Source organism: Physcomitrium patens, chromosome 22 (genome assembly GCF_059467195.1).
Source record: "Physcomitrium patens ecotype Gransden chromosome 22, ASM5946719v1, whole genome shotgun sequence".
Taxonomy (NCBI): domain Eukaryota; kingdom Viridiplantae; phylum Streptophyta; class Bryopsida; order Funariales; family Funariaceae; genus Physcomitrium; species Physcomitrium patens.
This window is the reverse complement of record NC_143431.1, coordinates 12320892-12465070: the sequence shown is the minus strand read 5'-3', so window position 1 is coordinate 12465070 and position 144179 is coordinate 12320892. Positions and strand designations below refer to the sequence as shown.

The 144179-nt window shown below is 34.5% G+C and overlaps 10 protein-coding genes and 1 non-coding gene across 33 annotated transcripts; 7 read left to right on the top strand and 4 right to left on the bottom strand.

Moving 5' to 3' along the window:
• Positions 1–31247: 31247 nt before the first annotated feature.
• Positions 31248–33930, top strand: LOC112275010 (pyruvate kinase isozyme A, chloroplastic). Its single transcript, XM_090246260.1, has 7 exons — positions 31248–31409; positions 31605–31695; positions 31901–32094; positions 32342–32463; positions 32654–32897; positions 33104–33338; positions 33465–33930. Exons 1-7 carry the CDS (start codon positions 31254–31256, stop codon positions 33794–33796), a joined length of 1374 nt encoding a protein of 457 aa, XP_090102386.1. The 5' UTR covers positions 31248–31253; the 3' UTR covers positions 33797–33930.
• A 6392-nt stretch (positions 33931–40322) lies between these two features.
• On the bottom strand, positions 40323–44194 carry LOC112275235 (pyruvate kinase isozyme A, chloroplastic). Of its 8 annotated transcripts, none has more exons than XM_024505426.3 (8): positions 43961–44194; positions 43028–43762; positions 42742–42832; positions 42343–42536; positions 41974–42095; positions 41541–41784; positions 41100–41334; positions 40323–40973 (listed from the first exon to the last, which is right to left on the bottom strand). In XM_024505426.3, exons 2-8 carry the CDS (start codon positions 43646–43648, stop codon positions 40642–40644), a joined length of 1839 nt encoding a protein of 612 aa, XP_024361194.1. In that variant the 5' UTR covers positions 43649–43762; positions 43961–44194; the 3' UTR covers positions 40323–40641. The 8 variants fall into 8 exon arrangements, with proteins under 8 accessions (XP_024361194.1, XP_090102210.1, XP_024361188.1 ...); XM_090246084.1 differs by having other exon boundaries at positions 43028–43781; positions 43961–44190; XM_024505420.3 differs by having other exon boundaries at positions 41974–42113; positions 43961–44176.
• A 31563-nt stretch (positions 44195–75757) lies between these two features.
• On the top strand, positions 75758–78992 carry LOC112275311 (uncharacterized). The gene is made up of 5 exons (XM_024505564.3): positions 75758–76509; positions 76803–76876; positions 77253–77370; positions 77934–78245; positions 78419–78992. The coding sequence occupies exons 1-5, from the start codon at positions 76297–76299 to the stop codon at positions 78701–78703; spliced, it is 1002 nt and encodes a 333-aa protein (XP_024361332.1). The 5' UTR covers positions 75758–76296; the 3' UTR covers positions 78704–78992.
• A 15901-nt stretch (positions 78993–94893) lies between these two features.
• On the top strand, positions 94894–99279 carry LOC112274691 (uncharacterized). 4 transcript variants are annotated; one of them, XM_090246233.1, is made up of 6 exons: positions 94894–95274; positions 95924–96126; positions 96359–96422; positions 96800–97857; positions 98169–98382; positions 98512–99279. In XM_090246233.1, the coding sequence occupies exons 2-6, from the start codon at positions 96121–96123 to the stop codon at positions 98529–98531; spliced, it is 1362 nt and encodes a 453-aa protein (XP_090102359.1). In that variant the 5' UTR covers positions 94894–95274; positions 95924–96120; the 3' UTR covers positions 98532–99279. The 4 variants fall into 4 exon arrangements, with proteins under 4 accessions (XP_090102359.1, XP_024360137.1, XP_024360138.1 ...); XM_024504369.3 differs by having other exon boundaries at positions 94898–95274; positions 96797–97857; XM_024504370.3 differs by having other exon boundaries at positions 94914–95392.
• Positions 99280–101032: 1753 nt separating this feature from the next.
• LOC112275300 (uncharacterized) lies at positions 101033–104901 on the top strand. 3 transcript variants are annotated; one of them, XM_024505550.3, is made up of 8 exons: positions 101454–102447; positions 102547–102915; positions 103104–103171; positions 103570–103618; positions 103715–103801; positions 104078–104203; positions 104361–104440; positions 104580–104901. In XM_024505550.3, exons 1-8 carry the CDS (start codon positions 102004–102006, stop codon positions 104662–104664), a joined length of 1308 nt encoding a protein of 435 aa, XP_024361318.1. In that variant the 5' UTR covers positions 101454–102003; the 3' UTR covers positions 104665–104901. The 3 variants fall into 3 exon arrangements, 2 of the variants coding, with proteins under 2 accessions (XP_024361317.1, XP_024361318.1); XM_024505549.3 differs by having other exon boundaries at positions 101033–102915; XR_002967691.3 differs by having other exon boundaries at positions 101387–102915; positions 103104–103229.
• A 1021-nt stretch (positions 104902–105922) lies between these two features.
• LOC112275299 (pre-mRNA-processing protein 40A) lies at positions 105923–117920 on the bottom strand. 7 transcript variants are annotated; one of them, XM_073530320.2, is made up of 30 exons: positions 117708–117844; positions 117504–117590; positions 116865–116950; positions 116670–116738; positions 116162–116527; positions 115627–115809; positions 115400–115470; positions 115211–115280; positions 114831–114883; positions 114637–114694; positions 114155–114348; positions 113918–113987; positions 113626–113733; positions 113419–113487; positions 113166–113243; positions 112821–112907; positions 112645–112679; positions 112372–112477; positions 112132–112212; positions 111921–112013; positions 111702–111755; positions 111448–111564; positions 110937–111035; positions 110451–110498; positions 110109–110201; positions 109141–109248; positions 108871–108935; positions 108678–108783; positions 108068–108463; positions 105923–107565 (listed from the first exon to the last, which is right to left on the bottom strand). In XM_073530320.2, the coding sequence occupies exons 3-30, from the start codon at positions 116928–116930 to the stop codon at positions 107443–107445; spliced, it is 3066 nt and encodes a 1021-aa protein (XP_073386421.1). In that variant the 5' UTR covers positions 116931–116950; positions 117504–117590; positions 117708–117844; the 3' UTR covers positions 105923–107442. The 7 variants fall into 7 exon arrangements, 5 of the variants coding, with proteins under 5 accessions (XP_073386421.1, XP_073386422.1, XP_073386418.1 ...); XR_016500161.1 differs by lacking the exon at positions 117504–117590 and having other exon boundaries at positions 108052–108463; positions 110144–110201; positions 117708–117920; XM_073530321.2 differs by lacking the exon at positions 117504–117590 and having other exon boundaries at positions 108052–108463; positions 117708–117917.
• Positions 117921–119824: 1904 nt separating this feature from the next.
• LOC112274768 (uncharacterized) lies at positions 119825–121961 on the top strand. Its single transcript, XM_073530160.1, has 3 exons — positions 119825–120089; positions 120822–120871; positions 121403–121961. Exons 1-3 carry the CDS (start codon positions 119825–119827, stop codon positions 121568–121570), a joined length of 483 nt encoding a protein of 160 aa, XP_073386261.1. The 3' UTR covers positions 121571–121961.
• On the top strand, positions 120333–120419 carry LOC112275413 (small nucleolar RNA snoR1). Its single transcript, XR_002967726.1, has one exon. It is a non-coding gene; the product is annotated as a small nucleolar RNA snoR1 (small nucleolar RNA).
• A 1137-nt stretch (positions 121962–123098) lies between the features above and the next one.
• On the bottom strand, positions 123099–124916 carry LOC112274805 (uncharacterized). 2 transcript variants are annotated; one of them, XM_024504573.3, is made up of 2 exons: positions 124337–124916; positions 123099–123889 (listed from the first exon to the last, which is right to left on the bottom strand). In XM_024504573.3, exon 2 carries the CDS (start codon positions 123798–123800, stop codon positions 123417–123419), a length of 384 nt encoding a protein of 127 aa, XP_024360341.1. In that variant the 5' UTR covers positions 123801–123889; positions 124337–124916; the 3' UTR covers positions 123099–123416. Both variants share the same exon structure in this region, with proteins under 2 accessions (XP_024360341.1, XP_090102332.1).
• Positions 124917–127431: 2515 nt separating this feature from the next.
• Positions 127432–130489, bottom strand: LOC112275223 (uncharacterized). The gene is made up of 3 exons (XM_024505393.3): positions 129222–130489; positions 128853–129075; positions 127432–128676 (listed from the first exon to the last, which is right to left on the bottom strand). The coding sequence occupies exons 1-3, from the start codon at positions 129606–129608 to the stop codon at positions 128168–128170; spliced, it is 1119 nt and encodes a 372-aa protein (XP_024361161.1). The 5' UTR covers positions 129609–130489; the 3' UTR covers positions 127432–128167.
• Positions 130490–130658: 169 nt separating this feature from the next.
• On the top strand, positions 130659–134625 carry LOC112275222 (D-cysteine desulfhydrase 2, mitochondrial). 4 transcript variants are annotated; one of them, XM_024505391.3, is made up of 7 exons: positions 130659–131224; positions 131757–132020; positions 132275–132317; positions 132436–132765; positions 132971–133100; positions 133218–133397; positions 133559–134625. In XM_024505391.3, exons 1-7 carry the CDS (start codon positions 131033–131035, stop codon positions 133776–133778), a joined length of 1359 nt encoding a protein of 452 aa, XP_024361159.1. In that variant the 5' UTR covers positions 130659–131032; the 3' UTR covers positions 133779–134625. The 4 variants fall into 4 exon arrangements, 2 of the variants coding, with proteins under 2 accessions (XP_024361159.1, XP_024361160.1); XM_024505392.3 differs by having other exon boundaries at positions 130886–131224; positions 133218–133393; XR_016499981.1 differs by having other exon boundaries at positions 130896–131224; positions 133253–133393.
• Positions 134626–144179: the final 9554 nt, after the last annotated feature.

Genomic DNA, 144179 nt, shown 5'->3' with positions numbered 1-144179 from the left:
TTAATTATTTGAAAGGCATCAAGAACAAAGACTTGGCTTATGAAGAACAAATGAAGTAATGGCAGTAACTTCCAAGTTTTCTGAAATGTATTCATCAAGGTTGGAACCAATGTAAATTGATATGATACGTTTTAAACCTCTCACACAGCAGAAAAAGACTCAACGTTGCCAAGAGGGTTTGTATTTATATTATGGAGAAATTAAAGAGACTACTCAACATTGTCTAAAGAAGTAATGTAATTACAAAATGAGGAGTATAATTACCAAAGAAGATAATGTGTTAAAAAACAAGTTTTTCTAGCTACAATAAGAACCATGCAGTTGGAATCATGTACAACACTTAATAAAGATTTTATTCTCTCCTCAAATCCCTCACCTTGTTTTATAATAGATGCATGTTTAAGACCTAAAAATAAAAAAGTCTTTACCTTATTAGATTCAAGAGCCTCAGCGTGTTTAATAGATAAAGATTTTATCAAAAATCAAAAAATAATTTTAGTGAAGAAAACTAAATTTTTACATATAAAAGTCATAGATAGTCATTTATTGTCTTTTGGAAATGTTATCCATGAGACTCTTCCTTTAGATGTCATAATCAAAGATCAAAATAATATAGTAGTAATTAATATAATAAGATCTCCCTACAATTCGATTATTTTAGGATTGGAGAGAGCATTCTTTTGGCTATACTTTTAGCATACTATTTGATGGATTCCAAATTTGAATGAAGAAGATATTCAAGGTTGAAGTCAGTGCTTATAAATCTAAGAATAGTAAGTAGCTTGAATTATTAGTGGTTGTATTTTGAGCTTTATCTTGTACAATTTGGCAAAATTTTAGCTAAAAATTTCCAAAAATGTATATTTTCATATAATCAAATTTTTTACATAAGTTTTGTGACATTTTGATTTTGGATTTGTGAGATATAAAGAAAACAGTACTTAGGTGCTTATAAATTATGATTTTAGAGCATCTATTAGGATTTTTAAGATGCTTGTCAATTGGTAGTGAATTTATAGTTGAATTTTTGGATGAATTCTATAATATACGTGGATTTGACAAAATATGATTAGATGAATCAAAAGATATGAATTTCTAAAGTTTAACAAGAAGAAATCTTTTGTGGAAATATTATATTTTGAAGGAATTTTATTATAACTTGAACATTTTATACAAAATAAAGGAGTATTTTGGGAGCCAAGACTATATATATATATATATATATATATATATATATATATATATATGTTGAAGATAGATGTATGGAGCTATGGTTGAATTTTTATATAAAGATGAGCTTTTGAAAGGAGATTGTGGATTTCTTTTGAAATTATTGAAAACCTAATCTATCAGCAAATGGATAGCTATAATTTGATATAGCCAAGAATGTTAGAATTTTTTTAGATATTTTAAAAAGCCTTATGTACAAACCTTCTTAAATATAAAAGGATTTATTAATACAATATCTTTTTGATATTGTAATATTTATTTGTCTTCTATTTTTAAGGTTAAATAACTTATTGGAGCTTAGTCAATAAGTTGAAATTAAATTCTCTATAGCTAAATATCCAATATATTCCCAGATAAAAAACTACACAATACAACAATGTATTTAATATCACAACCTTCGAAGAAACTTCTACTTTTTGGTGATTTTATTAGAAGTATGAACAACTCCTGATGGTGTTCCAAATATTTTATTTGAAAGAAGTTACAAAGGCCTTAACAACAACCAAATAATAGGGTGGTTTTCTTGCCTTGGTATGAGATACTATCAATGGCTGAGAGGGCCTATCAACCATCTTCAAAGAGAGCAAAGATTAGAGTTTGTAGCAAATACAGTTTGTTGCATCTTAAACTTCCTTAACATATGAAGACCGCTCCTCGTGAAACTTGTCTCTAGAAAGGGGAGTAATGTCAGGGACATATACATTTACTTCAATAATTACTTATATTATTAGATAGAAATAGATAAATATAAATTAATTTCATAAAGTCTTTAGTGAAGCTTCTTAAAAGCTTCATAAATATGGTTTTGACTTTAGATGTGTTTGTAGGTTGGAAACTTGGCCAATAAATTAATCACATATTGGTAGCTTGTGGAATAAGTTAATTTCCTATAATAGTTTGTTGAACAAGCTAACCATGTGGCGCATACATAGATAACGTGCCTTATAAGTTAAGACATGTGGCTAACAAAGTCAACATGTTTTGGAGGTCTTATAGGACATTGCCATGTAGCTCCTAGTTAAGAGTATATATAGAAGCAAGAGTAAAGCCTTCTTCACTCTTGTCAATGCCATTGTCGTATTGTAATTGCTTATAGTATGTAAAAATTAGTTAGGACATATAATATGTTCATAATTCTTGATGTATGTTAGAATAGTTAATAGATTAATTTAAAGAGAATGGATATAAAAAAAACTTTATTTTTAATTTTATCTATTTTTATTATAGCATTTAAAAACAAATTATAAGACCTAAATGTTTAGTATGAAGCTTTGAGAGGAGATTAGAGCCTAAAGAAGAATATCTTAACTAGTATGAGGCTTATTGGGAGGGATGAAAGTAAGATATGGATGGATGAATGCCAAGAATAGAAATCTTCATTCCTATTGGTCGAAGGCCATGCCCAATGGACTTCAAGGAGGCTGCCTAAGGCCTTATTAGGGATTAGGGTTTTTCTTTTGAGGGCATTTGGAAATTGAAAGCCAGATTTGTGAGTTTTAGGATTTGGGATACAATTTTTGTGCAAAAATTAGACGATTTGGAGTTAGGATGAAGAAGTTATAGACGTTTGAAGTTAAGGCGTTAATTTAAGATATACTATTTCTCTTTTGTAAATACAAGAATTTTTATGGCATTTTTTGAAGATCGGAAGGTGCGGTTAGAATGGCAATTTCAAGGCCTACATCTTTTATAAAAGAATTATTACTTTTGGAATTCATATAAAGGAGATATAAGGAGTTGAAGGCGATGCTTCCAAATCAAAGGCAATAAGTGAGCGGTTTTGTTCATAGTAATGATTAGGGCCATATCTTGAGTTTTTGGAAGAATTTTTAGCTCAAATCTTTTGGAGAAGGTATTTAAATGTGTTAAAAAACTATAAATATAAATTTTGTGGTATTTAAATTTTTAATTAGTGAGATATGAAGGAAATTGCACACGGGTAGATAAAAACTAGGATTTGAAGCTACTATTAGGATTTTCAAGATATCTCAAGATCTGCAACAAATTTGCAGTTGAAATTTGTTGTAAAAGTTGATAAAAATTCATTAGTACTTCATGTAAAATTTGAGTATGTTTGGATGGTCGGATCAGGAGTTATGAAGTATTCAAGTTTGGAAATTTTTCTACATAAGGATATACAAGGATTTAGAAGATTTTATCATATTTTGGAGGTTGTTGGTTACTTGAGGCTTATGTATTTGGTTTAATTGCTCCAAAAAGAAAATTTTACATATAAATTTAGGGCTTTTCTTATTTTGATGGTTGATTGAGCAATTAGTGATAGCCAGGAGTCTAGTGCTTTCTTGAGGCAAACTCTCTTAAAAAAAATCAATATTATGATAATATAATTTATATCTACTCAAAGTTATTTTATGCCTTCATTGATTTAATTGTATTTTTAAAATAATAAGATGTAAAATCTACATATTTTAAAAATCTTTAGTCAAACTTTGACATACAACTTTAAAGTAAAATATTACCCTTTTGCATTTAATGTGGTCATGCATCTAAGGTAGAAAAAATCGTTTGTTGGAGATTTTATAAATTATTCCTTATAATGAATCTAAGTTTTTTTGAAGATATGCAATAGTTTTATTAATAAGAACAAAAGAAAGTTGATATATAAATTCATCTATTTCATTTCAAACTTCTCTTTTAAAGAAGAATTCATCACCTTGATCTATTTGGTAAAAAAATTGAATGAACTATATTTTACTTAAGATGGAAAATATTTCTTAGCCAATGTATTTTTTTGAATGTATCAAGTATAAAGAAATATCATGGATGTAAAAAAATTATCTTCAAGGCCATTTACTAGTATAAAGTTTATGCCACCACCAATAGTAAAGGATCAAAGTTTTTTATATAATTAAATAAGTTCTATCTAAACCCAACAAAAGAAGTATTGGATTTTTTCTTAAAAAAATATAACCACATTTATGAAAAATATATTGAAACTTGTGATATCCAATACATATAATATGGATATTCTAAATCTATTTATTTTTTATAAGTAATCCATAACTATATTGTACAAATATCTTTTTGTAAGTTATATACATCTAAGATGGACAATAAATAGAGAACTAACTTTATTTGTTCCATTGCATTTATATATGTATTAGTGTATAGTGCTAGAGAGATTCTTCATTAGCCAAATAATAATGAAGATCAATGTCACAAAAATATTGGTACTTATTATAAATAATGCACGCAGCTATATAGTTTGTAAGATTTTTGTGGTACAATGCAATAACAATATTCTTTAGACCTACCTTTGCAGCAAGCATTTGAGTAATTTATGTCTTTTTTGTAAGTTGAAGGCAACAAATAATGAAATGTCTTCCAAGCAATGCAAAAAGACTATGAATATAACTTCTAGTTTAAATTAATAAGTACCAATATTTATAAATATGTAAACAACATGCATATAATTCAAATAAGCAACTTATTAACTACATAGTTGTCATGCAGTGACAAAATAAGTTAGTATTTTATTCATTGTAAGTACAAAATCTTTCATATTTAAAGACAATCTGGTCCTTATCAAAGTGACGTCTATATATATCATAATCTTTGGCATAAAAAAATATATTTAAGCTTCTCTTCATATCTTTAAATATATCAAATGATTCTTCTAGTATAGAGTCTATTTTTAATATATTAAAAATTTTAAAATAGAATAATTTTAAAATTGCTAGTACTCATGTGTACACCATATGGCTAACTTTTACATATACACCATATGGCTAAGATTCCAACCTACCATGAAATAAGACTAAATTATCTCTAAGATCTGAAATCTTTCCAATCCATAGCAATATAAATCCTATCACAATATAAAATATTGTAGATTAGAACAAAATTGAATAAAAATAAATAACATAGAATATAAAATATATAACAAAGCAAAAGAAAATAGAATAATATTGAACAAAAAAGTACAAAATCAAATTTTATTAGGAGAAAGAAACCAAAGCCATATGTAATTGGATATCCAAATGGCCCTAGCTAGTCATATTAAAACTTTGTCCAATCATCTTGGAACTTTTTAAAATATTTTTAATCATAGGTTCTACGTAGATAATTGTCCTAAGCTCTTTTTAAAATATTCCATGGTAGATTCCATATAAACCATTAATGTAGTCCTAATTCTAGAAACTTCTAGAAACTTTTCAAACGTGGCTCCAACTACCTATCTTTATGTGTTAATAATACAAATATCTTATCCATATTCCATTTCAATTAATTTTCTTCTACTAATGTAAAGCGTCCTTATTTTGCTTGCAATGGTATCTCCAAATTATTTCTTAACAATAAGTGAGGTTTTATGTATGTTTTTATATTGTATCATGGATGGAATAACCTTTCCAAAGGAATTTGTATTAAAATTGTGGATGTCCATTGCCTCGACAAAAATAGTGATGTTTCAAAATGATATCCACTTCATACTTTTATTGGTCATTAATCACAACCGATGGTGCTGGTGGTATTTGGTATTGATTCAAAAAGCACCTTCACTTGATAAAAAAATTCTTTGAATTAAAAAATATGGAAGTCCAGATGGATTTGAATATGTAGCAAAAGTTCAAGGTAGTATGCAACATCAGAAATCACTACAGAAATGCAAAAAGATCTAAGCCAATAAAGTGCCAACTTACAAATTTGAATTGATGTAGTAAGTAGAAAGTATCATGGATATATACATTTATCTCAATACTTATATGATTAGGTAGAAATAGATAAATGTAGATTAATTTCATAAATTCTTCTAAAGAAACTTCTTAAAAGCTTCATAGATATGGTTTTGACTTTAGTTGTATTTGTAGATTAGAAACTTGGACAACAAGTTAACCAAGTGTTGGTAGCTTATAGAACAAGTTAATTCTATGTAATAGTTTCTAGAACAAGCTAACTATGTATTACATACATAGATAACTTGCCTTACAAATTAAGATATATGGCTAGCAAAGTCAACACATGTTGGAGGTCATATAGAATATCGCCACTTAGCTTCTAATTAGAGATTATATATAGAGGCAAGACTAAAGCCTTCTCCACTCTTCTCAATGCCTTTCTAGTCCTTAGTTTTATTTCAAGACTTTCTACTCTTCTTGTTTTTGGCAATAGCTATTCTAGTTTAATAATGTATCACCTTTGAGTGACTTTTTAGTTTTTTTTAGAAATACAAGAGTGTATTGAAGATTTTCTTTTTTTGAGATTCAAATCTTTGACAGTTTGACAAGAGTGCTAATCTATTATTTCTGTCTTGTTTTAGAAGTGAGTGGATTATTCCACTTCCATTGTTGTATTTTAAAGGTTGTAGACTATTTATTTTTAAACAAAAAAATCTTATTTTCTAACATTAATTTTTTTCTTAAAGAAAGTGGATTATCCTTCTTTGTGGAAATTTTTATTAGAGATTACAAATTACCCTTTTCTAATTTAACTTTTTGAATTTCTTTGAGTTATCTGTAGAAGGAAAGATTATAGATGCTACTCTCATCAGAAATAAGAATAGATTTGCAACTATTGCAGATCTTCATGAATTTTTCAATACTTTAAGAGTAGAAATTTCACATATTTCTAATGTAAATCATGGAGATACTATGCCTATGTCTATAGAAGAAGTTCAAAGTCTGCGGCAAAAAATTGTATAGTTGAAGGAAGCAAGTAGATCGACCTCACAACCAAATCCAAGGAATTTTGCTTCTACAAGTATGACAAAGACAAGGATTAGTATACTTGAGAAGTTTGATGGAACAAGATCAAAATTTTGAGGATTTTTACAACAAGTCAAGCTCTATCTAAGGTTGCATCTTTTCCAATATTTCAATGGATTTACTCAAGTCGGATTCATAGGCACATTTCTATTAAGAAGTGACCTCTCTTAGTTTCCATCTTTAATGAAAAAAGATTCAAGGCTCTTTTATGATTTGAATTAATTCTTAGAAGTTTTTATGGCCACATTTGGAGAAAGTAATTAAGAAAGAATAGCAAAGACCAAACTCTTATCTTTATGGCAAAGATCATGGTCAGCCATCATATATGCAACTGAATTCCAAATCCTTGCTTGTAACATAGACTAGAATGGCAAAGCCCTTATCAATCAATTTCAATATGAATTGAAGGATAATATCTAAGATTGTCATTTTACTTATTTTATAATTTCTTCCAGAATAAACCTGTATAAGAAAATTCGAACACAGGAAAAAATTAAGTACATGAGTTTTACTTGTTAGGGTCACACAATTAACCATATTTCAAACCATTAAAATACTAAAAAATATTATAATGCTTTCTTGTAATAACAATACTCCTTTATCAATTGATAACAAGAGTGTGCAACCCTGCACTCTCAAAATACCGCTCAAAACACAATAATTTCCATCCAACACCAAGAATAACAGACTTCACTCCAACAATCTGAATTCACATAATTTCTATAATCACAGACTTCCTCTGTCGAAATACACACAGCTCTCAATAAACAACAGTCATAATCTTCCAATAACTCCTCATATAATTCAATCACTCAATACTCCAATTACATAATTAATAACTCATAAATCAATCTTTGATTTATTCTATAGACTCACTTCTCAGTATTCAAAAACTATCCATTATTCTTTAACAACAAAGAAAACAAAGAAACAAAGAGACAAAGATGTAGCACCAAGCTTACCTCAGCTTATGACTATCACAGTCTGGCCTTCCAACAATCTTCTACAACTCCTATATAATTGCTCTTGATTTCCAGATTCTAACAGTAATCCCATAATTAATCACTTTTAATAACTAAATCAATCATCAGTCTTCCTGAACTAACTATTCTATAGACTATTAGTCTATTTTACCAATATCTTACAGAAACGAACTAATATCTATTCTACAATATCAAAGACTTCTTACTAATAGTACTAAAAGTAGAATCTTTGAAGCAATTTATTGCTCAAGCCATTGCATGTGACAATCGATTATATAAAAGATGTAAAAACAAAGATTTGGCTGAAGAAGAACAAATCAAATAGTAAAAATAGCTCTTAAATTTTTAAAATTATATTCATCAAGACCTAAATCAATACAAATTGATATGATATGTGTGAACTCCAGATTATGTTCCAAGATTAAATTTTATATTTTTTCTTGTATTTTGTAGTAATTGAACAAGTTACATCATGATTTATACAAGTAAAATCTAATTTTATGGAATTTTGACGGTTAGAACCTTTGATAGTATAAATCTTAACCTAATTCTTTAAATTGGATTAATTAGGACCAAAATCATAGACTTTAAAAAATTAGAATAATAAGTTAATTAGTTTTAGTAATTTACAAATTATATTCATTGCTATAAGAATTGATTGAGAGCCTATGAATTCACTTACAATCATCTCATATGATTTAGAGTGAATTAAAATCATAAGCTTCTAAAAAGGATTCTAGAGAAAATTAGCAAATGCAATTTGAAGTTTTTCTCCTAATTCAACAAATTCAAGCAACAAAGTGGCTTTTCTAATTAATGGAAGCCTTCCAAATGCAATGGCGGCATTGGATTTGCCTCATGGAGTGAAGAAAACAAGATCAGTACCTCTCCACCAAATTACAAGTGGAGCCATAAAGATGTCATTTTTGAAGAAATTTTCAATAATTGCTAAAACTCTTGGAGGTAAAAAGTTCATAAAAATTGCATATGAATGTGGATTGGGATAGATGAGTAGTCAATCTCAGCATAAAAAGATGTTTTAAACACAATAGTGAAGTTAGATTTACAAAAAAAATGTTTTTTTGACCACTTATAAGAGCCATCAGTCTTAGTGACGGGATTAGCTCTTGAATGAATGAAGGCCATAGATCTACATTAGGAATCTTAGAGATCAAGGGTGGAGATGTGGCCACCCTCCCACAAGCCACCACTCAATAGTATAAGAGTGGCTTGGTTTTCCAAGCCCTCTCTTTCTCTTTTTTGATGAAGGACAAAGCCATGCCAAAACTTGGCCTAAAATCCTAATTCTAATTTCATTTTGGATCCTAATGCTCATTGTGCACCTTGTGAATGTGTGAACATTGATTTTGTGTTGTGGGTGGTGCTTATTGTGGTTTAGAAGGCACTCCCTTAGAATTAGTGGTTTCCAAATACTTTCATAGTTAAATGAGTTTGAAGGGCCTCGGATTTTTCCCAATGAGTTTCTGGTCCTTTTAATTTTTTTACTGAATTTTTTTGAGCACATATCTCATACTGTCAGCTTTCCAACGAGCTTAGGCTTGCTCAATTTGGAGCTAAAACAAATGTTTTGAGAATTTTTGAGTGCGAGGGGATCGGCTGCCTTGGCAGTTTGGATCACCAGTCTTTGAAAAGACATTTCTCAGTGATTTTTGCTTAAAACATTCTGAAATTTTAAGAATAAGGGCACATACAAGTTTAGCTTCCAATAGCACAAATTGGATTACGTTTGAAGCAGATCCGAATTTTTGGTGCATTTTGGAGTGAAGGGTGGTAAGCTGCAATGGTGGTCTCGGTTATTCAACTTTGAAGGAGCATTGCGCATGCCTCAGGTATTGGATTGCCACACAGTTTCTTGGAGCAGGAGCATCTTCAAGTTAGGTTTCCAACCAAGCAAAATCCATCAGAATTGAAGCTGATACAAATGGTTGGCAAAATTTGGAGTAGAAAGGAGTTGCTGCCCTAAATTCTTGGTTGTTATCAAGGTGCCTTCTCTTCATCCCTCTTAGTTTTTATTTTCTCTTTTATTTTTACAGTAACTCGTTACTTCCATATGTAAACTTTGAACTTTAACTTTTACTTATTACTTTTAACTTTTATTTTTTACTTTTTACTTTTTACTCAATCAATAACTTTATTTTTTATTTTTTATTTGTTAAAACTTGAACTTTTAATTTTTACTTAAGTTTTTACTTTTACTATGGATTAATAATAATGAATTAATTCATTACTCTTACCACCAATTATTTAAGAAGTAATAATTCATATATTAATAATAATAATAATAAAATAAAATAAAATAAAATAAAAAATAAAAAATAAAATAAAAAATAAAATAAAAAACCTAATAAAAAAATTTTAAAAAAAAATTAAAACTAAATTATATAATTAGAATTAAAAGAAGAAATTTTTTTGCATAAAGTTTAATGAGTGAATTATCATTTTAAATGTGAATAATGATTGGAAGATTTTATTAATAATTTGGTATTTTAACAATAATAACTAATGATTGGATTAAAATTAAATAATGGCCTTATTTTTAAATTCACCTAATCAAGTCACTTTTTATGAATTAAAACAAACTTCCAACTAGTGGAGGTTTATTTGAGTTCACAATATGTTTTGAATCCCTGACTAAGTAAGAAAAGATTTAACGACATCAAGAAGGTTTATGCTTATATTCTAGAGAAGCTAAATATACTGCTCAACATTGTTGAAAGAAACAATACAACTACAAAATGAGAAGCATGGTTGCCAAAGAAGACAATGTATCAAAAAATAAGTTTTTTTGGCTACAATTGGAACCGTGCAGCTAGAATCTTGTATAACTTCTAGTAAAGGTCATATTTTCTCATCATACGCTTCACCTTATTTTACAATAGAAGTTTATTTAGGATCAAAAAATCAAAAAGTCTTAGCTTTGTTAGATTTTAAAGCCTTAGCCTATTTTATAGATGAAGAATTTGTCAAAAAATAAGAGATATCATTAGTCAAGAAAACTAAGCGTGTACATATAAAAGTCATAGATGGTCATTCACTATCTTCTAAAGATATTACGTATAAGATTGTTTCTTTAGATGTAGCAATTAAGGATCATAATAGTATAGTAATAGTTAATGTAATAAAATCTTTATTAAATCCAATTATTTTAAGACTATCTTGATTAAAAAATATATAACCCTCTAATAAATTGGATTTCTAATAACCTTAATTTTTCTGTTACTTTAATCCAAAATCTTGTTAATCAAGTAAAAATACATAAGTCTAGTACATCCAAATCCTTATTAGTAGGTACAAGAGCCTTCATGCATGTCGCAAAAAAAAAATTATCTTTTGCCTTATATGCCATGCCCATTTCTAATAGCAAGAAGATGCTAAGTAGAATTCCTAGCTATTATCAAGATTTCTAGTATGTTTTTGAATAGAAGAATCCAAATATTCTTTCAGAGCATCATCCTTATCATTGTTCCATTAATCTTCATGAAGGAACTAAACCATCATTTGGAGCAATCTATAGCCTATCACAAAATGAGTTGGTTGCATTCAAGGAATACATTGATGAAAATTTAGTTAAGAATTTCATACATCATTTTAAATCTCCAATCAAGGCTTCTATCTTATTTGTGAAGAGAAAAGATAAATCTCTATAGATGTATATAGAGTACCAAGGACTCAATAAAATCACCATCAAGAATAAATATCTTCTATTTTTAATTTTAAGATTTCTTGATTAAGTGAATCAAGCAAAGATCTATACAAAAATAGATCTACAAAGAGCATATAATTTGGTATATATTAAAGATGGAGATGAATAGAAAAGTGTATTTCAAACCACGTATGGATATTTTGAATATGATGTTATGCCTTTTTGACTCACAAATACACCAGCTACTTTTTAATATCTAATGAATGATATTTTTTTGTAAGTTTCTTAATGATTTTGTTATCTATTATTTGGAAGATATCTTAATCTACTCTAAAACTACAAAAGAATATGAAGTTCATGTTCATTATGTATTACAAAAACTTAGAGATGCAGGATTATATACAAAGTTAGAAAAGTATATACTCTACATTACTCAAGTTAACTTCTTAGGATATATCATTTCCAATAGAGAGCTAATAATGGATCCAAAGAAGGTCCAAACTATCATGGATTAGAAGATTTTAAAAATAAAAAAAAAAAAATATAATATTTTTTGGGCTTTGCTAATTACTATCAAAACTTCATCAAGAATCTTTCTCAAGTTGTAGTTGTATTTTCATGTTTGACTTATAAAGACAAATTTGAATAGAGTATAGAAGTCGAAGTATTATTTGATACTTTAAAAAAGAATTTACTTTGGCACGAATCTTATATCACGTTGACTTTTCAAAGGTATTTTTTATGGAAACAGATGCATTAGATTCTGTCTTGGATGCAGTATTATTACAAATAGGAGCAGATAATAAACTCCATTTAGTAGCTTTTCAATCTAAAAAAATTTTAGCAGTCAAGATTAATTATGAGATCTACAACAAAGAACTCCTTATAATCATGGATTCATTCCAAGAATAGCATCATTATTTAGAAGGTACCTCAAGTCCAATCATTGTATATACAGATCATAAGAACCTCAAGTATTTCATGTCAACATGTATTTTAAATCATTACTAAGCTCATTGGAGCATATCTTTATCAAAATTTGATTTCAACATCACTTATTGATCCAAAAAATAATAAGATTTATCAAATGTCCTTTCTAGACATTCTTATCTTATACCAAAAGAAAGAAATACATCTTTTGATTAATGAAGAATAATTTTTTTAAAAGCGGAAAATTTTCATCTTTGAGCTACAAAATCAACATTGACTATTGATTCAATATTTGTCAAGCAAATTCAATTAAGCATGTCCTTTGATCGTCTTGTTCATGATATCAAGAATCTTTCTTCTAAGTCTCATGATATTTTGAAGTTCAAATTTAAAAATAATCTATTCTATTTCGAAAGATGCCTATATGTTCTAGAAGAAGAAGTACATTTACGTATTCTTCAAGCACATCACGAATTTTTAGCAGCAGGATATTTTGCATACAATAAGACTTTAGAACTTATATCTATACATTTTTGGTGGTTTTAAATGTAAAAGGTAGTAAAAGACTTTTTCCAATCTTATGACATTTATTCAAGATTAAAAACTCCTTGTCATCGATCCTATGGACTTTTTCAGCCATTGCCTATATTTGAACAACTATAACCTTTCATTTCTATGGATTTTATTATAGATCTTCTAAGTTCAAGTTCATATGACTCTATATTCAAAATCATAGATTGCTTCATCAAAATGGTACATTTTATACCATGTAAAAAATCTATTTCAAGTAATGAAATAAGATTTTCATTGATAATATCTATTGCTATCATGAAATATCAAAGGATATTATATTAGATAAAGAGAATCAATTTATATCAAGATTTTGGAAAATCCTATTCAAGATTCTAAAGGTGGATATAAAGCTCTCTTTGACTTTTTATCCTCAAATTGATGGGCAATTGAAACAGATGAATTAAGTTTTGGAGGAATATTTGAGGTATACCATCAACTATCATCAAGTTGATTGGATAATTTTTTTGCTATGGGCAGAGTTTGTATACAATAATTTGATATATTCTTCTATTCAATAAATATCTTTCTTTATCAATTATGGTTATCATCTACAACTTGATACTTTTGACTTTTTAAAAGTTAACAATCCTAAGGCAGAAGATTAAGCAAATTATTTGTCAGAGCTGCATGAAACAATGAAAACATAATTAAAAGAAGCTCAAGGATGACAAAAGTCCAATGCAGATGTCTATTGTAAGAAGCAACCATAATTTAATTTGGGTAACAAGCTATGGTTACTTTATCGTAATATTAGAACTACTTGCCTTTATAATAAGTTGGACTATTGTATGCTTGGACCTTTTTCTATTTGTAAAAAAATTAATCATGTTGTTTATTAATTATATCTACTAGAATCTATAAAGATCTACCTTATATTTCACATATCTTTTCTTTAGCCATATAAGACAGTGGATATTTTGGAAAGAAGACTAATGCCACATCCTCCTATAGAAGTAGATAGTGATCAAGACTTTGAGGTAGAAGAAATCTTAGATTCAAGATTAAAATATCTTGTTCATTGGCATGGATATGATATTCATGAATGTGCATGGGAATCAACAAAGAATCTTGCAAATACAACCAAGAAAATTGAGACCTTTTATTGATGACATCCATCAGAATCAAGATGAAGACTTACAAGATCCATGAAAGATGATGATTGCTCCTCATCAAATTCATTCCTAGAAGAGAGAGTAATATCACAAACATATATATTTATCCCAATACTTATTTATATGATTAAGTAGAAGTAAGTAAATATGGATTAAATTGGATTAAAGTCTTGTAGATGACCTTCTTAGAAGCTTCATAGATGTGATTTTGACTTTAGATGTGTTTGTAGGTTAAAAACTTAACCAACAAGTTAACCTCATATTGGTAGCTTGTGGAACAAGTTAATTCCGTGTAATAGCTTATAGAACAAACTAACTATGTAGCACATATATAAAGAACTTGCCTTACAAGTTAGAACATGTGGCTAGCAAAGTTAAGACATGTTGGAAGTCTTATAAAATATCGCTATGTAGCTCCTAGTTAGAGAGTATATATGGAGGCAACAATGAAGTCTTCTTCACTCTTCTCAATGTCTTTCTAGTCCTTAGTCTTATTTCAAGTCTTTCTAGTCTTCTTATTTTTGGCAATAGCCATTCTATTTTAATATTATATTATATTTGAATGACTTTTTAGTTTTTTTTATAATACAAGAGTATATTGAGGATTTTTTTTCTTTGAGATTTATGTCCTTGATAGAAAGTAATACTTGGTCACCCTTCTGAAAGGTCTTGTATTACCAATGGTTATTCATATATTATTTCTATCAATTTTGTGCAATAAAGAAGCAATATCATGTTTCTTATAAGGGTGTTATAAGCCATTATATAAACTCCTCCATTATTGGGTTGTTGATGTCAATGATATGATAGAAAGTTTTTAGCATAATTGAATGATGATTGATATTAAAAAATAATTGATACTTGTTTGAGTACTATTATTATAAGTAAATTCCAAAGACATCAAATATTCATCCCAATTATTATGATAAACCACCAAAAATACTCGTAGCATATTATTTAAGATTCAATTTGTATGTTTTTTTTGTCCATCTATTTGAAGATGGAAGGCTATGGATATGGCAAGTTATATGCATAGTAGCTTGAACAAATTTTATTAGCAACTTTCTATAAAGCATGGATCTTGATTTAAAACAATGACACGATGTAGTCCATGGTGATGAAAGACAATATTAAAGAAGATTCATATAAAATTTAAGACATTAATATTAAAACATACTATAGCCAAGTGAAATTACTTTAAGAGGCAGTCCACAAAGACAACAACAATGATATGATTGTGAGGCGTCTATAAGAAATGCGTAATGAGATCTACAGTCACATGCTTCCAACATGCCATAGATAGTGGAATTGATAACAATAGTCGACAAGATGTTATATTATATGCTTTATTACATTGGCGTGACTCATAGGAGAATACAAAAGCTCAAACATCAAGATCCAAACTTGCCCAAAATCAGGTCTTTGAGATCCATTCTAAAATCTTGTCACGCATAAGATGTCTGGATATTTAAATATCATGTCTCTCTTGAAATATTTACATCTAAAGTATAGTATTATCAAATACATAAATCTACTTTTTAAAATACTATAATCCATCACTAAGGTAATAATCTTAATATTATACATCATCCATCTTTAGTTGATTAGTAATCATCTTGAAATAAGTATTCCAATGTATAGCTTCCTTTTATTTTGCTCTTTTGATTAGGTTTGAAATAACACTATTAATGGTAGCAATTTCTACCTTATCCTTTGATATGGACTTTAAGTCTAATCTATGCAATAAGATGTCCAATAGAGTATATTGTTGTCCTTACTTGTATTCAAGTTGAATGTCAAAGAGCTAAAATTATTTTTTCAACAATAATATTGTGATTTCATATTTTTTATATGCAAATTGTGTAGCCAGGATCAATGGTCAGTCCAAATAATCATTGGCTTCCTCAACAGATAGTATTGCCACACCTTTGTCGCATGTATAATTGCTAGTTGTTCTTGATTACATACAAAGTAATTATACTCTACCTTTTTGAAGTTGCATGATTCATATGGTAAAGATTGAAGACTCTTATCAAAATCTTGTTGAACGACTGCACTAATAGCAAAGTCAAAAGCATCAATATCAAGTATATAGGGAAGGTTGAAATCATATGATTGCAATATTGGAGCAATAATAAGTACTTCTTTCAATTTATCAAAGATCTTTTTTTGCTCCAATTTTTATTCAAATAAAGTATCTTTTTCTAATAAGCTTGTTAATGAGAGAGCAATGTGTACAAATTGCCAAAAAAAAAGGCAATAATATCTAGTAAGGCCTAAGAATGAGTAAACTTTAGAAGCATCTTAGACGATTAGCCAATCTTCTACTACTTTTATTTTATCTTGCTCCATGTACATGCATTTAAAGAACACAACATGCCTCAAAAAAATGACCTCCAATTTCTAGAGCTACAATTTGATTGCTTGTAATAAAAGCGATTATTTTATAATTAATATAATACTTCTTATAGATGTTGTTCATGCTCCTCAAAAGTTTTATTATAAATTAAGATATCATTGATGAAGACAATTACATATATATCCAAAACGTCTTGAAATAATCTATTTATGTAATCCATAAAAGAAGTTGAAGCATTGGTGAGGCTAAAAGATAAAATAAGCTATTCAAAATCTCTACATCATGTATAAAAGGCCATCTTTTTTATATCCTCTTTTGCAATAGGTGTTTGTCAATAGCCACTTCAAAGATCTAATTTACTAAAGATGGTTACACCTCAAAGTTGATCAAGAAGATCATCCACGCATAAAAGTGGATATGTAATTTTAACAATCTATTTCTTGAGGACTAAATAATCGATACAAAGCCAAAGTCTACCATCCTTTTTGGATGCAAAGAATACATATACTTTCTATGTTGACATGCTACCACAGACATACTCATGTAAGCTAGTAATTACATATACAAATAAGTAGAAGTAAGTAAAAGTAAATACAAGTAAGTTAATTCTATAGTATTTAATATAGAAGCTTCCTAGAAGCTTCATAGATGCTATTTTGACTTCATAGGTTTCTTTAATTGACTTTTTAGATTAGAAACTTGGTCAACAAGTTGGCCATGTGCCACACATGTTGTTAGCTTGAAGATCAAGCTAACTATGTGGCCCACATGTAGAAAAACTTGCCTTATAAGTCAAGGCATGTGTCCTACAAAGTCAAAACATATTGGAAGTCCTATAGAACGTTGCTACATAGCCCCTAGTTAGATAGTATATATAGAAACAAGAGTGAAGCCTTCTTCACTCTTGTCAATTCCTTTCTTGCTTCCAGTCTAGTTTCAAGGGTCTCTAGTTTTCTTGTCTTTTGACAATAGCCATTCTAGTTTCTCTTTCAATATACATACTTGATTATTTATATTTTGTTACCTTTCTTTGAGTGAAGGCTCACTTGTCTGAATTACTTTTTTCATCGAGTTCTTGTCCTTGACAAATTGACAAGAGTACACCTACAATATCAGAGCTTTGTCTAATCTTGATTAAGAGTGGATTGTCCTTTTTTCTTGATAAGATATAAGCATATTAGAAGTTGCGGATTACCCTCTTCTAAACTGATATTGTCCTTAGTATTTTCTTTGTTCTGAAGTCCTCTCTTCTATTTGTCTTGAGCAATATTAGACATCTTCTCTTTTCTAAGTGTTATCATGGCAGAACTTGTTGAAATAAAGAATGCAATGGCATAAATGCAAGAGCAATTGAAGGAGTTAATGCTTGCGATGCATCAACTCAGTTTACTACCACAAAGAGCAACAAGATTGGTAGGAAGTGAAGATATAGAAATGATTGGAGCTGCTTCAACATCTCCACCAAACCATATCCTTTCTCATATGGTGGAACGCCCTTCCAATGTTAAAGAACTAAGAATTGCCCTACTCGAGAAGTTTGATGGCATCAGATCCAAGTTTCGAGGATTTATCAATCAAGTAAAACTTGTGATTGAACTTCAATCCCAAAGCTATCCAACTCTAGGATCGCAAGTTAGATTCATTGGTATGCTTCTTTTAGGTTCAATACTATCGTGGTTTTCATCTTTTCTTGAACGACAAGATCCAATATTAGATAATCTAGATACTTTTCTGGTGGAATTTTGATCTATGTATGAAGAACATGATGCAATTCATGTTGCAACCAATATGATCCGTATTTTATGACAAGACAATCGATCAGTAACGTTGTACACTTCATAATTTTGACAACTTGCAACTGATATCAAGTGGAATGATGCTGCACTTATTAGCCAATTTCTCTACGGATTACAATATGAGGTAAAAAAATTAATGCTCAACTTACCTGATCCTCAAACATTGAGTCAAGCAATTGACTTTGCTGTGAAGTGCGACAATCGTCTTTTTGAATTTTGATCTGAGAACCGTACAAGTGGACCTCAACGTTATTATAATTCAATGGCAACACCAATACCTCTTCAACACATACATTCAGAAGTAGAGGATATGCAAATTGATGCAGTACGTTTCAAACCTCTTACTGAGCGAGAAAAGACTCGTCGTCATCAAGAAGGATTATGTTTATATTATGGAGAACCAAAGCACACTGCTCAACATTGTCCAAAGAAATGACGCAATCACAAAATGAGGAGTATGGTTGTGAAAGAAGATAATATGTCGGAAAACAAGTTTGTCTAACTATAATAGAGATCGTGTGGTTGGAACCTTGCACAACATCTAGTAAAGGTCCTATTCTCTCCTCAAAGTCCTCTCCTTGTTTTATATTAAATGTTATTTTAGGACCTAAATATTACAAAGCCTCTACCTTGTTAGATTCAGGAACCTCGGCATATTTTTTAGATGAAGAATTTACTAAAAGACATAGTATAACTTTAGTAAAGAAAACTAAACTTGTTTATGTAGAAGTCATAGATGGTCGTCCATTGTCTTCTGGAGATATTATTCATGAAATCCTTCCTATAGAAGTAATAATCAATGGTCATAATAGCTTTGTAGTATTTAATATCATTAGATCTCCCTCTAATCCAGTCATTTTAGGTTTATTGTGGTTAGAAAAATACAACCCTCAAATAGATTGGATTTTTCAAACTCTTACTTTCTCTATAAGTATAACTAACAGTGTAATTAATCAAGTAGAGAGTCATAAGTCCAGTTCAATTAAACTCGTATTTATAGGTGCAAAAGCTTTCTTGCATGATACTATCAAAGAATCGCCATATATTATTTATGCCACATCTATTTCTACTGGTGGAAAGACTTCAAGTGGCATTCCAAGCCAATATTAAGAATTTTAAGATGTATTCAAAAAAAAGAATGCGGATACACTCTCAAAACATCGTCCCTATGATTGTTCAATTGACCTTCAAGAAGGAGCACAACCGCCATTCAAACCAATCTACAGTTTATCACAAAATGAGTTGACTAAACTCAAGGAGTATATTGAAGAAAATCTAGCCAAGAATTTCATACGCCATTCTAAATCTCCGACAGGAACTCCAATTCTATTTGTGAAGAAAAAAGATGGATCATTGCAGATGTGTGTTGATTATTGAGGACTCAACAAGATTACAATCAAGAACAGGTATCCACTACCTTTAATATCTGAACTTCTTGATCAGCTGAATCAAGCTAAGATCCATACAAAAATAGATCTTTAGGGAGCATACAATCTAGTACGCATCAAAGAAGGAGATGAATGGAAGTCTGCGTTTCAAACTAGGTATAGACATTTTGAATACAATGTCATGCCTTTTGGACTTATAAATGTACCAGCAGCTTTTCAACATCTAATGAATGATATTCTTCGAGAGTTTTTAGACGATTTTGTAGTTTGTTATCTAAATGATATCTTGATCTATTCTAAGAATCCAGAAGAACATGAATTTCATGTTCGTCGTGTGTTACAAAAATTAAGAGATGCAGGACTCTATGCCAAGATAGAAAAGTGTGTATTCCACACTACTTAAGTCGATTTCTTAGGTTACATCATTTCAAATGATGGACTTATGATAGATCCTAAGAAAGTTCAAACTATTATAGATTGGAAGATCTCAAAAATAGTAAGAGATGTCCAATGCTTTTTGGGATTTGCCAACTACTATCGGATCTACATCAAAGACTTCTCTCGAGTTGCAGCTCCACTTACACGCTTGACTTGTAAAGACAAACTCCAATAGAATCAACAAGCGGAAGTTGCTTTTGAATCTTTGAAGATAGCATTGTCGTATTACGTGCTTTCCTACTCGAGAACACGCCGTGCGTCTGGCTGTAGAAGGTAGTATGGAGATTCACCCATAGTCAAGCAGTCTATTAGTTTTTGACTGCCGGAATATAAACGATGCAATAATGTACCGTAAATCTATACGGGTACTCTTCGACTGCTTGTCGAAGTCTTTTTTTTTTTTTTTGCCCCAGCCGATAGGTCTCTAGACGTTACAGAGAACCCCGAACAACCCAAACTGTTAATCTTCAATACCCCTTTGTACTTACGATCTTGTTTCCACTGACTGTCCTGTTAGATTAACCCCATAAATTTCATTCACTTCGCATACTCAATCCTATAGACACCCTTTTAATCCTTCAATCACAGACGTAACTCGATTTTACAAAACAGTCAAGAGTATTCAAATCCACTTCATTTAAAAATCCCGATTCACCATTACAACACTGACTTCAGCAGCGATTGCCTCAGTCTTCCCAAAACTCTACGAAGAAGAAAAATCCAAATTCTATGTCTTTCCTTCCCCGACCCGAAGCATGAAGCTCCTCTCTCTAATTTCCTTGATCTTCAAAATCCCCAATGAAAACGAACTAGTAACCTTGCAAAAAGCTTGAAGCTAGCTCCCCGATTCCCCGAAAAAAAAAAAAACATCCCCTCCCTAAAACTATATTCTCCCCTAACCTTATCCCCTGAACTTCTTCAATCTTCCGTCTTAGATCCGGAATTGGCTCCCGCGGTCAGAGCTTAGATCCGAAATTGGCTCACGTCATCAAGGCCTTCTCCTCCGTTTTTACCTTTAAGAGATCCATTTACTGTAAACAACGTTCCCTGAAACGGCACAGAGAACAGGACAGCCCGAAACAGAATCGAAACCCCGTAATCGGGACCACATTGAGTCGCCCGACCAATTCGGGTCCCATATTGGGTAAGATGCCCGTAGTAACCTGGATGCTCGCGTAATTGGGTCAAATTGGTCTTCGCGTCAAACTGGCTGAGGTCCGTAGTAAGACCTGGATTTTCCCGTAACTAAACTGCATTGGGTTGCCCCACCAATACAGGACTCATATTGGGTAAGAGGACCCGGATTGGATTATCGAAATTGGATCCAATTGGCTCTTCAAACCCGTCGTGTGAATTGGTCCTTCTCATCTTGCTAACTCCCGTTATTAGAATCGAATGGAGCATTTCAGTATGCCCTGGCTGACCGTAACGGGGTGACTGAACCTGACCACTCAGTATTTGTACTGGACTTGGTCGATGCTCTCAATATTCGAGGTAACTGAATATTAATAAAATTCTCCTTTCTTTTTATTTTCACTGTATACTCGTGTTACAACACGACATCCACCCCCTCTGAACCTGTGCATCCTCCGGTATGGACCAATTTACCCAATTGCTGTTTGATTCAGAATATATCCTCTACGTATTTGTCCAGTTCGTCTTCGTCACCTTTATTATCCAAATCACTTTCATCTTCTTGTTGCGGAATCTCTATACCTTCAATAAGGTCTTCCATATTCATCTCTGCATGTCTTCGTTTAAATATTTTTACTCGCTTCCCTGCAATTGGTATTTTCAATTTTGTACCATCTAACTCCCGTAATGAGTAAGTCGCATTATCATGAACACTTGTTATAATATATGGTCCAAACCAACGTTTTGAAAATTTCCACAAAATACTATGTTGATTATCCAGACTATTGTCATAAACAAGTACCCAGTCACCTTCCTCGATTGCTTTTGGTCTCAATCGATGTTGCTTATCGAATCGCGCCTTGTTTTGTAACCTTGCTCTTTTTAACCTTTCCAATGCTATCTGGACATCTTCCGTTCTTTGCTCCAATTGTCGAATCCTAATAGCCAGAAGTTCTTCTCTTGTCAATCCATCTTCCCATGGTAGCATACTCCAAGTAAGTACCTTTTCTTCAATCGGCATAATTGGTTTTTGACCTGTCATAAGTTCTACTGGCATATATCCTGTCACCGAACTATGTGTTGTTCGATCAGCCCATAATGCAAATGACAAAAGCCATGGCCACTCTTTAACTTTCCCATTACAAGCTTTAACCAATGCTTTCACAATCGGCGGGTGACCGCGTTCGCTTTTTGTATTCCCTTCTGGATTATAAGTAGTAGTCAGTGATAGTTTAACTCCACATCTTTCAAAGAACTTACGAGCTTCTTGTGCATTTAATTCTCCACGATCTGCAGTGATTTTTCCTACGTACCCGTAACGGCAAATGACATCTTCAAGCAAAAACCTACAAATCCCCTCTGTAGATTTTGTCCTCAATGCTCTTCCTTCTACTTGATTTGATAAATCTTCATGAACTAAAACCAAATATCTCATCTGTCATAACCCAACCGGTATAATAACCAAATCAACAACCCATTTAAAATGAATAGCCAGAGGATACGTAGGATGAAGACCATCTCGATGTCGGATATTAGAATACGATTGACAGATTTCACATGACTCTACAAATGAGAGCACATCTCGATACATATTTTTCCACCAATATCGTTCCTTGAGTTTAGCAAAAGTAGCCCAGATTCCTCTATGCCCTACCCATAAACTATCATGAAACTCCTTTAATAATTTTAGTTTTTCTTCCCTTTTGCCTATCACTCGTTGTGGCATCTCAATTCCTTTCTTCGGTCTCTTCCATAAGAATCCATCTCGAAGTAAAAATCCATATGCTTTTTTTCTTATTTGTTTGAATTTTTCTGTAGACCAATTCCCCTGCTTAGACAAGGTATTCAAATAATGACCAATATCTAATAATTCTCCTTCATAAGATTCTTCAAGAAATAGCTTGTCTTCTCTGTTGAGATTTGATATTGAATAGAATTTCAATCCGACATCATCAATGTCTTCAACCATTTCGTCTTCCCTCTCGTATCTTGCTCGAGATAGCATGTCTGCTACTAAATTGTCCTTTCCAGTGATATGCTTAAATTTTGGATTTAGTGACTTAATATAAGCAATCCATCTCAACATTACAATATCTGGCGTTGAACAGTTAATAATCATTCCAAGCAATGGCAAGCAATCTGTTTCAATTACTACTACTGCCCCAATCAAATAGTCCTTTTCAGCTTTCATAGCCGAAACGACTCCCCAAAGTTCTCTTTTGACTTGCAAATATGCACGCTGACGAATACTTAAAACTTTAGCCCCAAATCGAACTGCAAATCTATTCCCATTTGAATCATCTTGACCCACAGCCCATCCAACGGCAATTGGACTAGCGTCTACAGTAAGAATCACTGGTCTATTGCACTTATAATCAACCTTCCTCAATATTGGAGGTGACATCAATAATTTCTTCAATCTTTGCATTGCCTGAATATGCCTTTCTTTCCATTCAAATCAGTAACCTTTGCGTAACAGTTCATATAATGGATCCGCTATGTAAGCAAAATGAGGGATCCAGATTCGATAAAATACACATGCACCCAAAAACCTGCGAACCTCTGTTAAAGAATCACAATCCTCTTTCATCCTTCCAATTGCATCAACTTTTGTCGGATCTGGTTTTCTTCCGTAAGATCCGCATAAATGTCCAACAATTACAACCTCTCGCACTCCAAATACGGACTTCATACCCGATAATGTAAGATGAACTTCTCCAAGCCAAGTAAAAATCTTTTCACAATCTTGTATATGATCAACAACATATTTGCGACACCCCCTCTTATCTAAAGTTTCATCCTTGTCTCCTTCTCTACACTCTTTTATAGGAACATCATCCAGAAAAGGCATAGTCTTCTCCAGAATAAAATCTCTCAATACCTTATTCATCCCATTCATCATATGCGCAACTGAGTTGGTCGCGCCTTGAGGAAGAGTGCACATTCTAACCAATCCAAGTGGTGTCCTCATCGTTGTCATATCTCTACTTCCTTCGGCAAGTTGAAATTGATCATAACCTGAATACAAATCACCCATTGAATAGATCGCCCTTCCAGCAAACGCCTCAACAAATTCATCCACAATAGGTCCAATTCCTGCATTCCTGACAGTTACAGCATTCACCGGCTGCATATCTTGAATAAACCGTAGTGACCCATTCTTCTTAGGTACCGTAAACCATCGACTAGAATACGGCACAAATGAAGGTTCTAATATTTTCATCTTTGTCTTTTCTTTCAATAGTTCCACCAATTTAGGTAAATGTGCCCTCGGTACTGGAATTGGTCTTAGATTCCAAGGTACATGCGGTACAGTGAAGATAACCATAGGTGTTATAATATTTGGATCCACACACCCAATTTCATGAGATTCGAAGGCAAACGATCTACCTTGTTTAGCCAACATCTTTTTGAAGCAAGTAATTTCCTCCGGCAATAAAGAACCATCAGAACCAATCTTCAATTCTTCAAAAGTCTCTTCAGTAAACTGATGTCCAATACTCATTGGATCTCTTAAACTTGCTTCTTTTGATGCTTCTCCCATTTGTTCTTTAGAATCCTCTGGTAATGGTCCGGCAACAGGCTTTACCTTCTTATCTGCCGTTTTATATCTCGTCTCTACTGTGACTTCTGGTGCTTGAAAAGATTCAAGCATGGTATAAACCTCTCTCGAATGAATCTCAACAATCTTATCATTATCCCCTAATCCAATAGATGTAATCAATTCCAATGAATCTTCCAATCTATTTTCTTCATAAATACCCAAAATCCTCTCATCATCTTGCAATGTACCTATCTTGCGTAACTGTCCTTCAATATCATATAATCTTTTTCTTTCTTTTCTTTTAAAATCATCAACTTTCTTATACATAATATTTCCATTCTCCAATATACCAATAAAACTCGCATCAAAGGCACCTTCATCTTGCGAGAGTACCTCCTCTTTTGTACCTCCATAATCTCGCTTTATAGTGGTACCTCCCCAAAATCCTTAAATCCTTCAACAATCTTTGGCAATGGTTTCTCCCTCAACCTATCTCGATTCCATTCTTGGTTAAGAGGTACTGTTAGAAATTGTACAGCTTTCCTCCCATCTTCGCTCCGTACCCTTGCATAAGCAGAACCATCGTCAAGTACCTTTGTTTCCATCCGTGTTGCCGTGATATAAGGTTGTCCTAAAATCAACGGATAAGACGTTGTATCTTGAACGAAGAAATGTTGCTCCGTCGCAACATCCCCAATCCAAATTTTGACATCTGGACAAGCTCCATATAATTCGCCTCGTGTGTTATTAGCTGCTCGTATTGTCCATCCATGTTCCATATCAATTGGCCATTTTTGCTTCTTATAAAGATCTTTAGACATGAGATTTATTTCAGAACCATGGTCCACCAAAGCAACTATTGGTTCTTCTATATCTCCTACCTTCACCAATACCTCAGTAGTTGCCCTTGCCCAATGCTTTCGAGTATAATGGCTCAAAGTTTCCATTTCCTTGTCACTAGAATCTTCGAAACGTACTCGCTGATTATACCCATTCTTTTCATTTGTTGGTTGCTTGTAACCAATATCAACCTCTTCTTCATCTCTACATATTCTTGCATCAATAGCATGACTCATTCCAGTTTCGCTCATTAATTGCCTCTTTCGCTTAATGCTGTCAATGATAACATCATGAAACTCCTTCTTTGCAATTTTCAAGACTTCTTTCAATGTGAATTCCACTTTAGCGTTTAATATACGTTCTTCCAACACCCCTTTCAAATTTGTTGCCGCTTCAATGTCAGAAAGTAGCTTATAAGCAATTGATTTGCCCTTATCTTTTGTCTCCATTGTTTTTTCTCCCAATGATGCTGAGGTATCCTTTACAAGCAATTCTTGTGAAGCTGCCTCCCGAGCCTTGTCTCCTCGAGTTTGCCTCTTAAAAGAATTTCCTTCTCTAGTATCATCAAAATTTCCTCGTCTTTTTTCTTCCATCAAAGCTTCATGTTGGCTCTTAGCAATATATGCATGAACTGAAAGAGACTCAACAGGATCCTCCCAACCTGTTCTTCCTCGTATTGTAGCTGCAGTTCTCAATAACGCTTCTCGAGGTAATTTCCCTTCTTGCATTGTAGAAACAGCAGAAGCCCAAAACTCACTAGTTTCCGTACTTCCACCAATTTCATCATCTACTCTAGCACCATAACTTGCACTTTCTCGTAGTACTGTTTCATGCTCTTTTAAGTAATCTTGAACCAATGCTCTCATTCCTCCTTTGCCAAAATTGGTTTGAAGAAGATCCTCCCTATCTTTCAATGCTATCTTCCCATCTTTCCAGTAAATAATTCCCTGCCGTATCATATTATTAAATTCATTGCAATCTTTTCTAGTGTGTGAAGCATCATCACACCAAATGCATCTTTGTACATATCCTTATTTTGAAACATTCTTCGAATTGTTTATAGAAGTATTCTCTTCAAGTCTTGCCAATTTGATTTGAAGATTTCACATTCCTCGTATAATTTCTTCCATATCCATATCTGCTTTCTTTGACAAGGATGTCGAAGGTTGAACTGTAAGCATTGTCGGTGGTGTTGTACGTACTGGAGCTTTGGGTGCTTGTACTGTTTTCGGAATATTGCTCCTATCCTTCCTCCTTTCTTTTTTTGTAAGCAACCCCACTGCATCTTCAACGTTCTTCCACTTCGTCGTCAATCCTTCATCTTCTTCTTTGTCTTCAAGAAGGGGTTCTAATTTCTCTTGCAATTCTCCATCAGCAGCTTGAAGAAATAGATCAACTTTGTTCGGCTCCAATGTCAATTTTTCTACCTTCGATAATTGAGAGTACTACCTCTCAAATTCCCTTAGTAGCTCTGTTGTTTGCAAATTCTTATTGGGCCGTTCAATCCATTCCAGAAACAGCTTCTTAGTAACGCGATCAGCATCTTCCAAGAAATATTCGTCTTTCAATACATGTGAAAAATCCTCCCATGAATTCCCACAACGATCCGTAATCGATGTAATGTGGTCCCTTATCTCCGGTATCGTGGCAAGTCCAAATAGTGCAACCATTTTCTTCTCAGAAACCCGATTTAATTCCATTTCATGAACATAACATCTTAAATACCTTGAAATATTCCTCCCATCAAATTGATCAATTTTATTGACCACTGCTTGTAATGCTTTGGTTGCCAAAGCTTCCTTTCGATCATTGCTTTGCTGTTGCTGCATTGACAATGAGAAGGCTTGAAACAAACTAGCAATAGATGGATCCATGTGCATATCTTGTCCTTTAGAAGACTCCCCACCAGAAACTTCTCCCAAAAATCCTTCAAAATTTTTATTTTCGTTTTCCATAAAAATAAAGATAAAATCAACTGAAATCCAATACCTTCTACCTCAAGCTTTCACGTCGGGTTCACCACTTATGTCGTATTACGTGCTTTCCTGCTCGAAAACACGCCGGCGTCTGGCTGTAGAAGGTAGTATGGAGATTCGCCGATAGTCAAGCAGTCTATCAGTTTTTGACTGCTGGAATATAAACGACTGCAACAATGTACCGTAAATCTATACGGGTACTCTTCGACTGCTTGTCGAAGTCTTTTTTTTTTTTTTGCCCCAGCCGATAGGTCTCTAGACGTTACAGAGAACCCCGAACAACCCAAACTGTTAATCTTCAATACCCCTTTGTACTTACGATCTTGTTTCCACTGACTGTCCTGTTAGATTAACCCCATAAATTTCATTCACTCCGCATACTCAATCCTATAGACACCCTTTTAATCCTTCAATCACAGACGTAACTCGATTTTACAAAACAGTCAAGAGTATTCAAATCCACTTCATTTAAAAATCCCGATTCACCATTACAACACTGACTTTAGCAGCGATTGCCTCAGTCTTCCCAAAACTCTACGAAGAAGAAAAATCCAAATTCTATGTCTTTCCTTCCCCGACCCGAAGCATGAAGCTCCTCTCTCTAATTTCCTTGATCTTCAAAACCCCCAATGAAAACGAACTAGTAACCTTACAAAAAGCTTGAAGCTAGCTCCCCGATTCTCCGAAAAAAAAAAAACCTCTCCTCCCTAAAACTATATTCTCCCCTAACCTTATCCTCTGAACTTCTTCAATCTTCCATCTTAGATCCGGAATTGGCTCCCGCGGTCAGAGCTTAGATCCGAAATTGGCTCACGTCATCAAGGCCTTCTCCTCCGTTTTTACCTTTAAGAGATCCATTTACCGTAAACAACGTTCCCTGAAATGGCACAGAGAACAGGACAGTCCGAAATAGAATCGAAATGCCGTAATCGGGACCACATTGAGTCGCCCGACCAATTCAGGTCGCATATTGGGTAAGATGCCCGTAGTAACCTAGATGCTCGCGTAATTGGATCAAATTGGTCTTCGCGTCAGACTGGCTGAGGCCCGTAGTAAGACCTGGATTTTTTCGTAACTAGACTGCATTGGGTTGTTCCACCAATACAGGTCTCATATTGGGTAAGAGGACCCGGATTGGATTCTCGAAATTGGATCCAATTGGCTCTTCAAACCCGTCGTGTGAATTGGTCCTTCTCATCTTGCTAACTCCCGTTATTAGAATCGAATGGAGCATTTCAGTATGCCCCGGCTGACTGTAACGGGGTGACTGAACCTGACCACTCAGTATTTGTACTGGAGTTGGTTGATGCTCCCAATATTCGAGGTAACTGAATATTAATAAAATTCCCCTTTCTTTTTATTTTCACTGTATACTCGTGTTACAACACGACAGCGTTTGTTTCTGCACCAATCTTGTATGGTGTTGATTTTTTCAAAGCATTCTTTATAAAAACAGATGCATCAGACTTTGCTCTGGGTGTGGTTTTATCACAAATGGGAATAAATGACTAACTTCATCCAGTAGCCTTTCATTCAAGAAAATTCTCAGCAGCAGAAATCAATTATGAGATCCACGACAAAGAACTTCTTGCAATCGTGGATTCTTTTTAAGAATGGCATCATTATCTAGAAGGCGCTTCCATTCCAGTCATCGTGTATACAAATCACAAGAATCTTGAGTATTTTATGTCAATACGCATATTAAATTATCGTCAAGCTCGTTGGAACATGTCTTTATCAAGATTCGAGTTCATCATCACTTATTGGCCAAGAAAACAACAAGATTTGTCCAATGCCTTGTCTAGACATTCTTATCTTGCACCAAAAGAAGGAGATGCAGCTTTTGAGCAACAAAGAATGGTTTTCTTGAAGCCGGAGCAATTTCATCTTCGAGCAATAAAATCAACATTGATTAATGATTTAAATTTTCTTAAGCAAGTCCAACTAAGTATGTCTTTAGACCCTCTTGTTCATGATATCAAGAATAATTCTTCTAAATCTCATGATCACTCTAAATTTGAATTCAAGAAAAACCTACTCTATTTCGAAGGACGCCTATATGTTCCACAAGAAGAAGCACGTTTACGTATTCTTTAAGCTTGTCATGACTTCCCAGCACCAAAATATTTTGGATACAATAAAACTTTAGAACTAATATCCAGGGATTTTTGGTAGCCACAAATGTGGAAAGCAGTCAAAGATTTTGTACAATCTTGTAATGTTTGCTCGAGATCAAAAACTCCTCGTCATCGACCTTACGAACTTCTTCAGCCATTATCCATTCGAGAACAACCATGGTCTTCTATTTCTATGGACTTCATCACGGATCTTCCAATCTCAGGTTCTTATAACTCTATATTCATGATAGTAGATTGTTTTACCAAGATGGCATATTTTGTACCATGTACAAAATGTATCACAGGTGAAGAAATAGCTAAGCTCTTTCTTGAAAATATTTGTCGCTATCATGGATTATCCAAGGATATTATATCAGATAGGGGAACTCAATTTGTATCAAGATTTTGACAGACTCTTTTCAAGATTCTAAAAGTGGATATAAAACTATCTTCAGTATTCCATCCTCAAACTGATAGACAAATGGAGAGTGTTAATCAAGTTTTGGAGCAATATTTAAGATGTACCATTAACTACCAACAAAATGATTGGACAACTCTTTTGCCATTGGTAGAGTTTGCTTACAATAACACGGTACATTCTTCTACAAAACAAACACCTTTCTTTGCTAATTATGGTTATCATCCACGACTTGATACTTTTGACTTTTCAAAAGTTGATAATCCTATTGCAAAAGATTTGGCAATTCATTTATCAGAGCTACATGCAACGATGAAGGCGTAGTTAAAAGAGGCTCAAAAACAACAAAAGGTCAATGCAAATGTCTATCGAAAGGAACAACCACCATTCCTCTTGGGTGATAAGGTATGGCTACTTTGTCGCAATATCAAGACCACTTGTCCTTGTGACAAGTTGGACTATCGAAGGCTTGGACCATTTTCTATTTCTGCACAAATCAATCCAGTTGCATATCGTTTATATCTATCGGAGTCAATGAAAATCCATCCAGTATTCCAGGTGTCTCTTCTTGAACTATATAAGACAATAGATATACCAAGAAGACCACAAGCTCCACCTCCTCCTATAGAAGTGGACAATAATGAAGAGTTTGAAGTAGAAGAAGTCTTAGATTCAAGGTGGTACCGAAATAAATTAGAATATCTTATCCATTGGCACGGATATGATATTAGTGAACCCACATGGGAGCCAATAAAGAATCTTGCAAATGTAATAAAGGTGGTAGAGGCTTTTCATCGACGACATCCATCAAAATCAAGATGAAAACCTTCTTCATGAAAGAAACAAGATTTAGGCAAGATAACATTCTACTTTCAATCCTTGTTTCGTAGCTTCTTTGTAGTTGTACTCGGGAGATACAGAACCAACAACTGGCGGATTCGCCTCAAGAGCCTTTATTTGCTGACCTGCCAGATGAGATATTACGCGTTTGGTATCACAATTTGGGAGTCAACATTGCTAGGCTCAACATGTGTCACGGCACTCACGAGTGGCACCGGCAGGTGATCAAGAATTGCCGGAGGTTGAATGCTGAGAAGGGCTATGGCATTGTTGTAATGATCGACACCGAGGGGAGTGAGATACACATGGGCGACCTGGGTGGGGTCTCTTCTGCCAAAGAGGAAGTAAGTTGAAACTTATTGTTTAGGTCGTGCTGCCCTACCTTAAGTGCATTCATTCCTTGCATGCAGATTTTCTAGCGCTTTTGTCAAGCTGCTTTTGCTATTGAGCTATATTCCATGCATCTTCTCTTTGATGATTTTCGAGATTTTAAGTAGGGGTACTAAGTTATTTTTTCCTTCAATCCTGTATGTGTGAAGGATGGAGAAGAGTGGTGTTTCACTATTCGGAAATTTAACGGTCCATTGCCTGCTTACACTCTCCCTGTCAATTACGAAGGCTTTGCTGAAGGTATACTCGACTCTTACTTACTTCTGTCTGTAAATGCTGTCTGGTTATGAATTTATTGTTGCACAGTTTTATGACTTTTGGTCGTCCCAAGACCAGTGCACTTGCAAATCTCCCTTCCCAAAATGCTGTTTTGAAAGACTAACCTGCTTAATCTAGATTTATTATTCTCATGATCTGGGTAAACCTTGTTGGATGGTTACTACAGATGTACAGGTAGGCGACGAGTTGGTAGTAGATGGAGGAATGGTGAGGTTCGAGGTTCTAGAGAAGGTGGGTCCAGATGTGAAGTGCAAGTGCACTGACCCTGGAATACTTCTGCCGTGTGCCAACCTTAATTTATGGCGCGACGGTTACCTGGTGCGGGAGAAGAATGTTACGCTTCCCACAATATCATCAAAGGTAAATACCATTCTTCTTCTTATTATTATTTCCTGATTTTTATTTTATTTCTTTTTTATTTTTGTTTCTTTTTGATATTTTTGAGTTCTACAGATGTTTTTGTTCGTTACGTTCTCATTTTTTGCAAACACACAAGACGGACGATTGGCCACGTGAGGCTAATTTCCTCGTTCAATTCCTCCGCGCTTATTTCAGCTTTAGCTTAAACTTAAATTCAGCTTTCCAAAAGCTTGCGAATGGTTTGCAGGATTGGGTTGATATCGACTTTGGCATATCTGAAGGCGTGGATTTCATTGCCGTTTCGTTTGTGAAGTCTCCCGATGTCATTAAACATCTCAAGAGTTACGTTGCTGCACGGTCCCCAGACAGGTACCAGTATCATGATGGATTCGTCTTCATGTTCATGTATTTTGCGTAAATGAAAAAAAAAAAAAAAAATATGTACATCTGACATGCGAGTGATTTTTATTGCTCAATCCAAGAGTGGATGAAGTTATTTTTTTATAGAGTTCTCCCATCTACTTTACAATTACATGCAGTGATATGCTTTGTAATGCAGGTCAATTGGTGTCATCGCCAAGATCGAAGACGCGAATTCCCTCAGATGTTTGGATGATATTATCCGTGTTTCAGATGGAGTGATGGTTGCAAGAGGAGATCTTGGTGCTCAGATACCACTGGAACAAGTTCCATCTGTGCAAGAAGCCATTATTGATGCTTGTCGAAAGCTTAACAGGCCTGTGATTGTCGCATCACAACTTCTTGAATCGATGATTGAGTATCCCACACCTACTCGAGCAGAGGTGAGATTCGTATGGTATTCCATTTAACGAATTAGAGTGGTCCCATTGTAGTGTGCATCCCTCCGTCTATATCCATCATGTGAACCGGCTAGTGTCTCTGTATGTTTTAGTCCAAATACCTCTCCAGCCTCTTTCCTCTTCAAATTGCATTCAGATTGATGAGAACCTTTAAGTAATAAAGCTTTGACCATTCACTTCACTTGCAGGTGGCAGATGTCTCAAATGCTGTGAGGCAACAAGCAGATGCGTTGATGCTGTCTGGCGAATCTGCCATGGGCCTTCATCCTCAGAAGGCTGTTGAGGTCTTGCGAGGGGTGAGTGTGCGCATGGAGCATTGGAGTCGGGAGGAGTCTCATCATGAGAAACCTCCATTGCCAGAGATTTCTACATCGGATACTGGAAGAACATCTGAACAGATATGCAACTCTGCGACTCAGATAGGTGGGCTTCTGAATATCACTGGTATCATTACTTAAGTTATCAATGAAGTGAGGTGTCGCAATCCGGTTGCTCTTAATCTTTTACTGGAATTCTATGAAGATTCTTGACAACGATGTGGTTACGCAGCCAATAAACTGGGAGCTGATGCAATTCTTGTGTATACACGCCGAGGCTACATGGCATCTTTGATTTCAAGGAACCGTCCAGATTGCCCCATCTTCGCTTTCACGGAGTCACGCAATGTTATGCGGTGCATGGACCTACAATGGGGCGTCGTTCCTTTTCAGTTTGCTTTCAGAAAAGATTTAGAGAGTAACCTTCTTCAATCCTTGGCTCTTTTGAAAGCGCACTGTATGGTGAGATCCGGAAACCTTGTAGTCGCTGTGTCCGACGTCTCCTCAGCCTCGCAATCAGGAACAGGAGTCCTGCAATCCATTCAAGTTCACGTCTTATCTTGAGCAGTTCTTGTTCTCTCAGAGAATCAAGCATACCCGTTCAAGAGATTGTTCTCTCTATGGACTGCATACCTAGGATTCCATATAATGGAGAAGTGATGGCATGAGACGACACGAGTCAGCAAAATAATTTACACTATATTGGGATTTGTCCATCTCCGAGTAACGTTGGAGAGAGATTTGCTAATAGAAAGTAGAGCCGGGGGCTTGCAAATGCGTTTGGTATCACAATTTGGGAAGGGACTCCCGATGTTTGGTGATTTTCTTAGAGGTAGGAACAACTCTTGCTCGTGTTCCAAATGTTGTATTTGAAGGAAGTTATGAAGGCCTCAACAATGATCAAATAATTGGATGGTCTTTCCGCCTTGGTATGGGACACTACTGATTGTTGAGAGGCCCTATCAATCATCTTCGAAGAGAACAAAGATCAGAGTATGTGGCGAATACAATTCGTCACATGATAGATTTCCTCAACATATGATGACCGCTCCTCGTGGAACTCGTTCCTAGAAGGGGGAGTAATGTCACAGACATACTCATATAAGCTAGTAATTACATATACATATAGGTGGAAGTAAGTAAAAGTAAGTTAATTCTATAGTATTTAATATGGAAGCTTCCTAGAAGCTTCATAGACACTACTTTGACTTCATAGGTGTCTTTAATTGACTTTTTGGATTAGAAACGTGGTCAATAAGTTGGCCATGTACCATACACATTGTTAGCTTGAAGATCAAGCTAACTATGTGGCCCACACGTAGAAAAACTTGCCTTGTAAGTCAAGGCATGTGTCCTACAAAGTCAATACATATTGGAGGTCCTATAGAATGTTGCTACGTAGCCCCTAGTTAGATAGTATATATAGACACAAGAGTGAAGCCTTCTTCACTCTTGTCAACTCCTTTCTTGCTTCCAGTCTAGTTTCAAGAGTCTCTAGTTTTCTTGTCTTTTGGCAATAGCCATTCCAGTTTCTCTTTCAATATACATACTTAGTTATTTATATTTTGTTACCTTTCTTTGAGTAAAGACTCACTTGTCTGAATTACTTTTTTCATGGAGTTCTTGTCTTTGACATGTGCTTTCTTAAATGATGTCCTTTTCAAAGAATTTGTCCAATGTCTTTTGTAGCTCTTCAAATTCATTTGATCTAAGGTAATAAATTATTCAACTTATCAATTTGGTCCTAGATAATAGTTATATTTAGAAAGAGGCATCTTGATTAGGTAGCATACCACTGAGTAAGCTAATTGGAAAGACATTCTAATATTCATGTATGAGTTGCTCTACACATTCTACTCATTTGACTGTCTTTTCCACCACTAAGACAAGATTAGAAACCACCGTATATACCAATTGCTTATGCTATATTTATTTCTTCATAAAGATCATCTCTACAAATAAATCTTTAGCTACAATTTTTTTTTACTTCATTCAATGTAGAGGTATAAAGACTCAACTTACATCTACCATCATTGAAGAATATTGCCCTTGTTAGCCAATCAACTTACTTATTTTTCACCTCTAGCTATGGCATATCAAAAATAAATTCTTTAAAATAGCTTGTGGTAGCCTCAAAACAGTACCTCATGTGATTAGAGCAATTGATCTCAAACTAGACGGTGGCTATCAATATGCTCTCAAAGAATAGACTAATACTTGCTCTCATACTAATAAAATTGGACTAGATCATCTCTAAGATCTAAAGCCCTTCCAATCCATAGAAATATAAATTCCATCACAACATAGAATAATATAAATGAGAAGAAAAGTGAACAAAATTAAATAAAATAAAACATAAAAAGTAAAACAAAGCAAAAGAGAATAGAATGGTGTCGTATGGCATGATTTGCTATTTGGGAATACACTGGATATCTAGCTGTAGAGAGTGTAGCTTAAATCTTTATATGAATCTTGAATTAGCCTCCCAAAACTCCTTTATTTTGTATAAAACTCAAAATATAACAAAACCCCTTCAAAAAGTATTTTTTCCACGAAGGATTTTCTTGTCTTTAACTTTAGAAAATCATAACTCTTAATCTAATCATTCAGTTTATCTCAAATTTACAAGATAGGTAGAATTCATCTTTAACTTTTATTACCAAAAAAAAAGCCAACTATAAATTCACTCCCGATCTTCTAGAATCTAAGAAACTCTAGCAGATGCTCTAAACCCTAATTTACAAGCACTCGAACACTATTTTCTTAATATCTCAAGAATCCAATACTCAAATATCATAAAACTTATGCATAAAGTTTATTAACATAAAATTATACATTTTCTGAAATTTTGAGCCAAAACCTTATGAAATTGCTCATGATATAGCTCAAGAGACAACCACTAGCAAATCGAGTTACTTACTACCCTTAGATTGCGTGTAGTGACTTCAAAATCCAATAACTCATTCACTTAACTTAGAATCCAGTAAACAGTATGTGAAAAGTGTAGCCGCAAAAGTGCTCTCTCCAGTCGCAGTCGCCGATCCTCAATTGCTATCCGTACACATACATTATGCTAAAAGGAGTGACAGTAGCTTCCAAATAAACACCTTAACTTTGAGTGTTTGTACCTCCTTCATATAAACTCCAAACCATACAAAACTTGCATCTAAATCATAGCCAAAAACCTAAACCTTTTGACCCTAGCCTTCAAAACTCGAATGGCCTTGAGAAACTAGCCCTAATCTCTAATATGGCCTCAGGCAGCCTCCTCAAAGCCCATTGGTCATGATTTTTGACTAATAGGAATGGAGATTTTCATCATTCATCTCCATTCATCTATATTAGTGCCCTAATTACCCCTTTTGCTAACAAAACCCTTCTTCAATCCTTTTTCTTATAAAATTTACATAATTTATGCTCTAAACATCAAATAAAAGAATCAAAAGAAGTTTTCAATGGTCACTAATGTCTAACAAAGGTGATTCTAAATATTTAGAAGTTACTATCAACCAAAACCAATCTTAAAAGCCACTATCAAAAGAAAATTAAAGTTATACAAATTCTATAGTAATTTTTTTAATTAATCTCTTCTCAAGGTAATAATCAAATTATATTCTACAACCAACTAAAATCTATTAATATGGCTCTCACCATGTTACTTAATGAATTATATATTTAGTACATAATTACATTATTTTCATATAGTAGCCGAACTACAACACGACAATGGTATTGAACAAAAAAGTACAAAATCAAACTTTACTAAGAAAAAGGGACCAAAGTCATACTTGACCAGATATCCAAATGGTCCTAGCCAGTCTTATTTATACTTTGTTCAACCATCTTAGAACATTTTAGAATGTTCTTAATGATGGATCCTACCTAGATAACCACCTTAAGCCCTTTCTAAAATATTCTATGGTAGATATCACATAGACCACCAATCTAACCTCAATTCTAGAAACTTCTCAAACATGGCTCCAACTACCTATCTCTATGTATCAACAATATGAATATTTTATCCATACCCTACTAGATATCCATTAACTATAAACATATATTAAGTCAAATTTGCATCTATAAAGCTTTTAAGAAGCTTATCCACAAAATATTATTAAATCTACTTATATTTATTTTCTACCTATTACTTTTAATCTAAGTAATTTATGTATATCCATGACAATAGAGCTGAGTAGAATTAGAAGACTAATATTTATTTATTTAAGCAGGCATTTGATTTTCCAGAAAATTTAATAGTCGAAAAGAAGAGTGTCTCTCTAATACACCCATGAGGCATGAATTCTTATCATTCTGAGTACTGAACTCAAAGTTGACACCTTTCGGAAGAGACAACTACTAAATGGTATTATACTGGTGAAGATCTTCACATGTGTTGGTTAACATCTTGCATGTGCTGACAACAAAATGCTCACATATAATGAGCAATGCAAGAGGTGGTAGAAGGCCAGCAGTATTGATTGGATAATGGACACCTGGTGCAAGTTTGTGTGAGCACGGCGTTGAGCTTGCCTTGATCAGAGTGCTGAAACAGCGTTTGATCCAGAGAACCGCCGTTTCGATTCGATGGCAAGTCCTGGAGAAAGTTCCAGCAGCATACGTTTTCCATGCATGAGCTCACCAGGTGAAGAATCTCTGAGGACTTAGTTGCTCATTCAGTGTATCGATTGTTGACGTTTGGAGGTCAACTTTGAAGTGGTACATGTCCAGTGGTTGGAACGTCATGTCGGCGGTGCCGAACGGCTTAGTCAGTCACGCGTGCAAAATATTCACCGCGCGGAATAGGAACCACTCGCAGTAGTCAAGCCAGTGAAGAAAAAGCAATTGCCGGTTGACCACAACGAGGCGCTTGCATCACTGATGTTTTCTGTTAGATGTCACAACAAGCCAGTGATGACAAGAATTGCACCTAACAGATGTTGTCTCAGCGATTATCGGTGATGTGAGAGACACAAAGCAGAACTTAGAAACCACGCAAGTCATTTAGGTTGTGAAACCATGAGGAGTTACGCAATGCACAAAATGCATGTAGCGAGCGTGTCTCATGTGCTACGGATGTGCTCAAGAACAACTTGCGTCACTGGTCAGAAACCTGCACAACTCATAATATAATATTTAGGGTACCAAATGGTTGGGTATGTTAATGAACAAAGTTGAGAAGCTTCCATATGTACTTGTGAAAGGAATCTTTGGTGCATACCAACGAATATTTCGAAAAATAATGTATAACCGACTAAGTTAGTACACTAGCATACACCATAGACGTAATGGCTATGATGGTGGACATGTTCAGGCCACACAATAGTGCATATGTGACTCGGGGAAGACTCCGCTTGTGAGCCATTCACCGAGTTCATATCAACTGCTGCCTTCAGCGAACAGCAGGACAATTGTAAAGAATGAGATGAGCTATCCAAATCTGATTTCTAAACGTCTCACTCACCATAAGCTGACCCTGTGCACAACAATAATTCCCCCTAGACGTAATTGGAACACTGTTCTGAAGATAAAGAAATAGTTCCTTGAACTGATTAAAAAAAAGGATCAGAGAAATTGTATTGGCATTAAAAATCTCATCATGCTCAAAAATCCAACCTGCAGCCGTGAAGTATGTCACGAAGTTGAACAGCGGCAATTTTCCCATGCTATATGCAACGAAGCGAAGCTACATCTCAAGATGATCCCGCTAATGGTGAAGAGCACAGCGTCAACGTGAAAGCAAGCTGCTCCACCAGTAGCGTCTTGTAATCCATGTAGTCCGGGTGCACGATTAGCATGGATCGGTAATGTGTAGGAAACGGTGTCTCTCACCTCTCTACATGGCTCATCATTTTTAGTATGCAATTAGGTGCCGGTGAACTTTCTGAGGCATCTGAATTTTAAAAACTATCAAACGAAATTGGGACCAGCATTAAACGAGAACCATGATAAAAAGCTCTTGAAAGGTACGAGCTGATCTTGTTATAATGATTTATTTAGTGAAGTGAAGGGTTCAGCGTGGTATTGTTCAGCGAAAGTAGGAATTTAAAAACAGATCTTCGTCTAGTATTCAATCTCCGGAACTAAACTCTCGACCTATAAACCCGGAGCAAACAAAAACTTTCTGCTGTCGCGTGCAGATTTGCAACCCCAGCTTCATAAATCTCAGTCAAGATGCATTCATAAACCAATCTTACAAAAACTTTGTAGATTCATGGATAGTGTTTGCCTGCATACCCAAGTACGACAACTGCTGCCGCAATGCTCAATTCCTGGTTGAGTGTTCGGTTGTCGAGATATACAGCAATTGCTGTGAAACGTTGGTGTTTGTGGACGTGGACGTGGATGTCGATGTTGGTGTTTGGTGAAACGTTGAAGATCCTCACACCGGTACACTGTGCCGCGAGAGCAGCGGGGTAACCTAATCAACCCATGTCCCACAAAGTCCAACATCTACGTCCTGCGCAGAAATGCACCTAAAGAACAAGCAATCAAATGTCCTCGCTAGTGAAGGAGACCGACGAAAGAGCCAACATCTTTGAAGTCTTTCCTCTTGTTGAAAAATTTGAAGTTGGAGAATTTTTGCCAAACGAAAAACGTTTTCATAGAAACTAGCTTTCCACTGTGGTTTATGATTGGAAATAATGTGTGTTTACATCAAAATACGCTTCTGCTCAGACTTGGATCGGTTGAAACAGTGTAAATCTCACCCGAGCCATGTAATATGAGGTAACATGTCGTATAATGGATTAACTACATATTGTATTTCAAGTTAAAAGTGAACTTTTGGTAGTAAAGGTAAAATCCTGAATCTCTTCTCGTCCATTTCAGTCTCGGATCCATAGGTTTCGGTCTGCAGAATAAATTCTTTCGTCAACACCAAAAGTTGTCTACCTCTTTTTTCACCCAAGTTTCTCACCCAAGATACACGAGGCAGTTATCGTGTCCCCGAAAAGTTTGTACTTCACAAACTGTGTCTGCAACCTTTGTGAATGACCACCTCACTGCGGTGTGTACAATTGATGGAAAACTAGTGTGAAGACGATTAAGGAAATGCTCAGGATCCGGGAGTCTTTACAAGGTGCACACGGGATCTTTACAAGGTATAGAGCTTTACTTTTTCAGGAAATCGGATATGTTTACAGATAATCAATGCAGACGTTGGAGGTGGACCAAATCTGACCAATGGAAAGGTACATGTACTGCAAGCCCCCGGCTCTACTTTCCATTAGTAAATCTCTCTCCAACGTTACTCGGAGATGGACAAATCCCAATATAGTGTAAATTATTTTGCTGACTCGTGTCGTCTCATGCCATCACTTCTCCATTATATGGAATCCTGGGTATGCAGTCCATAGAGAGAACAATCTCTTGAGCGGGTATGCTTGATTCTCTGAGAGAACAAGAACTGCTCAAGATAAGACGTGAACTTGAATGGATTGCAGGACTCCTGTTCCTGATTGCGAGGCTGAGGAGACGTCGGACACAGCGACTACAAGGTTTCCGGATCTCACCATACAGTGCGCTTTCAAAAGAGCCAAGGATTGAAGAAGGTTACTCTCTAAATCTTTTCTGAAAGCAAACTGAAAAGGAACGACGCCCCATTGTAGGTCCATGCACCGCATAACATTGCGTGACTCCGTGAAAGCGAAGATGGGGCAATCTGGACGGTTCCTTGAAATCAAAGATGCCATGTAGCCTCGGCGTGTATACACAAGAATTGCATCAGCTCCCAGTTTATTGGCTGCGTAACCACATCGTTGTCAAGAATCTTCATAGAATTCCAGTAAAAGATTAAGAGCAACCGGATTGCGACACCTCACTTCATTGATAACTTAAGTAATGATACCAGTGATATTCAGAAGCCCACCTATCTGAGTCGCAGAGTTGCATATCTGTTCAGATGTTCTTCCAGTATCCGATGTAGAAATCTCTGGCAATGGAGGTTTCTCATGATGAGACTCCTCCCGACTCCAATGCTCCATGCGCACACTCACCCCTCGCAAGACCTCAACAGCCTTCTGAGGATGAAGGCCCATGGCAGATTCGCCAGACAGCATCAACGCATCTGCTTGTTGCCTCACAGCATTTGAGACATCTGCCACCTGCAAGTGAAGTGAATGGTCAAAGCTTTATTACTTAAAGGTTCTCATCAATCTGAATGCAATTTGAAGAGGAAAGAGGCTGGAGAGGTATTTGGACTAAAACATACAGAGACACTAGCCGGTTCACATGATGGATATAGACGGAGGGATGCACACTACAATGGGACCACTCTAATTCGTTAAATGGAATACCATACGAATCTCACCTCTGCTCGAGTAGGTGTGGGATACTCAATCATCGATTCAAGAAGTTGTGATGCGACAATCACAGGCCTGTTAAGCTTTCGACAAGCATCAATAATGGCTTCTTGCACAGATGGAACTTGTTCCAGTGGTATCTGAGCACCAAGATCTCCTCTTGCAACCATCACTCCATCTGAAACACGGATAATATCATCCAAACATCTGAGGGAATTCGCGTCTTCGATCTTGGCGATGACACCAATTGACCTGCATTACAAAGCATATCACTGCATGTAATTGTAAAGTAGATGGGAGAACTCTATAAAAAAATAACTTCATCCACTCTTGGATTGAGCAATAAAAATCACTCGCATGTCAGATGTACATATTTTTTTTTTTTTTTTCATTTACGCAAAATACATGAACATGAAGACGAATCCATCATGATACTGGTACCTGTCTGGGGACCGTGCAGCAACGTAACTCTTGAGATGTTTAATGACATCGGGAGACTTCACAAACGAAACGGCAATGAAATCCACGCCTTCAGATATGCCAAAGTCGATATCAACCCAATCCTGCAAACCATTCGCAAGCTTTTGGAAAGCTGAATTTAAGTTTAAGCTAAAGCTGAAATAAGCGCGGAGGAATTGAACGAGGAAATTAGCCTCACGTGGCCAATCGTCCGTCTTGTGTGTTTGCAAAAAATGAGAACGTAACGAACAAAAACATCTGTAGAACTCAAAAATATCAAAAAGAAACAAAAATAAAAAAGAAATAAAATAAAAATCAGGAAATAATAATAAGAAGAAGAATGGTATTTACCTTTGATGATATTGTGGGAAGCGTAACATTCTTCTCCCGCACCAGGTAACCGTCGCGCCATAAATTAAGGTTGGCACACGGCAGAAGTATTCCAGGGTCAGTGCACTTGCACTTCACATCTGGACCCACCTTCTCTAGAACCTCGAACCTCACCATTCCTCCATCTACTACCAACTCGTCGCCTACCTGTACATCTGTAGTAACCATCCAACAAGGTTTACCCAGATCATGAGAATAATAAATCTAGATTAAGCAGGTTAGTCTTTCAAAACAGCATTTTGGGAAGGGAGATTTGCAAGTGCACTGGTCTTGGGACGACCAAAAGTCATAAAACTGTGCAACAATAAATTCATAACCAGACAGCATTTACAGACAGAAGTAAGTAAGAGTCGAGTATACCTTCAGCAAAGCCTTCGTAATTGACAGGGAGAGTGTAAGCAGGCAATGGACCGTTAAATTTCCGAATAGTGAAACACCACTCTTCTCCATCCTTCACACATACAGGATTGAAGGAAAAAATAACTTAGTACCCCTACTTAAAATCTCGAAAATCATCAAAGAGAAGATGCATGGAATACAGCTCAATAGCAAAAGCAGCTTGACAAAAGCGCTAGAAAATCTGCATGCAAGGAATGAATGCACTTAAGGTAGGGCGGCACGACCTAAACAATAAGTTTCAACTTACTTCCGCTTTGGCAGAAGAGACCCCGCCCAGGTCGCCCATGTGTATCTCACTCCCCTCGGTGTCGATCATTACAACAATGCCATAGCCCTTCTCAGCATTCAACCTCCGGCAATTCTTGATCACCTGCCGGTGCCACTCGTGAGTGCCGTGACACATGTTGAGCCTGGCGATGTTGACTCCCGACGAGGCCAGCGCTTCCATTTGTTCGTAGGAACAGCAAGACGGCCCGATCGTGGCAATCAGCTTCGTCCTCCTCACATTGCGAAACCCACCTTCTCCCTTCAGCTCCTCTTCAATGCGCGAGTCCACCTCGAAGCCACGCTCCGTTACAGCTCTCTCCAACCTCGTTACATCCGCCTCCACGCCCGCCGGCGTCTCATACTCAGTCTTCAAGACACTCTTCGTAATGGGTGTCAATGCCCGACTACCCCCAACACAGGCCCCATTCCTCCCTCCACTCCTGGAAACTAAGGAAGAGTTACCCCGCAGCTTGGATCCGCCCAAATTACAAAGCCGCAAACCAACTCTTCCATTGCTTAAACCCCCTCGATCAGCAAATGCACTCACGTCCGTCACTTGCCACGCGCATCGAACATCGTACACTGGAAGAGTATTGGCCATGTCAACCAACGCCGGACCACCCTAACCTTCTCCTCTGAGTTGCAACAACGAGAAAAAAGAACCTCTCGAAGGAAACCAACTCGGCGCAAACCCACTAGCGAAGGTTTAGAGCTTCTGGCAAGGAAACAATGATCTGAGATCAACGCAGGAACGTCAAGGAACACGAAGACGAAAATAGACAACAAGCTCAACTACAAAGACAAAACACATGCCATTTCGGACAACCAGCACTGCAAATATAGAAGAAGTGTCACGCCATGCAAGTGTTGCACCTGGACTGCACAGGCGAAGGCAGAGATGAACTCTACTAACCATGGGTACCACTCAGCAACAGATGTCTTGGCTGCTACGGCGAGAGGGCGTGAAGCTCGAAAGCCCCGATGACACCGAGGCGGTGGCAAAACGGCGGAGTTACCGAGGCGCAAACAACACCATTCACCACCACCACGACGTCGTCGTCCTTGAAGTCTCGGCTGCTCTCTCGCTTCTCTTTTCCCACGAGGACACCGTCCGTCATGTCGTTCCATTCAGATATGGACAGTGTTTGCGATGAGCGTGTCATGCGAAAATCGGGTGTTCTGACGGAAATCGACGGCATGTTTATCCGGATAGTAACCAAAGATAGTGTCAGATCGTCCTCCGACACACTGTGGATCACTTCTACTCGCAAGGACACGTCCATCCTCCTCAATCCTCGGGGGTAATTGGCTTCCATTGGGCCCTTTCTACCGTTAAGCCGGATGTAATCGCTGAGTTTTGATGGTTTGCAAAAGAGGGGTTCAATGTCGGACAAGTTGAATCGTTTTGTTCCGAGGACTCTGTAAAAGCTGTTCTACCATGGTAATGTGCAATTTATGGAAGATATTATTGCTTATAAAATTAGGAAGAAGTGTTAAAATCAGTAGGTGAAGGATCCTAAGACCATAAGGTGAATTAGAATTGTTTCAGAGTAGTAATGGTTGTAAGTTTCTTCATCATAACTTTTAGAGCACCATTTTTGTTATGGCTTCTAAATTAGTTGATCATTATATTAATCAATTAGTTGAAAAGTATTACAACACATGAGTTTTCATCATAAAATACTTATTTTATTCTTATCAAACTTACATGTACATAGATGGTATATTATTAGTTTAATGGAATAGGTAGTTTGTTTAGATTGAATATTCAAAAGTTTTAGTTAATTGTTCAAAATTCCTTACTTTTATTGAGTTTGAGGAAAAAAACAAGGAAGAAATGAGCAATTAGGAGATTTTTAGATGTTAGTAGATTTATAATGCTCAATTCAATAATTTTGAGATGTTATTGGACTTTACTATCATTATTAGTTTAATGTAATGTGTTTTTGCTCTTATGTGTTTTGCCTTGTTTTGTCAAGGACATAAATTGCAGAGACCCAAAAGGTCAATATACTCTTACTTATCTCAGGAGAAAAGACTTGATAATCATTCAAAGATAGTATAATATTGAAATTAGAATAGATATTGTCAAAGACAAGAAAAATAGAGACTCTTAAAACAAGACTAACAACAAAAAAAGCATTAACAAGAATAAAAAAAAGGCTTCATTCTTACCTCCATATATACTATCTAATTAGAAGCTATGTAGCAAAGCTCTATAGGACTTCTAACACATGTTCAACTTGAACAACACATGTCTAACTTATAAGACAATTTTTTTACATGTGTGCTACATGACCAACTTATTAGTCAAGATTCCAATCTACCAATCAACTACAAACATGTATAAATTCAATTCAGCATTTATAAAGCTTCTAAGAAGCTTGTCCATAAGATCTTATGAAATCTACTTATATTTAGTTAATATATAATACTTCTTATTTAGGTAATTATACATCTTTGTAATATTATATCTCCTTTTAGGCACAAGTTTTACAATGAGTATTGATCATATCTTGATTCTTTATTTTAATTTTGATAGATGTTGTCAATCAAAAACATCAACCTTCTTTTTTTTTCATTTGTAGGATTCATTGTTAGTTTCTATGTATATTCAATAACATCATTTGTGCCAATGTACAAGATATTCCAATCTATTTTGGTGTCATCTTAAATCTAAGTCTTCTTCAACTTTAAACACTTGATTATTGTCTACTTTTACAGAAAGAGGTGGATAGTTAGGTTTCATCTTTTAGAATACATAAACAATCTTTGAAATAGAATAGATTATTTTTAAATTTAAACTTTGAATTATGAAGATATTTAAATAGATCATATTTAATAATGTGAACAAGAGAATTTAAGGACATATTTGATTGAATTTGCTTTAAAAAAATTGAATTAACAATCAATGTTGATTTCATTGTGGAAAGATAAAATTGCTTTAGCTTCAAAAGAATTATTTGTTATTGATCAAAACTTGTATCTCTTCATTTTGGTGGAAGTTAAGAATATCTAAAAAACACATTTGATAAACCTTATTTTTTTTCATGATTAATAAATGATCTTAAATTAAAATTTAATAAAGACATATTTTAATGGACTTGTTGATAATTTAGAATATTTATTAATATAAAATACTTGAGGTTCTTGTGATCCATATACACATTAATTGGAGTTGAAGTGCCTTTTAAATAATGGTGTTATTTTAGAAATAAATCTACAATTACAAAAAGTTCTTTAATGTGGATCTTTTTATTAATATTCATTACTAAAAAAACATGAATAAAAAGCTATTGAGTGAATTTTTTTTATTTGTTCCTATTTGTGATAATACTTCATCTAAAGCAAAGTCTAATATATTTTTTTTCATAAAAAAATACCTTAGAAAAGTTGACACAATATAAAATTAATATAAAAATAAAAATTGACTTTAAAGCTCCAAATGATACTTTTGCTTCTTTATTCTACTTAAATTTGTCTTTACATGTCAAATATGTAAATAGAGATCCAATTTGAAAAAAAATCTTAATAAAGATTTGATAATAATTTGTAAATTATAAAAAATATTTGACATTTCTTATTATTTTTAAAATCTTCTAATCTATGATAGTTTAAACTTTCTTAAGATCCATCATAAGTCCATTATTTGAAATAATATTTTCTAAAAATTCAACCTGGATTTTATAAAATATTTATTTTTTCATCTTAGCATATAATTCCACATCTTTAAATTTTTATAATATATGACAAGTATAAAGTTTATGTTCTTTTTTATTCTTAGAATAGATTAAGATGTTGTCTAAATAATACATGACAAAATCATCTAAATATTTTCAAAAAACATTATTCATAAGATGTTAAAAGTAGTTGGTATATTTATGAATCTAAAAGACATGATATTATATTTAAAATGTCTATACTTAGTTTGAAATGCAATCTTCTAATCATCTCTTTTTTCAATACATATGATGTTGCATGTTCCTAAAAGATATATTTTTGTATAGATCTTAATTTAACTTAGTTGATCAAGAAGTTATGCTATCAAAAGTAAAAACATCTATTCTTAATGATAATCTTGTTGAATCTTCAATAATGCACACACATTTATAGTGATCTATCAATTTTCTTCATAAATAAGATAGAAGCTCTTACTAAAGATTTTAAATGACATATGAATTTTTTAGTTAGGTTCTTATTAATATATTCCTTGAGTGCAACTAACTTATTATGTGAAAAGTTATAAATTGGGCCAAATGGCAATTGAGTTTTTTCTTGAAAATCAATTAAACAATTATAAAAACAATGATTTAAAATAATACATGCATATTTCTTTTCAAAAACATCTTAATAATATTGATATTGACTAGGAATGCTACTTAAAGTCTTTCTACCATTAAAAATAGGTATGGCATAAATAACAAAAAATGAACTTTTTTTTACAATACACATTAAAGTTCTTGCACCTATCAATAAAGATTTGGTTGTATTGGACTTATAACTTTCTATCTTCATAATAGAAGTTTAGATTATGTTATTAAAAAAAAATAAGGTTATAAAAAATTCAATCTATTTAAAGAATATAATTATATTAAATATTATTAATCTATTATAATAATTAGTTGATATATTTAAAAGAATGGTTTCATAAGTAGCATTTCCAAAAGTCAATAAACAAATATTTATAACTTTTATACAATGACTCAAAACATTGTTTCAATGTTGACATATTTTGGAAAGAATGGTATATTACAGATGAATTATAGTGAATAATGACACGTGATTTGTATAGCAAATAAAGTACTCTTTTACAGCTACCAAATGAACCCAAGTTGAAAAGAATCCATTGGATAATTGTAGAGCTATGATCAATTTAATTTGAAATAGTATTAAAATATTTTTTTGAATGTGGTATCTAATTACATATCAATACTTTGTAGGACCTCTTTTGGCCTTAATAACTACTTCCAACCTCCTAGGCATACTTTCTATTAACTTTTGGCATAAAACTACTTCAATATTATTTCATTTTGAAGCTATTCTTTTCCATGATTTCCAAAATTCCTTTGGTTTTATCTTCTAAGTATTGAGTTGGTATTTAAGATGCTCCCAAAGATGTTTAATGGAATTAAGATGAAAAAAATAAGTAAGCTAATCCATTACTTTAATTCTATGATGATCAAATTACTTCCATGGTAGTTTTGAGTTATGCTTGGGATTATTACCTTCTTGAAAAATCACCTCCTCCTCAGAAATATCAGATTCTTCAATGTTAGGAAGCAAGTTTTTTTCAAGAATTTTCACAAATTCCTTGGCATCCATCCTCTCTTCAATTTTTGCCATCATCTTAATTCCATTCCATCTTATACAATCTCATACCATTATATTTCCACTGACATGCTTAATTATTTCTTCAATTTTTTTATCAAGCAAAGAGTGACTCTTTTATTTCTACATCCATTTTTTGCCATCTGATCCAAATCTATTGATTTTTTGTCTTATTTGACCAAATAGCCCTCTTCCAATTCTCTACAATTTATTCATTGTACTTTATAACAAAATTCAAGTATTGTTTCCAATAGTTGATAGATATTAGTGGCTTTTTCTTCTTCACTATGGCTTTCATGTTCTATTTCTTGAAAAAAAATCAAATAGTTTGAATTGACACATGATTATTGATAATATTGTTAAAGTTTTTAGCAACCTCAACAGCATTTTTAGCCTTTATAGTATTGATTTGGCAAATGATTATCCTTTCATCTACTACAATGAGTTTCATTGGTCTGCCTAATTTTAGGTTCTTCCTATTAAAAATAATTGTGATTATCATTTTACTTATTCTTCAATTTCTTTCAGAATAAACTTGTATAGAAAAATTCGAACACAAGGAAAAACTAAGTGCATGAATTTTACTTGTTAGGATCACACAATTAACCGTATTTAAACACATAATTTCCATCCAACACCAAGAATAACAAACTTCACTCCAACCAATCTGAATTCACATAATTTTTGTAATCACCAATTTCTTTTGTCAAAAATACACACAGCTATCAATAAACAACAATCATAATCTTCCAATAACTCCTCATATAATTCAACTACTCAATGCTCCAATTACATAATCAATAATTCATAAATCAATCTCTGATTTATTCCACACACTCACTTCATAATATTCAAAAACTATCTATTACTCTTCAACAACAAAGAAAATAAAGAGGCAAAGAGATAGCACCAAGCTTAATCCCAGTGTGAGGCCAAATTTCACCACTTGATGAAACCTATGCCACACAATAAGTCCAAGAAGTAGAATTGGAGAGCTCCCAATTCTGTAATTGTTAGATTAATTTAAATCTTTATATTAAAAATTCAATTAGTTTTAGGCCTTCGAAGCAATGGTTACCAACATTAAATTAACATGTTAAATAAAATTTAGTATGCAAACACAATAAAAATAATTAACTAAGTTATTACTATTAATTGACCATAAGAATAAAAACTTAAGTTTGAATTAAAAAGTAAGTTAAAAAAAGTTATAGTTAAAAATTAAGATAAAAAAGTTAAATTAAAATTTAAAATTAAAGGTTAAATAAAAAGTAAGTGAAAAATAAAAAGTTAAAGTTAAAAGTTAAAAGTTAAAAAAGTTAAAATTAAAAATTAAAAATTAAAAGTTAAAGTGAGAATATTAAAGGTTAAAAGTTAAAGTTAAAATTTATTAGCCAAAAAGTGAAATGTGGAGCTTACAAGTCACTGTGAAGACGATAGTAAAAATAAAATGAGAGAGGTAAAAGCCAAGGTACCTTGACTACACGTAAGGATTGAAGGCAGTGACCCCCTTCTACTCCAAAATTCACCAAAATTTGTAATCGGCTTCAATTTGAATTATTCTTAGCTTGTTGCAAGGCTGACTTAAAGGCACTTTTGATCCAACAATCTTTGTTGCAATCTAATGATCCAGTCGTGAGAATTCCTCCTTTGAAGTTTAGTGATCCAAACTGCCACGGTGACTAACCCTCTTCACTTAGAAATTCACTAAAAATTCAGATTATCTTCAAATTCAACAAAACTTGTGCCTTTCAGAGCATAGCTTATAAGGTTTAATGCTACCAAAATTTGAAATAAATCCAATTACTAGGCACTGAGAAATTCCTTTCCAAACTTGATTGATTCAAACTGCAAAGGTAGTCGACTCCCTCAAACTCAGAAATTCACCAAAAATTCATTCTTATTCCAAATCAAGAAAGTCTTATCTTGTTGGAAAGCTAACAAAAAAATCTACAATTATTTAGAATCTCACATTGAAAAAACAGAAATTGAGTGACTGATTGAAGAAAATCCGAGGCCCTTGAAACCCTTGGAATATTTGAAAGGCCGAAGAGATATCTACCTCAATGAAACATAGTTTAAAACTTAATGATCATCTTTCACAATTCAAAATCCATACATACACAATCACAAGATTCAAAATGAGAATTAAAATCTAAATAAAATAAAGATTAGGATTTCAGCCAAATTTTGGCATGGCTCCGCCCTTCATCCAAAAGAGGAGAGAGAGAGGGCTTGGAAAACCAAGCCTCTCTTATACAATTGAGTGGAGGCTCGTAGAAGGGTGGCTACATCTCCACCCTTGATTTTTAAGATCCCTAATCTAGATCTACGGCCTTCATTCATCTAAGAGCCATTCTCGTTACCAAGGTTGATGGCTCTTGTAAGTGGTCAAGAAAGCATTTTTTTTGTAAATCTAACTACACTATTGTGTTCAAAATACCTTTTTAAGCTAAGATCGACTACTCACATGCCTCAATCTATACTCAATTATAATTTTCATGGAAGTTTTTACTTACAAGGATCTTGGCAATTTTTTGTGATATTCTTCAAAATGAGAATTTCATTGCTTCTCTTGTAATTTGAAGGAGAGGTTGCTGATCTTGTTTTCTTCACTCCATGAGGTAAATCCGGTACCACTATTGCATTAAAAAGACTCCCATTAAGTAGAAGAACCACTATGCTACTTAAATTTATCGAATTTGGAGGAAAATCGAAAATTACCATTGCTAACTTCCCTAAATATTGTAGAGAATTATAATTCCAACTCCTAAATCATGTGAATGATCATAGATGCATTCATAGGCTTTTAGTAAACCCTTATAGTAATGACTAACAACCTCTAAATTATTAAACTAACTAAGTTGATATTCTAATTTTCTAACTCTTATCACTTTAGTCCTAATTAATCTAATTCAAGGAATTAGACTATGATTTATACCATCAAGGGTTGTAATCCTAAAAATTCTATAAAACTAAATTCTACTTATATAAATCCTAATATAACATGTTTAATTATTATAAAATAGAAAAATAATAAAAATTTAAATTTTAGAATATAATTGAGAGCTCACACTCGGCTCATGACTATCATAGTCTGGTACTCAGATTAACTTCTATAACTCCTATATACTTACTTCTTACTTCCTATTCCCAGATTCTAATTGTAATCCTGTAATTAACCACTTTTAATAACTAAGTTAACCATCCGTCTTCTTGAACTGACTATTCTATGGACTATTAGTCTATTTTATCATTATCTTACAAAAACAAACTAATATCTATTCTACAGTGATCTTTTTTGCTAGCTTAGACATAGTAATTTTAGTGTAGCTATATTCAAAAGGAATTTGGCCATAAGATTTTTAAGTATGAAGGAGAGTTGAGGTGATATTGTCTTGGAGAGAGCAGGGAATGGATCTCATAGTTGTTCAAAGAATTGTCAAGGATGTAAGAATTTGACAAAGAAATATGTCAAGATTAAAGAAAAAGAATGAGATTGATAGTAAAAGTGGTTCCAAAAACTCCTATTTATACTATAATGAAGATTATAAAAGTCTATGGTACTTTCTATAGAAGTTTTTAAAAGTCTAAAGAAGCTTCTAGAAGTTTAAAGTGGCTTCTAGAAGCCTATAGAATCTTTTAGAAGATTGTAGAAGATTCTATAAATATCTAGAAGATTTTAGAAATTTACAAAAGATTCTAAACAGTCCTAGAATGTGGTAATTTGGAATATATTTGTGCCAAAATTGTGATTAAGAATGGTACTTTATAGCTACTAGTAAGCATTAATGATGTCATTAGATTAATAATAATATTATCATATTAAATTTGATAATAATAAAATATTATAATATTGAGTAATTCATAGAATCTAAAAATTGGACACCACACTCAAAAAATTGTTTCAATATTATTTCAAATTAAATTGGTCCGAAGTCTGTAATTACCTAATAGATTTTTTTCAACCTAGGCTTATTTGGTAGTTGTAAAGGAGTATTTTATTTTCTATATAAATCATATATCATTATTCACTATAATTCATCTGTAATATACCATTCTTTCTAGAATATATCAATATTGAAATAATTTTTTAAGTCATTGTATACACAAACTTAGTTTTTTTGATTAAAAATATTTTATATTTCTTAACAAAGTCTATGTATATAAAATAAGTTAAGGCTCCTAAATCTAATAAGGTAGAGGCTTTATATTTTTTTTATTTATAAACAAATATCTATTATAAAATATTATTAATGATCTAAAAAGAAAATAAGATCTTTACAAGGTATTGTATAAGACTCTAGCTATACAATCTATATTGTAATTAAACAAACCTATTTTCTAATATATTTTTCTCTTTGGCAACTATTCTCTTTAGTTTGTGCTTGCATTTCTTCTTTAGACAATGTTGAGTAGTATATTCAGATTTTTCTTAATATGAGAATAATTTTTTTAATTATATTAAATTTTTTCTTACTCAAAGATTTCAAATGTATTATATCAATTTACAAAAGTTCTAATTTTAATGAATAATCTTCTAAAAACTTAGAAGTTTTTGCCATAATTAGATTTATATTTCTTCATATAAATCTTTATTTTCAGCATCTCTTAAAAAATTAAGTATTGCATGTAATACCTTTAATAATAAATTCTTTAATGAATCTAATTTTGGCATTATTAATAATAAATCTTTGATATTATCTTTTAATCCAAATTAAAGTTAATTGATTGAGACTTTTTCATTGTAATCTACATTGCAAGTAAGATTTTGGAATTTTATGTCATATATAGTGGCTAAATATTGTTATGATATAAGCCGTTTAATAATTAAATGGTGGAAATTTATATGCATTATACCTACACTAAATATACAATTAGATTATTATTAGTGGATTATTTTTTATTTTATATATTTTTTTATTATTTTAGTTCATGTATTTATTTTAATTCATATATATGTTTGTTTATTAGTAAAATATTGGCCATAAAATTAAGAATTGGAAAGGTTAGAAGATGACAATAAAGATAAGATAGACCACATATAGTGGTATTTCATCTTAGAGTCTTTTTAGTAAATTTTTGAAGTTGACTATAATATTAAGGTAGACCACAAGTAGTAGATTCTCATCTTAGAGTCTACTCGGTGACTTTTTGATAAAAAATAAGATAGACCACAAGTGATGGATTATCATTCTGGAATTATTTTGGTGAATTTTTGGATAAAAATAAGAATAAGAATAGACAAGACCAAATGTAGTGGATGTTCATCTTAGAGACATTTTGAGATATTTTTGAAAAATCAAGGTAACTTAAAGAAGGGAAAAAAAAACACAATATAATATTTTGATGGTTATTATACCTCTAGTTTGGTTAATAAAGAGGAAAAGTATTTGATGTTGGAATAAAATCTATTGTGATTCATTGGAATCTTTGATTATAGCTTTTAGAAAATTATTTAAAAAATATATATCCATCTTTGTGCAAATTTTGAGAAAAAATTCTAATTAGGTCAAGGAACAATAAAGTGCTAAAAGAAAGGATGTCCAACAAGATTACAAGTTAAAGGCAACAATTTTGAGGGGTCATAACTTAATATTTATTAGAGCTATGATTATGAAAGTTAAAATATAATTTTATTATTTAGTAAAAATCTATTCACAAAATTTTAAGTAAATTTAACATTTGATTTAAGAAACATATATAAAAAATAACTAAAGATAGGATTATAAAAAAAAAGTAGTAATTAAAAAGTTAGCTGAGTTGATTTTCTTTCTAAAAATTATTTGAATTATTAATTATTTTTAGATTTAAAAATTCAAAAAAATATGAGACACATAATCTATTGAAAAAAATTTCAAATCATTCCATTGATTTAACATTGAGTTATATAAGTCCAAAGTGAGGTAGGTCAAAAGGAGAAGATAGAATTTAACTATGACATACATAAAGAATAAAGATCTCTATAGTAAGAAGCTTCAAGCTTTTTCAACCAACCACAAACTTTTCAACGACTTGATCTTTATTATAAAGATATTAATTTTATATTTACTATCTTTTCTTGATTATTATTTTTGAATATGGCAGTAAACACTTCTAAAAATGAATTCAAATTATAGAAGAGCTATGGATTCTTTTTTATTAAAAATATAAATTAAGAGAGATATGTTCATATGAATCCAACTTAAGTAAATCTATTAGAATATTAAAAAAGATACAATCTCAAAAAAAAGCTTTATTTGATGTAAAAATCTTCAAAATTTTGATTTTCTTCCATGAAACTTCTTCAACATATTTATCTTTACCTCCTCTATACTTGTAGTAGCAAGACTTTTCAAATTCAATTGTAATATTTATCTACTTACTTTTCTCAATTCTTTAACTTCTCAGCATAAAATTTGAACTTCATTGTTGATTTCTACCATAAGTATAGAAATAATAATTTTGTAATTAACATTGGTATTACATGAAATTTTTACTTTAAGAATATTAACAAGCTTGTGAGGATGTATAATAGTTGCAAATTAATTCTCACTTTTGTCAAGAATAGTTTCTATAATTATTTATTTTATATTTATAATAAATTATTTTTAAAAAATTATAATTCAAATTAGAAGAAGATAATCCAAACTTCTAATATCAAAAAAAATACAAAGAAGAATAGTTTATTTTTAAAAAAAAGAATTAATATTAAAAAAATATTAGTTTAAAGATAGATAATCTTTTATTTTTATAATATAGCAAGAAAAGTAGAATAATCTACTTACTACTAAAAAAAATAAGAATAATAAATTAAAACTATTCTCAAACTATCAAAGATATGAATCACAAAGAACTAAAAGGTCAATACAACCTTGTGTCACTAGATAATACTTGATAATCATTCAAAGATGATACAATATTGAAACTAAAATGGCTATTAACAAAAATAAGAAAATTAAAGATTTTAAAGATAAGAATAATGACAAAAAAGTATTAAAAAGAGATAATAAGGCTTCATTCTTACTTCTATATATATTATATAATTAAGACTTATGTAGCAATATTCTTTAAAATCTTTGATATGTTTCAAACTTAAAAGATAAGTTTTTTGTACATGCATTTTTATATAGAAACATAGCTATTAGATAAAAGAAGAAAAAAAAAGATTATATTATAAAAGAACATAAATAAAAATATTTTATAAAATTAAATTAAAATATGAATAATATATAAAGAGATAATAGAAATTGTTTTTACAACAAAGATATCAATTAGCTACCATATATCCCACTGAATTCTAAAACCTTGCTTCTGACGTGGACTGAAATGACAAATCTCTTATCAATCAATTTTGATATGGGTTGAAGGATAATGTCATAGATTTGTTATTGACAATATTAAAGGTAAAAACTTTGGAATAATTTATTGCTCAACCATTACATACAATAATTATTTATTTGAAAGACATCAAGAACAAAGACTTGGCAAGAGAAAAATAAGTCAAATAATGATGGTAGCTTCCAAGTTTTCAAAAACTATTCATCAAGGCCAAAACCAATAAAAATTGATATGATACATTTTAAATTCTTCATGGAGTAAGAAAAGACTCGACAACATTAAGAAGACTTATATTTATATTATAGAGAAGCTAAACATACTACTAAAAATTGACTAAAAAAACAATACAACCATAAAATAAGAAGCATGGTTGCCAAAGAAGATGATGTGTCAAAAAATAAGTTTTTCTAACTATAATAGAGATCGTGCAGCTAAAATCTTATGTAACTCCTAGTAAAGGTCTTAATCTCTTTTTAGACTCTTTACCTTATTTTATAATAGAAGTTTATTTAGGACCAAAAAATCACAAAGTCTTAACTTTGTTACATTCAAAAATCTTAGTTTATTTTATAGATGAAGATTTTGTCAAAAAATAAGAAATATTGTTAATCAAAATAATTAAATCCATATATGTAGAAATCATAGATGATCATTTGCTATCTTCAAAAGATATTACACATAAAACTATTTCTTTAGATGTAGCAATTAAAGATCATAATAGCATAGTAATATTTAATATAATAATATCTTTGTCCAATCTTATTATTATAAAATTATCTTAATTAATAAAATATAATCTTTATATAGATTAGATTTCTTATAATCTTAATTATTTGAATAATTTAATCTAAAATCTTAGTATTTAAATAAAAATACATAAGTCTAGTATATTTAAATCATTACTAATAGGTATAAGAGCTTTTATGCATGCTGCAAAAGAAAGGTCATCTTTTGCTATATACACCACACATATTTTTGATGGTGAAAAGATATCAAGTAATATTCCTAGCTAGTATCAAAAAATTTAGGATATTTTTGAAAAAAAAAATGCAAATATTTTTTCAAAGCATCATCCTTATGGTTGTTCCATTGATCTTCAAGAATGAGCTATACCATTATTTGGACCAATCTATAGTCTATTACAAAATGAATTGGTTATACTTAAGGAGTACATTGATGAAAATTTGGCTAAGAATTTCATATGGCATTCTAAATCTCCAACTAGGGCTCTTATCTTATTTGTGAAGAAAAAAGATAGATCTCTATAAATGTATGTGGACTATCAACAACTCAAAAAGATTACCATTAAGAATAGATATCTTCTATCTTTAATTTTAAGACTTCTTGATCAATTCAATCAAGAAAAGATCTATGAAGAGCATATAATTTTATATGTATTAAAAAAAAGATGAATAAAAAATTAGAATTTTAATTAAATATAGATTTTTTGAATATAATATCATATCTTTTGGACTCACAAATTCACTAGTTATTTTTCAAAATTTAATGAATGATGTCTTTTGTGAGTTTTTTGATGATTTTATTGTCTATTATTTGGACATCTTAATCTACTCTAAAAACATAGAAGAGCATGAAATTCATATTTGTTTTGTATTACAAGAACTTAAAAATACAAGATTATATGCCAAGTTAGAAAAGTGTGTATTCTACACTATTCAAGTTAACTTCTTAAGATACATCATTTCTAATAAAGGATTAATAATAGATCGAAAGAAAGTCAAGACTATCCTAGATTGGAAGATTGTAAGAACAGTAAAAGATGTGGAATACTTTTTGAGCTTTGTCAAATATTGTCAAATCTTCATTAAGAGTTTTTCTCAAATTACAACTCTACTTATATATTTGACTTGTAAAGATAAATTTAAGTAGAGTAAAGAAGCTAAAGTATCATTTGATGCTTTAATATATATATAACAATCTTATATTGTGTTGATTTCTTCAAGGTATTTTTTATAGAAATATATGCATCAAACTTTGCCTTGGGTGTAGTATTATTATAAATAGGAGCAGATAACAAATTCCATCTAGTGGCTTTTTATTCCAATTTTTTTTCAAGAATCAAGATTAATTATGAGATCTACAACAAAGAACTCTTTATAATTGTAGATTCATTTCAAGAATGGCATCATTATCTAAAAGGTAATTCAATCTAATCATTGAATCTACTTATTATGTATATAGATCATAAGAACCTTGAGTACATATCAACACATATTTTGAATTCTCGCCAAGCTCCTTGGAGCATGTTTTTATCGAGATTTGATTTTAAATTTATTTATTGATAAAAAAAACAAAGATTTGTTAGATGCTTTTTTCAAACATTCTTATTTTTTACCAAAAGAAGGAGATGCATCTTTTAATCAACAAAGAACAATTTTCTTGAAGCCAGAGTATTTTCACCTTTAAGCAATAAATCAACATTAATTATTGATTCAAACTTTGTCAAAAAAATTCAATTAAGTATGTCTTCTAATTTTCTTATCTATAATATTAATAATAATTCTTTTAAATCTCATGATACTTCTAAATTTAAGTTTAAAAATAATCTAATCTATTTTAAAAAATGATTATATATTTCAAAAAGTGAGGCACAATTACGTATTTTTTAAGCTTATTTTTTAACTTTTTAGAAACTAGATATTTTAGATACAATAGATTTTTGATGGCTTCAAATGTAGAAAGTAATGAAAGACTTTGTAAAATCATGTGATATTTCTTCAAGATCAAAAACTCCTCGCCATCAATCTTTTAAATTTTTTTAGCCATTACTTATTATAGAATAATTATAATCTTTTATTTCTATAGATTTTATCATAGATCTTTTAATTTCAAGTTTATATGATTTTATATTTTTAATAATAGATTATTTTACTAAAATAGCATATTTTATATCATGTATAAAATCTATCATAAGAAAAGAAATAGTTAAGTTTTTTCTTAATAACATCTATTACTATTATGGATTTTTTAAGGATATTACATCAAATATGAAAATTCAATTTATATCAAAATTTTCAAAAATATTTTTTAAAATTCTAAAAATAGATATAAAGCTCTCTTTAAATTTTTATCCTCAAACTTATGAACAAATAGGATAAATGAATTAAGTTTTGAAGCAGTATTTGAGGTATATCATTAATTATCATCAAGATAATTAGAAATTTTTTTTTACTATTGTCAAAAAATTTATACAATAATTCAATACACTCTTCTACTCAACAAACACATTTTTCTCCTAATTATGGTTATCATCTATAATTTGATGTTTTTAACTTGAAAGTTGATGTAGATGTTCTAATACCAATTTTTTCTTCTTCAACTATTAACTCCAACTTAAAATTGGTGCATAGCTTGATCTTAAAGTCTTCTACTACCATGCCAAATTTCACCTTCATCCAATTATTAGATCTTTAGATATCATAGAAATCCTACCCAATTCTAAACTCCTAACTTTTAATATCTTCTTATACTAAAATCTAAATATCTTCTAATTGCATCATTAAATTAATTTAAATTTTTTTATACTTAACACACCTAATCAATCAAGGACTTTCAAATTTTTAACTATAGATGTGACACCAATTGTATGTACTAGCAAAGAGTGCTAGTTCAAATTATATTGCATAAATTCCAAATCATCAATACAAACATTGATTTTGAATATTAATTACAAATTTATTCTAAATCCTCTGAAAATAAGCCTAATATCTCTAAAATTAGCTTAAAGTTAGCTCATCAATCCTAATTTTTTATTTTGAATACCTTCCTATTTTATCCTAAGCAGTTATTTTAGTAGCTGGAGGTTTGATTTCAATCATGTCTCACAAATGATCAATCCTTAGGTATCAATCTAACCTATTCTAGGGATTTTTTAGCCCAATTCTACTCTCAACTTAACTCTAGTATCAACCATATTAATTATTTATCTCTTCTAACTTGGTTTTATCAATTTATAGCCTTTTTAAGGCAATAAAAGAGTTTCTATAGTCTAAAAGGTAAAATTACTTATCATCCTTTAATGTACTAGCTATTGAAATAAGAAAATAAACTAAGAGGCTTTTATAAAAACAATATTTAAATATCTTAAATTATTATTGAATCAAAATTATTAAATATTAATTAAAGAATTATTTTTTATTATATTCTTATCATTTAATTATATTACAACACAATAGCAGATGTCTATTGCAAGCAACAATTACAATTCAATGTAGGTGACAAGGTATAGTTTTTCCATTGTAATATCAAGACTACTCATCCTTGTGATAAGTTGGACTATTGTAAGCTTGAGGCTTTTTCTATTTGTGAATAAGTCAATCTTGTTGCTTATTGATTATATCTATCAGAGTTTATGAAGATCCATTTTTTATTTCACATATCTCTTTTTGAGCCATATAAGACAATGAATATCTTAGAAAGAAAACAAATACCACCTCCTCCTATAGAAGTAGATAATAATCAAGAGTTTAAGATGGAAGAAGTTTTAGATTCAAGGTGGCACTAAAATAGGTTCAAATATCTTATTCACTTAGTTTAAAAGAAAAGATATTATCTATTGGACTTATAATTGATATAAGATTTTTTTATTGGTATATAAAAATATTGACAAGATGAAAAAATAAATAAATATTATATTAAAAATATTGAATGAAACTTAAAGAAAAATAAAAAATTAATTAAGAATGAATTTATTTTAAGATCATTCAAAGAAATAAGATTTATATATATTATAAGATAATTAAATTATTTTTTTTGATTTAGATTATAAAAAAATAGAATTATTAATAAATGTTCTAAAGAATTTTATAATAATATTTAAAGATTTATAAAAAAAAATTAAGTTGCAAAGATGTAGATTTTGAAATTAAATATAAATTAATACCAAAGAAGGTTAAACTAGTGGCTTTGCCACAACCATCAAATTATGAATGGAACATCTGTATAATCAAATTTAAGAGATTTGAATAGATAGAGCATGAATTTATAAATACTTAATTAGATGGATAAAAAATTAGATTTAATAGATTTTAAAAAAATGTAAAAAAATATTTTAAAGATATGCTTTTATGACATGAAAGACTTTTGTATTTGAAGGATATAAAATTAGATGTATTCATCCAAGTATTATAGTACCTATGGTTATTTTTATTATTCTCTATAAACCATGGAATTTATGACCAACTCTAATAATGAGAGGATATTTTTCCAAGGTAGTAGATTTATTCAATAAAAAGATTAAAATAGAAATTTTAGAATGATTTGTGGCACTTTATTCTAATCAATGGTTTAAAGTATCAAAACAAAATGATATATTGGAATTTATATAAGACATGTAACTTATGAATAAAGTAATTATTAAAAATATGGATTCAAGTTCAATTATGGATGAATTTGCAAAAGCATCTATTGGAAGAGCATGGATTGTACAAAGATTTTATTACGGTATCGTATTATGTGAAGCCTTGCTTGAGAATGCAGTAAACACTTAGTAATAGAAAGTAGAAGGAAAATTGTAACAACATGATTCTAATTGTGATAGAATCCTAAATAACTCCAATTAAATCTTAACAACATTAATCAAGTAGTAATCAAATACAAAGAATCTTTAAAGAAATTACAAAAGAAGCATGAAGAAATCCTAAAGAAATTCAAAGAAAGTATTAAAATAATATTTTTAATATATTTTAAATAAATCTTAATTAAATCTTAATTTAATCCTTGATAAAATTCTAATAACTCTTTATTAAATCCTAAATCAAATCCTAACTAAATCCTAAATAATCTTAAATCCTAAAAAAATCTAAATCCTAACCAATCTCCAAATCCTAAATCAAATCTTAATCAAATTAACTTAATCTTAAGATAGTTTAGAACCTCAATATCTATTGATTTTACCATTGATCTTGCTTAAGATTTTACACACCTCTCAAAAACTAAGTTGGCAACAAGCATACAAAATTTGAAGTGGATGGAATTTACCAAATAGAAGATCAATCCTAAATTCTACTCAAATGTTAGTTGGCCTTGTACTCCAATCTAAACGTTGAACTTTCAGTATCAATATTTCCTTCTTTTATTATTAAATTGCTCCTTAAATTCACATAAATTTTTGAAAATCAAGTCTAGTCTCCATATAAAAAATAATTCACCTCAATCCAATTGAAAAATTACTAAAGATCTTAAAAATAATCACTGACCCTCAAACTCCAATTTCTGATATTTCAACCTACAAAAACCTTTATACACTTAAATCTAATTATTTGATTGACCTCAAAATTTGCATACACATTTATAACTAGAACACCAATACTCAATTAAAAATTTACATGTACACATACCATAGAATTTAAGAGACCCTCAATTTTATAAACATAATTTTATTTTTTTAAATCTAATCGAATTAAGAATATAATTAACTTTGATTTCGATCCAAGTTAATAATTTTTCCTCTAGACGTAACAATATTTGGTAATTTTAGATAATTTTTGCTTGAATCTATTGATAATTTTCTTATAAACATGTCTATATTAATTACTTATCTCATTTATTTTCATTTGAGGTATTTATGTGTCTACAAAGTAAATAGAAGCTACTTTTTTAAAAAGAAATATTAAGAATAAACCTTTTATTATCTTCCTACGATTTATTCTTATTTTTCTACTACATCTTTCTATTACGCTTTTCTATAACAACATCCATGTTTTCATTTTATATCATATAATTGTATTATTATATGACAATGATTAAAAGAGGTACATTTGATCTTGTCAAATGTAAAGTCTATATTTGGAATAAATAAAATACTTATTATTAGATATATTTTTGGCTCATATAGATGCAAGCTAAGTATTAAAAAGATTTTATACTAGTATATTATCAAAAAAAAGGTATTTGTTTCAATACAACATTAGAATTATTTTTAAGAGATTTATCTGAAGATAAATAGAGAGATGTTGAAAAGTATCTAAGGACATTAAAACAATAAGAGTATTGGATCAAGGATTTTTAAAAAATCTATTAAAAAGCCTATGGATATTTTTTACATAATAGATATTTATGAAAGCATTTAAAGAGGAGAAAAGAAATACTATAACTAGTAATATGTAGTTTAGAAGCTCAAGAAAAGGTTTTCAAAGAATTCTATGAGAATTTATGAATAACACATAGAAGAATTTGAACAAATTTTACTAAACCAAAAGAGAAGTATTAATAGAAAGGTACATACAAAGATGTGGTTGATTTTATAAGAGCATGTGAGATTTTTTAATTTTATTTTAATATTTTGTATTAAAATGAATGACATTCAACTTATCTTCTAATACTATATTATAAGTGAGTAGTAGATTTATTAGTAATGTCTATGGAATTTGAATAAATAAAATATTTTATACTTTCACACAAAAATTTATCAAATATAGTTAAAAAAATAAGCATTTGAAATAAAAAAATATTAAAAATATATGTTGATTTTTCTTAAAAGATATTATTTTTTTACTATAATTGTATTGAAAAAATCACTAAAAATACAGATGAATTGGATGCAAAAGAAAAAAGAGAACTTCTTAGTAGGATGAAAATTAAACTTTCTTTGAGAACAACATATAATCCAAAAGGTAATAAGAAGAGTGAGTGTAAATATTCACTTATTGTTAAGGTATTAGTAAATGCATACAATTGTAGAATAAATCAATGGTCCAAGCTACTATCATTTATATTACGAATAGACTAAACAACTTATAATATAATGATTAATTATATACCTCTTAAATTAATGCATGGAAAAAAGCCAGTTATGTCAATAAAAGAAATAATACCTACATCAAAAGTATTGCCTATGAAGGATGATCTTCATAGAAAAGAGCTTTTAACATTATGGATTCAAAAAATGATAAGAAAACCTAAATATATTAAAGAAGCAATAGAAAATAATAAAGAAAGATTTGATAAAATGTTGTCGTGATGTTGTACGACTATACAATGAAACTATAATCAAAATTAAATTTCTAATTAATATCTAATTATCTTGGTTCAATAATAATTCAAGGTATCTAAACATGGCTTTCATAAAAGCCTCTTAGGTTATTTTCTTATCTTAATAGTTAGTAGGTTGAAGGTTACTTAGTATTTTTACCTTCTAGCTATGGAGGCTTCTTTTACTACCTTAGAAAGACCATAAATTGATAAAATCAGATTAGAAGAGATAAATAATTAGAATAGTTAATACTATGATTAAGTTGAGGGTAGGGTTGGACTAAAAACTCCTTAGGATAGATTAGATTAATACTTGGGGATTGACCGTTTGTGAGGTAGGGTTGAAATTAGACCTTTGGCCACTAAAACAACCGCCTAGGGCAAAATAGGGATTCATTTAAAGATTAGAGATTAGAGTTTGAGAGCTAGGTTAGAGCTTGTTCCAAAGATGTAAGGTTGGTTTTGGTAGGATTTGGAGAGGCCTAAAAATTGTTGTTGGAAGTTAAGGTTTGTATTGGCAAATTGGGATTTAAGCAATGAAATTAAGGTAGTACTCTCAGCTAGTTCATAAAATTGGTATCACATCTATAATTGAAATTTTAAAAGTCCTTGGATAATTAGGTGTTCTAAAAGTATAATAAATTTTGTGGTAATTCAACAGTGTAATTGGAAGATATCTTCGTTTTGATTTAAGAACATATCGGAAGTTAGCAGTTTGGAGTTTGGTAGAATTTCTATAATATCTAGAGATCTACTAATTAAATTAAGGTGAAAGTTGGCATGGTATTGAAGGACTTGAAGATCAAGCCGCACACCAATTTTGAGTTGAAGTTAATAGTTGAAGAAGGAGAAATCTTTGCTGGAACTTTTGCTTCATCTTTCAAGTTGGCAGCCAAGTGACATCATTGCAGTTTTTGGAGGTTTTCTCACAATCTGCAAGTTGGATTGGACTGAAAATTCTTGATCATATAGAAGACTTATATTGACAATTACATAAAAAATTTCACATCAAGTGGATGGTCAAATTAGAAGTTACAACTTGTCAAAGGTCACTGATTAGAGTTGGAGCTTACAAGAAAAATCTAAATTGCTTAAATATGAAAGTAACAAGGTAGTTGAGGTTTATGTGTGATTGAGGCTACTAAGAAGAGTATTTTTTAGTACTTTTGAATTGGAATTTGGATTATATTCTTCTCATATAGATATATCCTATTAGGGTTTCTTGGATGTTTGTGAAACACAACCTCACCTTCCATAGCTAGAAGCCTAGTGCATTCCCAAGTAAGACAACATCTAATACAACAACGCATTAAGTACAACCTCAAATAATTGAATAAGGTGATTGGATCTTAGTCTATAATAATAGTTTAGATAATCAACATGACACATTACAAAAGTTTTCTAAGCAGTTATTTGGACTATAAATTGTAATAGAAGATAATGACAATAGTATATATTTATTGCAAGAAATTAATAGAATAAAATTGAAGATACTTATAAAAAGTAAGTGATTTAAGTTATTTAGACAAAGAAATATATGCATATATTTTAATGAAGAATGAAATCTATAAAGTAATATTGACAAAAGAGTGGAAGAGTAAATTGAAGATCAAGAATTTGATCAAGTTGATAAGCATCTTACATCAATATATGAAAGAATCATTGATATATACAAGAAGATGTGTCACGGAGATATACATTTATTTCAATAGTTACTAATATGATTAGATAGAAGTAGCTAAATATAAATTAATTTTATAAAGTCTTTTAGAAAAACTTTGTAGAAGCTTCATAGATGCGATTTGACTTTAGATGTATTTATAGACTAGAAACCTAGCTAACAACTTAACCATGTATTGGTAGCTTGTGGAACAAATTAACTTTATGTAGTAGCTTATAGAACAAGCTAACTATTTGGCATATACATAAATACCTTGCCTTGCAAGTTAAGATATGTGGCTAGTAAAGTCAACACGTTTTCAAGGTCCTATAGGATATTGCCACATAGCTCCTAGTTAAGAGTATATATGGAGGCAAGAATGAAGCCTTCTTTATTCTTGTCAACACCTTCCTAATCTTTACTCTTATTTCAAGACTTTTTAATCTTTTTATTTTTAGCAATAGCCATTCTAGTTTAATATTACACTATTTTTTAAGTGACTTTCTAGTTCTCTTCAATGACACAAGAGTTTATTGAAGATTTTCTTTCTTTGAATTCATGTCCTTAACAGTTTGATAAGAGTTCTAATATATTATTTCTGCCTTATTTTAGAAGTAAGTAAATTATCTCACTTCTATTGTTGTGTTATGAAGGTTGCTGACTATCCACTTTTAAATAAAAAAATCTTATTTTCTAATACTAATCTTTTTTTAAAAGAGAGTCAATTATCCTTCTTTATAGAAATTTTTATTAGAGGCTGTGGATTATCCTCCCCTAATTTAACTTTTTGAATTTATTTTAATTGTATATAGAAGGAAAGATTATAGATGCTACTCTTAGCGGAAGTGAGAATAGATTTGCAACTATTGCAGATCTTCATGAATTTGTCAACACTCTAAGAGTAGAAATTTCACGTATTTGTAACGTGAATCATGAAAGTACTATGTCTACACCTATGGAAGAAGTTCAAAGTCTAAGGCAAGTAAGATCAATCCCACAACCAAATTCAGAGAGTTTCGTTTTTATAAGTATGATGGAAATAAGGATTAATATACTTGAGAATTTTAATGGAACAAGATCGAAATTTTGAAGATTTTTACAACAAGTCAAGTTCTCTCTAAGATTACATCCTTTCCAATACTCCAATGGATTTACTCAAGTCGGATTCATAGGTGCACTTCTAACAAAAAGTGTTCTCTCTTGGTTTGCTACTTTAATGGAAAAAGATGCCTAATTCTTTTATGATTTGAATTCATTCCTAGAAGTATTTACGGCCACATTTGGAGAAAGTAATCGAGAAAAAGTAGCAAAAATCAAGCTCTTATCTTTATTGTAAAGTTCATGATCAACCACCATATATGCTGTTGAATTCCAAAACTTCACTTGCGACATAGACTGGAATGACAAAGTTCTTATTAATCAATTTCAATATGAATTGAAGGATAATGCCAAAGACAAAATCTTTAGAATAATTTATTGCTCAAGCCATTGCATGTGACAATTCATTATTTAAAAGATGTCAATACCAAAGATATGGCAGGAGACGAACAAATCAAATAATGATAGCAGCTCTTAAGTTTTTAGAAACTTATTTATCAAAGTTAGAATCAATGAAAATTAATATGATATGTTTTAAATCCCTCGCAAAGTAGAAAAAGAGTCAATGACATCAAGAGGGCTTATACTTATATTGTGGAGAAGTGAAATATACTGCTCAACATTGTCCAAAGAACCAACATGATTATAAAATGAAAAGCATGATTGTCAAAGAAGACAATGTATCAGAAAACGAATTACCTCAGCTACAATAGGGATTGTGTGGCTAGAATCATATGCAACACCTAGAAAATTTTCTATTCTCTTATGTGATCCCTCACCTTGTTTTATAATAGAAGTTTGTTTAGGACCAAAAAATTACAAAGTCTTATCCTTGTTGGATTCAAGATCCTTAGCTTCTTTTATAGATGAAGATTTTATCAAAAAACAAGATAAATCCTTAATCAAAAAAATTAAACATATACATGTAGAAGTCATATATGGTCATTTGTTATCTTTTCAAAATGTTATCTATGAGATTGTTCCTTCAAATGTAGTAATTAAAGATCATAATAGCATAGTAGTATTTAATGTAATAAGATTTTCTTTCAATCTAGTTATTTTAGGATTATCTTGGCTAAAAAATATAATCCTCAAATAGATTGGATTTCTTGTAATCTTAATTTTTTTGGTAGTATAATCCAAGATCACGTCAATGAAATAGAAGTACATAAGTCTAATACATCCAAAATATTATTGATAGATGCGAGAGGTTTTATGCATGCTACGAAAGAAGGATCATTTTTTGCTATGTATGCTATACTTATTTCTAATGGTGAAAAAACGACAAGTTGTATTCCTAGCCAATATCAAGAATTTGAAGATGTTTTTAAAAAGAAGAATGCAGATATTCTTCTAGAGCATCGATCTTATAATTATTCAATTGATCTGCAAGAAGGAGCTCAACTACAATTCGGACCAATCTATACCTTATCATAGAATGAGTTGGATGCATTAAAAAATTATATTGATGAGAACTTGGCAAAAAACTTCATATACCATTCTAAATCTCCAGTCAGGGCTTTTATCTTATTTGTGAAAAAGAAAGATGGATCTCTGCAGATGTATGTAGATTATTGAAGAGTCAATAAGATCATCATCATAATACCATAGACATTTACTCCAATAGTTACTTATATGATTAAATAGAAATAGGTATTTAAATAGAAATAGATTAATTTCATAAAATATTACATCATATTTTGGAGGTCCTATATGACATTATCAGATAGCTCCTAGTTAAGAGTATATATGGAGGCAAGAGTGAAGCCTTCTTCACTCTTGTCAATGTCTTTCTAGTCTTTAGTCTTGTTTCAAGACTTTCTAGCCTTTATATTTTTCAAAACAGCCATTCTAATTTAATATTACATCACCTTTTGAGTGAATTTCTAATTCTTTTTAGTGACACAAAGAATATATTGAGGATTTTCTTTCTTTGAAATTCATGTCCTTGACAAGATGTGTAAATTTAAGAAAGGTAGTTATTGTATAGTAATATATCAGTAGATGAAAGAAAAAAATATATATTCTAGAAGAACTTAAATTAATATATTTTAGCAAATTACTTTTAAAATATAGATAATATATAAAGAGATAATAAAAATTAATAAATACTAATATTACCTTCTTTTAGAAGAATCTTATATTTACTTTGTAATAGCATAAATAAATCAAATAAAAATATGTGAAATAAATAATTAATATAAGCATCTTTTGAAAAGAATTAAATATAGATTTTAGCAAAAATTACCTCAAAATATAAAGAATTGATATTTGGAGATGATTGATTGTGAATTAAGGTCAAAATCATATCTTGAGGCATAAAACTATATACTTATAGAAACTCCAAGATTATTTTGCTAATTTAAGAATAGAATTTTTAAAAAAAAAACTTTAGAAAAATTATTTAGGTATTATTTTTATATGATTCAAATGCATATTTATTTTTTGAAAGATTTTCAAAATAAGAGTTGTATTTGGTGGTTTTAGTTTTTAAAAAATAATAAGAGGTTTATAAATTTAAAGATTGTGGAAGTATTATAGAAAATTAATAAATAATTTTTTGTAATTTTTTTATTAAGCTTGATTTCAATATCTTTGATAAAATTAATGTTAATTAAATCAATAAACTAAACATTATGAGAATTTTATTGGAATAGGATCTTAGATATTATAAATTTAGGAATACTAAGGATATTTGCGATCTTGAAATATTTGCCAATTCAATTAAAATAAAATTTGGAGAGCACCATTTGGACATAATTATCTACATATTGGTTAATTTGTATAGCAATTGGATAATTCAATAAAGAAAAAATTTTGGTAAAAAATCAATATCCAAATTGGAGAAAGAAGATAGCTACCATTTAAGAAGTTTAGGAGTTTTTTTTCTCAATTGATAAGTTTGATTTTTTCAAATTTTGTGATTTTTATTTGCTTGTAGACTAAAATATAGGTGAAATCTTAGTTAAAATCAATAAATCAATAAATAGTTATTGAGATTTTAAAATAACTAAAAAAATTGATTAGAATTAATTTAGAATTTGGTTTTTATTCATTAAGATTTGGTTAAGATTTAGAATTTGATTATGATTCATTGACATTTTATTAGTATTTTTTAAAAAATTGATTAGGATTTAGTTATGATATCATTACGATTTGTTTAAGATTTGGTTAAAATTTAGGATTTAATTAGGATTTAAAAAATATTTTATTAAGATTTTTTTAGGATTTTATTAAGATTTGATTAAAATTGAATTATGTTTTTTTATTTCTAATATTTCTTTAAGATTTATTTGATGTTTTATTATTTATTTATGATTTCTTTATTATATATGTTTCTTTAAGATAAGTTTATGATTTCTTTATTTTTCTTTGTAATGTCTTTGAGACTTCTTTTAGATTTGATTAAAGATTGATTAGCATTTTCATAATTTAATTGGAATTTATTTAATATTCTTTTAGAATTGTTGAGATCTTGTTGTTGCAAATTCCATTTTATCTTTTGCATCCAAATACTTGGTGAATTTTCAAGCAAACTTCACAAAATATAATAGTGCTATGTAGCCAAATTATAAGATAAGTTATTAATAAGTTGTTAATATGCCTATTTTGTTATAGGTGGATAATTACTAAAATGGATGATTTTTTTATTAGGATTTTTTTGTAAGGTGATTTCTTATATAAATGAATTATTATATATTTAAATTTTTAAATTTAATTTTTTTTCTTTTTTTCTTAGCAATATATCAACTTATGCATAGTAATTAATCTTAAAAGGAGATTCTATTAGTAAACTAATAAATATTAATTTAATAAAATATCTAGCAATTTGCTTCATAATGTTTGATTTATGAAAATATTTTTTATTTACAATATTATTATTATACTGTATAATCCATAAAATCATCAGCTCAACATCTTTGATAATTTGAACAAGATAATAAGGCATTGCTTCAATAAAAAATAAATAAAATAAAATAAAAATAAAAATAAAAATAAATTCATAAATGTATAATGTATTTATACCTAAAATATTATGTATATAATGTATAATGTATTTATACCTACAATATTATGTATATAATGTATAATGTATTTATACCTAAAATATATATAAATAAGATGATATGTTGATTTTTAATTATATGAAATATTATAAAAGTAAAATGAAATAAGATAAATTTAGTAAACATAATAATATTTTTAGTAAACATAGAAATAATAATATAAATTTTATATTTTTAATTTTTATATATTTATATATTTATATATTTATATATTTATATATTCTATTGGAATTCAAATTCCTTGTCAAATGATAATGTTCTTTAAATATTATAAAAAATCATATATGTTTAAAAATATGGTATTTGAAATTAAAAAAGTCACATATCAATTTTTAGTTCTTTCTTGTTCATAAAAAATAGAATACTAATAAAGTATACCATTGTCATATGTATCTACATATATATGTATAAGGATATATATTTTTAATTCATTGTAAATATATAACATCCAATATAAACACCATATTGTGTTATTTTTTATATTGCAATTCAAGAACAAGAATTAATTATTAAACAAGTGTTATATCTTGAATATATTATCTATAATATAAGTTTTTTTACTCTATTTTTATTTTCTGGTTTAGATGTATAATTTTTTTTTTACCTATTTATTTTTATATTACTGATCCAATTACATATGGTCCAGTAAATAAATTTCTTTGTATGTTTTTCTTTACATGTTACAGAAAATAGAAATAAAAATATAATAAAGAAACTAATAAGGATACATTTGAAAATAGGATAAATAAAATAAACCTTATAAAATAATTTATTATTAAATATGCTTAAAGAAAGTAAATTAATGTATCATTATACATTCCAAAAAATTGGAAATATCAATTTTATATTATAATTTTTTATTTTTTAAAATCATGTTTTGAAAATTTTATCTTTGTATATTTTATATATTTAGGAATATAACTTTTTTATACATTTCAAAATTATGGATGTGGTAAATGATTTATTTTAATTTAATATATTATAAATTATTATTAAATATTTTTAAACTAAAATTAATTTGGATATTTTTTAAATTTATAAAAATATTAAATAAAAAATTATTTATCTTTAAACATATAAAAATATTTATAATTTGTTTTAGTGAAATTAAAAATATCCACACAAATTTTTATACTATAAACATATATTTTTAGGATTTTAATGTCCATCTTTTGAACATAAGTTATTTAAATTGGTATTGATTCTTGATATGGCGCATCAAAAAGTTGTTAAGGGAATTCTTAGAAAAACAAACAGATTAGTTCCTGTAGTATCTAACAGTATCAATCATCATCAATACATTTTTGTATTGTAACATAGCTTTTGGATGACAGAAAAAAAAAAAAAAAAAAAAAAAAAAAGAAGATATGATTCTATTCTTAAAAATAAATAAATAAAAATAAAAAATAAAAAATTTAAGATAAAGTAACAAATTACTTTAGAAAATATAGCTAAAAGTTTAAAAGGTACTAAAAACAAATTTAATATCAATATTGTCTTTTTGTTAAAAAAACTTTCACTTAATTTGTAAAGCCATAAATAAAATTAGTTAAAGTAGGTTAGCAAAAATAATATTATATGCATGTGAAGGTAAAGTAAAAAAATAGATTTTGCTAAATATTACTTTTAAAAGCCTTGAATTAATATCCAAAGAAGTCCAATTATAAACCACATTTGAAAACAAATCCTAAAGCACAAAATTGCACATCTCTAGCAAACGTGGAATTTCTTTTATTGTCTTGAATAAGTATAATTTTTGAAACATTCAAAAGAGATTATATAATGGTGAATTATGTGAGTTTTGTAGCAATCTGCAAGTGAAATTTTGTGGATTTGTGAGTATAGTTGTGTTGGATTTATATTGTGAAATTTAGCTTAATTGGATGGTGAAATCAAAATTAATTGAGATTCAAGTGAATAAGGTCTCAAAATTTGGATTTTTAAAATAAGTGGAGATTTCTATAATTTTGATTAATATATTAATTTGATTAAAATGAGTTCTTTGTGTGCTTGAATTTGACTTAGTTTCCAACATGTGTGCAGATTTTGAAAGCAAAAAAGAGTGATGAATAAGAGAGGTATTTATACTAGAAGATATATTAGAGCCAATTCTTATGATTCTTCTTAGAAATTAAAATTTGAGCAATTTAAAAGTCTCAAATTCTATTATATATATATATATATATATATATATAGAGAGAGAGAGAGAGAGAGAGATAGAGAGAGAGAGAGATTATGCATTTTATTCTTGTAAGAATGCAAGAGAAAGAAATTTATATAAGTACTAACTTTTTGTAAAATTAATATATAGAAATATTAAATTTATAATTTATAAATTATAATATAGAATAAAGAATAATTTTTAATTTATGATTTTTATCTCTAAATTAATATTTAAAATTAAATATTATTCTATGATGCACAAATTATATATATAATAAATTAATTTATTATTTTATTTTATTTAAAACTGATGAAATTATATTTTTTGTAATTTTTATTTCTTTTTTTTAAGATTTTAGTTTGAAATAAATTAAAATATTTAACACAAATAGTCATGTATAAATATTAAAATAAAACCTAATTTAAAAAGTATAAAACATTTTTATCAAGATTTATTTTTTAAAATATATAAAAAATTACAAATATATAAATTATTTTACATGAGTCAAAAATTTAAGTATGTATTAGAAAACTTAATATAATCCAAATAGAAATTAATATTTTTCATTCAAATTGATAATTAAAACTTAATCTATTAGAAAATTCAAGCAAAAAAAAAAAAAAGAGTAGAATATAAATGAAAATAAGTAAATAAATAAATAAGAAAAGTCTAGAAGTTTATTTGTTCAACTACTATTTCTTGACTTTGAAAGAATTAGATGGTAAGTTACTTTAAGTAATGGATATCTTAGTAGAATTTTCCAATCTTAGGATTCTACTAAATTTTGGTCTTATTCATGAATGGTTTGATAAACCTTCTATAGTTTAGCTTTAAAAAAATATATATAAAAAAATTCTTATAGCAATTTTTACTTTGTGTCCGGTATTAAATGAGAGCCTAAATTATCATATTCATATATTACAATATTTTGGCCAAAATAAGTCTTCTATGGAAGTGTAGCAAAACAAATTAGATATGGATGTAAAGCACAATATTAACTATAGATTAGCAAGTATAAAAACACATGCAAAATTTGGATATAAAAAACATTAAAATTAAATAATTTACAATATTTAACAACTATTAATAATAATACAATAAATATAACTATGATTATAATACATTAAATCAATGGTGTAAGTATTGAAATGCAAATAATAATAGAGTTTTTGGATTAAATTTTGTAATACAAATGTATTAACTTCGTAGCAAATGTACACATTTAAAGAAATAGAAAGCATACATATCATATTAAATAAAAATACTTAAATTTGAATTTTGAGATATAAAAATTAAATAATAGATTAAGATAAATATATACGTTTAAATCTACTATCTTTAATTTAAGAAACAAATAGAATATTAAGATTATTAAAAAACACAATTCATAATATTTGTAGATTTATGCAATTTATTGGAGATTAAAGTATTGTATAATAATCTTTTTATACTTTAATCTAGAAGTGCAAAGAATCTTTTAAAATATTTTTCTGATATTAAATAATATAAATTTATGTTATTATTAGAATTGAACATATGTAGCACGGTTTGTAATTTTCTTCTACTTGCTTGGCTTTGCAACAAGTCATCGCATGAAGTAAATTATATTAAAAAGCCTATTATGGCTAATATTTGTTTTTTTCTGTTTTTTTGGTATTTTATATCTAATAATAGGTAATAAAAGTTTAATTAAAAATTTAATGAATAATTTTTTATTTGAATTACTCGTATTTAAAAAAAAAAAAAACATCAAAAAGGCTACTATCTATAAAGACATAATTTTTCTAAAGTTTTATAAAAAAAATTATCAAAATTAAAAATTTTACAAAAATATATAGGACTTATTAAATGTTTTTAGAAATAATTTCCATATAAAAATATATGTGCCATTAACTTTGAATTCCTATGTTTCACATTTTTGCATTAAGCTTATGAACATCCATCCAATCTTTTAACCATCTACATGGTAAAAAAACAAAGCTTGACGTAAAAGCACAAGAAAGCCTTTACTTGGAAACACTACTTTTTACTTTTATACGTTGCCTTTTTTTGGGGGCCTAATTCTCATGATTTTGTTTCTTAAATGGGGGTGGATTACGAGCGGAAGTCATGTAAATTCTGCCTTGAAATCTACGCAAGTCTAATATTCAAAATTCAAAATTGTCCATTCATTCATGAATGGGATCCAAACAGAATCCAAATGGGGGAGCGGGGCTCAAATACAGGGCCTGGCTGGGCTTAGCTGCCCCTTGAAGAACGTTGGAGCCCCTCACGACGTACATGACGTCACCCGCTAGTACATGTCAGCAAACAACTCCGTGGGGAGGGAGGCCAAGAGCGCACCCGCGTTCGAATCCATGGGGAACAGGGAACAACCATTCGCGAACAGAGAGAAAGAATATATTGTTTTCACTCTCGAAGCGCCTCCCTAAATTAGCGCCCCTTTTGGGGCTTTTCCCCGCCTCTAAACTTAGCGGGCATGGGGCCTCGATTCAAGGCCCGATGATAGGGGGACCGTCTCGTGAGTCCCGGAGCGCTCTCCTTCCTGGAACATTCCTCTTCATGCAATTCTCTTGTCTGCAGCTGTCTGTATATGTTGTGTGTCCATGAGCGGGGGCGAGCCCCTCCCTCATTGTGCAACATTTCATCCATAGTTACAGCACCATGGATGAATAATTCAGTCCATCCATGTGTGTGTGTGTGTGTGCGCGCCTGATTGCTGTAGTGCTTCTTCTTCCCGCCTGAAGTACTTGCCCGGGGAGAAGGGCAGGGACGGGTCAGGAAGAATCTGCGACCCATGTTCGGCGAAGGAGGACCGTGCGATCGAGACGGGGTGGGGAGTCCATGATCACCGCCCAGGATTGGACCCGGCCCGCGATTGATGTTATCGTCGTCGTCGTGGGCCTGACTCTCCACTGTATTGTTTTTCTGATCTCTGTCATTCTCAGTTCTGACCACATCGCCTTTTTGCAGTCTCCTCCCTACCCACCCCATCCTCCCCCTTCTTCCTCGGCCCCGATTGCCTCTTCTTCGCTGTTGCTACATTGCTGCTGCGGGGGTCGCATTTGGATTCTTTCAAGCTTGCTGCCTTGCCCTCGCTGTTACCTGCCTGTGCGTGGCTGTAGGAGTGCTTTTGGTGCAGTTTGCAGCTTGTGTCGGTGCTGGGACAAAAAAAGTGTGTTCGGGGTGAGCGGCGGCACCGGGGAGAGCTGCTGCTGGGAACTGTTTCGATCGTTCCTTGTCTGTTGGCGAGATACGGTTTCTATTCGAGGATCGTGTGGGAGGTGTTGGCATTTAAGCTTCCGTTAGAGCTTATTTGAGCAGTTGGAGTGTGTTACAGTGGTTGGTGGGAAGTCGAGCGGGCTCGCTTTGAGGTTAACCTCGTGGAGCTGAGGCGAGGGGGGTTTTTATTTTCATTTTTGTTTCGTTTTTTTTCTTTCTTTTAGCGGTGTTTGGGAGAGTTCGATCGTTTTTTAGAAGAAGGCTAGAAGGGGCTTCATGTAGTGAGTTCAGTAAACTCTGGAGCTATTCGTGGTTTCTTTGTTTTCTAGATCTGACTTGAGTCGAAGGAGCGTTGCGTCGCGTGGTGAAATTAACCAAGGCCGTTACTAGTGACAGCAATGCCTGTTGATAATGGCGCCCCAGCAGTTCACAAGAGGGGTTACAGACCTCCTGGTGGCGAGTCCACAGTGCAACTCACCTGGTCGGATAATCCCGACGTTCCACGCTCTCCAGCACCTTCCGCTCGTCCCTATGGTGTCAGCGAAACCCATGGATTCATAATGCCCAGTGAAGATAGCCCTGTCGGTCGACCAACTATTCGTATGCACCAGGTGGAACCTCTTAGCTTGAGGCATTCGCACACCTTGCGCATTTGTGTGTTGGTCAAGTTAGTATTGTGTTGTTAGCATCGGGTCTCGAATAAGGGTTCCGGAGCCCTGTCTTTCACCCACATTGGTAGCCCACTTGCATGGTATTGACCTCCATACACTATATCTTATGTCAATGGTCCTTCCCAGTAGGTTTTTCTTCGCCTCTCGTGCACACAGTCAACCACGTACCCGTAGTCTGCGTGCTCAGTATTCTGTCGAGTTTTCTAATGGTGGTCCGGCGTTGTGAAATACAGCCTGCAGGTGGGGTGAGCACGATTAAGTTAGCTGAAACCGTTTCAGCTGAAGAAGCAGAAGCTATGCTGAAGAGGTACGCTCTTAGTCAGATACTGTGTCCCTGGAACTCAACTAGCCTGCACATACAACCTGGAGTAACACACCTATGGCATCGAGTTGTCGTATTATTCGTTGAATGATGATCGTGACCTGCACTGGCGTCGTAAGCATGGTTTCGGAGATGATGGCTGCAGGCTCGTTAGCTATTGCCATTATGATTGGTACCTTCTATGTTGCATTGTACTGTTTACACTGTTGGCTTAAAAATGATTATCATGTTTTTACACACTGTCCACCGCGGCATACTGGGATGGCCAAGTGATTTTTTCCAGTGTCTGATCTCAGCATACTATGATTTTATAGTTCCTGAAGTCTGTAGAACTGATTTTGGTGTATTATTTTCTATTCAGCCGCCCTGCCTCGGACTTAAAGAAAAGAGAGATGCATGGGAGTGGTATTTTCAATGGAGCAGGCGCTGGAAATGGCGAAGTCAATGGTTCTGATAGAACTGCTGTGCGTATGCATCAGGTGTGATCGCTAGTTTCCTTCATCACTCAGTTATCTCGAGTGATTAGTGATTGAACCTCTCGTATCTCGGGTCCTTTTTCTAAAGATGCAATATTAGCACTAGGTGAAAATGTTCACTGGTTTGATGGACGAGGTCGGATTACGTTCTGGGCGCTTCATGAGCACACTTTGATTTTATTATATTATTCTATTATTTTATTATTTCAAAAAATCTCTAGCAGTTAAAACACATCTGCTCAAACTTCTGACTCAGAGCAGGACTATTTACGAACTGATTCGTCAAAAAGTAGGTTTCTCAATGGCTATTCCTTAGTATTGGGCTGGAATTACAAGTTTCTTCACATGGATTTTGAGCTCCTTATTAAAAGGAGCACAATTCTGACATTCATCGGGAACAGATAGTCTATGCCAGTTTCATGTGATTCGATGGGACCAAACTGTAAAACCTGCCAGGTTGTATATCAGGCCACGGCACAAAATATTTGTTTACCAGATGCCAAGAAAACACACAAAATACTAGAGGATCTAGTTTTTCACTATCACGACTTGTCTGTGATCTTCAGCCAGCTGGCGGAGTCAGCCAAATATCATTTGGTGGAGAGGAGAGTGCATCACCAAAGAAGCCAGTCACTATCCCAGAAGTCGCGAAACAGAGGGAGCTTAGTGGTACGCGCGAGACCACTGATGATATTCATGCGAGACGAGGGAGCTTTTCGAATGCCAAAGCTAAGGAGTTGACGGGCAGCAACATCTTTGGGCCCCCTCTTCCAGACCAACCTAAGAACAATCGTTCACTTGAAATGAGGGAGGAATCAAAGGCTAATCAGGACCAGCCTCAACCACGAAGCTTGCACACGTCAGTGAGGATTTCTAATGTAAGTTTAAAAGGCATTGGTTTGTAGTCTGAACGATCTCATTCTCTTTTCTGACTTCAACTGTTTGTGCATCCTGATAATGTAGTGCGATGATAATATCTAGTGAATGTTCTATCTCCTTTCTATATGCCTTTCTTAAGTGATGAATTCCGAAAGTGGTATGTTGATTGCAGCCTGCAGGAGGCCGCAGTCAGATTTCCTTCGGCACAGATGAGGAGGTTGATAGTGTTACCCATAAACTTTCAGGGCTGAAGAGTGCTGAGCTTTCTGGACATGATATCTTCAGTGACGCTAACAATGCGCCCAATGCTAAGCCCCAGCACCATCATCTGAGCCAAGCAAAGCTCAAGGAGATAACTGGCCATGACATCTTCTCGGATGACAAACCCAGAGCCCGGGATGTCCTTGGTGGCATTAAAAAGCCACCTGGCGGTGCTAGCTCCATTGCTCTTGTTTAGACAGCTGCTTTCTGTGTTTGTTTTGTGAAGGGCTTGTTCCTGTATCTGGGTCACCATGGGTTGCATGGCGGTGAATCCTCTCTTCTTTAGGGTGTCGAGTAGGTGTAGCAGGAAGGTAAGGGGCACCTTCAAATTGCAGGATTGGCTGAGAGCTCACTCTGCCTTAGGCTGAACTAGGCATTTTGTAATTATTGTTCTCTTTTGTCCTTTGAACTCTTATTCATCTATGGTGTACTAGGCATTCACAGAGAGCGTTGCGCTCTTGAGTACATGCACATAGTGTTTTATACGTTGTTCTGCTTTGTTTTGTATTTTTCTTTCAAAGCGGTCATGTCCACTATGTACGAAATTGTTGGTTTCTTTTGCTACATCTCCTGAGTGCCCAGACTCCAGAATACTTGTTGATGATCACTTTCCTACGCATGTTCGAAGCCATAACTATTGATGAAGTTTCAGTTGTGTTACGATCATTGATCACAGATTTCCTTTGCAAAAGCCTACCTCGTTTTGCCGGTGCATATCTGCTGATACAGTCTGCGTATTCGCTGTGCTCCTGGTATCAACTTCGTGTTTGAGATGTGAAACTTCTGAACTAAGCTGAGAGTCTATGCAGACATGGTGTGCATGCAGTACCAGTTTGTGCATAACCGCCGAACAGTGGAGCTGGTTAAGGATATAGAGAAAAAAAGAAAGGAATTGATTCAATTGCGAACACTGGAGGACTACAGATTCCACTCATTCCGAATCACTTTCGTGTGAGTTATTTGGGCACTGTAGGACTCACTGTCCATGCTTCGCTCCTTTCAGAATGATTATCCAGTCTATCTTGAGTGGGGTGCTTATACGCCCGTATATAAACATATACATATGTACTCGCACACTGAGCATTGCATGGGAAATGATGTGACTGAGTGGAAAGTAGCGATTTAGAGGGGCCATTCTTTCTGTTTTACAGACCCTTTCACTTTGCTCTGTCAGGGTTACAACGTCACACCCAATTCACTTGATTGACACGTGGATCTTCAGCAAATACATATACATATTTTTTCATGTGAAAATTGGGCCATGACAGATAGGTAGTACTCATCCATTGTTCTTTTCAAAATACTTCCAATTTCATTGGGTCTATGGAAGTCGTAATAGTAGAGGTAGAGTCAAAGGAACATAGTTCATGAATTTTAATTCTAACAATTCAACTTCAGGAGACGATTTGTTATTGATTAAAAAGAAAGCCATACTTATGTGCAGCTTTGTGTAACAATTTAAAGTAATGACAAAACATGAATGTGACCATCTGAGTATGTGCATCTGATATATAATCTACAAAATCAGCATACATGTAAAATTTTAAAATAGGGTAATAAGATTGATAATAGCTCTATTCATGAATTTTAACACTTCATTGTTATTTTGATATTCCATTATGTAACCTGCTTCAAAAAAAAAAAAACTTTAAAATAATATTTAAATATTATATATTTATTTGATAAGATTACAAGCCATGTACTAAGAAAATCTACCATATAATTCATTCATTACTTCTATGACCACATACAATAATTTGTGATATTTAGATATCTATCAATATAGCACTCAATTTTATTATTTTTTAAAAGTATCATAACAATAAAACAAAAATTGTGTATTATTAGAAGCATCATTATTTGAAATGTAAATATTAATTCAAAAAATAAAGAAAACTATAAATGGATATCTCTTGTTCCATAAATCTTTATATATACACTTCTACAAAAGTAAATATATATTTACTAGTTTCAATTTTAAATCATTATTTTTATCATATTTAGAAAGTTATTTAAGCCACACCTCAATTTTGTTCAAGCCATACCTTCTTTTGCCATCTTATGATTAGTTCTATCCATCCCCATCTTTCTTCTTTGTTTCCAATTCCATATCTCCCATTCACATCCTTGTTCCTTATCCCATCTCTTCCATCCCTCATTCTCTCTTCTTCTCCCTCCTATGTCCCTTATTCCCAACCCAAATTTGTGGCTCATCATTTAGGAGCATAACTCACAAATTTAGCTGGATGCATTATACAAAATAAGGTTGCAATATCTTTTATATGATGTTTATGGTTTTTTCTTAATTTAATCCATACAAACTCCATATCTATACAAAAAAATATGCACAAAAGCCATTAAGTTTGACTAAAGAACTCTACCATAGTCATAACAATTTTGTAACAAGTCATCCTTGTAATTCTTTATTATACTAGTTAATTTGCTATGATGAAACTTAGTTTTGCCTTGGATAACACATGCTACTCAAATGAGGTTGATGGATAGGTAGCTTGACTTAACAATTGCTAGCAACTTGCAATTTGCATCTTTTCTATAGTAAAAAATACCATTTCAGTTCATTACAAAATTTGGATAAGTAGTTCTTTTGAACAAGGTTATCTTTAGAACCTCTTAGTGGAGGCAGCCAAGTATAGTTTGATCAAGTATGAGAAGAAGAGGAATCATCTATATATTTTAATAAAATTAAGTCTGTTTTTTTTGCCAACTATCTAACTCACAATCTAACTCAAAATGTAACAATTATAGTACTTTGTTTTATATTCTCAACTTGTTTTATTTATTTTTATTTTTATTTTTTAATCTTTTCAATAAGACATTCTTAAGCTCAAGATAAGAAAGCACAATGTTAGTAGCTACTTTAAGCTACGTTTCTTTATGGAGAAAACTAATAATTTAGTTGAGGCTAGAGATTAAATGTTATGGTGTGCACAAGAATAGACTTTTGACGAAGATTTTTATGAGTCAAAGTTAGGAATTGATAAAAAGTGCATTAAAAATGCCATATGACAACTTTCAATTCTATGGTGATCACCTATAAGTTGATGATTTTTACTTGATTTTTGAAAGAAAAAGCTAATTTTTAAAGACTTGCAAACTCTCGATCTAATTCATTGTATTATAGCATTTTGTGGTATTGTAACCTAATGTTGTTGACTGAAGGAAAGCCTTTGAATTCAAGCTTTATGAAAAACTATACAAATTACTTTATTTTGTGAGCTTGTATTACTTACCAACTTTGCCAAGCTTAGGTGGTTTTAAGCTGATTTCACCGTCATATTGAAAGAAAAATCCACATTTAAGTTTTAGTGCATCACTTATTTGTCATGTCTCACAAAATTGTAATACTTTGTCAAAATCTTTACTTTGTAGAATTTACTTGGTATTTGCATGATTTAACTAGTATTATTTGATTGAAGCAATCATATTGTTGCTTGCCGTGAATGTGTCAATATTGATGAATATATTTTTTAATCTAAACATATTTGGATTTGTGACTAAGCTATATGGACTCAAATTTGGATTGAGAAGAAGGAACATGAGGTGGCTAGAAACAAGGGATAAGAAACACATGACATTGAACAAGGATGAAAACAAGAAATTGGAAACAAGGGACAAGAGATATAGGACATGGAACAGAGATGAGAACAAGAGATTTGGAATGAGGAACAAGGTAAAGATGGACAAAATTAATCATGAAATGGCAAGGAGAGGGGATGTTGCTTTAATAAAATTGGAATATGGTTTTAATAACTTCCTATATTTATTACTTTTATATCAAAATTTAATATACTCTTATCTACCTAAATCTTATGGCTCCATGTCATCTTAACCTTCAATTTTTTTGTCCTTATAAATCTTTAGCAAATTGATTTTTTAAATAATAAAGTCATAAAAGATCATATTTTATTAGTTTTATAATTTATTTTTTCTATTATTAATTTAACTTTAAAATCTTATTCAAAATAAAAACTAAATATTTTTATTTTTTGTAGAAATATGTGGAATTGAAGGGTGTACACCTAGCAATTCCTAAAATAAAACTTAATAATTTGTTATTGTATATGAACATCTATGTATATAAATAATAAATTTTATTAATATTTATATTATGTAATTTAATTTTTTTTTGATGTTGGACACATCTTTCATGTAGATCTTTTGATATTGATGAGTAACTCCATAAAAACCTATGTTATTGCAACAATAATAATAGATGTAAATCTAAAAATTCTATAATATTTTATTGATAGTTAAAGTTATATTAACTTTTTTGAAGTTGATTAAGAAATTAGAGCTTTGAATTTGAATAAATTCTTCATAGGATTACATCTAATAAATTTATTTATTATTTTAAGCTGCATAAAATTAAATTAAATTTCATTTATTTGCCTTAAAGATATAGTTTTTTTGAAATTAAAAATAAAATATTGGTAAAATTATATATTGGTGCAATATTCAGTGAAAACACATTTTCAAAAATACTCTAATTTAAATAAATAAATATATATATATATACACATAGTCATTTGACACACACTTGAAGAAAGTTTTCTATTTTTTTTTCTTTTTCAGAGAAATAAAATTAAGAAAAATAACAATTTAGTTTTAAAAAACAAAAAAAAATAAACTAATTTCTCCATAATTCCTATCATAATCTTTACCTATCTTGTTTATTGACTTATAATACTTATTTTTATTTAAATTTTAATCAATAGACTCATCATTTTAATAATACATGTATATGTTGAAATGTTTTAAAACATTATGATTATATTAAAACATTTCATCATGAAACATTATTACATATCAAATATTACTACACTTCCACAATTAATCATTATGAATTTGGGTTATGACAAAATACTTATGTGTTTTTGAACTCCCAAAACTTTTAAATGTGAATCATGAAGTAGAGCATGGATTCTCAAAGTAAAAGAAGAGATGTCTGTTGGGTATGCTCATCCATCCAAATTGTATTGGTCTTTATTAAAAAAATACATTTATTATTGTTAAGTGTTTTCAAATTGTTACAAGCTTTGAAGGAATTTCAGTAGGTTTGACTATGACTTCAAAATTTCAATAACCTTGTTGTGACTTTGCAAGTCGAAGTGAATTTTAAACAAGATCGAATGTATCCACATCATCTGAAATAATACGAATTGGAATCCCCATTTTGAGATTGAGAATGAATTCAGACTGAATCTCCATTGTCACAATCAGAGAGCCAAATCACTGTCGCTGCAGCTGAACTGCATGTTTTTTCCATTCCAGATGTCACAACAGGCAATGAATATGCTCTAACTTACACATGGGTCCATTTTCTATACAAAAAAAGGTATCCAGACCTTCATTTTTCTGTTACAAAAAAACGCATACAAATCATGAAGATGGATGCATCTGATGATGAAAAAAGCATGCTGAGCAGCAACGAGATGGGTCTCTTCATTTTAGTCCGACAATGATTGCAACGTAGACACAAACCAACACTGTCGATGCTCTTGTACAAGGCTTTGTAGGCGACGGGAACTTCTGCAGGGAAAAAAGTATCCCTTTCAACGCCATTCTGTCACAAAACAACAAACAAAAACCGAGAAAACGTTTTCCTAGACAGCGCCACCATTGCTGTTGCCATCCCCGTGATTCAGAGGTGGAGCACGACGTGCTTGAAACTTTCGCACGGTGCTGGGGGAGTTTCCTAGCGGTGGGAACAAACTGCGAGAGGAGCGTAAAGGATTCGCCGATTGGCGTCGGATTCGGGGTTCCGCAGAGCCTGACAGAGGGTGCTGTTGTCCATGTTGTAAGCATGGCACCGAGGATCACACACTGCGAGGCGTGATCCACCCCAATCCGGATGGCAACTTCCTTGTTCCTGTGGATGATTCAGTGTGCTGGGCTGTGCTGCGGCGGCATTTCGAGAGAGCTGTGCATTGTGCCACGGATTCAGCCTCCGATGGCATCGATCTCCGCAGCAAGCTGACACAATTGGCATTATCGTGAGGGCCGATGTTGCAAGAGTTTGTGATGGTCAATGTTGCTAGAGGTTGTGGTGATCGCTCCTTCACGTGGACATTCCTGACGATGACTGTGCTTGAGCCGTCGCTGGACACTTTAAAAACAATCAACTAGGCTCACGTGAATGTATATAAATTTATAAATGCAAAGATAGATAGACAGACACACAAGTGTGTGTGTGTATATATATATATATATATTCTTGCATGCACACAGATAGACAGACCGACAAATATATATATATATATATATATATATGTATGCGTGTATGGGTGCTTGTTTCTTAATGCATACAGTTAAAAATGCCGCAGTTGTTGCAGAAATTGGCAGAAGGTGAAGTTAATGCAGCATAGCTTTGGCTTTGTCTTGTGGAACAAGCTAAGTTCACAATTGTTGTAACAAAATGTTTTCTTACAGTATCATTGAATTGAATGTTGAATTGTTTATCTCTACCCAAAGCTGATTTGAATTTTCCCCCTTCAAATCAAGATTAACAAGAGGGGAATATAAGTATTGACACCAATATTTTGGAATTGAAATAGGACAAACTTTGGAGACACATTAAAAGAAAAACATGTTTTTTAATTGATCAATATATTTATCTTTAGTAAAAGCATTTTTAAATATGTCTGACGTACACATAGATCATGTTTAACCACAAAAGTTAGATGATATTTGGTAAATGTACATATCTTGAAAGTTGTTTTTAGAATAAAAATTTAGTTTGAATTTTTTTCAAGTTTTTTTAAATCTCTATTTTAATAATAGTATTATAAAGTTCGAGATCGGGCTTATTTAAAATGTCTAAAAATGTTACTGATCTTTTTATGTGCAAATAATGTGTTTACATCATATGATGGCAAAAGGCTATTTTGGCAGAAGGATATTTTAAAATATACAAAACCCAAAAATAATTTTTAATATTATTATTTTACAATTCATTCGTGAATTTTGATTATTGCATCTTGTATTAAAAAATTATCAAAGACTTTAAAACAAATTTTAAAGTTTGTAAAGCTTTGGTACAGGAAAATATAACAGAAGATATCTCTTACTTATTTATAACTAAAACAAAAAATAGTAATTTGGTTATATATATATACATATATATTATATATTTTTTTAAGTTGCAAGGTAGTTTATTCAAGAAACATGATTACAAATCTTTGTTATAAACTAATTTTTATCTTTTTTTGACATTATTTAATATTGCTAAACCAAACTAAATATATTTTCTTATTTTTCCTGCTTATTCTGATTTCTTTTAAATATAAATATTATAATCATTTTTAAAACTAAAACTATATAATTATATAAAAATTTGAGACTTTAAGGAATCAAAATTTTATTTAATACATATACCAACAAATCTATATTGTAAGCATAGAAAGAAAACCTCATTATTTTAAATGAGAGACATGTCAATGTTTCATAAAGTTATAACAAAACAGAGATACTTATTTTTTTCTTGACTCCTTACAAATCTACTCAAACTAAATAGATTTTTTTTTTTTTTTTTTTTTTTTTTTTTACTTTCAATGTAACATTAGACACTAAGAAACTTTATTTTTAAAATTTTCTCCTAAAATAACAATATCAGAACTAATTCTTTACAACAACTCTTCCACTAAACTATAGTGATTTAACAATGTCTCTGTACTAATGGTTTTTTCTTATATTTTCTTTTATTAATTTTCTAATCTCTCTTCTTTTTTCATCTTCTAACATTTTCTTAGTTCCTGAATAGTGTTTTTCTAAACCTATTCAATTTTTAACACCTTGTGCTATAAGGTATAATTCTTATCTTAACTAATCAAGGTATTTCAACTAGTAAAATTGAATCAATTAACTAGCTTCACTCAATAAAGTTAGATCTTTGTTAGATTCATTCAATTCAGTGAATTATTCCATTAACAAAAACAATTGTTTGAAAGGGCAAAAATACTAGTATAGATAAATAGCTCACAAATACTATTGTATCTTATACAAAAGGGTTTACTAAAGATATTCTTAGGTCTTTGATTTTTTTGTCTTTGTAGCAAAAAACCTCAATGCATTAATTTAAAAAATATTAGCAAACAAAAACATGAAGAAAATTAAAGTGTTCACTAGTAAATTACAACAATTCATAAGCCAATTTACAAACTAATATATTTTTAATATATTAGTTTTTTAATATATATATATATATATATATATATATATATACATAAGTTTAATATACTTCAGATGTTAGAAATAAATTAAACAAAGTGCTTTGCATATTTAAAACAAGATAAATAAAAAATATAAACTAAGTTCAATTATGTAAAAATAAGAAAAATAAGATTAGAAAATTATTAGACATTGCATTTGAATTTTTATTAAAAAATGATGATTAATTCTATATTAATATACTTAAAGAATTAAAAAACCATCAATGTGCTAGATTTTTGAATGTAGCAAGAAAAACCATAATTACAAAAAACATATTCTGATTTCTGTTGTATTTTTTTGTAGCAATGTAATTAGGATCCTTCAAAGCCACAAAATAAAATAAAAATCTATAATTTAAATTTTTTTATACATAATTTTTGTACATTAATTTAAATCAATGTGGTTTAATACCTTTGTTGTCAGAAGAAAATACTTAAGAATTACAAATCTTAAGGATGCCATAAAAGAATAGATAGTTGAATAAATTATAGGAGAATTACATTTAATAGAATCCAATTTTAAAAAATATTATCTAATATATTTTTAAGCTTGAAGTACCAAAAGATAATAAAAAAATAGAAGTATAATATGATTTGGACTTTATTCTCAAAATATATAAGATATCTAAGATCTAGAATATGAAATGAAATAGATAAAATGAAATCATTTTTTTTTATAAATCAATATTCAAATTATTTATATTATATTATATAGAAAAAATTTATGTAGTAGGATTTTTAAAAATAAAAATCGACTCTAATACATAGCAAAGCTATTAGAATTAAAAATAATATAAGAATGGTTTAAATAAAATTCAATTTTTTAAAAATAATAATATTTTAAAATTCAAGGACTTCAATATAGCAATTATATCTTTTAGCATAACTTTATACAACAAATATTATTAGAATTATCTATTATCAAATATTTGGCTAATTATATAAAGATCCAATAAAATACAATCTTTCTACTATTGTCACGAATATACATATTTACATAAGAAATTACTTAGATTAAAATATCTTAGAATAAATTACTTAGATAGGAGTAAGTAGAAGTAAGTAAGTTTGATAATATTTTTTGGAAAAGCTTCTTGAAGCTTTATAGACATAGATTTGACTTTATATGTATTTATAGGTGATTAATAAATTAAAAATTAGCAAAAAAGTTGGCCACATGTTGCACATATTGGACATATAGCTCACATATAAGAAACTTGATTTTTAAGTTGAATATGTATTGTGCAAGTTGAACACATGTTGGAGGTCCTATAGAATGTTGCCTCAAATCTACTAGTTAGATAATATATATATATATATATATATATATATATATATATATATATGTATGAGTGAAGCCTTTCTCATTCTTGTTAATTTCTTTCTTGCTTTTGGTATAGTTTCAAGAGTCTCTAGTTTTTTAGTCTTTGACAATAGCCAATCTAGTTTCTTCTTGAATATATATATATATATATATATACATAATTTTTCATTATTTTTTAAAAACCATTTTTCTAAGTTATTTATAATCTTTGAATTTTTTTCAAGAATATACTTACAATATCAAAGCTTTGTCTTTTCTTAATTAAAATTGGATTATTCCTTTCTCTTGATTGGATATAAGAATATTAAAAGTTTAGAATATCTACTTCTAAATTGATATTGTTTTTAAAATTATCTTTTTTATTAAGTCATTTTTTTCACTTACCTTCAATGATATTAAATATCTTCTTTTCTATTGAAATATCATGATAAAGCTTATTGAATTGAAGAATACAATAATACAAATATAAGAATAAATGAAGGAGTTAATATTTGTAATACATTAATTCAATTTACTACCATAAGAAGCAAAAAAATTAATAAGAAGTGAAGATAAGTAGATGATTGGAGCTACTTCAATATTTATACCAAATTAAATTAATTTTTATATGGTGGAATATTATTTAAGTTTCAAAAAATCCAAAATTACTTTGATTGAGAAGTTTGATGCTATAGGATTAAAGTTTTGATGATTCATCAATCAAGTACAATTAGTGATTGAACTTCAACTTAAAAGCTATTCGATACAAAAATCACAAGTCACTTTTTTGTCATAGAGATAAATTATAAAGAATCAAAGGATCGATATATTCTTGTCTCATTAAAAGAAAAAAATATTACTTAAAGATAATATTATATGAAGACTAGAATAGCTATTGTCAAAGACAAGAAGACTAGAGACTCTTGAAACAAGACTAAGAATAAGAAATATATTAACAAGAATGAAGAAGGCTTTACTCTTACTTCCATATATACTATCTAACTAGAAGCTATATAGTAGCGTTCAATAGAAATTTCAACACATGTCTAACTTGCAAGATAAATGTCTAATTTTCAATACAAGTTTCCTATAAGTATACCACATGGTGAACTTTTTGGCCATGTTTTTAATCTATTAATTACTTATAAATAAGCATAAAATAAAATTTGCATCTATGAATCTTCTAAAAAGTATATCTATAAGATATTATCAAATTTATTTATGTCTACTTACTTCTATCTAACTCTTTTAATTTATAATAAAAATATGTATGTTTGTAATAGTTTATTAGAACATTACTTTTAAATTCTATTTTGACATGATTTTTATCTTTTTTTGAATGATATGATCCAATATTGGATAATTTGGAGGCCTCTTTGGCAAAGTTTTGATTTATTCATTGAAAACATGATGCAATTTGTATAACAATCAACAAGATTTGTATTTTATATTAAATAAATCAATTAATATTATTATATATTTTATAATTTTAACAACTTTAAACTAATATAAAGTGGGATGATGCTAAATTGATTTGGAAATTTTTCTACATATTACAATATTAAATAAAAAAATTGATATTGAACTTATTTGATACACAAACATTAAGTTAAGCAATCAACTTTGCTTTGAAGTGTAATAATCAGCTTTATAAATTTTAATCTTAGAGTCTCACTAATGAGCTTCAATGTTTTTATAACTCAATGGCAATACCAACATCTTTTCAATGCATATATTTGATTGTAGAAGTCATGCAAATTGATACAATATGTTTTAAACCTCATATTGTACATGAAAGGACTTAATATTTTCAAAAAATATTATGCTTATATTATAGAAAAATTAAGCACATTGCTCAATATTATCTAAAAAAGAAATGTAAGTACAAAATTAAAAGTATTGTTGTTAAAAAAGATAATATGTTAAAAAAAAAAGTTTGTCTAACTATAATAAAAACTACAAGGTTGGAATCTTATACAACACTTAGTAAATGTTTTATTCTTTCTTCAAAACCTTATCTTTGTTTAATAATAGATATTTATTTGGAACCTAAAAATTACAAAGCCTTTCTCTACGAAGATTTAAAAGTTTGAATTAGATTTTTAAATAAAGATTTTGTTAAAAGATATAAATTATATTTAATTAAATAAAATCTACTTATATATGTAGAAGTGATAGATGGTTGTTTGTTGTCATCTAAAGATGTTATTCATAAAAATATTTCTATAAATATACCAACAAATAGTCATAATACTTTAATTGTATTCAATATCATTAAATCTCTCTTTTATCAAGTCATTCTACATTTATTGTAGCTAAAGAAGTATAACCCTCAAATAGATCAGATTTCTTGAAGTTTCAATTTTTTCTAAAGTATAATTAAGAGTTTTATTAATTAAGTAAAAATTTATAATTCTAATACAACCAAATTCTTACTTATAGATGGGGAGCTTTCATGCATGCCATAAAAGAAGGATCATCATTTTTTATATATACTACATCCAATTTTGATAGTAGAAAGACTTCAAACAACATTCTAAATCAATATCAAAAATATTGTAGAAGTTAAGAGAATATTAAGTGGATTATTGCATGTTCATACTTATTATTATTTTAAAATATGATGCATGTGAATGTATATATATATATATATATATATATATATTGAGATAGATAAAAACTAACTAAAAATATTTTGAAATAATTTTGGTTTTCAAAGAAAAGAATATATCAAATTTATTATTAAAAATTTACTAAATAAAAAAACCTTTGCTAATTGAATAAGAATTTATAAATTATTATTATATATATATATATATATATATATATATATATTTAAATTAAGATTTCTAAATAAAACGTCTTTTATTTAAATTATATTTCATTGAAATTAATAATTATATTTTTATAATCTTTTCTTCTTTGAGGTCATCAAGCTCATAAGGTTTACATTACATCAAATTGTAATAACTCAATATCTCTTAAATAGAATATATATATATATATATATATATATATATATATATATATATATATCAATCTTGATAATGATATATTATTAAAAAAAATAAAGAAAAATAATTTAATTTTTTAATAGATTACATTAGATCATATTTAAATTATTTGATAACTAATTTTAAAATTTAGTTTATTGAAACCTTAAAAAATAAATTTTATCAAATGGTCACAATATTTTGTTTGAATATATATTTATATTTATAAATACAGATGTAAAAAATATTGATTAAGTAAATAAAATTAATTAGATTTTTTTAACTTAGTAGCATGTTTATTTCTAATAGATAGTTTTTTCTTATGGTTTAAAAATTATAAAAACTTAAAAATTTCATATTATTTTAACCTTAATTGAATAAAAATTATGTTGGATTATTTTATATTAGCATTTTTTATCATTCTCTACCATGTTATAAAAAAACTAATAATTATTTTATTGTATAAATTATATTCTAAGTTTTTAAACCAATAATATTTAACTTACAAATGAAATATTCAAATAATAATAAGATTATAAGTAGATAGAAATTAATATTTTAATATTTTAATATTATTGTATAATTTAAATATAAATAAAATAAACATGGCAATATATAACTAATAATATCAAAATATTAAGTGGTTATTTTTATACTTTAAAATATCCACTATAGATAAAAAATGCATAAATGATTTCATAAGGTTTAATAATTTGATTTCATAAGGTTAATAATTTTAAATTACATTGAAATATAAATATATATATATATATATATATATATATATATATGTATTTATATATATTTATATATATTATAAAATAAAGATGTAATTTATTACTTGTCATTTTTTAATTTTAATTAACATATCTAATTTATGCCCTAACATCAAAGAAAAAAATATAATAACAATTTTTTGATGAATATATATTTCAAATGGTAGTATCTAATATTTATATAACTATAAAAGAATTGAGACATCTAGTTACAATAAAAATATAAATATATGCACATTTTTTCTTTTTTTATGTATTTTTTAGTGTATATATATAAAAATAAATGAAACAATAAATATTAATCACTATCCAAAGATATATGCAATCATAATTCATTAATATGATTTTAACATATTCTTTCTTTTGTATTCAATTGCAAAATAGTCAAATGACAAGTAATATTAAAAAGTGTTTATTACTAGTTTTTTTTAGACTAATACAAACATCAATATACAATCTTCTATGCTTCATTAGATTTCTATCATCTAATTCAAAGAAATGTATCACTAAAAGAAAAAATAAATATTATTTTTTAAAAATAATTAAAATTTTAAAATACTTTAATACCAAATAAAAATATAGAAGTGAATGATGTATTTATAAATTATTCAAATTTCATATATTTCACAATAAATAAACTATATCCAATAAAAATGTACCCTAATAAAAATGCTAAGGAATATGAATTATTTAGCATAAGGAGTTTGCAATTGATGTATGATATATACAATATGCATGCTTTTTCAATAAAATAAATTATTACTTATCTATTTTGGAGGTGCTTAATAACCAAATGTTTTTTAAAAAATATTTTACAAGAATTTTATATAACTGTGGATGCCAATGAGCTACACATGGATTTTATTGTTCTTTAAACTTTCAACAAAAAAATCTTTGGAAACAAACTCCAAATTTTTGAAAAAACATGAAGGAATTATGACCTCCTCTCGTATGTGCTCACATTTGGACAAATTGGATCTAAAATACTAAGTTTGATCAAATTGAATTTGGATGTGACAAGATAGACCCTTCAATTTGAATACTCATGTATGTGGTGGAATTATATTCCGTTTCTAACCATTGAATCTCCTTTCTATACATTGAATTTTGAACAAATACAACAGATAAAATTACCAACATTCAACAGGAAATATATTTTTACTTACATTTCTGAAAGAGAACAAAACAAAAACAACTTAAAATGTAATAGATATACTATAATCAATATAAGATATTTTTGAAGTTGAGATTGACATAATTGTAAACTTAAGAGATCGTGCATGAGGTGAATGTAAACACAAAGATGGAATTAGAATGCCAGAAAAAAGTGTATAGCACATGCATGATCGGTTGCTAAATAGGACCCATTTAGGTGATTAGGGTGAGTTGGGTGTGGGCAGAGCTCCGGAGTCAGGACCCACAGTGTGGTTCACACCTTTCAGCGGTCGGAGCTATAATTAGCCGCCCTTATAATACCCACTCTTAGCATGGGCTCCAATCTTCAAAGCTTTGCTGTCTAGTGTTGCAGAAATCTCCACAACATAACAGCTGACTGTATTGTCTAATACTTTTGGTGCTCAGTTCAAGAAGTATATTAAGTGTAGCGGTTTGGCACTGTATTCGAAACTGTGAAATGGAATACTTGCTTCTTCTACCAGGTTATATTATAACTACCAGGTAATGTAGGTGGAAAAACAAAAATGTAATGGATATACTAACATTGTATTTCCACCTACATTCTGAAACATAACAAAAAAAAAAACAAAAACAAAAACAAAAATGTAATGGATATACTATGATCAATATGAGAAATCACAAACGTGGCATTGGAAGCGAGAAATGTTCAATGCGGTGCGCAAGGGGTGAGCAGGACTAGAAGCTGTGATATCCTGCTTGGCAGACTTGTTAGTCGATGATGCATCGTTTGGTACAATCCCATTGGGACTGCACAATCTGTGTGATACGTATTGCCTACGGTCTCAGTTGCTTACGGAATCCTCTCTGAAAAACGTCTTGCGAGGCAGTCAATTTTGCCCCAAAGGTTGAAGCTCTAGATTAATCCGGCGAAAGGATCTGCCTGAAGTTTCTTTATTCTAGAATCCTCGAACATAGATTGTTTGTGTTTTCCAATCAACCTATCAATCGATCCATCAAACTTTTCGTGGAAAGAAAAAGCGAAAGACGATTCAATGAAATTGTGATTTGACTTTGCTCGGTCAAAAAGTAACGGGTCCGATGAGATTCAATTCACAGATTCGGGAGAAGGTATCCGTAAAGTGATTCCAAAGGAAAAAAAACGAGAATAACTCCTTGCTCACGTAATTTTAAACAAAAGTGCTTGGTTTGGTCAAGACGCCAGACACATTAAATTTCTTTGAAAAATCTCATCACTTTAATACAAACCAGAATAATATGTTTAAAGCTGATCAAAGGTTCTCCCACACTACCCCTCCACAGAAAGTAGATAAAAAGCAATAAGTACCCATGAATGTGAGATGGTAAACGCGAAGGAAGTGATGAAAAACGGCCAGAAAACACCAAAATTGGACATTCTATTAATGTGGGGGGTTGGAGATGATAACTCTATTGACTGCCGCCAGTGAGTGAGGATTGCCTGGAGAGTCTGAGGACGGTGAACTAAAGAATGACTTGTTTGTTTTTATACCCTCCAATATAATGAGTGCATGTTTCTCGGGTAGACATGCATATAATAGGAAAACTTTTTCAAGACTTACATGAGTCAGTTTCGTGATAATCAGCGACGTTTTTACTCACCGCTGCCAACTTGCCACGTGATAATTTTCCCAGTGGTCATTCCAAAATTAAGAGAATCGAGTATTCAACGAGTGAAGGCCCCTAACCCGATCTAAGGTAGTTTGTACTCAATATGCGTCCGCCACACGCATAAAATAATACCGAACGATGCAGCTTTTCTAAATTCTGCTTGCAACGCGATGGGAAAGGCTGTAACCCAAACCATGATTTTGATTACAGGAAAGGACTCTGCAAATGTCTTCGACGTCTCCCGGAAAATCCACTAATCAAATACTACGCAACCATCCTTTCGGAACTCTGTTGAAAACTCGGACTCCTCTCCGCTCCTGCTGCTCTCCCAGTGCTCGCCACATTTTTCAGCGGGAGATCCCGAGGGACGATTGACCTGATTAACTCCTGTGACGTGCGTAAAGGGCTGGCGTTACTTGTCCACTAGATTGAGCCACGCGAGGTGTGATCGCTAGCTTCGGAGTTCCATGATCTTCATGGTGATGGACCCCATGTGCAGCCAGTTTCTGCCATAATGTGGCTAACCGCATTCATTCCACCTTCACTTCGCTTCGAAGCTTGAGCCACCTCCAATCTTTTTGCGAGCCCCAGGGCCCGCATCTGGTGCTGATTGCTAGCCCTGGCCCCGCTCGTGCGCTCGTCCGCCCATGGCTTAGATCACCATCGGCTCACTCGCCGCGAAGGTAATATATCTCCCTGGTGTGCTCGCCAGGCCAGATGTGTCCCTTGCTCCAGCCCCGATGACCACCATCATGTGACGCCGCAGCTTCTTGCTGCGTTGCATGGGTGTTTCTTATCAAGGTTAGTCCGTGGTTAGCTGGCCCGCCGTCACAATCTATGAGCTTTGAGTTTAATTTCCAGAACACCGAGCTGGGTAGAATGTGGGCGTTTGTGAGAACTGGCATAGCAGACTTCAGTCCAAACCTCGATACGAATTGTTGCTGGGAATCTTACAGAGGTGGATCTGCTTCTAGGACTGAGCACATGGGTTGAAGACGATAGTTGATGGAAGTTGGGTCGCATCAGTTCCAGCCATGTGCAGAGTGTATTACGTGCTTAGACGATGGTTACTTGAGAGTACTAACACGTCACAGTCTCCCCTGTGAGACATTGTCGTCGTGGGTCGTCGCATTCTGGCTGGGTTCACCCCTTTTGATCGAGTCAAGACGAACGCCGTCGTGACATTGTGATATTATCATTTATTCCCTGGACTATCAAGTCCATTTCATGTAGAAAATAATTGCTTCTTAACCTTTCAAGACTGTGTCCGTCTCCAGTTTGAATGTACTTGAACCTCCCATCCTGTTCTAACCATTTGGGTTCTTCGCACAGGTCCGTTATTATTTTGAATGCCGCCAAGGGAATCCTCGGGCACGCGATTCCAGTGGAGCCTCCCCAACCATCTTAGCAAGTGTCCTACGCAGAGTATTGTCTCTTCTGGTTGTCTGAATCACAGCAAAGCTTAATAGGCGTTGCCTTCCCTCGAGGCTCTCGATAACTTTCCATTCCGTTGCCTCCCGGGCTGCAACATGAAGGTATGGGCTTCAGCGCTGTCTTCGGGCCACCTCTCATTTACATGCCTGCAGCAAGTGTTGGAATTCTTTCAAAGTTGGTGAACGTTTGATGATAATGTTTCTCAAGAACTGAGACTCCTACTTTCGAGTGATGTGTTGCAAAAATCGCGTTAGGTCTCTGTAGACCTTAAGCCGTGAGCACGGATCGAAATGCCCCACCAGTCATTTATCTTAACGGTGTCGTTTATTCCAGTTATTCGGGTGGGGAAAATCCAAGGACCCTCAGCCGCCACTTTTACAGCAAGTCAAGAAATCAGGTGCACTTCATATCATTGTTTGATCTCACATCGAAGTCTCGAACTTCGAAGTTTTCGAAATAGTTCCAGTCGCAACCCGCAGTTTTTGGGTCAGGGTGCAACCTAAATAATGACTTTTTTGGGGTATCCGTTTTTACTCACTGTTCCTATATATGATAATCAAGTAGAGTCCAAGAGTAGCAAGAGGGATTCCGGGTCTTGTTCGAATGTCCTGGCTCAGATCGTGGGCACTAGCTTTTCGTTTTATTTATTTATTTATTTATTTACGTGTCACGTGTTCCTTGCTACTCGTGATTTCTTTTGTGCGTCTGTTCTGGGAAGTAGATTCTACTCTCTGATCCGTTGAGAAGCTTTCATATCTATGTTTTGATTAGCAGATCCATTCGCGAGGAGTTGCAATGGCAGGGACCGTGGCACAGCGGGCATGGGGTCGTTCATGCCTCTCAAGGGTAATAGTACTGGAGTCCGCAAGCAACAGGGACTTTTCGATGTGGAGCAGGAGGATTATCTCCTCGGCTGCGCCACAACGAAGCCCAAGGTCAGTAATATTGATGATCCGGATTCTGACAAAAAGATAGAAGATACATTACAGTTTGTATTTAGCCACGAGCGGGAAGGGCTGCTAGCCATTGGGACATTCGCCTTGGAGCAGCTTCAGTCGATTCGAAACATCATCGATGCGCATCAGAAGTCTGGAGATCATGATGGATACGAAGCTCCCAATGGCGCTTCTGCAATGGACAGTGACATGATGCAAAGCTCCGATGACGAGGATCAGCTGCAACGCAGCTGGCTGGCCGCTAGGAAAACTTGCGACTTGCCCGTATTCGGAGATGTCGAATCATCAAGAATCGAGTCTGAACCAGAACGAGCACCGACAGAGGGGCGATACGCGAGCCCTAATCAGTCCAAGGCCCTCACCCTCTACGACAACGGCAATCGGACGTCAAATGTGGCCGTGAAACCCATCGTCCTCCTCACATCTTTGCCTCCTGAGCTTCGGAGGATACTTGATCCCGCGAGCGCTTTGCTCTACGGAAGGTCGCAGTTGCCCGACCTTGTGCCGCACTGGACCGATTCCGTGCCGCCTCCAGTAGTAGCTAAGGTTGAGGGACGCTCCCTGGACGAGGTCTACTACTCGTCTCATCTCTGCGGGCTCCTCAATTTCAGGAAAAAACCTCAGAAATCTGACAGGACTTTAGCCAAGCGATCAAATGCGCGAGAAATCGTCCCTACTCCCGGCGAAGAGAAGAAATGGATGATCCCTATTGAGCGCGCTGAAGACGAATTAGCAAAGACATCCTTCATGAAGACCTTGGGATCCGCTGGACTACCGTCTCTCGGGAAGCTGGCGAAGCTCTGGAGGGCGACATGCAAACAATCATCTGCGAGGATCGCACCCGAAAGGAAACCGTGTCCACAACAGGCGTCAAAGGTAAAGAAGCTGCCTGCGTTTGTCCCTGCTCTTGAACAGTAGCCGCATGGGAGATCCCTAATTCGACGTAGTCTATCAGCGTCATATAGCGGTGAAGGTGCTCGTCAAAACCACAAGAAGTATAAAAGATACTCTCCATGTTTTTATGGTGACAACATGTTACTGTGATCAATAGCGATGTTGGATAATTCTGCTTTTGTCGAAATTGAATGCAAGCGCCCCAGAGCAAATGATCATTGGGAACTAAACTGTGCATTTAGGGTGCTTTCTATTCAAGACAACTTTCTGAGGTTTTTTGTATCTTGATCCAGGATCCGCTTGACATTCCAAACGAAGAAGTTTTTACTTCTCCTATAGTGAAGCCCTCGAGTCGGTCAGGCCAGCTTTCGAAGGGCGCTTGGAGCCTGAAGGTTGAGGAGTTCAGGAGAAGAGCGCAAAGGCATGAGAGGATGGTGAATACATCTATTGCTGAATGCTCCCCCAGTCGGGACGGTTCGGGACACTGGATCAAGACCGATGAAGACTGTAAGTTCGTTTTCCTCTGCGTTGTTTGAATCCACAGGATTGGTAACAATGCCTTGTTTGAATAGTTGAACCCCCGTCTCTTCTTGTGCCGAAGTTTCTGAACTCGTCTGTTCGTCTCTGTGACTCCAGTTGTGGTACTTGAGATGTGAAACAACCATATCTAGTTTTATTCAACAGGAGCGCTCCCACTTCGGCAGCCCGAACGGTCTAAGTGCTAGCCTGCTTGTGCGACTCAAACTGAAGCGTCAGTGGTCCGAATCGTTCGACTAGGAGCTCGCAGTGTTTCCGACGTGCGACCCGGCGTGAATCAACCAGTGTGTCCCCGACAGACGACGTCGTCGTTGTACAACTCCAGCCGAAGCTGGGATTGTGTCTTTGGATATGCATCTTAAGCATTTTAGCTTGGACTAAGAATCTATCCCCTATCAATCGATGTACTAAAAACCAAAAGGAGGGGCTGTGACGAAGCCCACGTTGCATTTCAAAACCTGCGTCCTCTGCCTAAACGATGAAATCTTCAGCAATTTAATTGCTGGATTGAATGTGGATCGATCCACTGCGCTGAGTCGAGTTCCACGCACTGCCGAGCGACATCCGGCGTGCTCAACTTGTTGGCCCTTGCATGGCCATCTCGTAGGTTAACATCCCCATATTGACACACATCTGATCAGGACATCACTAAACTTTACAAAGCTGGTGGTACATCGGAGCTTTGGCAATTCGGCGTTTCTCTTTTGTTCTTATTTACTAGGTTTCATAGAGCTTGCCTACATCCTAGTGCTCTCTCCGAACGTGTTGGTGATGAACCTCAATTAATTGTACAGTTTATCCATTTCCAGGTGGGCCTACCCCCCATGCTGAAATAATAATGTTGTACTTGATCCTTGCATGGTCTAATCCATTGTATCATCGGTGTTGTTTTGGTGTATTGTGCACAAAGAAAGATTGTGTTGCGTCTTCTCAACAGAGACAGCGTTAATCACATCTGAATTTTGTGACGAGTTTGATGGTGAGATGAAGTATTGTTTGTGATAATGTGGTAAAGAACGCAACGAGTTCGAAATATATTGAAACTAAAAGTGTTCTTGTTTTTTGTTCTGGTGGTTAAATGCCGTGTTTCTATGTTTTAAATTAAAAAAAAAAAATGAATGCTTTACAACAAGAAAATGGTAATAAGTAAAAAAAAAAAAAAAAAAGTATTAGTATTAATTAATTAATTAATTATATTAATTATATTAATTTTTGTATTAGTTATAAAAAAACTAATCAAATTCTTTTACTAAATATATTATTTTATGTAGAGTATTTAAAATGCCATATTATTTTTTAAAATCTAGATTGTAAAAAGAAAATAACAATAAATATGATTTCAAATTTATTATATTAGTACAAGCTATAATTCTATTATAAATTCTTTTAAATATAAGTTAGATATGTAGATAAATCTTATAATTGAAAGAGAAAAAATATATTTTTTTATTCAAAAAATAAAATAAAGAAGACATGTTAAAGTGATGCTAAAATAATATAATTAATATTTTATAATTATTATATGAGTATATTTATTTATTTATTTATTTATTACAACAAAAATATAATGTTATAAAAATTATACTCTTAATTTTGTAGGTAACTGTAGTTAAAATCATATGTATAATCTATTGTATGTATGTATGTATGTATATATATATATATATATAGGAAAATGATAAAGCAATCAAAAAAATTACTAAATCGACCCACATGTTTAAACCATCATTATACCCTCTCAACCCCGTCCCCGTTTCTAGCCATTCCCATGTTCCCAATTGTCACCTCTGTTCTTGACATTCCCAACCTCCCATCCCCATCTTTAGCAAGAGTTGGAAAGGGAGAATGGTTGAGAGTAGGGATGGGGACTGCAAAGGTGCAATGATGGTTAAGATAGAGTGGGTCGCTTTAGAAAAAATTTGGGTCCCTTTATCATTCCTCTCTCTCCATATATAAAAATTTGCAATTTATAATTATTTAATTTAATTTTCAGTTTCTAATTATCATTAGAATATAATAAATTGGTACGTCTTTTCTACCTAAAAATAGTTATTTATTACTTCAAAATTCTAATTGTGTTATAATATTTTCAATCTTATATAAAATTAAAGAAATTTACATATTATATTAATGGACATAAAACATATGAAAAAGAATAAAAAAAATAAATCTACTCTAGCTGGATTCCTAAACATTAATGATCAAATTATCCTTCCAAAGATATTGTAGTATTAATAACCTAATTTAATGACTTGATTAATAAAACAGAGTAATATATGCATTACAATATTATTACAGGTTACAAATCAAGTTAAAAAAAACAAAACCACGATGTTGCGTCAAATCACAACATTTTCACCCGTAGACACCTGTCGATACCCGCTCACGCGCACACCGGGTATCGTAAAGCGTCGGAGACGACAAGTCAAATCCCGGTCCACATAGAGCCGGAATGTTGAGAAGCCACGTCATACAACCCGACCCGGTCTGAAAAAAAGAAAAAGAAAAACTTGACTTTATCCATGGGCAGCCCGTGAAAGGAAGAGGAGAGGAAATTCCTTGAGATACATGATTCAAATTAGCTCTCCGCATGCCTTGGCTCGGTCACCGTGGCCGCGGCCGTGTAACCTGTGGTAGTGGTGCGGCTGCTGCTGCAGAGCAGTGGCAGTGTAGCAGCAGCAGCTGCAGCATCGATGAGGAGGACTATGATGGAGGAGGGGGTTTTGTAAATTGGGTTTCCCTCCTTCGGCTTCGACGCCACAGCTTTCGTGGCCTAAGCCTCGTGCGCTGTCGGTCGTCTTCTAGACGCACGTTTGCGGCTTTTTTTCCTTTGCCGTCGTCCATGCCACTCACCTCGACTTGCCCTCTCCATTATGTTGCTTGCTCGTAGCCTTGACCAAGCTTGACCCCGGCAGCACTCGTTAGCTTGGTTGTGGTGGAGGTAGAGGAGTGGTGGAGGTGGGTTTTATGTTTTTTTCAGTGTTTGGGTGCGGAGATGAGGGGTTTAAGAGCGGGATTTGGAGGTGGAGGGAGCGTTGCGGTGGTGGTGGTGATGGGCGAGACCGCTTTTCGGTATTCTTGGTTGCTGTGAGGAGCGCGGAAGGGGGTTTACGAATTTTGGGCGGAGAGGCGTGATAGGGAGTAGTAGCAATTTGGCGTGAGATTTGAGGGTGAGAAGAGTGAATGGGAGAGATGAATAGGGCTTAATCACGAGGTGCTGAATTCGGTAGGGGGGCACATTTTGCGAGTGGTATGGGTGGCAGGGAGCTGGCTAGGGTGGTTGAGTGTGCATTTGTGTACGGATTTGGGAGTTCTGGACGTTGTTGGGTTGTGTTGTAAGGCTGAAGCAGTGGTCGAGAAAAGGGGGGAGGTGGAGGATGAGGAGATAATTTGGTGTCTATGGAGAAGGGGTGGGTTGCGTGGTTACGGGGAGGCTTGCTTAGCATGGGATTGAATTGGTTTCATGTTTGAGTTTGTGAGCTGCAGCTTCGGGATTGTTTTACATTTTTACCCAAAACTTATTGGGTCGAGAGTGAGACGTGGAATCGGAGAGGGGTTCTCAAAACCTAAGCATACTGGAGTTTTGAGGGCATGGCATCGACCGGACCTCCGTCCACTGAAGTGGATTCTCCTCTTGCCGAGTCCCGGAACCCTACGCCAGCGAAGCTGCTCTCTGCCTCGGATGGGCAAGGATTTCGTCCTGTAGGACTCGCATCGTCGGGGTTGGCCGCAGTTGATACAACAATATCTTTGGGACCAGTTCGTCCTAGTCCAGGTTTAACCAGCCAGGCTCATAGTAATGCCGTACATCAACCTTCGCCCCTGCAACATCACCACCACCAAGGGGGTGGTAGCCAGACAGTGGGCCATTTTCCTGGCTCGCACACGATCGCATTGCCGGCCCATCTCTCTCCACATTTGTCTGGTCAACGCCAGCCTCAACACATTGTAGGGACAGGCGGAAACCCTCGCCAGCATCATCATCCTGTGCAGATGGTTGCGCCCAATGTTGCTTCTAAGATTTCACACTCTCAGGTGCAGATTAGTAGACGAACCCCACAGGATAGATCGATGGAAAGCCGAGCTCATCCAATTGTGACCAGGCCAGTTGCTAACATGGGGCAACCGGTGCAGGGCAGTCCGTCCGGCTTAGGAGGCAATCAGCTGGGAAAGTCGCAGCTGCTGCTACATCGGCCTCAGGGAACTTCACAAGACAAAGTAGGACTTCCTCAGAAGCCAACCGCTTCATCACAGCGGCAGGCTATGCAAAGGGCACACACGCGGACCGCAGGTTGGCAATCTCCCCTTGGGCAGCATGTTCCTGGCACTCCCTCCTCGCAGTCTCGGATGTTCTATCAACATCCTGTTCTCAATGCCCAAGTGATGTCATCTCCGCCAGAGCAAAGCCGGCTGCATCCAACTGGGGTTTCGGTTGTGCCTCAACAGTTTCCCCAGCAGCAGCAATTGCGAGATGTTGGGCCAACTGGTGTGAAGTCCATGCCTGTAAGCATACACGGAATCCTGGAGTGCCTAGTGCATTTGTTAATTGTTCTATGTCGTGATTTGTCAAACCTGGCGCAGTTTTGTTTTTAAAACCGTCCCTTCGAATCTTTGACCCTTCCAGATTTATTTAGTGCAGTTGTTTGTGCTTTGGTACTCCTAGCTCTGAATGGATCCTATTTGCTTTGCAGATCTATCCAATATTGCGGACTCCAGTTGCCGGTAACTACACAAGCAATCATAGCGATACTCCTTACAGGTGTGGTTCAATTTTCGAATTTTGCTGTCCTCTTGCGCCTGCTTCGCCCTTCGAAATCGTGAGTAAAATTTGTGAATATTTACGAGAGGCTCATATGGACATGCGTCATACTTGTCGTTTGCGATTGGAACTTATTCCTGTAACATTTGAATCTGAGATGGAGTTGCATGAATCTGAGCACTCAAAAATCATAATTACTTCACAAATTTGGATATATTGCACAGGGATTTTTGCAATATAGTTGGATGGCCACCGATTTGCAATATTCGTGTTCCTCATCTGTCTGAAGTTCTCCCATTATCTTTCATCGTAAGCATGCATGACAATAGGCGGAGTTTTTTATGACTTCTGTACTTGGAACTTTGGTACAACTTTTGAAGACAAGTCTGTATGTGCAGGGAGCGCTCTTCTGATAGTCAAATTGTTGTGCACATCGGCGATCGAAAAGTAAGTACTCAATTTTTGTATGTTTGTTGATATTTATTTTTTATTGTCCCTGCGGTTTGATCTCCGACTCACGTGTGCTTTCGTATCCATGTACAGGTACGGTTGGCGTCTGAATCAGATCCATCGTCTTTGTACTCTTTGTGCCGCCGCTGGGTTAGGAATGATATTCTGCGCTCAGATAGGGTATGCATCTTTACCATGTTCATGTATAGAAGTTAAACAGTCCTAATATTTCTTTACATGAGTTGCAGTGGAACCTGTCCAAGCGACAGATGAAGCTTACATGCTCTCACTAATTGTCTACATATTTTAAAACATCTAGCCTCTCCCCTAGACGTCTTTGTAATTGAGCTTGTTTTAAACTTGAGTGCTAGTCATATTTTGTGCACTCTGCAATTCGTCATGCATAGTGGTCTGGTTTTTTCAGATCGTATCTAACAAAGACTTCTGGGCTTTCAGGCAGGGACGCGTGATGTAATGAACTTGCTTCTGCCAAAACCTTTGTCTGTTGCCGAGGTAGAAAGTGCTGGAGACCATCCTCATGACAACTGCATCAAAAGTGATGCTGACCAGCCTCAATCGGAAGTATGTAAATACATCCAACTTGGGTATTATACATGGTTCATAATGAGTTCTTAGCCAGAATACTTTCAATCAGAATTATTTGAAACTTCTGATTTTTACTATACAAGAAGCGTGTCATTTGTAACTTGGATTGTACTGACCTTTGTGTTTTCGTCAGATTGAAAAGTCCGTTGATGATATGACCCCTGAAGAATTGCTGCAGTTACATGTACAGCAGTACAGACTTGTTCGCAAAAGGTGATCCTGCACACGTTACTGCATCGTAATGGTTTATTACGGTTGAATGTATCCGTATGTCAGTTTTTTTTATTATTATTATTATTTTTATTTTTTAATATTCTTTCATGTGCTAACCATAAGTACTTGATTGTTGCAGGTCGAAAGAAGAACGAATGCGCAAAATTGCTAGGTTTAAGCCTCGGCTCGCGTTGCTACTGCCTGGCAACAATGAATCGTGTTAATGTGTTCAGCCTCATGTTAAATGTTGTCCGTGATCGGAGAGAAGGCCCTTATGCATCTGGATGTAGGTCCACAATTCAGTTGGACATTTGGCTGTTGATTGACTTGATTTTTACAAATATGTGTATTGTAGCGATTGTCACACAGTTCCTAAGAAACTGTTGGCCTCCAGCCGCCTCAAGTTTGGAAATAAACTAAGGTGATATGAGGGTGCCTACTTTTTTTCCCCAGTGGGATTCCATCTTGGTTCTTAGTCATCGAGGGTAATTTGGCTCCAAACAAGCAGTCATTTGAAGGGCATCTTCCTCTGGATCATTTCAGTCCCTGCAGCTGTTGCCGTGCTGTCCCTGGTATTGCTGTGCAATCCTTTGGTTATGTACTGTAATTCCTCGTCGAACACCTATCTATGGTAACATGGAGGTTACTGGTAACAGGAATATAAATCTTTTCCCTCACTTGCTCTTCGCGTCTCTCCTGGGCGGTGGTAGGGAGCTGGAAGCTAGCACAGAAAAATTACTGTTTGAAGCTAGTTTGAGGCACATAATGATGGCTGCTGAGTCTGAGTTTGGATACAAATTAACAAAAGAGGATTCTTGGGTTCTGTTCATCTGGAGCTAAGACGGTTGTGATCGTCTTACCATGGAAAGACTCAGTCGAGAATCGATCAGAAATCCTAACCTCTAAAGAATGAGACTTCATGAGGATCAAAATATGTTGAAGAAGCGAATAAGATTGTGATTCCCGTCTGCAGATCACTTTCACATGCAAGTGAAATGACAGATCTAGCTGCCATTGCGGTACACTATCAAATGGTGAAGTGTCCCAGTTGCAATTCAGGGAGATTACTTACTTTATATATAACGCACTATTGCTATGGTTTGCGGAAAGCTTAAGTGCAAGGAATTGTGGAAAAATCTACTCTCGAGCAAGTCGGAGAAGCTAGGTAAACAAATGGTGCAGATAAAGAACAGGGTAAAGTTAAGACAATTTTAAATGCACGCAATCAGAGTTTGCACTAAGTGCAAAACTGTATGCCGTTTATTCACCATCCAGGCCCCAAGACGGCTTGACCAAGGCAGTTCATATAACGCATACATTAAGTTTGATTACTGGGAGCAGACTACTGCTAGCAATCCCATCCACAACCATGCATTGTAGGGCAAACAACCACCTTCGGGCATGCAAAACATTCTCACCAATATATTATACATTCAGAGAATCTCCCCCAGAACACACCCTCTAAAATAGGCAAATGAGACATGATAAAACCAGTCAACATCACAATGTTGACAAGCTACTTAGGCTCCAATCTTACAATAATAACACATAGCACTAGATTCCTCACTGCTATATAATTCCCCACTATTGCTCCTGTGACACGATGATTAAGATACACTCTCTCAAAATTCGTGAGACACCTGCATGATGTTAGTTCAATTTTCATTTCTGTAACATCAACATATGCATGCAAAGAAACAAATATTATTTTTCTGTAGTAAAAATGACGAACTTGAAATCAAATCTCAGCTAGAAGGTACTAAATTATCACCAAAGAACATCTGAGACATAAACGTCATAGTTTGAAGAGACAATACAAATCAATTATTTACAACCTACGGATAAAATATCACACTTCACAATATGAAAATAAAATGACCGAAAGTACACTATCACATGAAAGCAGTACGCGAATACAGATTATCAATTGAACGGTAACACAAAGAGCAATCCAAATGTTAAACCCATCAAGGGAGCTTGCCTCCTGTAAAGGTGAAGCTAACGTTAAGAATGATTGTCTGACGTCAACTCGCACCATTATACACCATCAAGCTCCATCGGACTTGAACCGAAATCAGGCTTCTGTTCTTCCAAACACAAGTAGCAAGTAAAACTAGGGACAAGAGGACGCTTACTAGAATAAATGCATGGAGATAAGCCTCCACAAAACAATGATATACAACAATTTTTTGTAACCACCTAGGAGTTCTTCGCTACAACCACCAAGAGATACGATCTACACCCTGCGTATTGACATTCACAGATTGAATAATTCGGAAATAACAAAAAAAGTTCTCATATTCCTCTGCCAATACAAGACAATGAGAATAGACAAATTCAACTCACCTCTGCAAGGCTGAATTCTGGACATACACAAGCAAAACCAGTAACTATAATCATAAGATGATAAATATCAAACATAAAGATGTAAAGGTATGGAACTCGCACCAAGAAACTCAGAAAACTAGCAGCTAAGATAGCTAATAATATCAATAAATATCCAGAATTACAGCACCATGTGCAATGTACAGATAAGAAGACACTGAACACTCATAAGCTACACATGCTTCCGTTCTCTACGAAGGGTCATCACGAGTGACCACTTTTAAAACTCACAGCAACATAGAGATAGGCAGACCAACAATTTTGACACGTCATTAATCAATATAAGCGTTTGTTCAACGTGTGCGAGACACAAGATGTTCTAAAAAGCTTTCAACTTCTAACTTAAATAGAATAACTGTATTTATCTACATCAACAGTCAAGGCATTGAACACCATGTTCTCATGCAAAGTAAGGTAGAACTTCAGATTTAAATGAGCTCAAGCCGTACATGAAAACATTGAGAAATGTTGCAAAACATTGAACTCCCAAGCAAAAAGGGAAAACAGGGGGAGCAAGCAACAGTTCATTACAGCCTCTCTTCGACCACCAAATGGTGGTTAACCAGCAGATCTAAAGCAGGGGCTCAAGAGAATACACAATCATACTGACGTAGGGTCTATTGAATCTCGCCATCCTCGCCAAGTTCTCCATCCTCCAACTCGTCAGGTCCTCCGTTCCTCCTCCCACCATCCCGCCTGTGCCGCTTTTGCTTTGAATCTCCCTCGGAATCTGATTCATGCTGCACAGGACAGGCAGGATAACCTTCAGTTCATAAAAGAGCTTAACTATCCTTAACTCCGAACTTGAGACAGTAAACGACACCTAGTTCTCCCTCAAAAAAAACGTTTAGAACTGTAGTTAAAAATTGTGCGTGCGATTCCTAACTATATCTTAACTAACTAATCTCGACCAAAATACAACTGGGATGACATGGTACTTAATATGCTACAATCAGTTGCTAATGAAACCCGTGTCATGAAGTTCCATGTGATTTTACGACATTAGTGGTTAACAAATTTACAAGCCTGAGCTAACTGGGTTTAAAAAAAATTCAGTACATAAGAATCACAATTGGGGTTTGATCGGAACTAGGCAAGCTGAACCGACTACAATGGTATTTCACGATCAACATGGGAAACTTTAGGCTTCAATAACGTTTTGAATGCATCTCTACTAAAATTTTGACTCCAAAATAGACGTGGATTGATGTCACGTGGACACTTACAGTCAAGCTTATCTACCTTTCTTGAGGATTTTTTATGGTCACTGCCATGCCGACGCGATTTCCTGGAACTATCTCTCTCATCTCGATCCTTATCAGTCGCTACCTCTTCACTACTCCCACTACGATATCTTTTTCTGTGTTTCTTCTCACGTTCCTTTTCCTTATCACGATCCTTATCCTTTTTTCCCTCATCCTTATGAGAGTGATTTGTCACTCCTTCCATTTCATCGACATGTAAGATGGACTTTTCATGTCTAGACTTCTCCTTTTCCTTATCCTTCTCTTTCTCTTTCTCTTTTCTCCTCTCTCTATCCTTATCTTTGTCCTTGTCTTTCTCCTTGTCCTTGTCCTTGTCCTTATCCTTATCTTTCTCCTTATCCTTGTCTTTCTCCTTCTCCTTCTCCTTCTTGACCTGCAGTTTGTAAACTTATCATAAAACGGCGGAGAAATCAACCTTAGACAGAGGTCACTACATTTCAACACGAAACTAGTTCGCTATTGAGAGCATCACGACAAACGTTTCACTATGCACATGAATTTCCTATATGACCCCTTCTCGAAGTGTTCCGAAAATTCTCTAGACCAATATGAGGTGAACCATAATCATTAAACCTAATGAAACTAACCTTTTCTTCCTTTTCTCGCTTCTTTTCCTTCTCCTTTGCTTTATGTGCCAAGTGTAACACATACTCCTCAAATAATTTCTTCCGATGACCATCATCCGATAGAGCCCTAAATAAAGAAAATGAAAACCAGAGTCAGCTGGAAGTTCATCTCAAATGGGTGTGTTTCTACGCGTCTATAGGCAGAGGGTTTCACCTGTACTCTTGAGAAACTTCTATGAGAAGCTTGACATCTTCCCATTTTGATGATGAAGTCACAGCCTGCAGTACCACAATCAGAACAGTTATGCTGGTTGGATATAGCGCTGAGCGAGAAGTGAATACACAAACCTGCCTCTACGAATAGAAAGCAGCAAAACTTGAAGTTGTGTAGAGTGGATCGCAGCAACTTAAACAAAGAGCCTTCGCTCTTGCTTACCACATAATAATCAACCGAGTGTAATATGCTTCAGAAATGTGCAAATACCTTCGTAGACCGCAACAAATTTGTGAAGTCATCTGCCATCCTACGGCGTTTCTTAGCTTCCTTCTCCTCTTTTTCTTTCGCTCTTTCTACATAATCTTCAAAGACAAGCTGGGCCCAAAACAACACCCACAAGTACGAGCACAGTATATCAACTTTCTTGAATTCATATGAACAGAAAACTCTCTTTGACCACGTCAATACAAGTTTGACGACATTCACATAGAAGCAAGAAAGCAGTATCTTCCAATTTTTATGTCTAAAAGCGGATTCTCTCTTAGTAGAGTTTGCAATACGATGCTCCATTAACCGTGTAATCTTTTACTATGACATTGTCATATATATTCAAATACACAAATTTGCTCGTCTCCAAATTAATATTACCAAACGCACATTGAGACCGAACAAGTTATCACAAAAGCATAAACAACACAACCCACAAGTCTTTGAAGTATCACGCAAACAATAACAATACACACCATCTATATAAGCGTTCATATTAGACGAATTCCAAAGCAACGCATATTGATCCATCAAAACCAGGAAGAAAATGAACCACCAATAGAAGGTAAATCCTAATAAGAAGCACTCATTGCGAACGAAACATGTTTCAACTGCTACTCAACTGCGTTTCGACCTGTTCTTTCACCAAATTGAACGCAACATTTAATAAGTAAAGATTCCCTAAACCAACAGGCCCACCTCCAAAACCGCATGGACTACTGCATTTTGTCCACATGAAGAATAAAGAGCAAAGAGATCTCACGACACAGGTACCCACCATATTATACCTTCTGAAGCCAGAACTGCTCAGCATCCGAACCCAAGATGGAGGTAGCCAAGACACCGCACAACACCGCTCCAGGAGTAATTTTCTACACGGATTGGTTGCTACCTTTGCCACACACCATAATTCTGGTGTACAGCAAAGGGTATCAGTCTAACCACAAATACATAAAGTTGTCACTAACCTTAAGGTTTGGTTCAGCTATCGCCGCCAAGTCACCTGCTTCAGCATATGCAGCCTTGAATTTGTCGAAAGTCCATGTAGCTCCGACGCTTATCTGTGTCAAAAAATTGTTTCATATTATACTCAGCATGTGCTTTATGGTTGAAGAGGATCAAACCATATGAAAAATAATACATGCAATTTGCAAGAAGGAAGAAATTTGGAGGGAAGAATGACATGTATGAAAGCAGACATTGGTAAACAAAACGGAATACAAATTCGAAGAAACAATCTTTCCTCTCACTACCATGTAGTATATCAAACAATAACATTATAATGAGCAATCGACAAAGTAAATTCTTACCTTGCCGGCTTTCATGACGTCCTTTGCCCGCGCCTTGTCCTCATGATACTGCAGCATGCAGGTTGATTTTGTAAGTAGCAGGATAGTGAATTATGCTTCTTATCAAGTACAAAATAGATAGTTTCACATCGGGACCACTTAGATAAAAAAATACATTAGTGATGAGTTGAAGCTGTAAAATCTATCAAATGGAACATTCTAATACAAATCACTACTTTCCACAGCACATAAACAAAGACCATACACTTGAAATAAAAGGATTGATTCATTAACAAATCACGCTTACAATACATACGTGACGTCATAACATATTCGATTGCAATTATAGTCATACTTGTACCGCGAACCTCACACGTTGCACAAGACAATAAGCGATATTCGACAAAGACGTGAGAGAAGTTGCACCTTACTGCGGATCTCGTAACAAAATAAGATCCCAAACAAACGCAAAAAATACTATTTACTTCTCCCAAAAGACTAACATACCTGCTTGACAAGCTCTTCAATGACATCCTCGAACAACTCTTTAGGAGTAGTGCCAGAAGTATTCGAGGCTACAGCTTGATAAGCACTATTGTCCTTCACCTGAACAATTACAAAACGATATGATGACACCAAGAACACAAGGAAACCAGTGCCAAATTATGACTAGGATAGAAATATCTGCTTGAAAACCTAGTTGCAAACTAAGATAGAAATGCCCAAAAATTTCTGCAGAACCGTAACGCAATCGAAAGCTGATTCGTTCAAGTTGGACTAGTCTCAGCAAAAGTTGATAACACCTCTACTTGTGGATCCAACAAATAAGCATCCACGGGAGGAATATTGCTAGTAAGCAAATCAATGGGCATATTTCCCAACGACGATTCGAGAGCATCCCAGGGAAATTTTGTGCCCAGATTACATGTCAAGCAGTCCTGTAGGAAGCGAGCAAGTTGAAAAAAGCCGACAAATATACACGTGAGGATGTGCACATAGCCCGTCCTAAAAAAAATACCTTCATCAAGTAATCTCGCCACGCAGTCTTTGCAGTAAGAATGCCAGCTGCCTTATGCTCATCCATCAACTTTCTGAACTCATCACGATGTTTTCGCTCTTTGCGGCGCAGTTGCTCCTGAAGGCATGAAGAAAAACGGCTCAACATTCTTCAAACATACAAAAAAATTACGCAGAGATCCATAACAATTCAGGACCGATATGAACAAAATTGCAATGAACTAGATATCAGGCATGTCAAGTCTACGATTGAACCTTTTGCTTTCTCTTTTCTTCCTCTTCTTCCTTCTCAAGTTCTCGGATGTACTCCTGGCAGCAGATAATCAAGTTACCATGAAAAAAATGTTTCTAAACGTATAATCAAATATTTTCAAACTTAATATTCCTACTAAATAACAGAAATAAAGATAGAATATCAACTCCTCAACATGTGTACAATGTCGGTTATAAGATAACATGCAACACAATAGGCACCTGAAAAACCTCCAACCGATCCAATTTGTCCAAACGAGAACAGCGCTCGTCGTCCTCAAGCCGATCTTGTACCTTTCTCCATTGTGTGTTTGCCTATTCATTCACCAAGCGGAAACAATTAGCTTTTATATACCCAAAATTGAAAATCAAACCAATGCCTTCAATTGTTCTCAGTGGACCTCAGAGAAAAATAAAGTGCATTGAGCTACACCTTTATAAAGTCACAGCTTTCCAAGAAGCTTCTGTACTCGGATATATGCTTCTTTCTCTCTTCCCGAGCCTTCTCTCGCTCCTGCAAGCATCAAAACTAAGATTTTGTCAGGGTAGCGTAATCAAACAAGACTTTAACACAGAGTTGTCCAACTTCGTAGTAATTAGTTTTGATTACAGAAAGCTGTCAACTGATTAAGAAAAATTACTCATTATACTTGCTTGATCAAGTTAAGCATACCTTACGCTCCAAATCTATCATGTAATCTTCAAAAAGCTCCTCTCGTTCTCGGTCCTTTTCAACTGCTAGAAACCGCGGATCATCTTCAAACATCGAAAGAGCTTTGCTGCAATATTGAGCATCACCCGATACAAATTGAGAATCAACACGTAACTTTCCGCTTTACTAGCACCCTTCACCTCAGTTCAAAGTTGCACGAATAAGACTAGCGCAGTTAAATTTGAATCCGAACTAATAAACTTAAATCCCAGGTTGGCATGTTAGGAGGCATACCTCCACCGCATGGATGATGTTAAGTCCTTACATTCCTGAAAAAATAGAGAGTATCATTTGGTTATATGTCTAATGATCAGCTTTTTAAATCGCAGTTAGTTAAGCCAATATATCCTACTTTCTCTGCAAAGAGAGAGTATGAAGTGGTAAACAAATCAAAAATAGAAAAAGGCTACCTCCAACATAGTAAGAAATTGTTCCCTTGCAACTTTTTGCTTCACGCGTTTCTCTTCACTCTCTTGTTTTTTCCGATGAGCAAGATACTGCAAGATTGGGCAGAGGCACATATCGTCAATGATCAAAACGAATCGTTCATCACCAAAGCACAACTTCTAGCGGACAAACTAGAAAACCAATATCTGCATAGGTTGCGTAAAGAACCTATGGAAATACTTGGACAGGAGCAACAGGACAGGAGCAACAGGACATGGCAAGGGTGATCTGTGCAATTAAGCAAATTTATTGAGCCCGCTACTAAATGCAAACGTTCAAAAATTACATGACTTCTAAGAAGAACTTGCCTCATTAAAGGCCTGCTTGCGCTCTCCCAGAGTTTTCAGAGCACCATATCTTTTATCGTTGATAATAACTCGCATAGCCTGCAAAATTAAATAAATGAATTACTGGTCTCACCAAGTATAACTAGTGATTGAAGATGTGAATAGTTCATCGTTTCATCTACGGGAGTATTAAACAGACTCGGTCACCAAACCCACTTGCAAGTTACTAGTTACAAAAACGACAAGTTGTTATGTCATTTGTAAGAAAAATGACCTGTTCCCATGTGCAGTCTGCCTCAATATGGACAGACTCCAGTAGCTCCTTAAATGCATTCTTAGCCTCCTGGGAAAATAGATACATCGAATCAAGAGGGCATAAAAAAATGCCTGGGTAATTCAAGTTCATAAATATTCAACTGTACAAGCACACAGAATACATCTTATCAGCACTCCACATAGGTATGAATGTATCAAAACTTACAGTCTTGCTGGCATAGGTTTGTGGTTCCTCAGAAACAAGTGTAGGTTTCTCCTCTGGGACAGGGGAGATGTTAACTTTGCTGGTAACTACCATCACCTTCTTGGCCTCCTGGAACACCCAGCTATCAATTAGACAAGCGGAAATTCTGTCATTGTACAAAAGAATCTCCGAATTTTACGAAAAATATGAAAGTGACTTGATATGACAAGAACGTTTCATAGAAGATTAAAAAATCAAAAATCAAGATGTTCCATGTACAAGGGAAATAACTAAAATGTGAACGAATGCACACCTCAAGCTCTTGAGCAGAAGTTCCGTCCGCAACCTCTTCCTCCAGCTCTTTCTTTACATCACTCACCACCCTGATTAAAATGAGAAAGTAAGCTCAGATCGAACAACGATACAAATAAGTATCAACAACAAACACATATTGAAATACAAGTTACTATGCCCCTCAAACAGCAAGATTCTTTATTAGAACCATATATATATATATATATATATATATGAGTGAGTAGACGAATATTACTGCAACTTCGAATTTGCTGTTGTAGCGGCACCCATAAGAGTAGGGGTTGAGGAAGTTGCAGCTCCAGTTGAATTTGTTGTCTGAGAAGAATGCACACCTGTAGAAGCTGGTTGTTTCAATGATGTGGAGGAAGTAAGCACGGCTGGCTGGGACACGGGTAATCCTGCAGCTTTTTCTGCTTGCTCACGAGCAAGCTGCACACATCGAGCAGGCAAACACATCACTAACTAACCCTCTGAATCATTTCACTAACATACTCCATATGAGAATGTAGCTGTGCCTCCCGGTGAATTTAAAGGCAATAACACAAAGCTGTTGAGATCAAAACGCCAATCACACGGCCTAGACTTGAGCTACCATTGTGTAACCAAAAGTGCGTGACCACAACCCCAATAGATGATTCAGATGTAGTATAAAAAGATGGCAAGTAATCGGATCATTCGACAAGTGAAACTTCGATGAACAGAATAGAGAATGCTGACCTTCATCTCGTCTGGCATTGTCCACTTTGACTGCTTGGTGACCTTATTATAGTAGTACCTGAAACAAATCGGTTACACGTACCACGTTATATGCTCAAATTGGGCACGAGCATACCACCAAGGATACAGATGCGGATAGTAACATGTTAGCACTTCCAAGTTCACAAACAAGATTGCACCCATATTTTACTTACTTTCTACCATCAGCTGTTGTAAATTCTTTCCAAGGAGTTGACGCGTCTGCACGCTGTAAAACATACAATATTACAATGAGCTCTTAATAAATACGAAAAATGATTCAAACATGCCGTCGACACGCCCAAAAACTTCCTACTGATCTCAAACTAACCGAATATATTTGAGTCTTTGCTATATTGCTTTACACATCATTCTGTTACATCATGCCAAATTCCAAACTGATATGTCGAGCTGAAAAAGGTTAAATAACATATCTAATCTTATGGCTGGATGAACTTCGTCAACAAGAAACCCGGCCACCAAAAATAAGCAAGAGTAAAACTTGAGGAACCCAGAAACGCAAATGTAGAACATAATATGCAAGAGCTATTCTCACCTCAGTTGGAGTCATTAGCTCAGTAGGCTTTTCCCAACTAGATTGCTTTGTTCTTCTGTTGTAGTAGTATCTGAAATGATCACAGTAAAGAAAATTCATAGCTCAGCTCAAAAACCAGGAGAATACTAGTCAATACCTAGATAACTAAATAACTCGTGCAACAAATACGAATAGTGGGTATAGTCGTACCTACGACCATCAGGAGCTACATGTTCTTGCCAATCTGCAGCACCGGATGAAGCGGCAGCAATCGAAATCCCCTAGCAGAAAGAGAACAAAAGATGTTTTAAAATATGACCTTGTGAAACTCCCAAGCGGAAAAACGTTCACGTTTCAAGTCTTGCTGGATAACCTAATCAAAAGGTAACTAGGACGAGGTCGTTACTAAAAGTCAGCGGGAAGGAGCTTCAACTTACAGATACTAGCGGGGGTTGGACTGGTTGCAGTGAAACAGACTGAGCGTTAGTTTGTCCTCCAACCCCAGACCAGGGTTGGCTGACAGGCTGAAGCTGCTGGTTTTGCAGCTGAGTAGGAACTTGATATGGGGGAGCTAGGCCATATGATACTGGAGGCTGAGAAAAGGAAGATGCAGACGAGAACTGCCGAAAATCCACAGATCGTTCAACTAATTTAGCACGAAAAAGAACAAACAGTAGAATCAGGTAGAACAAAGTAAATATGATAGGCACTATTCACATGATGTATTCCCACTGCAGTCTCACGAGCAGCCTTCATAACAATATGAAACTTCCGCAGAAACAATAACAGGCCATGCCTAGTCGAAGATATTGCAGTCTCCTACTTTACCAAAATCAAAGTCAAACAGAATTATCGAGATAAATCACAAAATTGAAGTAAAGTAAAGCAAAGAAAGTTGAAAACGAGGGAATGAGACGGTGACAGGAGCTACTGATTCAGATTACCATCCCACATGCCATTTAGTTCACGTACAGGATAAGAAGATGCTGGTTGCAATGTATGATTGCCTGGAACGGGAGGTAGCGGCACAGATTGCTGTTGCTGCTGCTGGTGGGATGATGGCTGCTGTTGCTGAGCCTGAGGAGGTTGAAGCGTGGACGTCATGGGTCTCTGCTGCACCCCAAATGGCATCCCTGAGCCTTGTGAAGATGGTTGTCCCTGAGGTTGCTGTGGTGGTGGCCGAGCAGGAAATTGTTGTGGTTGTTGGGGGTTCATTCCTTGCATGTTAGGAGGCATGCCTAACTGTTGTGGAGGTCCCATACCCACGCCAGGTCGGTACTGCTGACCACCAGGACCCATGAACTGCTGCCCCTGCTGCGGAGGGCATCCAGGCCGATACTACAAATTCGGTCCAAAGGAAAGGTATGAAAACTAAGAAGCACTTGCAAATCGAGGAGCAGTCGGATAATCCGATGTTTGGCAGTACTGTTGACGAAGAAAATAAATGGTCAAGAGAGATTATTCACATTACGAACCATACCTGCATTTGAGGTGCACTCTGGAAGTTGGGGGACGGTCCGGAAGGACCCATTCCCATCATCCTTGGAGGCTGTTCACACAATGGCATGCAGCAGATCATCAAAAGAACGATCTAACTTTAAAAATGCAACCATTTTATGAAAAACATAGAGCTGAATGATGAACAGTTATTAAGGAAGAACACACACACACACACCATTGCTCCGACGGCTCCTGGATTGGTTTGAAGGTGACTCTGTGGTGGACCTGCGCCTGGTGGCATTCCTGGAGAGGGCGGACCACCTATTCCCCAACAGATCATTGACCAAGCATCACATCAGCATTGACAGTGTATCTAAAATTGATCCACATAAAAAAGGACGATCAAGCCGGTACATAATGAATGCGGATTAGAAAATGCGAGTTAAATTTCCACTGATCACAGAAGTTCACCATGAGTAACGACGATGAGCTGATCCTCCATTACTCTTCAGCGCATTAAATTATTAAAATACAGCCCTTAACAGAACAACATTGCGGCGACCTTAACAAGAGTAGCGTCTCAGAAATGTCATTTCCACACATCCCGATATCGATTAACACTACAAAAACCCTAAAATTGGGCACCATCGACCTACAACGGCTTCCCCGCGGTGCACACTATCCGACACAAATTGAAGCCTAAATGGCAATGCCAGTGAACAAAGCTCCAACCCCACGCTTTCGCTTCGAAACCTTCAATTCTTGCACTGGTAAATATATATATATATATATATATATATATATATCCGAATCTTGTCTCCTACCAAGTACTAAATGCACAACATAATGAACCGAACGAATGCCAAAATCCGACCATTAATCCCCCAGCACACGGCCGTTCACGAGAACCTCCGAAACTTCCTCCGCAAACGAGCTCCCGAACGGCTCCAGGCACTTGAAGCTGAAAACATCCGGCAACCATTCGGATTCACGCCTTGGTCCATCCCAAACCCAGGGCCAAACCCTAAACCCTACGCGTAACGAAATGATTAAGGAAGAGCAGATACAAACGACGCACCTGTCATCCAAGCGGGGAGGGTCATGCCGCGGCCACGGCCTGCGCCAGGAGGGCCGACCTGCTGCTGCGCCATGGAGACGGAAACGGGGAGCAACGCATCCACCAGCGCCTACAAGCAACTGTGGTGGTACAAGGTGGGGCTGGCTATGGCGGAGGCGCACTTCTGCTCATCTGCAACAAAAGAGGAAAGTGAGTAAGCGGGGAAATGACCAGAGACCTGATTCCTCTCCCTCCCCCTCCCATCCCCTTGTTAATTGCCTTCCACTATGGCCTAATCTTCTCACTAACCTCATCCACGAATAACTAATCTTCTTACTAACCACACCCATTCCCTATTGGCTTCGTGGCCCTGCCAGCTCGGCTCTATATGTCCACCTGTGCAGACACGTCGGATGCTGCTCGTCATGCGTACATCATCCAACGTCAGACCTTCATTGTTTGTAAGCTTTTATTCTAACATCATAACTTCGAGTGTAATTCTTGTGTTCTACGGTCATAAATTTGTGTGGTTATGTCTCGGTTTAGTCTTGTGGAATTGAATGAAATCACAAACATTGTTGTTGTGATTGAGTCTTTATCAATGTGATGCATTGGTTTGGTTCTGAAAGCTAAAAACATCTTTCAATATGTGCATACTAAACTAAAATCAATCTTACAAATATTTGTATTTATTTTCTAACAAAAACATGAAGTATTTCAAATATGAGAACCATCTACCTCACACGAGAATCATTTTATAAACTCTAAATTTTTTTAAATCATGTTTATAGAATTGTACACTTAAATCTATAAAAATATGTACCTCTATTTATATATTTATAAAAACTTGTAAATATATAACCACCAAAACTAGTAAACAATTTAATCGTTTGTCTTTCTCTTCAACGTATTTCATGCTATTGTGAGATTTCATCTGTGATAAATTTGATAATAAAATCTTACAAAGCCCATTGTAAAAATAAAATGACACGTCAAAATTCAAACATTGGAAAATTGTGACAATCAGCAATACAGAAACAATTCATTCTAAATCTTTGAGCAAAACATTCCCAAGAGTAATATAACTTGGAATGTTAACACGCCAAGTATTACAGTGAAAAAAGTCACGACATCAGAAAGCCTCAGGATTTTTTTAAAATCGTCGCAATTCAACTTTGGTTATCCTCAAAACACCCCTAATTCTTAACACACCGAGGGTTTATATTATTATGAAAATAGAATAAGATACTATCATATTTATTATCACTATTATATATAACTTATTGCAACAATAATCTCATTTATCTCAGCATTTCACCAACTCAGAGAACTTTGATTTTTGTGAATGTTATGACAAAAAACTGCATATTTGTTTTTGTGTGCTGGGTAAATTGAACATAGATTCAAATATTTGCATGCTTTTGATTGCATCGTTTATATGTATTGGATACTTATAATATTTTTTTTATAAGATATACCAGTCTAGTTGTTAGTATTTAATTGGGTTTCAATAAAAGAGGAATTTTCTTTCAAATTTATGATTTCATGTAAAAATTGTTTCATTGAAATAAAATAAAAATCATAAACCCTAAACCCTAAATGTGGACCATAACTAAATGTAATTGTTGCATGATGATGAATGGACTCAAGTTTTAATGCCCTACTTATTCTAACATGGTTTTCAATTATGAATATTTCTCACAACTATTGAATAAAATCTTTGACAACAAAGTTGATACACTAAACAATCATGTTTAACATAACCAAGAATCGTCATTGAATTTCACGACCTTGATACATCCATTCTTTGTAAATATTGATCTGGCAAGAAATCAAAAAAAAAAATTCCCCCAAAATACTTTATATTTTTCACTTTCCATACATAGATACATAGATATTATCAATATGATAAAAATTGAAAAAAAAAAATCGTAGTGAAACTAAAGGAAATCAACACATTTCATTACACATCGTGGTGGATGGGAAATTGCACATCCGTTTCGACAGAGACTCATTTCATTACACATCATCTGCCGACTTAACACTATTCCTCTTCATCCTCACTCGCTCACTGACTCCTTGTTCTCAACGTTCCTGAGTTGGACGAAACCCTAATATCGCACATCCAATAACGAATGATGCTCGTCATCCATGAGCACAGCGGAGTCGCCCATTCCAAGTCGGAATCTGACGGCTGTCTTGTATCGAGACCAACTTGGCGAAACCCTATTTACTCCGCTCCTTGTCCTCCCCAGGATCATTCGCTTCGTCTTCTAGAGTTTGCCCTAACTGGGTTTGTGTTCAATCTGTTCGATCGCGCAGAAGTTAGTGCTGTTTGTCGAATTTACATGGTTGGAGTGCTGCTGTGGTGCGATATTTACGATATCTATTGCTTCTCCCAGAGTGGGTGTTTGATACCTTTTGTGTTGAGCACATGCAACCATGTTTCATTAGTGGAGATGCGCTTCGTATCGGTTTGAGGTGAAACCGATGGCGATGCCTCTTATCTGTAAATGCTATGTCATTGCTGTTTTCGTGCAGTAGGAAGAACGATTCAATAGTCTGCAAGGATCCGTGTAATCGTCAGTGAGTGTTGTAACTTTGGCTGTTATAGTTTTGTTTTGATGGCTCTGTCGATAGGGGGTGTGCTGTGATGATTATGCAAACTTTCTGACACCTCTTGTATGAGAGCATCTACAGTGCTCGCTGAACGGGGATGCGTCTTTCTGAGCACATTGCTTGTATATTTCTTGGTTTTAATGCTGGATTCTCTGTCCCTTTTTGGGAGTCCCGAAAACGCAACTGTGACTCTCTTACGCTCGTTGTCACTTTTTAATGTGCTCTCCGTCTGGGGAAAGATGTAACAACTCGGGTCTTAGGCCTCTATCTCAGGTTATAAGTATCTTTTTTTGTTTTTTTGTTTTTTGTTTTTTTGTAGTGACTTAGTCGTATTCACTAGCCCTAAAACTGGGATCTGGTTTTAAAGCAGATGGAAGTACTGTCCCCAACTTGATGATTGTTTCTGCGAGCTCGAAATTCGAAACTCTGATTCGAATAGATGCCTGAGGTCGAAAAGTGTACACTCTTCACCACACAAGAAGGAAAAATAAACGAAATGTATTGGAATGATTGCAGAAGGAATGTACGCGAAGTTTGGAACGAGTCGGATCTACTTTGGCATGAATGTAGGTGATTGCGTCGTTCCCCTTACTACAATATGTGTCTAATCAGACTAAATCTTTTCTGATCATTGTGCTTTATCAACATCCTTAATCAGATCATCGGTATGTGATGAACTTGAAAAACATCTTCCCAATCGTCTCTCTGAAGGAACATGATCATGCAACATGCCTCCACTGAACCCGGAGTAATCGGACTCCAAGGAGTATGTAATATGCCTTCAAAACACGGAAGTAATAACAATGATTTTCTACTGATACAGTTTTATCTTGACCATCAATGTCCACTGTCTACTGTGCCCATGTCTGGCTGTGCAAACGCAATGTCCTTTGTAGTTGGCGCTCTAGCAAAAGTTGCAGTTGATCTTGTCAACCACAGTTCATTTGTCACCAAAATCTACATCCAAGTTCATGAGCGCTAAATCCTTCGAATGCCACCTATGAATCCATTGCTGGAGCATCTTCTGATGAAAAAGGTGTTCAATCTCGTACAGTGAAACTAATCTTACACACAATGTTCTACTTGTTGTGATACAGAAATTTCTGAGACGAAATGACCTTATGTGTATTTGTGTAAGCATGACACTCTACAGTAGAGTCTCAAGATTGTGGGTGAGAATGTTAGTAATGAATCAACAACTTCAACAACCTGACGAGTCTGCTTTCAACAGTACAACCATCTTTTATTCATTTTATGTTATTTGATGGCGGAACTGACAAATAACGTTGAAGTAGCATTGCCAAAACTGACATTCAAATGTTCATCGGCGAAGACCCTTCTGCCTCCACGAAATCATTTGTGAGATTTTCGATGTCTGTGCATACAAGAGAGTTGAACTACTGCCAAGGACTGTGGAACGTGGCACCATGATAATTCAAAGTTCTGTGACACCACTGCTAGAGACTGTGAAATGCGCTTTAGAATCATGCAGTTATTTTTGCACATTTATACATGAACTGTAGAACAATACATACGTCTAACAAAATTTTCTTTCTTAAAATCTGAATTTCATATTATAGTACGAGTGTAACAATGTTTTGTTTTGTTTTCTCTGTGAGGTTTACATTTCATAAATACAGAATGTTTTGCTACCTATGTGCAACTCTAACTGTCCGTCCACATCGTAATATTAACGAACAATGTGGAGGATATTAAATCAACTCACCTAAATCTTAAATTGACTCACATTTAGTGAAATACAATTCCTCCTTCTATCAAAATATATGTTAATTATTTTTTTATTATTTGACATCTTTAGATATTTCTCTTTTTGCTATACCTCTTTTGCTAATTCTTCTTCACAATTCAGCAACTGCCTTCTCTTCCCAAGAGTTCCATTCTCCTTCCCTCACCCCCTTGTATAATCATCACATCATCTAGAGCAAAATTGAGAGATCTATGAGAGTACATAGTCCTAGACAATGCAGGAGGAGCAAATAGAAGACAATTGGATCAATTTAAGTATGAAGTAGGTTAATTTAGTTTTGTTATAATAAATTAATGTTATAGATGTTAATATTTTGTTATAAATTAATTTAAGTATTGAACTTAGAATCTGGCAGATACATTATACACAATATAATTCTTTTTGAATATTATACTAATTTGTATGTATATAACATTGTCTTAATGTTTTGTTAATTTGAGGTTTAGTTGGTTGAATGATTTTAATGGAGATTATAAATAAATAAAAGTGCAAACATTATATGGTAATAAGAATGCAATAAAACTAATAGATTATATATATATATATATATATATATATTTTAAAAAATAAATTTATCAAAAATAAGTTTGAATTAATTAATTAATTAATTTCTAACCTACGTCTTTTAAATAAAATAAATTAAGTTTTTTAATATTTAGGCTGTGTTAACAAATCTCAATTGTCAAAAGATTTTGACAAGCAAAAATCATTGAAAGGATGAGAAGTATTATAAATCATTGTCTTTGTTTATTTAGATTAATATATGTCTATCTATACATATATCCGATGAAACATGACCCTTAAATAATTCAATCACCACCTCACAATCCACCGCAGAAGCCATGTTTAACTTGTACTGGACACAACTTGAAGTTCCTTTGATGAGACTTCAACTGAGCTTAACAAACTTAAAGCTGGGAGGTGACAATCTATGTGCAAAAGAAATCCCATAATTCAAACATTTAATGTCACATCATAATCACAGAGCATTCACGTATGACGAGTACCTCAAATAATACATTGAAGATCGTTAACAGTGGCTTCTCTTTTAACCTGGCAAAACTCATTTCTGTACACTTTATGAAAACTTAATAACACCTACACGTTCACCCTCGTCAATGGCCAGCAGCAGCTCATCAAAAGAAGTAATCTCCGAAAATATTCAGAATCTTCTATCAAAGATGATGAAATAAGAATCTCACTACAAAATGTTGTAAACCAAAGAATGGGACAAACTTCCCCTGTAGTACGTGATGGCTACAAAGCTGACTATCATAGTTAATTACACAGCAGATCACACTGGTGGCACAAAGTACTGTCTGAAGTGCATCAAGGCTTACGTTTCAGGTTGTAGTTGAAGAGAGGAGGACGACAAAGCCTTCATGTTGCACGAACAGGACTATAAGAACAATGACCAACGTCACGGTACCCACAAGTGCAGCGATTGCACAAGCTGCCAGACCTGGCCGTTCCCTGGGGTCGTTGTGCCGTTGGGTCCAGAAGAATCGAATCGTGGCATAGTACCATAACAAGGGGAAGATGAAGCCCATCAGAAACGAGAACCAGCCGATTCCGCAACCACAGCAAGGCAGAGGCCTGTCGTAGATGCCTGCGGAAGGGCATAGGTAAGGGCTGTTTTCTTCATCACCCGATAACGCTTCGTAGGGGCTGCCAACGATTCTCTGATTCCCTTTTTCCATGTTGCTGCCAGATGATTTGTATGCCATAAAATGACACAGAGTTAAACATTACCGAGCATTACATCTGTTTTTACCGTGTAAGCACATCTTTCAAGGTCCTCATCTCCAATTTTCTTCTGCCATACAAAAGGGAATGTCAGGGACTTGTTCTAAGAGGATTTATAAATCTGATATACCTGTCAATGTGCATTGCTGAAACGAAATTGGCTTTCAGATTGGTTGCGTTAGTGGAAGCTTATATTAAAAAAACAAACAGCAATTGAACAGCGAGAGACTTCAAGAGTATATCCATGTAGTGTACGTGCTTTTCACTGGGACTTAACATGTGATAGAGAATATCACTTCAGTGGAAACAAAGAATTCTTTTAGAATGCACGAGTTCTGATCAGACGATGTAGACAAAACCAACACGGACCATGTTACCACAAAAACTGAAAATAATTCTCGATCTGATTGTGCAGTAACACGCATACCATGCAGAAATCGCAAATTCAAACAGATCAAAATTCAATGTTTCAAAATCATAAATGAAGAGCCATTTCTTAGATGGAAAATGCACACACCTCCCCCAATTGCGCAAGAGTCTCAAATCACGCCAACCATCGCCATTGCCAATCCACGAATCCGTCCTTTCCAGCAATCCACAACCTGCCCTCACAGAACGAACCTCCAACTGCTCAGCTCCGAGATTCACTGTCGAAACCGTTGCCATTCGCGAAACCCACCGACCATCCACCCCCATCCACCAAACCCTGTCTCCCACAAAAACCCATCTCACAAGGCTTCGACGATCGAGTCTGCTCCCACGCCCAGCCGATCCAACAGACCCCAAAACCGACACTCAATCAAACCCTCACGGTCAGGACAAATTCCATCCGCCCACCACGTCGTCGTTTTCCCCCCCGACTGACCCTGCTCGTGGCAGGCTCACCGCGCCTCCGCCTGCCTGCGCCATCTGCGCCGTCTCCGGCACCCCGATCGCCGCCTCCGCCTATCGTGCGCCACTGTAGCATCATCCACGCAGGCGGGCAGTCAGTCAGGGTGCAGTGCCCTCATCGAACAAGAGAGATTGCGCGCAAGCAAATTGTGCACGCTACTCGGTTGCATCAGACTCTCCGCGCCACCGAAAAAGTCGATATGTGCCGGAAAAAAGGCACGAGGCACACAAAAGCTTTGCCCGGTCGTGTCTGATGTTCGGGGGGAGGAGGGGTCGGTTGATGGGTCCGCTGACATGGACCGACGTCGTGGCTGGCCCTATTGCCGCCTTCCAATTAGGAGCGTTGGCACCGAATCCCCCTCCTCCTTCGGATTGTGTTCCTTTGTCCTTTGCGTTGTCGCGTCCAATCGGTCCCTATAACCGTGGTATGTGATCGTATTACTCATACTGCATGTGCTAAAGTGTGTAAAAGTGGAGTTTTCACCTCATACTCTACTTCATATTGTAGTGCATGTAGTATCATATGGGTTCTAAATTATACACACACATATATATATATATATATTAATACCATGCTTACGAAGAGAAATCCATTATACATTTTTGCAACAATTTCATTTAGGTATTATAGAGAATAAATGGACAAATAAAAGGCTCAATGTTGTTTTAGGCTTGTTAATTTACGGAATTAAAATGAAGTTGAGGAAATTTGTCCAATTTTGATATGTGTCTAAGATTATGTATTAATACCATATATATCATATATGAGACAGATTTTTTTTAATGCATAAATATATAAATGTGATAAATGTATTGCATATCCAAATGTAATCAAGTTATTATTATTATTATTATTTTTGAAAGTAGTATTAATATTGAAATATAAAGAATCTATGGATGTCCACATTATAAATTGTAATGTAATTCATTCAATGGCTTTTGAAGGTGACATTCTTTGCTTATACTCAAACCAACATTTAAATTATCACAAGAGCCACACAAGTTGTATATGCTCAATTGTAATGTCTAACTGTCTTGTCATCTAACACCTCACAAGACTCAAATTTTTGTGCACCATTGTCTAGCTTTTTCAAGGCTAGATGAGAGGAATCTTCATGATGATATTAGTTCATCCCATGACCTCACCAATCTTATTAATGTCAACACCTCCATGTTCATAGCCTCATGTTAAACTTATGTAATGACTATGGCCACCTTTGGTGTAGTTGTCATAAAATATGGATACCCCTCATCAACACTCATTGTCACTAAAATTAGAACTCTATATATATATATATATACACACACACACACACACACATGTATATGACCACACTCAGCCCACTATACAAAGTGACAAATATGCACAAAGTCACCAACATTGAGACCCCAACACACCACAGAATGACCCTTTCACAAGTTGAAATGGTTACAATTCACAATGACTTCACCTTAATGACCATTCACCTACACAAGATGATACCTAATTTTAGGGGCCTGTGTGAGACATAATTCACAAAAATCGCCGACATTGAGACACACCACCCTACAACTTTTCATGGCTTGGAAGGGTTGTAATCCACAATGGTATCATCTTTGTGACTATTGACCAATGCAAAATGACCCCCAAATCTAGGGCTTGTGTGAGCCCTAATTCTTGGGCTTGCAAGTAAGTTTGTGCAAACTTCAAAGCTTGCTTTGACAGGTTCATAGTTAGAAGGCAGGGGGGAACAGATTCCAAGGTGAGTACATTTCCATAGTCATGATGGTGCTCAACCCCAAGGCAAAATCCCCATCTCTGCAGTCACAAAAAGTCTTTGGATTTTTCACTGCCTCAACTTTGGTTTTGCTGCTTTTGGAAAAGCAGATTTGGGTGGATTATAAGGCAACCCAACTGACACTTTCTTGCTGTGTTTAAGTAAATTGTGAGCTTGGATTGCTGTGTCCTGTTGCAGTGAGCTGACAGGTCTCCATTTCCCAAGGGCCATGGATTGAGCAAAAGATGGTGTTTGTCAATTTCATGGAGGCAGTGCAAAGAAAGGGTCATAAATAAGGTGAAAAGGCGTTTAGGGTTTCTCAGATATTGGGTGGCATGTGGTGTACCTCAGTACATATATGATATTCAATCCTGTCAGAAACATGTATTGTGAATGAATGAGCAAAGTGGTATCAGTTGAAGAATGTTTCATGATCTTGTGGATTTTCTGACATGACAACTTTTACTGTTACTTTTGATATATATTTTTGGATTTGAGATATGAAAAACTTGATTGTCACTGTACAAGCTCTCTTTACAAGCTTTTGGGAAATGATTGGATTTACTTTTGATTATTTGGAGGATTTCTGTTGGCCATGCACATCAACCTTGAATACTGACATTATCTGTGCACAGAGAATGCTTTTGCATACCCACAATAATAAGTTTTTTTTGATAATATTATTATTCTGAAACCACTGGTAAAAGATTCCCCATGTTTCTTAACACGTTTAACACAATGTCTGTGTAAAGGGATCAGCAGAGCACACAATACACAACGCTCAATACTGAACATACAAAAAACAAATTAGCCAGAGGAAAAATCTCGTTATGATTACACACGGCATACTTCTCAGTTTGATTGATATTGCTTTAAAATACAGGTTCTCGCCTTTGATTGAATCACAGGAACAAAACACTGGTCACTGAGATAAGCCAAGAGAAGTGAGGAAGGGGAAGACTAATTCACAAATAAATGAGAGCAAGCAGCCAGTCGTCTTTGATGGCATGCTGCATTTTATTAGAAAAAGAGATTGAAAATCTGTGCAGGTCAGAGTTTTCTTGCCTCTAAAGGGATCTCAGATGGCAGGTCACCTAATGACTGATTTTTCATAACTTTCTTCTACTAAACAAAAAACCAGCTGTCGGCAGGACTATGAGCACAGCCTCTAGCCAGGCAGCTGCAGGATGAACATTAACAATCTGTCCAAACCTTTTGAAAAATACATAACAAACGGTTGAACTTTAAGTGTATCAAGCCGTGGGTTGAATTCTATCTTAAACTCTTCAAGGTCATTCAGCAAGTATCATGGATTTCATGGCCTGCTGGTGACAAGGTAAGGATGCCGCGATGTTTGTGAGAGTTTTCTCTACTTTTTCTTTTTTTCTTTTTTTTTGATGTGGGCAATGCATAATAGCGCGTTGCAATCCAGCTGCTGGAAGTACCCTTTCTCTACAAATCAACTAACATAACCGCGGGGTTGCCTCAGAAAGGACCGTCTATCGCTATCCTGAACTCTTAAAACGAAAGCCCAAAGCTCTAGAAATTACAAATCGCAAACTGCGAAAATGTATAACAAAAAAATGACCTCGATTATTCAAAAAGAATTATAAGATTCTAAGCTTGGGCAAACACTCCTAGGGCAGATAGAATTTCTGGGGCAAAAGTTTGATGCAATCTTGTGCCATCCACCGAGTTACTTACAGGGCATGTCGCTCCAGCACATTCTCATGCGCGCTGCGCGCACGAGTAAGCTTGCCGACGACGCCAGACGATTTCATCTCCTCAATGAGTGAGCTCTTTGTAAGCCTCAATTGCTCCCCACACTGCTTTGCCATGGACGGGAAGACCAACCTATTCTTCTGCCAGTGACAGCTGCGGGGACGTATGGTTGGTGAAGCCGGGACTGGATCGATCTTCCTGTCGTAAGTTGACAGCCACTTCGAGCTCATGTAGTTGAGCGTGCGCCACGGAGGGAGATGCATGTCGCTCTGTTTCAAGGATGCTTTTGCAGCCTCCGACATGAACTCCAAAATTTGTTGAAGCTTGGAGGTGGAGCCGACAAAGATGGCAGGGAGAATCTTCAAAGCAGCTTCGTATTGCTGGGTGGGTCTTGCAATCTCGAACTGAACTTGGAAGTCTACGTCCACAATGAGCCGTTCCTTTAGCTGGCCGTCATCAAAGACGACGTCAATGTACTCGTATTCGCCTACAGAAATGAAACAGAAGCAGGCGTGTGAGTGTTCAGACACAGAGTTCGGTCACATCTTTGCGCAAAGTTCTTGAGAAAAATCACTATTAGAAGCGGATACACTCCTGCTCATTATCGCATTTGAATGATATCAGTAGGAGAATTCAGGGAATGGATTAGAGTGTGGTGGATACCTCCAGGGACGCGGCCGGAGCTTAGCCACTTAGACTTGCACACAGAAGCATCATGCCCAGATAACTTGAGATGCCTGACGACAAACCGCTTCACGCACCCTCCTTTGCAATCAGAGCCGTCAGGCCCACAAACAAGGTCGGAATCCCCCTTCATGGAAAGCAGGAGCAGCTTCACCTCAGTTAGGAGCTCCCGTTCCAGCGCGCTGTATTGCGAAATCCGCATCTGCAGATACCACGAATATGGTACATCAGATCTACGCTCACACGTCCATATATCAAACATCGCAGACCACGATCCCGGACCAAGATTTTAGGTGCAATGGTGGTCTAAAGTACAGACCCCAGAATTGCTGTAAACAGTTACCGCACCTGAAAGGTTTCAGTGACCTTCTTGCCAGACGTAGACCCATCGCTATCTACTCCCTCTGTGTGGTCCAAAGGATCGTTCTCGATAAAATCGTGCACCATGGCCTGGAGGTCGTCACTCTCATTGCTACCGTAGCACGCTGGCACTGCGGGCATTGCGGGAGCTGCAGGCGCTGTGCTCAAGTGTCTCACGCCCAGATAATTGTTCCTCAGTTTGAGCCACTGGGATGGGCGAAACACTGCTTGCCGGGTGGTTGTCGGCCTTCGGTGGATGATCGACTTCTCTCGATCCCATGAATATTGCTGCCCCATGGCAGAGGTGTGCATGTCAGCATGGTAGATAGAGTTCGTGTACGAACTTATGTTCTGCGGTCTACGAAGACCCGGCATCGCAGGACTACCAATGGTGGTGCTCGATCCTGTGCTGATTCTCAAATTCTCCAAACAGCGCAATTAACAGAATCCCGGGAGCTGCAAGATGATGTCGTACAGATTCTCTAATTTCTACAGTACCCCTTCCAAGGCTTCCTCTCTCAGTGTGCATACGAGAGAAAGGAAACCCAATTAAGATTGGTGAATTCACGCAAAGGAAATTTCAAGGTAACTGTTGAACTCAAAAATAAACAACATCAGACTCCGCTCCCGCTGAATCGTGACACCCGAAATTCACCCTCGCCGTTTTGGTTTCGTTGTTGTGGTTCTATGTTCAATACGCTCGTGATGGGGGATCACGACAGAAGGTATTGAGGTAGCGACGAAGCCACGCCCTCTCGCACGGATAGAGTCAGGAAGAGTACCGATGAATAAGTGACGCTCTCCTTTACCTGAATAACTCAGTAGATTCCTCATTCACCACCCTGTATATCTCTCTCGTTCTCTCTTTCTCTCTCTCTCTCTCTCTCTCTCTCTCCACCCACGAACATCGCCACGTTCACACTCCTTACACACCCTCACTCACTCAGCAACGCCCAATGTTTATACACAGGAATGCAACCAGAGAATCCCACTTCACTAATTGACGTCAACAATTAAGAACCAGAAAATCTATCCTCCACCGCAACAAAACTTATCAAACCAGAATGAAATATAGAGAGCACTCTCATACAAGAGCCCTAGCCCATCGGTCCCCGCGCAAACACAACAACTGGCGACCAGGAGGAAGAAAAAACTAAACTACAAAGAATCAAAGAAAGAAAAACTCGTGTAGCAACCACGACTTGTTTACAGCAACGAAATCCCAAACAAAACCTCTATTGCTCCGAAACTATTATCAGAATCGGGGGACTGCCCGCACCACACACCCAATTCCCAAGTGCAATAAGGCACCCGATTGCGACAAGGTGTGCAGCAGGGCGGTATGTACGTGGCGTCAAGTCTGCGTCAGTTGTCCGCTGCAAGCATGTGAAGAAGGAGATGGAGGGCAATGTCGACACAGCAAGTCCAGGGAACCGAGCATGCGAGGCTTTTTCCTTTTGTAGGTCGAGATAACAGAAAGTTCAGCGTACAATACAATGAAGCAGATAGGTACTGTATCGTAGCCATATTTAGTATCTGCGACCATCCTCGCAGGAGAAATTTCAACACACGGGTAACGGTCGCGGGCGCCTCAACCGTGCTTCACAAAAGAGCGACGGGTCCTCCGTCCTTCGTAACTGAATCTGCAATAAAGGACCCAGTTGTGCATTTGTAACGTACATCGTCTTCTCGTCGACAGACGGCGATCCGGAGTCGGTCCCTGTGAAGTTCATTCCTTGGTGCATGGTCAAGCCGAGGGGTAAGCTCGTGGTGTCGCGTGGGTTAGCTCACCTAATGTTATGAGGAAGCTGGGATTGCAGCCGTGGAGCTGCGGGTGCACGCTCATGGGGCCCTTCACCAACCCCCAGCAGTGCATTCGGCGCAGGGCGAGCTATCTTGGCCCTCTTTTTCATCGCCCCCGGGAGGGCTCTGTTGGGGGATTGGCGTGGCGTCAGAATCAAGCGCGCTCCGTTCTAGTTTCCGCTCGGCAGGTGAGCTTCTCGTTCGCTTCGACTTTACTCACCTAGTTAGCGTGTTGGCATTCTGTTGTGGGCTCGTTACGGCAACAGGTTGGGTGGGTTCTTGGATTTTGGAGAAATTGAGCGTGATTGCCAATCTGTTGTTGCGCGTGAAGCAATTGAAGTGAGTGGGGTGCGGTTTTAGCAAGGATTTCTACTTTACTTTCGTATTATTTTATTAAATGTGTGTATATATATACTTCAATATCCGCCTCCCCCGGGATGACTAGCCTAGACCTAAACCCTGATTCAATGAGCGAAAGTAGGGTTTACCCCCTGCCTGCATTACTAACGAATAGTGCCAAGCGATCGCATCTGTCCTCATTGACGCTGGATAATGATGAGTTCGCTTTCAACACTGATTTCAAACCTCGTTCTTAAGTTGCATGTGGAAGCTCTTGTTCAGCATTAATTTGGAATTAGGTTAGGTTGGAAACGTAAGTATCGAAATGTATCATATGACGAAGAGTACGACGGAGAGTGAGAAGTTCCTTGAATACTGTAGGGAAGCAGAGAGACAGAGTGTGAAGAGGTTTATGGCTGGGACCAAATCCTTGCCAGGCCATGGCTGCTGTCCAATGCGGCGACCAAGACGACGAAAGTGGGGTTTAGGGAAGGGCGATGGCGAGTGGACGAAATAGGAGATTTTTCGGGCCCTTGTTTTCACGTAATTCGAGACGACTTGCTTCATCCTATGATGGGAGGCAACAAGCTTCGGAAACTGGATGCAATTATTCCACTTCTTCAAGCGCATGAAGTCACTGATGTTGTGAGTCGTCCAGCTCCTGAATTGTACCTCCAATTTCTGTGTGCAACTTCAGAGCTTCTGCTATTTCTACAATTGGAGTTGCCATTTGAAAGCTACTCAGATCAAGTGTACGAGAAGCACCAATCTTATTTTTTAGTTATTTTTTTCGAACTACCGTACTGCCCCTGTAAGATTTGCTTACCCTTGGACTGACATAATAGACTTTTCTGAAGCAAGTAACCTGTTTCCTGGACACATGGTGGGATTTTTAACAGGTCACGTGCGGAGGTTGTCAAAGTGCACACACGGCTGCCGTAGGTGTGTGTCCTGTACTTCCGTCGTTAACGATCCCTTACTAACTTCAAATGATATTCGAGGTACTGAGAGCCGACACTGTGTTGTGGATGAGGCGACTGAAATCCTCGGTGGCTTACAGCTGTTGCATGCGCGGAGGTTGGCATGAAGGCTCACTTGTTGCTTCGAGGAGAGAGGCCAGCTATTCCAACAGGGTATAATCTAGTGGCCGGAATGTATGGCTATGTTACATACATCCCTCGTTCAGAATATGCTGACAGGCACGCGATGCTTCACAAGTACGCCTTACAAGTTGCTGGTGATCCTTCTTGCGTCATCTCTATACATCACAAAATATTAAATGAATCTTCATTTTCTGGTTGGAAAATGGTTCCGGGTGAGGTTGCAAGTGGAAACGGAAGGAAAGTGGCAATTTTGAACGAAGGTGCTGGTGATTGCCATGCTTTGCCAGGTTCGGAAGCCAACCCATTGTTTCGATGGATTATGTGTTCTAAAGCATGCAAACTTGAATTCTTGGAGCTGAGTTACTAAAAACTAGTTATGCATCTTATGCAGTAGCTATTATTTTGATTTTGATTTTGGTGTTGGTTTTGATTTTTCCCCCTCTCCTCTTGTAGTGGTTGTGACTGAAAGAATGTCGTAACTTCAATTCCCAGGATTGATTCGGCTGGTGGATTACTTGTCGCATCCATCTAAATTTGGAAAGAAAGAGCGTCTGCATGTCATTGTCGACAGTGGCACTGGGACCACAGCCGTCGGGCTGGCTCTTGGCATTGCTCTCAAGAGGTAGGTGGCATCTTCTCCTCTTCTAAATACCATGCTTTCATTTTAATGCTCATGTTGTTGGTTGGATGAATATGTCAGCTTATTGGATGATTGAAACAGTTAAATTTTCCTCCGCAGACTACCTTGGAAAGTGGTGGGCGTGATGCTTGCAGATACTCGTGAAGGTTACGAGAAGCAGGCTGATAGACTACTCGCTGAGTTCGCCCACGAATATCATGGGCACACATGGGAGGTGGAGTTGTGTCAAAAAGGCTCCGACCTTCCGATACTCTGGCAAGAGCGATGCCAACCTCGTAAGTAAGTAGGTTACTATGGATAGATTTTAGAAGCTGAAGCCAACCAATCGTCACCATTGTTTAAGCAATGGTGTAGGTCTGTATCTGGTTCCTAGAAACTGATTATTTACACTATTGATCTCAGTACTCAGGGCTTTTTTATTCTCTTGTGCATGATGACAGATTTGGTCGAATATTACGTGGTGAGATAGAAATTTGCCAACGTGTTGCACGAGAGACGGGCATTTTATTAGACCCTATCTACACTCTTGCGGGGTGGGAGTCGGCCAACAAACTGTGTCATAGCGCAGCTGGTGACGACGCTGAAGAAGTAGTGTTGCTGCACACAGGTGGGACACTGGGCTTATTTGGGCTAGCCCAGAGGTACCCTCTTCAATTTTAAATCAGACTGGGAGAGAATCATCGAGCTCCACGAGACCCTAAAACGTAGGCCTGCTGTTCAAAGCTTTGGGGAGCTTTCTGGAAGGTTAGCCTCCCATATACCCTTGTTTAGGGAACCGCCTGATATCTCTCAAAAGTTTCAATCTGAGCATCAGTATTTGAGCTTTTCCTCTTCTGTGGGAGCTTCAGTCTCCATCCGACATCACTGGGCACCATGTCATGATTATTCGAGCTGGACGTGTTCTCCTCCTACACGACTTGTGCGTGGAAGTTGCGTATGGTTTGCGAGATGTCTCAGTTTCTACAGCGACCCATGAACTGATGCTTTGCGGGTCACCCGCTAATGTGACCTGTGAGTTAGGGGAGGTGGCCCCCCAATCTCTCTAATAATGCATGCTCTTTGTATGATGAACCGAGGGTAAGTTGGTGGGGCCTTCAAACTGCAGGAGTGTGCATATGAATTGATTGCTGCTAGCTAGAATACTATAATGGTTGAATCTAGCACTTCATTCTTCCTCATTTATGGCCTTGCAGGAACCCTGTCTTATACAGTGATTGGTCCGATACGTCACTGTGAAATACAGTAGAAAAGTAAAAAGACAACAATACTAGTGTAGGCTCATATCATGATCGAGAAATGGCTGGATTGGTCACTTGGGTCTCAATAAGTACATTCCATCAACCAGTTTCCTTTTGATTAGCATGTTGTGGAATTGCTTGTTTGGGTATGTGTTGTGTCCAGATTGATGTAATATGTGCCTAGGTAGCCAAATATGTTACATGTAGAGTATATGCACAATGTATGTTGTAATCTTTGATTTATAAAAATGTATCCAACATTTTCCTTATCTACTTTCCTTGGTATGGCTTCAGAAATTTACTGATTATAAGTGGGAGATATAGCCTGTGAAAGATTTAAGTTATGCATGGATGGTTAAGATAGAGGTGCTTTACAAATGATTAAAATGTCAACATAAACGCAAATTAAATATGGCAAAAAATAATTGTATGGTCCCTAAGAGTATAGGTATTTTCATGTATTCATAACCAAACATTGAAAATTAGGTGTAACTAAAAACTAATTGAATGTGTTTGATAATTTTTTTAAAAAAACAGAAAGATATCCTAGTGATTTTCACACATTAAGTTTTTTGTGTTTATTTATTTATTTTAAATGAAGTTGTATGTTACACACAATCAAATAAAAAACTGGTTTGCAGAATTGATTAATTCAACATTTATTCAAAAAAAATTCAATTAAGTCAAGAACCCTGTAATAATAAATAAATGATAAGAGCCTCATAAATGATGCTTGTTATTATATACTATTTTTATTAACCTGTTCATAAAGTATTATTATTGTCATATGCGTTCTTGTATATGTATATATATATATATATATATACATAAGAATGGATTAAATTGTTTTAACTGGTTTATAGCCCCACTTCTCGCAGGGCTGGAGGGTGGAAATCAATTCACTGGTGCAAGCAATCCCTTCAGAGCAGCAGGTGTAACAAGTTAATATTGTGTTCTTCTGTGCTTCACTAGTAGCTGCAGTTTCTCATGCATGAGTCGACACGGTTGTTACCAGCAATTTCATCGCATCCAGTCTCGAAATGGATAGTGTACTTCTGCTTGCTGAAGCGATGGCGTTATTTGACATATGCTTCATGACACAGGCGAAGAAGAATCTTCTCACCTGAGTGGTTTTAGAATGTCAAAAATTAGGGCAAAGTTCGGCACTTCTTCACCGTGCTTCTCTCTGAGGAAGACACCATTGTCATATGCATGGATAATTTGGAGTGATGGGTGAGAGCCAACTTACAACTGAGGATATGTAAAGAAATTAGAAAAGCTCGTCAGAAGTGTTATCTGTGTTGAAGGAAAGAACTCATTTAGTTGTTGCTAATGGTCAATAGAGTATATGAGTAATGAGGGATATCCTACAAGGTTAGTTGCTGGTCTATAGTGCCTTAGAATACAAGGAGAGGGCTGGTCCTAAGAGATATCCCATATGGGTTGTAACACATGGTACCTTGGTACTAGTATATAAGAAAAGGGTTGGCATGGGAAGAATCATCTTATACCACATTCTATTTGTGAAGTGCAACCTTGCTGGTCCTAACTTGCTTGTGTAGAGTTTGCTTTCTATGTTTCAATAGGTTATGGGTCCACACTCTCTTACCAAGTAAGTTGTTCTTGCATTATTTCTTTGTTGCTTATTTTGGTGGTTGGGATCTTATGGTAGAGTGTTTCTAGTGTGTTGTTGAAGTCATTGCTCCTGGATTTGTGAGTATATGAGTTTTGTGCAAGACCTTGATAGTGTCTTTGCTGAAGTAACACTAGTGTTTGAAAGTTTTATGAGATAGTGAGTCTTTTTGAGTGGAGTGACGTGAGGGAGACTTATGAGAGCCATAGAATTACTTTACAATTCATTCCCCACCATTTAGACGTGATTTGGACTCATAATTTACAAAAAGTTGCAAAACAGCAAATTCTGGGTTTGTGGTTCAGCGATCTTTGAGTAGTGATATCTTCTCCATTACAACTCCAAATCAAGAGTTTTTTGGACCTACGTGTAGCTTGAGATGGCATCTTTTGAGGGTGATAGCTTGAGAATGGTTAAAAAGTTCAAAGGTGACAACTTTCACCACTGGAAGGCCAAAATGGAGCTACTTTTGGCGTCATTGGATCTTTGGGAGATTGTATGTGAGGAGGAAGAGGCACCTGGGGTAGAGGCAAGCATCAAGGAGCATAAGGAGTTCAAAAGACGAGAAAAGAAGGCTTTTGGCATAATTGCCACCAATTTAGATGAGAGCAACTTTGCTCATGTCATTTCTTGCAAAGGGGCAGCAGAGGCATGGAAGACTCTTTGCAACGTCTATGAGAGTAGAAATCTCTCCAATGTACTATGGTCAAGGCAAAAATTCTTCACCGTGAAGATGGAAGAAGGTGAAGATCTCATGGCTCATGTAAATAAGGTAAAAACACTTGCAAACCAACTTGCTGTTATTGACAAGCCTTTACCTGAAGAAGATGTTGTGATGACATTGCTCTCAAGCCTTCCGGACTCCTATTCCTCCCTCATTGTGGCATTGGAGTCAATTTCAAGAAAAGATCTTACTTTGGACTATGTCACGGCAAGACTAGCCCATGAAGTGACCAAAAGAAAGCAAAAGGAGTGGAAAGCACTTGTGGAGAAGCAATGTGAGCACAAGATTAAGGTGCTGCGATCGGACAATGGAGGTGAGTATTTGTCCAAAGACTTTGATGAGTTATTGAAGCATGAAGGCATTGCAAGACAAACCTCCACTCCCTATATCCCACAACAAAATGGAGTTGCTGAAAGAGCAAATCGCACCATTGTGGAGATGGCAAGGAGTATGATTCATGCTCAAAAGCTTGGATATGAGTATTGGGCGGAAGCTGTGGTAAATGCCGTATATACAAGAAATAGGTGTCCCACAAGTGCACTTGAAGGAATGACTCCCGAAGAAGCTTGGACTGGTAAGAAACCTTGTTTATCTCATATGAGGATTTTTGGATGCATTGCATATGCTAAAGTTCCAGATAGTATGAGAGGCAAACTTGATGCAAAGGGCACAAGATGTGCATTCCTTGGATATTGTGAAGGTACCAAGGCATATAGGCTCATGTGTTTAGACACCAAAAAGATCATCAAAAGTCGTGATGTAGAGTTCTTGGAGTATAAGAGTGCAAGTGAAAAGTGAAAGATGTGTCCAAGTGGGAGTAGTGGTGTGTTTGTGGATACATCTTCAATTTCAGCAAACAAAGAAGAAGATGAAGAAGAGCATTCTCAAAGTGAAGATGGAAATGAAGATATCATTGAAGAAGAGCCCAACTCTATAAAGACTTCAATTCCAGCAAGATACAACAAGGACAATGAAAAGAATGAAGATGAAGAATATCAACCAATGAATGAGAGAAGGAAGTGTATGAGCCATAGAAGGCAGCAAGAGGTGCATGAAGGCTCATCTTCTTTGCATGAGAGAAGATATCCAACACGTGAAAGAAGACCACAAGGTGAATGGTGGAAGAACCACATCTTTCCACAAGTAAGTGTCAAGGACAAAGACTCGATGAGGAAAAATATACACCAAAAGGCTATCTCGATATAATAAGTCAAAATATAAACAAGTAGGTATATTAAAAGGAAACTGGAATGGCTATTGCCACAAGACAAGAAACTAAAGACTCTTGAACCTGGACTAGAAGCAAGAAAGGAGTTGACAAGAGTGAAGAGGGCTTCACTCTTGCCTCTATATATACTATCTAACTAGAAGCCACATGGCGATGTTCTATAAGACCTCCAATATATGTTGACTTTCTAGGCCACATGCCTTTGCTTACAAGGCAAGTTTTCTATGGATGGACCACGTAGTTAGCTTGTTCTTTAAGCTTCCAACATGTGTGGCACATGGCTAACTTGTTGACCAAGTTTCTAGCCTAAAAGTCAACTATAGACTCCTATAAAGTCAAAGCAGCGTCTATGAAGCTTCTAAGAAGCTTCTCTAGAAGATATTACACAATTAACCTACTTTTATCTACTTTTACATACTTTTATCTATTCATATAGGTAATTATATGTATGTCCGTGACATTACCCCCCCTTCTAGGGACGAGTTCCACGAGGAGCGGTGATTATATATTGAAAAAATCTAATATGCGGCGAATTGTATTTGCTACATACTCTGATCTTTGTTCTCTTCGAAGATAGTTGATGGGTCCTCTTAGCCATCGATAGTGTCCCATTCCAGGGCGAGAAGACCACCCTATTATTTGATCACTGTTGAGGCCTTCATAACTTCCTTCAAATAATACATTTGAAACACCATCAGGAGTCGTTCCTATCTCCAATAATATCACCAAACATCGAGAATCTCTTCCAAGGTCGTGATACCAAATGCGTTGTATCTCACCATCTATTCGAGGAAGAACATGTCGTTCTTGAGGGTCTTCATCTCGGTTGCGTCGTCTTGAAGGTTGTGACAATCACAATGTCTCATCCGGTAAGTCAGCAAACGAAGGTTCTTGAGTTGAATCCGCTGGTTGTTGGCTCTCCATCTAATTAGCGTCACAAATGCAAAGAAGTTACAAACAAGGATAGGAAATTGAATGTTATCTTGCCTCAATCTTGTCTCTTTTATAAGAGAGGTTTTCATCTTGGTTTTGATGGATGTCGTTGATGAAAAACTTTGACTTTAGCTGATGCATTTGCTAGATTCCTGGATGGCTCCCATGTGCACTCACTAATATCATATCCGTGCCAATGAACAAGATATTCCAGCTTATTTCGGCGCCGCCTTGAGTCTAATATCTCTTCCACCTCAAATTCTTCATTATTATCTACTTCTATAGGAGGCGGTGGCATTTGTCTTCTTCCTTGTATATCCACTGTCTTATATGGTTCAAGAAGAGACACGTGGAATACAGGATGGATCTTCATTGACTCCGGTAGATGTAACCGATATGCAACTGGGTTGATCTGTTCAGAAACAGGAAAGGGGCCAAGCCTACGATAGTCCAATTTGTCACAAGGTCGACTGGTCTTGATATTGCGACGAAGTAGCCATACCTTATCACCCACGTTGATCTGTGGTTGCTCCTTACGATATAGATCTGCGTTTATCTTTTGTCGTTCTTGAGCTTCCTTCAATTGTGTCTTCATTATTGCATGTAACTCCGACAACCGATTTGCCATATCTTCTGCTGCAGGATTATCAACTTTTGAAAAATCAAAAGTATCAAGTCGTGGATGATAGCCATAATTGGCAAAGAAAGGTGTTTGTTGCGTGGAAGAATGTACCGTATTATTATAAGCAAACTTTGCCAATGGCAGAAGGGTTGTCCAATCATCTTGTTGGTAGTTGATAGTACACCTTAAATATTGCTCTAAGACTTGGTTTACGCGCTCTGTTTGTCCATCAGTTTGAGGATGAAAAGCCGAAGATAGCTTTATGTCCACTTTTAAAATCTTGAAAAGGGTCCTCCAAAATCTTGACACAAATTGAGTTCCCCTAACCGATATGATATCTTTAGGTAATCCATGATAGCAATAGATATTATCAATGAAAAGCTTAGCTGTTTCTTCACCTGTGATAGATTTTGTACATGGCACAAAATGTGCCATCTTGGTGAAACGATCTACTATCACAAATATAGAATCATAAGATCTTGAGCTTGGAAGATCTGTGATGAAATCCATAGAAACAGAAGACCATGGTTGTTCTGGTATAGGTAATGGCTGAAGAAGTCCGTAAGGTCGATGACGAGGAATTTTTGATCTTGAACAAATATCACATGATTGTACAAAGTCTTTGATTGACTTCCACATTTGTGGCCACCAAAAGTCTCTTGATATGAGTTCCAAAGTCTTATTATATCCAAAGTGCCCTGCTGCTGGAAAGTCATGACGTGCTTGAAGAACACGTAAACGTGCTTCTCCTTCTGGAACATATAGGCGTCCTTCAAAATATAATAGATTATTCTTGAACTCAAACTTAGAAGGATCATGAGACTTGGAAGAATTATTCTCGATATCATAAACAAGAGGGTCTGAGGACATACTGGACTGGATTTGCTTGAGAAAAGTTGAATCAACAGTCAATGTTGATTTCATTGCTCGGAGATGAAATTGCTTCGGTTTCAAGAGGACCGTTCTTTGTTGCTCAAAAGCTGCATCTCCTTCTTTTGGTGCAAAATAAGAACGTCTAGATAGGGCATCGGATAAACCTTGTTGTTTTCCTGGCCGATAAGTGATAATGAACTCGAATCTTGACAAAGACATACTCCAACGAGCTTGACGACGATTCAACACGCGTGCTGACATGAAATACTCGAGGTTCTTGTGATCTGTATACACAGTGACTGGACTAGAAGTGCCTTCTAGATAATGACGCCATTCTTGAAAGGAATCCACGATCGCAAGAAGTTCTTTATCGTGGATCTCATAATTGATCTCGGCTGCTGAGAATTTTCTTGAATGAAAAGCTATCGGATGAAGTTTGTCATCTGTTCCCATTTATGATAAAATTGCACCCAAGGCAAAATCTGATGCATCTGTTTCCATAAAAAATGCCTTGAAAAAGTCAACACGATATAAGACTGGTGCAGAGACAAACGATGTCTTCAAGGCTTCAAATGCTGCTTCCGCTTCTTGATTCCATTGGAATTTATCTTTACTAGTCAAGCGTGTAAGTGGAGCTGCAACTCGTGAGAAATCTTTGATGAAGATCCGATAGTAATTGGCAAATTCCAAGAAACATTGAACATCTCTTACTGTCCTTGGAATCTTCCAATCCACGATTGTTTGGACTTTCTTAGAATCCATCATGAAACCATCATTTGAAATGATGTATCCTAAAAAGTCAACTTGAGTAGTGTGAAATACACACTTTTCCATCTTGGCGTACAATCCTGCATCTCTAAGTTTTTGTAATACTTGACGAACATGTATTTCATGTTCTTCGACGTTCTTGGAATAGATCAGGATATCGTCTAGATAACAGATGACAAAATTGTCTAAGAATTCACGAAATACATCATTCATGAGATGTTGAAAAGCAGCTGGTGCATTCGTGAGTCCAAAGGGCATGACATTATATTCGAAATGTCCATACCTGGTTCGAAACGCAGTCTTCCATTCATCTCCTTCTTTGATCCGTACTAGATTATATGCTCCTCTTAGATCTATTTTTGTATAGATCTTAGCTTGATTCAACTGGTCAAGGAGTCCTGATATCAAAGGTAATGGATACCTGTTCTTGATTGTGATCTTGTTGAGTCCTCGATAATCAACACACATTCGTAAAGATCCATCTTTTTTCTTTACGAATAGAATTAGAGCTCCTGCTGGAGATTTTGAATGGCGTATGAAATTCTTCGCTAAATTCTCGTCAATATATGTCTTGAGTTCAGCCATCTCATCTTGCGATAAACTGTAAATTGGTCCAAATGGTGGCTGAGTTTCTTCCTTGAGGTCGATTGAACAATCATATGGGCGATGCTCAGGAAGAATATCTGCATTTTTTTTCTCAAAAACGTCTTGATACTCCTGATATTGACTTGGAATGCCACTTGAAGTCTTTACGTTTTCAGAAATAGGTGCAGCATAAATAGCAAAAGTTGATCCTTCTTTTGCTGCGTGTATAAATGCTTTTGCACCTATCAGTACGGGTTTTACTGTACTAGACTTATAATTTTTTACTTGGTTCGTAGAACTATTAATAACGCTTTTGGAAAAGTCAAGTTTACGCGAATTCCAATCTATTCGAGGGTTATATTTTTCTAGCCAGGATAAACCTAAAATAACTGGATTGGACGGGGATTTAATTATGTTAAAAACTATGTAGCTATCATGACCGTCTATTGTTACTTTTATAGGATGAGTTTCATGAGTGACATCTCCAGAAGACAAGGGACGACCATCTATGACTTCTACATGTACTGGTTTAGGTTTCTGTACATAAGGTATTTTACGACTTTTAACAAATTGTTCATCTAAAAAACATGCTGAAGCTCCCGAATCTAATAAAGCAGAGGCTTTGTAATTCTTAGGTCCTAAATATAAGTCTATTATAAAACAAGGAGAGGGTTCTGAGGAGAGGATAGGACCTTCATTAGGAATTGTACAAGGTTCCAGCTGCATGGTCCCTATTGTAGCTGGACGAATCCGTTTTCCGACATGTTGTCTTCTTTGACCGTCGTACCCCTCATTTTATAGTTGCGTCGTTTCTTTGGACAATGTTGAGCAGTGTGCTTAGGTTCTCCGCAATATAAACATAATCCTTCTTGACGACGACGAATCTTTTCTTGCTCAGTTAGAGGTTTAAAACGTACCGCGTCAATTTGCATGTCTTCTACTTCCGAATGTACGTTTGGCAAAGATGTTGATGTTGCCATTGAGTAATAACGTTGAGGTTCCCGTGAATGATTCTCAGATCGAAATTCAAAAAGTCGATTATCACATTTTACCGCAAAATCGATTGCTTGACTCAAAGTTTGAGGATCAGGTAAGTTGAGCATCAATTTCTTTACTTCGTATTGCAATCCATAAAGAAATTGACTGATGAGTGCAGCATCATCCCACTTGATGTCAATTGCAAGTTGTCGAAATTGTGAAGCATATACTGTTACTGAGCGATTTCTTTGTCGCAAAATTCGGATCTTATTTGTTGCAACACGAGTTGCATCGTGTTCACCATACATAGATCGAAACTCCGCCAAAAAAGCTTCCAAATTGTCCAATATTGGATTTCGTTGTTCAAAAAAAGACGAAAACCACGATAATGCAGAACCAGAAAGTAGAGTGCCAATAAACCTGACTTGTGATCCTGGAGTTGGATAGCTTTGCGGTTGAAGTTCAATTGCCAATTGTACTTGATTGATGAACCCTCGAAACTTTGATCTCGTACCATCAAATTTCTCAGGTAAGGCAATTCTTGGTTCTCTAGTGCTTATAGGGTGTTGTACAATTGGAGAAGGAACGTGATTTGTTGTAGATGTTGAAGCAGCTCCGATCATCTCTATATCTCCACTTTCTGCTATTCTTGTTCTTTCCTGTGTTGGTGAATTGAGTTGATGCATCGCAAGCATTAACTCCCTCATTTGCTCTTGCATTTGTGCCATTGCATTCTTCATTTCAACAAGCTCTGCCATAATGACACTAAGAAGAAAAATTTGTTTGATATTGCTCAAGACAAAAGAAAAAAAAGACTTGATAACAAAGAAGATACTAAGAACAATATCAGTTTAGAAGTGGGTAATCCGCAAACTTCTAATACGCTTATGTCTTGTCAAGAGAAAGGGGTAATCCACTCTTACTCAAGAAAAAACAAAGCTCTGATATTGTAAGTGTACTCTTGTCAATCTGTCAAGGACAAAGACTCGATGAGGAAAAATATACACCAAAAGGCTATCTCGATATAATAAGTCAAAATATAAACAAGTAGGTATATTAAAAGGAAACTGGAATGGCTATTGCCACAAGACAAGAAACTAAAGACTCTTGAACCTGGACTAGAAGCAAGAAAGGAGTTGACAAGAGTGAAGAGGGCTTCACTCTTGCCTCTATATATACTATGTAACTAGAAGCCACATGGTGATGTTCTATAAGACCTCCAATATATGTTGACTTTCTAGGCCACATGCCTTTGCTTACAAGGCAAGTTTTCTATGGATGGACCACGTAGTTAGCTTGTTCTTTAAGCTTCCAACATGTGTGGCACATGGCTAACTTGTTGACCAAGTTTCTAGCCTAAAAGTCAACTATAGACTCCTATAAAGTCAAAGCAGCGTCTATGAAGCTTCTAAGAAGCTTTTCTAGAAGATATTACACAATTAACCTACTTTTATCTACTTTTACATACTTTTATCTATT

Excerpts from the sequence above, each read along its gene's own strand:
- LOC112274691 (XM_024504369.3), top strand. Across the intron at positions 97,858-98,168 it reads GTCCACAACAGGCGTCAAAG|GATCCGCTTGACATTCCAAA; the intron begins GTAAAGAAGCTG and ends ATCTTGATCCAG. Across the intron at positions 98,383-98,511 it reads GATCAAGACCGATGAAGACT|TTGTGGTACTTGAGATGTGA; the intron begins GTAAGTTCGTTT and ends CTGTGACTCCAG.
- LOC112275311 (XM_024505564.3), top strand. The coding sequence starts at position 76,297 with ATGCCTGTTGATAATGGCGCCCCAGCAGTTCACAAGAGGGGTTACAGA. Across the intron at positions 76,510-76,802 it reads CAACTATTCGTATGCACCAG|CCTGCAGGTGGGGTGAGCAC; the intron begins GTGGAACCTCTT and ends TGTGAAATACAG. Across the intron at positions 78,246-78,418 it reads CGTCAGTGAGGATTTCTAAT|CCTGCAGGAGGCCGCAGTCA; the intron begins GTAAGTTTAAAA and ends TGTTGATTGCAG.
- LOC112275235 (XM_024505420.3), bottom strand. The coding sequence starts at position 43,648 with ATGGCCAATACTCTTCCAGTGTACGATGTTCGATGCGCGTGGCAAGTG. Across the intron at positions 42,537-42,741 it reads TTACGAAGGCTTTGCTGAAG|ATGTACAGGTAGGCGACGAG; the intron begins GTATACTCGACT and ends TGGTTACTACAG. Across the intron at positions 40,974-41,099 it reads CAACTCTGCGACTCAGATAG|CCAATAAACTGGGAGCTGAT; the intron begins GTGGGCTTCTGA and ends GTGGTTACGCAG.
- LOC112275299 (XM_073530317.2), bottom strand. The coding sequence starts at position 117,780 with ATGGCGCAGCAGCAGGTCGGCCCTCCTGGCGCAGGCCGTGGCCGCGGC. Across the intron at positions 111,756-111,920 it reads ATCGGTTGGAGGTTTTTCAG|GAGTACATCCGAGAACTTGA; the intron begins GTGCCTATTGTG and ends ATCTGCTGCCAG. Across the intron at positions 108,464-108,677 it reads AGCGAGAAAAGGAAGAAAAG|GTCAAGAAGGAGAAGGAGAA; the intron begins GTTAGTTTCATT and ends TACAAACTGCAG.
- LOC112274805 (XM_024504573.3), bottom strand. The coding sequence starts at position 123,800 with ATGGCATACAAATCATCTGGCAGCAACATGGAAAAAGGGAATCAGAGA.
- LOC112275222 (XM_024505391.3), top strand. The coding sequence starts at position 131,033 with ATGAGGAAGCTGGGATTGCAGCCGTGGAGCTGCGGGTGCACGCTCATG. Across the intron at positions 132,766-132,970 it reads TGATTGCCATGCTTTGCCAG|GATTGATTCGGCTGGTGGAT; the intron begins GTTCGGAAGCCA and ends TTCAATTCCCAG. Across the intron at positions 133,101-133,217 it reads CTTGGCATTGCTCTCAAGAG|ACTACCTTGGAAAGTGGTGG; the intron begins GTAGGTGGCATC and ends TTTCCTCCGCAG.
- LOC112275010 (XM_090246260.1), top strand. The coding sequence starts at position 31,254 with ATGTGTCACGGCACTCACGAGTGGCACCGGCAGGTGATCAAGAATTGC. Across the intron at positions 31,696-31,900 it reads TTACGAAGGCTTTGCTGAAG|ATGTACAGGTAGGCGACGAG; the intron begins GTATACTCGACT and ends TGGTTACTACAG. Across the intron at positions 33,339-33,464 it reads CAACTCTGCGACTCAGATAG|CCAATAAACTGGGAGCTGAT; the intron begins GTGGGCTTCTGA and ends GTGGTTACGCAG.
- LOC112275300 (XM_024505549.3), top strand. The coding sequence starts at position 102,004 with ATGGCATCGACCGGACCTCCGTCCACTGAAGTGGATTCTCCTCTTGCC. Across the intron at positions 102,916-103,103 it reads CTGGTGTGAAGTCCATGCCT|ATCTATCCAATATTGCGGAC; the intron begins GTAAGCATACAC and ends TTTGCTTTGCAG. Across the intron at positions 103,619-103,714 it reads TGCACATCGGCGATCGAAAA|GTACGGTTGGCGTCTGAATC; the intron begins GTAAGTACTCAA and ends ATCCATGTACAG.
- LOC112275223 (XM_024505393.3), bottom strand. The coding sequence starts at position 129,608 with ATGCCGGGTCTTCGTAGACCGCAGAACATAAGTTCGTACACGAACTCT. Across the intron at positions 129,076-129,221 it reads AGGTCACTGAAACCTTTCAG|ATGCGGATTTCGCAATACAG; the intron begins GTGCGGTAACTG and ends TGGTATCTGCAG. Across the intron at positions 128,677-128,852 it reads CTCCGGCCGCGTCCCTGGAG|GCGAATACGAGTACATTGAC; the intron begins GTATCCACCACA and ends TCATTTCTGTAG.
- LOC112274768 (XM_073530160.1), top strand. The coding sequence starts at position 119,825 with ATGCTCGTCATCCATGAGCACAGCGGAGTCGCCCATTCCAAGTCGGAA. Across the intron at positions 120,090-120,821 it reads TATCTATTGCTTCTCCCAGA|AAGGAATGTACGCGAAGTTT; the intron begins GTGGGTGTTTGA and ends GAATGATTGCAG. Across the intron at positions 120,872-121,402 it reads GGATCTACTTTGGCATGAAT|AAATTTCTGAGACGAAATGA; the intron begins GTAGGTGATTGC and ends GTTGTGATACAG.